General features: G+C 53.3%; 4 protein-coding genes across 22 annotated transcripts; 3 read left to right on the forward strand and 1 right to left on the reverse strand.

Moving 5' to 3' along the window:
* Positions 1 to 1895: 1895 nt before the first annotated feature.
* Positions 1896 to 25131, forward strand: LOXL1 (lysyl oxidase like 1). Of its 2 annotated transcripts, XM_027571688.2 has the most exons (7): positions 1896 to 3338; positions 16635 to 16743; positions 19642 to 19779; positions 20231 to 20387; positions 20870 to 20965; positions 22607 to 22722; positions 24798 to 25131. In XM_027571688.2, exons 1-7 carry the CDS (start codon positions 2201 to 2203, stop codon positions 24802 to 24804), a joined length of 1761 nt encoding a protein of 586 aa, XP_027427489.1. In that variant the 5' UTR covers positions 1896 to 2200; the 3' UTR covers positions 24805 to 25131. The 2 variants fall into 2 exon arrangements, 1 of the variants encoding a protein (XP_027427489.1); XR_003515864.2 differs by having other exon boundaries at positions 20231 to 20965; positions 24798 to 25125.
* Positions 25132 to 42453: 17322 nt separating this feature from the next.
* STOML1 (stomatin like 1) lies at positions 42454 to 53866 on the reverse strand. 5 transcript variants are annotated; one of them, XM_027571701.1, is made up of 7 exons: positions 52130 to 52262; positions 50355 to 50461; positions 49312 to 49461; positions 48801 to 49004; positions 44490 to 44685; positions 43863 to 44075; positions 42454 to 43336 (listed from the first exon to the last, which is right to left on the reverse strand). In XM_027571701.1, exons 1-7 carry the CDS (start codon positions 52260 to 52262, stop codon positions 43143 to 43145), a joined length of 1197 nt encoding a protein of 398 aa, XP_027427502.1. In that variant the 3' UTR covers positions 42454 to 43142. The 5 variants fall into 5 exon arrangements, with proteins under 5 accessions (XP_027427502.1, XP_027427505.1, XP_027427504.1 ...); XM_027571703.1 differs by lacking the exon at positions 52130 to 52262 and adding an exon at positions 53579 to 53866 and having other exon boundaries at positions 43143 to 43336; XM_027571702.1 differs by having other exon boundaries at positions 43143 to 43336; positions 43863 to 44072.
* Positions 53867 to 54289: 423 nt separating this feature from the next.
* Positions 54290 to 95685, forward strand: PML (PML nuclear body scaffold). Of its 7 annotated transcripts, none has more exons than XM_027570548.2 (10): positions 54290 to 54529; positions 56560 to 57026; positions 73786 to 74366; positions 76073 to 76143; positions 81523 to 81660; positions 82047 to 82305; positions 83357 to 83409; positions 85283 to 85414; positions 91116 to 91266; positions 92375 to 95685. In XM_027570548.2, exons 1-10 carry the CDS (start codon positions 54395 to 54397, stop codon positions 93160 to 93162), a joined length of 2775 nt encoding a protein of 924 aa, XP_027426349.1. In that variant the 5' UTR covers positions 54290 to 54394; the 3' UTR covers positions 93163 to 95685. The 7 variants fall into 7 exon arrangements, with proteins under 7 accessions (XP_027426349.1, XP_027426352.1, XP_027426350.1 ...); XM_027570551.2 differs by having other exon boundaries at positions 92380 to 92521; XM_027570549.2 differs by lacking the exon at positions 85283 to 85414.
* Positions 95686 to 99464: 3779 nt separating this feature from the next.
* ISLR2 (immunoglobulin superfamily containing leucine rich repeat 2) lies at positions 99465 to 114811 on the forward strand. Of its 8 annotated transcripts, none has more exons than XM_027572109.1 (6): positions 99465 to 99650; positions 106632 to 106790; positions 107107 to 107202; positions 109767 to 109877; positions 111284 to 113356; positions 113830 to 114811. In XM_027572109.1, exons 5-6 carry the CDS (start codon positions 111292 to 111294, stop codon positions 114087 to 114089), a joined length of 2325 nt encoding a protein of 774 aa, XP_027427910.1. In that variant the 5' UTR covers positions 99465 to 99650; positions 106632 to 106790; positions 107107 to 107202; positions 109767 to 109877; positions 111284 to 111291; the 3' UTR covers positions 114090 to 114811. The 8 variants fall into 8 exon arrangements, with proteins under 8 accessions (XP_027427910.1, XP_027427917.1, XP_027427916.1 ...); XM_027572116.1 differs by having other exon boundaries at positions 111284 to 112694; positions 113194 to 113965; XM_027572110.1 differs by lacking the exon at positions 99465 to 99650 and adding an exon at positions 105966 to 106070.
* Positions 114812 to 121896: the final 7085 nt, after the last annotated feature.

The raw sequence follows: 121896 nt of genomic DNA on the forward strand, positions 1-121896 counted from the left end.
TTAAGAAAAAAGGAAAGAGGAGCAGGAACCAGGCCTGGGTAGGGTTTCACGCCAAGAGGTGGCTCTGAGGCCAAGGCCAGCTGAGCAGGGTAGCCTGTGCCCCGATCCCCCCACAGCCCCAGAGCCCTGAGGCAGCCCCTGCCCTCGCCTGGCTCTAGAAGACGGCTCCCGCCTTCTCCACTCTCAGCCACTGGGGCTCCCCTACCTGGTGCCCAGCCTCTGTCCTTCCCCCATCTTTCCTCCTCCCTTACCCTCCTGACGGGGGGGGGGGGGGGGGGGGGGGGGCACCCTGAGGCCTGTTTCCACTTCTCCTCCTCCACTCCTGGCGTTGCTGCCCATCTGGCTGGCGGGAGGGCCCTACAGGACCCCAGGGATTCCAAGCAGCTGGGGCCAGCACTGCAGGGGGCAGGCAGGAGGCAGGGGAGGCTTAACCCTCCAGGTCCCGGCCCTCCGGCCCTCTGGCCCTCCCCCTCCGTGAGCCTGACTCTGCATCTAGCTTGATGGGGGGGTGGGGGTGGGGGAGACAAACCGGTCACTCCTTGCAGGAGTCCTGCCTGGAGTCTGAAACCTAACCACACGTGGGGCAGCTGAGGGGCCCGTGTTGAATGGTTGCCGGCTGGATTATGAGGGTGGACAGTCACCTGAATCAAGCCTCATCCTGAGGCACAGTGCAGTGGGTGAACAAATGCTGGCTGGCAGGGGTGAGGGCCGGGGCTCCAGGGTCCCCGAAGAACGTCCACACTAGTTGTCTTCTCCTAGGTGGGCTCCAGGAGTTTCCAAAGTAGAGGGGAATCTGCAGGGGCCAAACTAAGGGCAAGTTCTTTCTACTTAGTGTATAAGCACGGGAAGGAAATTTCTACCCTCCAGTTCACAAGCAAGGTGGGAGAAGGCAGCCCAGGGGAGGCATTCAGAGGGTGACTTCTTAGATGCCAAGGTGTTCGCACTTCTGCCAGCCCTCCCCTTCCTCAGAGAGGACAGAGAAACTCCCAAAGCACTCTTGGGGACCATCTGGTCTAATCCTCCACTGATCAGATGTGGCAACTGGATCAGAGTGGAGCAGGGGCTTGCCCAAGATCACCCAGTGACTTAATCACGGCACCAGGACGAGGCCTAGCTCTTCTGAATGCCCCTTTCTGCTGTTCCGTGTGGACAGCACTTGAGCCTCCTATGCCATATTAAAGACAGCCCCTGGGTTGCATTTTACCCACGGGCATACTCAGGTTATTGCCAGGCTACAGTGATTCAAGAGACGCAGAGCAGAAACCTCCGCGATGTGATGCATAAGAAGCTGACCTCTCCCATGATGATTTCCTAAGTTCTATTCAGCACAAGGGCATAACCCCATTCTACAGATTTGGGAGAGTAAGGCCAAGAGGTGTGCCAAGAGGGGCAAAAGCTGAAGTTCCAGCCCCTTTGTACTCAGGCCTAAGGAACTGAGGTGCCCCTGGGGTCCAGAATTAGGTTCAGCATCTCCCCCAAGGAGGCCCACCAACAAGAAGGGTGTCTCTTGGCACTGGCTCTGCAGAAGGGGAGCTCAGGGGGTCCTGGGGAGAGGCTGGGGCTCATCCAAGCCCAGAGAAGCCAGTAAGGTGAGACCAGGGGTGCTGGGTCCAAAGCTGAAATGGCCATAGGGGTGCTGACACCCCAGCCGTGTTCTGCCTGCACCCCCAGAGGCCCCCTTCTACTCCCTGCTTCATTCCCTTCCTCAGAGGCAGGTCTGCGGCTTGGCTGGAAGCTCCAGGGATTGAGGGAGCACAGCAGCTGTGGGACAGACAACATAGCTAAAACCCGGCGGGCCATAGGGCCCCGCGGAGGAGGCCCCAGCAGGCGGACCAGGCTGCCCGAAACCTCCCAACGCTCCCAGCCTGTTGCTTATTCATTCAGAGTGGGAAAGCGCCAGCCCAGCGGCCAGCCAGTACCGGGCTGGCCATGTAAGGCCCCCAGGCAGTCCTGCCTGTCCGGTGCCCTGCAGAGAGCCTCTTGCAGCCCTGGGCACCGCCCCTGCCCTGCCCTGACCCCTTGGCCTCGAAATGCTGTCATCGGAGGAGCAGTCCCGCTCGGGACAAGGCCAGCATGGACAAAGCTAGAGCTGGGGCAGGCAAGGAGCCGTCCTGTCCTCGAGGCCGTGGGAAGAGAAGCACGCACAGGAGTACACTCCTGAGAGCCTCTCGGTGCACCAGGCCTCTGCAGAGGGGCCACCATGGCTCTAGCCCGAGCTGGCTGGCAGCTGGGGGCCCTGGTGTGGGGCGCCTGCCTCTGCGTCCTGGTGCACGGGCAGGAGGCGCGGCCGGGGCAAGGCTCGGACCCGGGGCGCTGGCGGCAGCTGATTCAGTGGGAGAACAACGGGCAGGTGTACAGCCTGCTCAACTCGGGCTCAGAGTACGTGCCGGCCGGGCCGCAGCGCACCGACAGTAGCTCCCGGGTGCTGCTGGCCAGCGCTCCCCAGGCCCCGCGGCGGCGCAGCCCAGGAGGCCTCCGGCGTCGGCAGGCCCCGTCGCTGCCCCTGCCCGGGCGCGTCGGCTCGGACACCGTGCGTGGCCAGGCGCGGCACCCGTTCGGCTTCGGCCAGGTGCCCGACAACTGGCGCGAGGTGGCCGTCGGGGACAGCACAGGCATGGCCCGGGTCCGCACCTCCGTCTCCCAGCAACGACACGGGGGCTCCGCCTCCTCGGTCTCGGCCTCGGCCTTCGCCACCACCTACCGCCAGCCGCCCTCCTTCCCGCAGCAGTTCCCCTACCCTCAGGCGCCCTTTGTCAGCCAGTACGAGACCTACGACCCCGCGTCGCGGACCTACGACCAGGGCTACGTGTACTACCGCGGCGGCGGCGGTGGCGCGGGGGCGGCGGCCGTGGCCTCGGCCGGGGTCGTCTACCCCTTCCAGCCGCGGGCGCGCTACGAGGAGTACGGCGGCGGCGAGGAGCAGCCCGAGTACCCGCCGCAGACCTTCTACCCGGCCCCGGAGAGGCCCTACGCGCCGCCGCCGCCGCCGCAGCCCGCCGACGGCCTGGACCGCCGCTACTCGCACAGCCTGTACCACGAGGGCACCGCCGGCTTCGAGCAGGCCTACCCGGAGCCGGGCCCCGACGCGCCGCCCGCCAGCGGCGGCACCTACGCCGCCGACCCCCGCCTCGGCTGGTACCCGCCCTACGCCAACGTGCCGCCCGAGGCCTACGTCCCGCCGCGGGCCGTGGAGCCGCAGCCCCCCTTCCGCGTGCTGGAGCCGCCCTACCTGCCCGTGCGCAGCTCCGACGCGCCCCCGCCAGGTGGGGAGCGCAGCGGCGCGCAGCAGGGCCGCCTCAGCGTGGGCAGCGTGTACCGGCCCAACCAGAATGGCCGCGGTGAGTACCGTCCCGAGCCCCGTCGGCCGCCCTCCCGCTCGCGGTCACGGCCACGGCCGTCCGTGGGCCTCCCCCGAGCTAAGTGAGGAATCCCCCCCGCCACCCGCGTCCCACCTCCCAGCCTCCCCAGGTCCACGCACCGTTGGTGGCAGGATTTGGCCAGGCAGGCCTGGGCTCTGACCCTGGCTGAAGGGGTCAGGGAGGGAGGGACTGGCTGGGCTTGGCGAGGAGGCACCTTCCAAACCTGGTTTGGGTCATCTGGGGACAAAGGGAAGGAGAGCTTCTTCCTGCCTCTCCCTCATTTCAACAGGGCGAGTCTTCCACCCCTGGAGATGCCCCTATGCTGGCCTCACAGGGTGAAGCAGGGAGCATCAGCATCAGAAACTTGGGTCTTCAGGGTCAGAAAGGCCTTAGGGGATGCCCGTGGAGGTGTGGCACTGATTTTGATTTTTAAAAGTACTGCCTCAAATACTACTTCTGGCTATTGAGTTTTCTTGTGCCCAGGCCAGTGCCTCGCTCATTTCATTCAGCTCACTGTGGTGCTGGCCCTGGGGGAGAGCCCCAGGAGGGAGCTGTAGACAGCCCTCCCTCTGGCATTTTCTGGGGGGAGGGGGGCCCGTGAAGATATGACCCGGTCTTGGGAAGGCCCAAGCCATCTGTACATGAGAACACAACGAAGGGGCAGCTTTTCCTTCTTGAGATGGACAGCTCCACACATGCTGTTAGCAGACGGGCTACTGTGGTGAGAGCCCACTGGGGGACTGGCCAAGGCTAGAGGGCTATCAGCCCACCCTCTGCTATCCTAGAATTCCCCTTTCTGCCTCTGTATCTGCAAGTCCAAAGTCAGCTGCCATCACGGTTTTCTGTTCAGTCCCTCCAGGATGCAGTCAGTGCTCCCCACCAAGGTTGCCTGGCCAGGCTCGCCAGGTGAGGGCTGAGGCCCGCAGGGCCCGGGGCAAAAGCACAACAGCCCCAGACTTTGCTTCTCTGCCCCTGTCAGCTTAGGGACTGCTGCCTTGTCTCCAGCCACACCGACCTGAGTGAGAGGCTGCTGTGGGGGGTAGGGGGCGGGGGGAGGGTTTCTGTCTCCCTCAGGGCTGCTGGAGTCCAAGGCTAGGGGAGAGGAGTGTCCCCACTGGTAGCATCCACTGCCTCACATCCACAGCAGAGCATTCAAGTTGGGTGCTGAATCCCACTTGGAGAACCTGCAAGGGCCTCGGGACAGGAGCTGGATGGGGGGCCCTTCTGTGATGTGATGAAGGATGCGTCCTCCTGCCCACTGTGGCCTCACCCACATCGGGTCCTCACTGAGACTTGCTACATCCTGGCAGCAGGGTGCTCTAAGCTGGGCATCATCTGCTCCTAGAGCTCCTTGGAGGAGAGGGCATCCCACCTTACAGGGTGCTAAGCTTTCGTGGTGGCTTTCTGAAGATCCACGACCTCAGAGTGGGACTCCTCCGGAAGTGCCCCACTTCTGGGCATGGGAGAAATCGGAGGCCTCCACCGCCACAGCACTCCCGGCAGAGCTAGGCCTGGGACTCAGCATCTGTGTGCCAAGCCAGTGGGTTTTCTAGGGCCCCTCTTTGGCCTGACAGTTCCTGAAGTTCCGAGGCAACCAGCCAGGGCAAGGCCATGTGTGGAGCAGCGGTACTTGGTGCTTATCAGAGTCTCTTGTCTTGCCCCTGAGCCCCACAGTTCATTTGGGGTTAAAAGTGTGCTGGTAAGCATCACATCCAGCCCCCGCTCTGGGGGAGGCATGGCAAAGGGGACGCATCCGTGCTGTGATTGGGCAGGCATTAGAGTCATGAGCTAGGGGATCCCCGATGAGGGGCGTCCGCGGTCAGGGGCTAGGGGTTCAGGGAGGACTTCCCAGAGGAGGAGGTACCTGGGCATTGCTGCAAGTGATGGCCATCGGCCCCCTCCAGGTGCTCCTTCCCCTAGTCATGGCGGGGGGGATTGGTGTGGGGATGGGAGGGAGTGTGGGGGCACAGGCTAGTTTGGGGCTCACAGAGAGACCAGTGAAGGAGCAATACCTTCTCCCCCATCATTGACTCCCCCTTCCCACCGTGCTAGGCCCAGACCATGGAAAATCCCAGTTAGGAGAAGGCCAAGCCTTGTGCTTGAGATCAGACCCCCAGGCCTGGTGTGGGAGTCCAGGGCAGATTCTCTGGGACTGACCTCATTCCTCCTGGCCACACACCCAGGGGTCTGAGGCTGGGTGCTGGCAGCCTGTGTGTGTGTGTGGGCGTGGATGTGTCCTCACAACACCAAACACATGTGCGCTCCGCCCATGTCCCTCCATGTTTGGGCACTTTCCAAGCGTCTGTCCAGAGCCCGGTTTATTCCTCTGGCGCCTGCACCCTCTTCCCTCCCACCCGGGGCTGGGGCTGCCCAGACCTCCTGCAATCCATTGTCTCCAACTCTGCAACTTGTAACTGGAGAGAAGACCAGGAAACAGAGGCCCAGAGAGGGGCACATACTTTGCCTGGCTCTCAGCAAATCCGTGCAGACGCCTGGAGGGGGGCCGGCGGCTTCCCAGGCCTCGCCGTGTCCCCTGCACGGCGCCTCTCCCTCCACCATGGCCAGGCCCTCCCTTCCCGGCCTCCTATCCCTGCTCCTGCCCACCCCCACCCCACCCCCCTCGCCAGCTTCAGCTTTTCTGAGCTGGTGGTCTTTGGACCAACTAAGGTGACTCCAGGTCTCTGAAGACAACAGCTCTTCCCCCAGGGCTCCCCCTTCCAGCCCCGGCCGGCTTCACCGGCCCTGGCAACCCCGTGGAAGCAACACAGAGCAGCCTCCCTGGCCAATCTCCCGGGCCGTCGCTTATGGCTGCGCCAGCTTTGTCTGGCACGGTCCTCCACCCCCGTCCTCACATGGCCAATCAGAGCCCAGGAGGAAGCTCTGGCTGCCTCCTCCCTGGTCCCCTGCTCCCAGCCTTTCCCTGGCCAATCCCTCTGCACGTGGGGCAGATAAAGCCCTGGAGTGCTGAGCATATTATTCTCCTCCTCAAGAACGTGCTGTGGTTCCCGAAGGCTTTCAGGACAAAATAAATGCCTTAGCCTACCAATCCAAAAGCAGAGGCACCTCCTTCCTTTCCTTCTCCCTGCTTCACACACCCACAGCCTCCTGGGAACCGGGCTGCCCCGGCCTGGAAGTCTCACCTCCTTGTACACCCAGAGGTGTTCCTAGCGTACTCCCCTCTCCATCTAGCCTCCCGCACTCAAGAAGCCAGACAAGACCCCTTCATCCCTGAGAGCCATCCTGGCTCCCTGCCCCCATCCCTATGCCTAGGCCAACCCCCCACCCTTGCCTCCCCTTCTCCAGGTCACGTCCCTACCTCCACAGAGCTTGGAGTAGATGCAGGCAAGGACAGAAGCTGGCCTCTACCCAAAAAGCATCTAGAGTTCAAGCCCTAAGGAGGGGATGATAATAACCCGGCCATCTGCTGAAGAGCACCCGCTGAGCAGGGTGGCTGAAATGTGCAATGTCACTCACCCTCACAGCCTCCTGGAGAGGTGGGGGTGGTACTCTCTGGCACAGTTGAGAAAGCAGAGATCTAGGGAGGCCTCCCAGCTGGCACGGCCGAGCCAGAACTCAGACCAAGCCTGTCATCTCTGCATTGCACCCAGGTGACCCTAGGAAGACCCACACTCCACCTGCGAGCCAGGTGGGGCAGGCCGAGCAGCTCAGCCTCCTCCAGCAGCTCTCTGGGCCTCAGTTTCCCCAGCTGCAACCAGGGGAGGGAGAATGACACTAGCATTTGTGGGCACTTTACGCATCACCGCCCTTAATTTTTGTAGCACCTCCACAAGCCTGGTACCATTCTTCGTCCCATCTCATAGATAAGGCGACAGGCTCGTCTGCTGATGTTCACACAGCCTCTTAGTCGTGAAACCAGGTTGTGAGTCTGTATCAACCCCCATCCTGGGTTCTTAACCACCAGACATAATTTTGTTTAACTTGATGTATTCTTGCCTCTCCTGCATACCTCATTTATTCACTCCTTCAGATATTTGCCTGTCCACTATGTTCCAGACACTGGTTGTGACAGACTGAGTCAGGACAGCAGATCTGCAAGGTTCTGGAAGCAGAGTCCCTTCCTGGTGTGGTGTTTGCGAAGACTTGCCATTCTCACTCCAGACTCCAGAACGCTTATATCACAAGCACTTACATCGTGCTTTCTCAGTGTCTTCTACTCTTCCTGGAGCTTTATGATTAGAGTCCGTTAATCCTCAGGGCAACCCTAGGTGTTATTTACCTTCCCCATTTAGCAGATGAGCAAACTGAGGCTCAGAGGGTAAGTGGCTTGTCCAGGGTCACATCACTGGTGACTGGCAGAGCCAGAATCACAGCTCAGCCTTCCTTTCTCCTTCCCTGAGGTTGTCTTGGGAGCTCCTTCGGAAAGAAATGGAGTGTTCAGGCCGAGGAAGCTGTCGTGAGGGGTCAGAAGAGCTGTGGAGACAGAGGGACCTGGGTCCTCTTCCTCCTCCCCCGTTCGGCGAAGGTCACTAGTGTCAGAACGAACAAGTTGTGTCCTGAGCAGCCTCATCTTAGGCAGACTTCCTGTCTCCTCTGTTATCATCCAGTGGCAAGGCCACATCCTCTCTCACCTGGTCTCAAGCTGGACCATCCCTGCAAAAAGAGACAGCTCCTATTTTAAATAACAATCATAGAAGCTGCTATTTCTCAAACACTGACTGTGCGCCAGTCACAAAGCTAAGCACTGGATTTTCATTTTCTCATTTAGTGGCCCCAGCAACCCCGGGAGGTAGAGAGTATCATCACCCCTGTGGTGCAGACCAGGAGCACGAGGCTAGAGAAGCTCAGTGACTCATCTGAGGTCTCAGGACATCGGCGGCCAGGCTGGGAGCCCGGCCGCCCCTCTGCCCTGCTGGACGGCCCAAGCCTCTCCACTCCTGCCCCTCAGGGAAGGCTATCTCCTTGTCTCTCTCAGGTCTAAAACCCTGGAAAACCCAAATTTGGACTTCTGCCTTGAGTTCGCAGGCCCATAGGCCTTGGGGTGGTAGCAGAGCAGGGTGGGGGATCATTAGGGCCTTAGGAGTGTGTCGCCTCCTCCCTTCTCTCCTAACCCCAGGGGTCCCCAGCTCAATGTCCTCTCAGCTGTGAAGGCTTGCACGCGCGCGTGCGCGCACACACACACGCACTCTCACACACTCACACTGTGGGTAGTCCCGGCCTGAGTCCACCCCACTCCTGTCCAAGCCAAGAACACATGGAAAACTCCCCAGGGCAGTGCTGGAATGGCAAGAGAGGAAGGGGTGGGGGGGAGGGGAGGAGGCGGGTGGTCCGCCCAGGCAGCCCACACCTGCTTCCAATTCCCGTGCCGGGCATTCCTGCGGGGCAGCAGTCGGCTTGGAGGCCGGAAAGAGAGGCTGGATCTGGTCCCCTCCCCTGCTCTGACCTAACAGCCTCTTCGCCACAGGCAGCTGGACCCGGAGGGCCTTTCTGTATGGATTCAGAATTACAGGTCCGGGGTTGGGCCTGGGTCCCTCTCCCCCTTGCTGACAAGCTCTCAGCAACCAGGCATTTCAGCGTCACCCGGAAATGGGCTGGTGTCAGAACATCAGAGCAGGAAGGGACTCAGGTGGGGAAGGCAAGGTCCCAGAGGCCTTTGCCATCAAAGCCTCAGGAGACAAGCCCCCCTTCCTCCTGCTTATAGACTGACGGCAACCATGGGTCGTCCAACCCCAAAGCTAATCCTTTTTCAAAAGAAAGGACTTTTGGAATCAGTCCCAGCCTTTGCTTGATAATGCAGTCTGCTCAGGCAGACAGATGCCACCAGCCCCTGCAGCTGTTTGCCCCTGTGCTCCCAGGGCCCACAGGTGCCAGCCCCGAGCTGTGCACAGAGAAGTTAGGGGTGCGCCAGACCCAGGCCTGTCCTCACCGAGGTCTCAGCCCGCTGGCCAGAAACCAGGCCACAGGATGCAGGTGCCCAAGCCCACCACCCTCTCATGGGTCTCTCCTGCCCCCACCTGCTGTGCGCTGACACCTGGGCCCACAGCTGGGCAGCAGGCAAAGGGCAGTCCCCCCCCCCCACCCCCCAGGGCTCTCCTCTGAGGAGATTCATCCATTCAGGAACTATTACTGAGTGCCTTACTGCGTGCTGGGCCCAGTCTAGAGCTGAGTATTCCTTAGCGAAAAGAAAGACACAAAACCTTGCCTTTGTGGACATATTTTCCTGCATAAACATGATAAATAGGGAAATAATAGAATGTGGTAAGGATGTGGAATGTGGTGAGGGTGTGGTAATAGAATGTGGGAAAGTAGAAATAACTAAGATCTGGTGTGGGTGGGGAGGGGGGAGGAGCAGGTTGCAAAGGTGGTGAAGGTAGGCCTCCTGAAGGTGACATTTGAGCAGAGAGAAAGGAGGCAAATGAGTGATGCATGCAGCGATCAGGAAGAGCATTCCAGAAAGGGGAAACAGCCCGTGCAAAGGCCCCGAGGCAGGAATTCCCTGGGGGTTTCAAGTGTGCTCCGGTCTGTTTAGAGCAGAGCAGGATGGGAGTCAGGGGCGTGAGGGGAGGCTGGCCGGAGAAGCAGCAGGACCGTGGAGGCCCCTGGGAGCTGGGCTTTTACTTTCCCTGCATTAGAGAGCTACCGCAGGCTTTGAGCTGAGCAGTGACATTTAAACGGGGTCCCTGACCACTATGCTGGGATGTGCAGTGGGGAGGCAGGCAGGAGACTGAGGGGAGGCTGGTAGAGAGATGCAGGCAGGGGTGGTGGCACCAGGCAGGGCGCTAACATCAGAAGTGGTGGGAACTCAGATTCAGGATCTAGTCTGAAGATGAAGCTCATGGGATTTCCCGATGGGCTGGACGTGGGGTCAGGCATTAACACGAAGGTTTGTAGCCTATGCATCTGGAAGGATGAAGCTGCCATGAGCTGAGAAGGGAAGGCAGTGGGCTGAGCAGGTTTTGTAAGAAAGATGAAAGTTCGAGTCACTGTGAAGAGTCTGTGGGGCAGGGAGAGAGCCAGGGGACGGAAGCATCCACAAAGGCTTCTGGTGGTAGGGGCAGGGGGCACCCCTGCAGGCCTGCAAGGAAGTGGAGGGCACAAGGGGCAGCAGGGGCCTGTGTTCACAGCGGGGAAGAGTGTGAGAGAGTGCGGTGTGCAAAGAGGCAGTAGACCGGCTTGGCCAGAGGGGAAGGTAGCTGACCTCCCCAAAAGTTAACGTCAGCCTGCTCCCAGCTTGGCCCCAGCCTGCATCCTGGGCAGTCACTGAACTAAGCAAACACTCACAGGTCCCCTTCTTGGAGCTGGGCCCTGCCACACAGGGGGGTGAGGCGGTCACTGCCCCTGGAATGTCTTTACCCGTTGAGAGAGGGAAGCAGATGTGTGTTGGTGGAGGGGTGGTCAGGACTGACAAGGTAGGCTTGGGGGCCTAAAGACTGTGAATCCCTGCAATGTCGTGTGTGTGTGTGTGTGTGTGTGTGTGTGTGTGTGTGTGTGTGTGTGCGCGCGCGCGCGCGCGCAGAATTCCAAGACAAGGCACCATGGCGTCAGAGGCCGGGGTGCGAGGGAGCTGCCTCCTGATCCTTAGGGCTATGCGATCTGGAAGGCTCCATTAAGACCAGACCACAGAAGGCCCAGAAGTCTGGGCCCGATTCTGTAGGTGGTGGGGAGCCCCTGCGGGTTCTGGGCCTGGCCTTATGGCTATCACAGCTCCTTTGCCTGGGCTGGGACTGCCCCTTCATGGCAGGACGTAGCGAATCCCGCAGCCCCCTTGCCAACCCGCTGGTCACACAGGTGCGGCCCCAGCAGGCCAGCCCAGACAATTTAATGTCCTGATTATGAGATGATGATTTCATAGGGCTCGGAGCAGCCAGCTCCCCGCCCCCCCCCCGCCCCCAGGCCCTGCTGGCTCATCTTTATGCAAGGCCCAGCTCTGTGAGCTTGTGGCTTTCCCTACCTAAGGGCTCCTCTGGAGTCTGGCTGCTGAGCCCAAACATCCCGCCCCACACAGATCTCACAGCCCGCTGACCGGTTCCTGCTGGACCTTGTTTATCCGCCAGCCCCGGGCTCAAGAGATTAGGGCGATTTTGCATTCCACTTTCCTTCATCTGCTTGTGAGCCGGAGGCCTGGGGAGGAAAGAGTTCAAAGGAGCCGAGGTTTATGGAACCCACAGAAAGGGGGAAGCCAAGAGGGAAACAGGTGAGGTGTGGGCAAATGACAGGAACGTAACCACAGGCCCTCTGCGCTGGGCGGCCTCCAGGAGCCGCTGAGCGGGAGGGACCAGAGTTCTTCTGAAGCAGGAAGGATTTAGGTCAGACAGTGGGAGAATTTCCTGGCTGCTAAAGTATTGTCTGTAGAGGTTGTAAGAGGACTTGGGCTCTTGCCCGAGGCTGGGGAAGAGACTGAAGAGCTCCTGAAAAGTATATTTATCTCCCAAGTGTTTTTGGAGCCCTCGAACTGCAGAACTGCCTACTGCTCACAGGCAGGTTAGTGAAGTCTCTCCATCATCCAGATGCAGAAACTGAGCCTAAGAAAAGGGAAGGGTTTATACACCAGGGGTTTGAAGGAAATGGCAAACTTCTAGAGTTTCTCCCAGAGAAGGCCCCAGCCAGGTCCTGCCAGGGAAGAGGGAGACAGGCCTCAGGTTCCCGCAGGCTGACATGTGGGCCAGCCTGGGGGCGGAGCATGGCAGGCTAGTCCTGTGAGCGCCTTATGAAGGGGCCTGGATCCCCCCCTCAGAGGAAGCTCCAGGGATGGAGCAGGAATGCAGAATGCAGAATGCAGAAGGTCCTTATCCTGGGCTCTGGGTCTTGCTTGCCCTGGAGGGTCTGACGGGGGGCCCCCTCCAAGGCTGCCTGCAGAATGGCCTTGGGACCCGATTCACTTACACCCAGCCCCTCCCCAGCAGAGCAGCCTGGCTTCAGCCATCCCAAGGGCCTTTACTCCCCTCTGCCTCAGTGTCCCTCCAACCCTGGCCCAGACTGCAGCCTGAGTCCCTGTGGGCCCAAACCCCGTGGTCAGCACTTTGCTTCTGGGGAACAGTGCCCACAGGGCCCTGGCCCAGAGCTCTTCCAGGCCTTGAGTGGGATAGAGGATAGTCAGAGCTGGAGGAGTGGAGGCAGTGGGGCCTGAAGAGGGGGCATGCCCGCCCCAGTTCCCACAGAAAGTCTGTACAGAGGAGGGTAAGCAGCAAGGCTCCTGTCTCCCTCCTGGGAGGGGAAGGCAGGATGCTGATGGTGACCAGGGACTCCTTGGGTGGCCTGAGCAAACCATGCACCTGGACTCTCCGTGGTTGGCCCCACCTTGGGGGCCCAACACAAGAAGACTGGCTGTATTAGCCATGGAGGGCGCACACTGTGGATTCCTATTTAGCCATGACAAATCATGAGCTAGGTAGACCTCAAAAGTTTATATGTTGAAAAATCAAGAAATGGAATGAGATTCTAAGACAATATCACTTATATACTTCAAGAATGCATGCCTACCTCCAACACACTGCAGATTTTATACAGAGGCACAAATGTTCAAGGATATATCAGAGGGTCGGGTGATGATGATGGTCAAAAAAAAAATGTTATTCCAAGAGAAGGGCCTTGCCCAGACCAGCGATAATGGTTAGTTTGCTCTGATGTGAGAATTATATTTAATTCAGTGTCTGCATTTAGACAAATGGGGGTCTCTGGGAGATGTTCTCATTGGAACCCACTTTATATAGAGTCTCCAGTGCCAGGTCCCAGGGTGGATGATTCCATATTTTCTGGATAAAAGATTCCAGCCCCTCCTCAAAATGACATCTCCACAACGGAGGCTTCTCCCTGCTGAGTAAGCCTTACCCTCTCTCAAGGATCTTCTGTACACTTCTTGGGGTGGGGGATGGGCACATGGTCCTGCTGTAGCTGCACTTCGGGCAACATGGGCCATCTTGCCTGGAGGGCCTGGTTGGACCCCCTAAGCCAGAAACAGCAAACCAATCCCCTAACCCTACATCCACAAGCCTCTGCTCACGCCTTTCCTCCCCTGCTTCTAACAACACAGGGTGCCCTCCAAGTCCCAGCCCCCTGGGGCTGAGAGCCCAAACCTGGGGGCCCACTGCTCATGGAAGCTAATGGAATACCTCATAGGAAAGCAGGCAGAGAAGGAGGCATTGTTCTAGCTGAGGGAGGGGCCTGCGGTGGCCAGGGACCTCTGCAGGGGGACTCCTCTGACAAAGGTAGGGGAATCCAGCCTGAACTCCAAGGCTACTCTCTTTTCCAGCAGCTTCCCCCAGTGTGACAGAGGTGGAGCATGGCCAGGGGGAGCCAGTTGGGAGAGACACAGGACCTCTGTGATGGCCAGAGATACAGAACAAAGAAAATAAAATAATGGTAGGAGAGATTCTACAGTGGTTAGAAAGCAGAGTAATGGTTGCTTGGGGTGGTGGAGGAGGTAAGGGGGATTAATAGGAAGGAACAGGAGGGAACCTTCAGGGACGATGGAAACAATGCAGAGCTTGATAGTGGCCGAAGTCACACCGTTGCTCCATTTGTCAAAATTTGTTGAACTGTAAACGTTAAGTCTGCATTTCTGTGATTAGATTATACTTCCAAACAGCTCATTTTTATAAAAAGAGTAATAAGTGAAGTCCTGGGAGGGGGTGGGGAGCTTCTCCTAGGGTTGCCCCCACTCTACAACCATGGGCAAATTCATCGCCCTCTCTGAGCCTTGGTCCCTGCAGCACCTCCATGTGCCCTGGTGTCTTGCGGGGGACAGGGTGCAGAGCACCCTCAATCACTGGAACAGTAAAGCATTAAGCCACTAATCATTAAAGAAACTTGCCTGGCAGAGGCCAATGTGATGGGGCAAGCAGTCAGCCCCAAAGCATGGTGGATTGCCTGCTAATGGGGTGAGTGGGACCTAGTCCCTCCCCTCAGAGAGTGCAGAGTCTGGAGGGGAGTAGGCCCAGGTAAATACAACGAAATCTAATTATAGATCAAGACAGATCTAGTGGTGGGACAGACATACGTGCGGCCTGGAATGGCACTGCCAGTCAGGGAGGACTTCCTGGAGCAGGAGTTACCTGTGAACCTGAGATTCCTCAACAGTAAGAGGAAGATGGTCATCTAGGGCCAGGGCCAGGGCTCAGATTGTGAGGAGCAGTTCTGAGGTGTCTGTCCGTAGTCTTCCTCCCGAATCCCCACATGTAGGTGCTGCAGATGCCCCTCTGCCATGGCTTTGGAACTTACAAAACAAAATAAAACCCACCCACTCAGTTACAATAAAAAGGATTCATGATGTCAAAGCAATTCCTCAAAAACTGTTTCAAGTACAGAGTTTTTAGTACATAGTCTGGGGACAAACAATGAGTTTGAGGTCCAGAGTTGTTGACAGTATCCAACCTCAGTGTGTTTGGACTCAGTATAGGACCAGGGTCGGGGCTCAGTCATAGGCCAGGAGGGGGCACCAGCCCTCGCTGGCCCTCAATACCTCCGGCCTCTTACTCAGCTGGCTCTTCAAACTTCCCTGGACTGCAAAGCCAGCTCATGGAATGGCCTAGAGAGGAGCGGTCGGGCCAGAAAAGCTTTGAGGAGCCATCTGTGCATTGTTTATTGAAACCGGGCCTGGGGTGGGGGTAGCAGGCCGTCTGGTGCCAAATACTGGGTCTCACGAGGCTTCAGGCCCAGCGAACCCACCCCCACATGTTGCTGCGGGAAAGGCACTTTGATGATGGGGAAGGGGACCACTCCTTTTAGAGGCTTCCGGGTACCAGAGGGTGAGAAGCGGCTTGGCAGTGAGGTGGGCCCTTGCTTTGAGGGCCCAAGGATCCCCAGGGAAATGACTGCAGGCATTCCTGGAGCTTGAGTAATGGGACCTCTGCTGGCCAAGACGGCCCCCCTCAGCCAGGAGCCACCTCATCCTCACCCACCCTTGTGCTCCGAGCTTCCTCTTCATTCCGAGTAGGTGAGATCACACTGGCTGCCGGGACCAGACTCCCACGTGAGGCCCAGGCCCAGGGTGAGCCAGGCTGGGGTCTCGGAGCCCCAGAGATGGGTGTGTGAGGGTCTGCCTCACCTTCAGGACCCGAAAGCTGGCCAGAGGAGCTGGACTGCTGTCTGTATGCCTCAAGCCCCCGCACCTTACTTGCCCCCCAAGAGCAGAGGGCTTGGAAGAAACTCAAGAGCAACCTGTGACCTCATGTCCTCGCTTAACTGCCAGAATCCCGGGAGCCTGAGGGCAAGGGGACAGAGAGGCCCCAGGCTCACTCACCCTGAAGTCGGTGGCCAAGCTGGGGGAGAGCCCAGGGCTCTGGAGTCCCCTACCACCTCCCAGCCCACCCCATGCCCACCACTCCTGCACTCCCAGCAACCAGAGCAGATCCATTCCTTCTTTATTCCAATGCAGACGGGGTCTGGACATGTGAGTTTGGTGTCTGCTAATTCCTAATAACGCACGCTCCTCGGGACCGCCGCAGGCACGGAGGTGGGGGAAGTGCCGGATGGACAGGCCCCTGGCTCTAGTATGTCCCGGGAGCAAGTGATCACGGGGTCTGAGCAGACTCCAGACTTCCCCTGGGCCCTGCAGGGGAGGCAGCCAGGCCCCTCAAGTTGCAGGCCAGAGGATGCAGACGGGAGGGTGCGGTTAGGTCTGGGGGCCGATGGCAAGAAGAAAGGAATCCTGAGAAGGTCGGGCCGGGTGCCCAGGCCGAGAATCCTGCCCTGTCAGCAGCCCACTCTAGGGATGTGTTTTCCCGCTCACCCTTTCCTTCCTGCCCACCCCGCTTGCGCCAGCCAACACTCACCTGGCTCTGCCCGTGGGCTTTCTGGGAGCCACTTGGGGCCAGAGCCCAGGGCTCTCCTGGTGGTTCAGGAAGAATGCTGGCTGCAGAGGGCATCTGGGGGCTGGTGTCCAGAGGCCTGGGGAACAAGGACATGGAGGGAGTGCCTCTGTCAGGAAATTGCTTGGTTCACTCCGTCCTGCCTCCAGGCCCCTGTTCATGAGGCTTGCCCTGCCAAGTGTACCCTTTCCTGTTCTCTGGCTCACCAGACTCCATCCTGCCTCCCAGACCTCGCTCCTCTTCCAGCTCTTCCAGGGGGGCTCAGAGGCCCCCACAAGCACGGAGCTCCAGAAGGGATCCCCCGTTCCCTGACCTCCCCGGCCCATACCTGAGCCCAGAGGGAATCGTTCCAATCACACCCCTGGCTCAGGTTAGGGAAGCTTCTTGGAGGAGGCGACAGCCTGTGTAGAGGAAGGAGAATGGTAAAGGGCGGTTGGGGCTGGGGCCATCTCTGGGCATTAGCCGTGGCCAGCCTGACACCCCTCCTCCATCTCTCCCACTCCATCGCCAGGTCTGCCTGACTTGGTCCCGGACCCCAACTACGTGCAAGCCTCCACTTACGTGCAGAGAGCCCATCTGTACTCCCTGCGCTGTGCTGCGGAGGAGAAGTGTCTGGCCAGGTAAGGGGCCGAGGCTGAAGTGTGGAATGTGGGGACGGTCTCTGGGAGTCAGCCAGAGCCTGTGCTCATGCCAGCCAGGCTGCCCACGAGCCGAGTGACCCTGGTCAAGCCCCTGAACTTCTCAGGACCCTGACCTCTTCATCTGTGAGTCTCGCCTGCCCCCCGGGAGCCAGGAGGGGAAGGGGACAAGTGAGCATTTCTGTATAGGTCACAATACAAGGAACTTTACCATGGCACTGAATCTTCACACCAGCCCTGAAGGTATGTGTTTCTCCAGTCAGGCAGCTGAGGAGCAAAGAGGAGCTAGAACCTTCCCACTCTGAGCTGCCCCATGAGAAGGTGCTCTCACAAGGACACAGGGAAGTCCAGTGGGGGAATAGCCTTCAGGATAGAGGGCAGGAGTGCGGAACCGTCCCCACGGAGGACAGGTTGGCTCTCCAGCTGGGGCAGGGAGCACGGTGACAGGCCTCAGTCATGTGTGGCAGTGGGGAGAGAGGGCAAGGAGACCAGTTTGCAAGACTGCGGAATGGGAGCCCAGCCAGCTCTCCCTTATTCCTGGGTGATTCTGCCTCATGCAGAGCTTGCTTCTGAATGTACTAACCGTGAATATTCTGTTCAAATACATGCACTTCGGGGACATCTCCCTGTGCTGAAAGAATTAAAAGATGACATCGTCCTGCCTCATCTATTGACATCCCTCTATGTTGGAGAGCACCTATTTTTCTTAATTACTTGCTGCCTTGTGTTTGTTTTTGTTTTTGCATTTGAATTCTTTATTTACTTTTACTCTTCAGTATCTGGGAAGCCCTTTGGAATCTCAGCATTTTCCCAGTTACGGAACTGCCACCCCTCAGGGTAGCTCACGCACAAGGCATGATCTATCCATAACAAGATAAGGCACTTGCTCCAGAATGTAACTTTGCTCACTGCTTCCTTGGCCCAGAATGTCTTGCCTTTGATCGTGGGTAACCAAAACCACGGAAAGCGAGACCACGGATAAGGGGGTCCACTGTACCACTCAGTCGGCCTGCACATTAGGTCTGGTCTCGACAGTTGTCCCTGGGAAGAGAGCATCATGATCACGTTCCCGCTACAGTCCCTCCAGCAGGGAGCACGTCAGAGCCTCCATGGCTGCGTTTTGAGGAGTTTGGGTCAAAGCCAAATGATCGCCCCATCTTCACGGAGCATCCTGCGGGCCCAGACCCGAACTCCCAGATGGGCTGGGGAGCCGGCAGCCCGGTGTCTGTCCTGGTCCGCTGGATGACAGGACCCAGCCGCAGAGAGTGGGAGGAGAGCGGGTGGGAGCGGCACTTGAGCCGGAGCTGTCAGGGGAGGTGCGAGGAGGAAAGCCGGCCGGCAGCGGAGGCAGCGAGCCGCGGGGGCACAGACCTAGAGACCCAGCAGAACTGAAGCTGGGGCGGCAGGGGGCGCTCGAGATTATCTAAGTACAGGCCGCAGGGCGCTACCAGTGCACGGATGCCGCCGAACCCAGACCAGGAAGGGACTCGCTCCAAGTCTCAGCGCGGGTCTGCGGCCAAGCTGGGCCTCGAACCTAGGCCCTAATGGGTTCCCACGGTGTGCTGAGCTGAACAGAAGGGCAGGATTGAACTGAACAGAGGGAAGGCGGAGGTTTTGTTCCAACCCAGACACAGACGGATTCCAAGCCTCCGCCAGACAAGGCCAACGGCCTTACGTCCTGGCCGACAGAAGCTTGCACCGCCTGTTGTGCAGACATCCTCTCAGAGAGCGAGCTAATCCCTACAGCTGGCCGCCTCCTGCCTCTGGCTTCAGGACCCAGCCCCTCCTGAGTGCCAGGGAAGTGCCCCTGAGGCCGGCCAGGACAGCTGTCAGCAGTGCTCCGGGGAAGGGCGGAGCCTGCGCCGAGGATGCGCGGTGCGCGCGTGCCTGTGTGCGTGTGTGCGTGCGTGTGTGTGTGTGTGTGTGTGTGCGCGCGCGCGCGCGCGCGCCTGTGTGTGTGTGTGTGTGTGTGTGTCCCCTCGCTGCTGCCCCTCATTCCTCTCTCGCCCCCTTCTCTTCTCACAAAGCCTGTCTTGGTTGGGAATTAGGGGCCAGCAAGTAAATTGTGAGCCGGTGGTCTGCAGCACACTCATGTTCCCCAAACAGAAAAGGGCAGGTCGTTGGCCCAGCAGCCGCGCAGTCGCGGAAAGGTGGCCTGGTCACCCTGACCTAGCTCAGGGGGCCTATGGGATCAGGCTGGGCCCTAGGAGGTGCTGTTAGAGCTCACAGGCAGTCAAGATGCCTCTAAGTGCGGCAATCAAGGCAGACTTCCTGGAGGAGGGAACCTGAGTTCCCTCCTAGGAGGCCTAGGAGGCTGGGTGAGTTCTGGGTCACATGAACAGCATGAGCAACAGTATAGATTAGCAGGAGTGAAGTCTGCTGGAGAAACAGTGTTTGGAGCTGGAACCCCAGGATGTGTGGGGGAGCAGTAAGGCAGACAGGATCAGGAAAGTGAAATGGCTTTGACACGGAAGAGCCCAAGCCTGTACCTGAGACGTGACGTACTTTGGTCAACAATCAGGGCTCTGTCCACTTATTAGAATCTCCTGGATAGGGCCACTTTTAAAAAGCTCTCCAAAGATTTTGATATGCCCCCCCTCCCGGAGGCTGCCCCCAGCAGAGCCCCCTGCAGGTGTGATTGTCCTTGTCAGGCCTGATGCCACTTGAGAAAGACTTCCTTGGTAGTTGCCGGCCACGTGCTGGAAGCCAGAAAAGAGGGGACCGCCCAGCCCGTGTGTTCAGGAGAGTTGGGGAGAGGCCTGAGCCTCAGCCACAGGACGGGGAGACAGTAGACGGGATCTTCAGGGACAAGTCGGCCCATTCTGGGTGTGGGTGCCCCGGGACCCAGCCGCACGCCAGTCCCTCCACCTGCCCCTGCAGCACAGCCTACACCCCCGAGGCCACCGACTACGATGTGCGGGTGCTGCTACGCTTTCCCCAGCGCGTGAAGAACCAGGGCACCGCGGACTTCCTCCCGAACCGGCCACGGCACACGTGGGAGTGGCACAGCTGCCACCAGTGAGTGCCCCACCCCCCACGCCCCCACGCACCCCCCCCAGCCCCCGCGGGCCGGGCCAGGGTGGGGGCTCCTCGGTGCCTGAGCTCCTCCTCCCAGTTAGTGCTCTGGGAGGAGGAGACGGTGCTGGTGGGAGGGCCTGCCATGGATCCACCCCCAGGGCAAGGGCTCTTTGGCAAAAGCTCGACTGGAAGAGGATCGGTCTTAAGGGACGGAAATGTCTAGAATACAGGGAATGGCCCGTGGGAGGCTAGTCCAGGTGGGAGCCCAACAAGGAAGTGAGGCGTCCCAAGGAGGTGCTCTCCCAGGGTGATCTGGCTAGGAGGGGAGCCCCAGAGACACGGCCCTGGGGGACACAGGGGACCAAGGATTGGTCGGGAGGCTGGACCGTCTCAGGAAGCCCAGGGGTGACTAGGCCCCCTTCTCTCTCCTCCTGCTGTCCTTCGACCCCAGACATTACCACAGCATGGATGAGTTCAGCCACTATGACCTGCTGGATGCAGCCACAGGCAAGAAGGTGGCTGAGGGCCACAAGGCCAGCTTCTGCCTGGAGGACAGCACCTGTGACTTCGGCAACCTCAAGCGCTACGCGTGCACCTCTCACACACAGGTCCGGCCGGGTGAGAGGGCCAGGGCGGGGACCCAGGAGTGCGGGCTCCTGGCTGCTCCACTCAGTGGGGGCACGGGTCTTCTCACCGGTCTGCAGGCCACCACGGGGTCCCTTCCTGCGCCACTCCCAGGCTTGTCTGCCCCTAGAAAGAAAGGAACATTCCAACAAAGTCTAGATGGCATGGCGTCCCTTTGCCTGTTGGTCCACCCAAATCCACCTTCCTGTCAGTCTGTCCAGGCACCTGTAGAGTGTCTGTCTATCCTGCCTGTCTGTCTCTTCATCTGTTCCTCCATCCAGCTCTCCAGGCATCTCCCTCCTTCAGTCCCTCCCACCTGGCTGTTACGCCTGCCTATTTTCTGTCTGGTCCATCCACCCAGCGGGCTCTAGAAGGGAGGAAGGAGGGGCCCAGACTGCTGGAGTGGCACCGGGCGGCTCTGAGGAGCGCCCAGCACCCCAGCCTTTGCTTCTGTCCCTTTTCCCAGGGCCTGAGCCCCGGCTGCTATGACACTTACAACGCGGACATCGACTGCCAGTGGATTGACATAACCGATGTGCAGCCCGGGAACTACATCCTCAAGGTGGGCCTCCTGGTCTGGGGTGCTGCCTCCTACCTGCCGCCCCTGCTGTGTCCCCGCCTCTGGGGTGCGCTTCGGCCTCGAGGGCATCCCCTCGTCCCCAGCTGCGGAGCCAGGGGCCATCACGTCCCGGCCATCACGCGGAGGTCTCCTCTGCCCGTTGGAGGGTCTTAGCCTCAAGCAGGCAGAGGCTCCCTTTCCATAAAGGCAACAAGGAACCTTGGGCTCAGGTGTGGTGATTCTAGACGAGGTTAGTGAGGCTGTCCTCCCTGGGGGACAGAGGACTTGGAGAGCTATGCGGTGGACCCCCTCTGCAGACAGGGGAGGCTTTGTGCCATCTGCAGGAGGACGCTGCCATGCTCTGAGAGGGACCCCGCGCAGGCCCCCGCAAAGGGACCTGCAAAGGGACCGGGACCCCCACAAAGCCAAGGGCTCCTGGGACCAAGAGTCCCTTCTGGCCTGAGCCCCTTCTCCAGTGTATGCTCGCTCCAGTGCCACTTCCCTTGGGGTGGGGTGGGGGCGAGTAGAAAAGCGTGTCAAGGACACACAGCCCAGTGTGGTACGTCCATGCAGGCTGCGCAGGGCCCGGGGCATCGTGGCCTCCTCCAGGCAGCTGCGAAGCAAGGGCCGGGAACCATTCTGCCCCTGGACCCACTGCTCTACACCCAAGAGCAGGAGACGGAGCAGTGAGCAGTGAATACCGGCTTGGGAGGCGCTCTGAGCCGCATGAACACCGCCTGCTGGGAAGGCTGCATTTGGAACACAGCAACCTGGGAGCCTCTGGTTACAGCCCCATCCCCAGCGCCTCCCAGCAGGCTTGGCGGCCCCTCTGCTCAGCCTCAGCCAGGGGCCAGGGTGTCAGGGGTCTTCTTCTCCTTCCCGCGTTCATCTACTCACCACATGTGTACAAAGGCCCTTCTGAGTTCCAGGCACTCGATTCAAACCACATCAGTAATGCACACTTCCTGCCCTGGGGGAGTGTAAAGGATTTAAAAGTAACATGTTCCTAGATGTTCTGCAACTGTAAATCTGGGTGTAGCCTACCCCAGTGCAGCCAGTGAATCCAACATTCAGAAGACTTCCTTGTATCCCGACAGCTCTTCTGCAGACAAAAGGCACAGCTTATGCCTGGGCCATCCTCTTAGTGTGCGGCATCCCTGGGTCCAGGGCGGGAGATGCCACCTGGCAGCAGACAGCCCTTGCATGGGTCATCTCAATGGACATGTGTGGTCAAAGGGTGCCAGCCTTGGACTCGGGAGACCTGCTCGGCCCCTCATTCTCTGCTGTGTTCCCTGGGGCAGTGATTCAACCTCTCCCACCCTGTGCGCCCCACGCAGGGTCCCCCTGGCCTGGGCTCTGGCTCTGGGGCAGCTTCCCATCTTCCAATAAGAGTGACCTGGTGATGTTTTCTTCAACCACGAGCTCTCTCTTCTTCCCTCGCTCTGCATCTCTCCGTGTCTCTGCGTCACTGGATCTCGGTCTCCGTAGCTCTTGGTCTCAAGTGGTCTTTCTCCATCTTCCTGTCTCCTCCTCTCTGTCCCCTCCATGTCTGTCTGTGTGCATCTGCACCACCTTCCCTGGTGACCAGGTGAAATGCAGCCCCCCGACCAGATCCCTTTTCCCTCTGTTCCCCTTCTTCCTCAGGTCCATGTGAACCCAAAGTACATTGTGTTGGAGTCGGACTTCACCAACAACGTGGTGAGATGCAACATCCACTACACAGGTCGCTATGTTTCTACAACAAACTGCAAGATTGTCCAGTAAGTGCTGCCCCAGCCCCTGTCCTCCCTGGGGAACAGGCGGGGGCCACGTGAACCACACAAGGTACCTGCGCTCTGGGTCACCTTCCTAGCCAAACATGGCTGCGCGGGAGGAGCCTTGTCCATGCCAACCCCGAGCTGAGTGCTCGTGGTGGGGCTCCTGCCGCGGGCTATTGATCTGGGGCCCGATTGTGTGGCTCCCTAAGCTCTCCCAAGGGGGAACCAACAGCAGGAAGCAGCATACTTGGGCGGGGCGGGGGGGGGGGGGCAGTCTGTCTGTGACATCGGGCAGGTCGCTTCACCTCTCTGAACTACTTTTCTCAACTACAAAAGAGGCCCCTTCCCAGGTAGGCTTGTGAGATTACAAGAGTGAAAGGCCTGATGTCTGGTGTTGGAGACCCTTCCCAGCGGTGCTCCGTGAATGGCAGCTGTGTGATCAACAGTGTCTCTGGCAAGTGGATTCAATGAAACAGTCCCAGATTAGAACTGATTCTGGTTGGGATGAGCTGCCACCAGTGCCTGGGCCCAGGTATACCAGAAGCTGAAGGACTCTGGCCCAGGCCTTTGGCACATGGCTCTGGGACAGGGGCTCAGTTGCCACTGCTCTAGGCTGCCTGTCTTCAGTCTGTCTCCTGATTTCCCATGTGAAGTACTTTGCAGAGGTACCTTCTGCTTACAAACTCACCAAGAAACCCCACCCCACTCCATGGGAATTTAAAATGTTTGATAAGCTCAAAGCAACTCTTTTCCATTAAAACAAAAACAAAATAAAACAGTAGTCCTAGAACTTTAGTCCATCAGCTGGGGGACAAATGGCAGAGATTTCAAGGCCCAGAGAGACAAAAGCACATCTTTATTAATGATTGACAGGTATGAAGTTTAGCCTGTGACCAGGTTCGGGGCTCAGTGTGTGACCAGGGTCGGGGCTCAGTGTGTGTCCAGGATTAGGGCTCAGTGTGTGACCAGGCTCAGGGCTCAGTGTGTGTCCAGGATTAGGGCTCAGTGTGTGACCAGGCTCAGGGCTCAGTGTGTGACCAGGATTAGGGCTCAGCATGTGATCAGAGTCAGGACCCTTTAGCTGCAACCACTAAGCTAACTGTTCACACACACACACACCACCACCACCACCACCCTATGTATATTAAAAATGAGAATAGCAGCCTCTAGTTCAGTACAGAGATTAGATTCCTCATAAATTGAATTTGATCAGAATTGTCCAGGTCACAGAGTATATTTAAAACAACTGAGTCCTGCCCCATCCCTGGCACCTTGGCTCTTTCGTACGCCTGGGCTTCTGACCTCCTCCTCCCTCAGGTCCTGTCTCATTCAGCCATTCCCAATTCAGGGGTCACCTAAATGGTCGAGGGTTTCTGGGAAGCAATTCCATGGAAGGAGAGGGAGGAAGGAAGGAAAGGGCACACAAGAAAAAAAGGCGGCCAAGGGGTGTGCAGGGAAGCAGGGAGCCTGTATCCCTCTCTTGTCCTGCCCGCCGGTGGGAAGGGTGGATTGAAACAGCATCCCATTTCCCGGCCATGCCATGAGCTAGGCCCCTCAACATGGCAGATGGAGAAGCAGCCCCATGCCCCCCTCCGGCTCCCCCGGGGGCCTGCGGGCCAGGGTAGGCGGAAGCCCTTCTTTCCAAACCCTTTACATAAGGGCTTGGAAAGCCTCAAGTCTTATTAGAGCGTCTCTGGTACCCTGACCACAGGCGGGCGGCCGGGCCAGCGCACAGGAAGCCGGACGCAGTGTTCCCAGAAAGGCCACGGGACTGACGCCTGTGGCTTTCTGTCATGTTTCAGAAGAGGAGGAAGGAGGCTTTTTTAAAAAGTACTTTGTTAGAAAAACAAGACGGTGTCCCTAGACAGTAGCAGCTCTACTAATGGCCTAGAGAACACTGTGGAACTCAGGGCAAGAGGTGGGGGCGTTGCTGAGACGGCCCCTGTGTGGGTGGGGGAGGCCTGGATACCCCCCTTCTGGAGGCTGGGGCTGAGGGTTCCACCGCGCCTGCCCTCCCTCCCTCGTGGGATCTGGGCCTCCATGGGGCTACCGTTGACCTGCTCGCTTTCTTTCCTTAGATCCTGATCTCGCAGAGGATGGACAGGCGGCCAATCTCCCCACGTCCCAAAGCCGGCCAGGCTCCCCAGGAAGCCTCCTGCCAGGACTGACCTGGCCCCCCCACCCCCACCCCACAGGCAGGGGCAGCTGGAGGCCACAGGCATCCCTCCCTGCCGGCCTCAGGGAGCAAACGCAGACTGAAACCACAGGGATTCCGGATGCCAGGCCCAATTTTGTACTTAACTCTTCTCGACAATGGTATTTTGTCGGTTGTTGGTTTTTATTTTTTATATTTTGGCCATATCACAGAGCAAGATTGCCCAGGCCTGGGCTGAATAAAACAAGGTTTTTCTACTCTGTGGTTCTGCACTGTGGCCTGCCGACTGGGCTGGTCAGAGCAAGGTTGGGCTCAGGGGACGTCCTCAGGCTTCCTCCTTCCCCTAGCAGAATGTGGCAAGGACAGCCACCACCTGTCAGGACCGCAGCTTGACCAAGAAGGCATCCAGCCCAATGTGGAAACCCCGTGGGTTTATCCCAAAGCCCAGCCCACTGTGTGGCAAGGGGCCCACATCCCTGAGGCGGATGGGCCCTGGTGCCGGGCGGGGGGCAGCTCCAGCCCACTCACCCCTGCTCAGGGTCCTCCTCCACCTCCCCTCTTCCCACAGCCTCACACCCCCACCCCCTCCCTTTCTCACACCATCGCTCACTCTACCAGCCACCCACTGCCTTACTCGAATACTGAGTACCTACCGAATGCCGGGCCTGTGCTGAGGCTGTGCCTCAGTCTTGCTGTCAGGGAGCTCACAGGGAAGCGGGGAGGGTGTTCACCACGCCTGGTGAGACTCTGAGAAAAGGGAGAGCCTTCCAAAGGCAGGTGGCGTCTCCAAGGAAGGGAAGGGACAAGAATCTACTTGGCTCAGGCTAAAGGGGGTGGGAGTGGGAGGTGGAGGGAGGCCCCTTGGCTGCCGTGGCCCTCCCCCTCCTGCCCTGGTTGTGGTATCGAGGTCCCGGACACTGGGTCGGGGCAGGAAGAAGCAGAAGGGGGGCGCCTCTCCCCCTCCCCTAGCATGAGCCCTTAGGGTATCTATGCACCCACCTGCCCCTTCCTTCCTAGGGGATTGACACTAGTGAGAACGGGCAAGGCACTTGGTCTAAGAATCAGGGCTCTAGGGGCCAAGGCCAATTCTCCTTGTTCACAGGCTGTGTGACTTTGGGCAAGTCCTGCTCTGGGCCTCGGTTTCCCCGTCCATAAAATGGGAATGCCCTTGTGCCTGGTTCACATGCTGACACAGAGCCAGTGAGCCTCTGTGACAGGGGCAGGCACTGGGGGAGCGGCAGGGGGGTTGCCCAGCCCTTCCCCACTTTGGCTCTCACTGTCTTCATGCCTCGGGGCCCCCAGCAGCAACGGGGCAGAGAGGCAGGGCTTCTTGGAGCCAAGCGGTTCCTCCAGGAGGGTCCTGGGGCCACTCCCTAGCCCAGTCAGCAGGATGGACTGAAGCCTGGCCACAACCTCGCACCTTCCCTCCCTGAGTCGTGCCGGGATTCAACTCTTTCCCGGCACAGGGTAGGTGCTGAGACCCTGCCGCTCTCCATGAGGCACTAGAGAAGGACTGCTTGAAGGACTGACGGGGATTGTGGGCAGGAGCCTGTCATCCAGGGCTCCCCATTCTGCTGTGGCCTTGCCCATGTGTGCCCCCAGAGATGCTGTCCCGATTCCAGCCCCACCCACCTCCCTTCTGGGTGCCCCCAGAGTGAGCAAGGGAGGTCTCAGACAAGAAGGACCCTAGGAGGTCGAGTCAAAAGTCCCCAGTTACCAGGTCAGACAGCTGAAGCCCAGAATGGGAGCCTGAGGGCCCAGGTGAATTCAAGACAGACCCAGTGCTGGAACCCGTGCTCAGCCGCGGGCCAGGGCCACACGCCAGGTGTGTGCCGGGGTATTGGGGGGTAGTATCCGTGCCTTCAGCTCAAGGAAGCCTCCTGGGAGGCACAGCGCTCGGGGCCAGAGGGTGGGGGAGCAACACCAGCAGGAGGAGCGGGATCACCTTCCCTGCCTTAACCAAGAAAGGGTGATTCCCTGGAATCCTTCACATTCCAAGCAAATAGGGTTGGACTTGTCAGTGAGGTCCTCAGTGCCACACAGAGTCCCTCTTGGTCCTGTGTGCCTCCTGAACTGGGCACTCAGCCCTATACAGGACCTTGTGGGGGAAGAAGGGAGGCCTGGTGGGCGAGCCATCTCCACCCCCGACTCAGCACCTCGCTCCAGGGCTCACAGACCCAGAGGGCCTCCACCAGCACTTCTGGGCACTCATGTGCCATCTAGGTCACAAAGGGCCTCCCAGACACCTGCCCAATACCCTCCACCCCAGGCTTGCTCAGGCCCCAGGTGGAGAAGCTCACCACCTGTCAGACCATGCTGTGAGGAACATCTCGGGGTGCAACAGGTCTCCTGTCAGCCTCCTCATAGGTCTAGGCCATGGAATCTGTGAAGTACTAATAATTTGGGGAAAGCGTGGCTGGAAGCAGGAAGGACAGAGAGAACAGATGCCATGCAAGTGCCAGGGGACCTGGCTGTGGTCCTAACTCTCCCGGCCGCTGGGCCTCAGTCTCCCCATCTGTGCCCTGAGGGACGGGGCTCCTTGGGCTCCCGTGCTGCCCCTCATCTTCCAGAGAATTGGGCAGAAGAGATGAGAGGAGAGGGAGAGGAGAGGTGACATGCAAAGCCCAGGCTGTGTGGGGACAGGTCAGGGCACCGCTGCAGGACTGAAAGCACGGCAGCCAGGGGAGAGACGGCAGCCTGAGGAGGGCCTGGGGCATCATTGGGCTTGGAGGATGCTACAGACAGAGGCTTGAAGTGGGGGCATCAGATGCCAAACCAGGCTGCAGCTGGAACCTTCAGAAAGCCTCACAGTGGGCCTTGGGCAGGGCAGTGGGGGCAGGGCTCTCTGGTGAAAGGACCACTCAGACCCAGGTCTCTCAGCGTTCCTGGCCACAGCCTCGGTCCTCTGCCCTCGCCCGCCACCTAAGCACCCAGTTCCATGCCTGCCCCCTCCCCAGAGCAGCAGTAGGGTCTGTGCCTGCTGCATAGGGTCTGGGAGAAAACATGACCCCTCCTGGCTCCCTGACTCCACAAAAACCCCGCCTTTTTTGAGAAGCTACTTAGGCCTGGGTCATGGAAGCATCTGACAACCAGTGTGAGCGGCCGAGCTGACCCACGTCGTTCCTGACTTTTAGGCGAGGAGCTTCTTGATCCGTAGGATTGACCGTTAAGTGAGCACTTGAGTAGACGGCTTGGCCAGGGGTGGGGGGCCTGTGAGATATTGACAGATTTCATGAAAACAAAGCCTCTGAAGTGTGACCCTAAAGAGACCGGGAACACAGGGCCCTGCCCCTACCCCTCCGCATTGGAGGTCCCTCCGCCTGATCCCGCAGCACCCACCCGGACCCACAGGCCCACCTCACCCCTGAGGCTACTGGTCAGGCCAGCCTCCTGACGGAGGTTCCCGCAGGCCCCGAAGATTCCAGACTGTGCGAGGGTGATAGCACCTGCCCTCCAGCCTGGGGTAGGGAGCCCTGCCTCCCAGCTCCTGCCAGGCATCTCCTCCCCTTCCTGCTCAAGACAAGAGGCCAAAGCCTCCCCAGCTATCCAACCACTGCCTCTGCGCCCTGTGGCCACTCACAGGCCTGGGCTCCCCGGCGGCTCCTCACAATGGCTGCATCCGGGTACAAACTAAACCACAGCACTTGCTGAAAAGTGCCACACACCTCCCCACAAGCCCCCAGCCATCCCCCAGATTGAGTCATGCAGACGGTGCCCGGGGCAGGGTTGGCACCAGCTGGCCAGGGAGAACGAGGGGCACTGCCCACACCCCCAGACCCTCACTGGAGCCTGTGGGTGACGCCCATCACCCTGGACATTGGAGCAGAACTTTCTGAGAATGAGAAGGTCCTGAAAAAGCTTTCACAGAGAAACTCAAAATACGGAAGGCAGGGGAAGCTGGTATATATTTGGGTTTCCACATTCCCTGGCTATGTGAAATCATGTCTTTTTTCTTTTTTCTTTTTTTAATTCTTCAAAATCACATTTAACCTGATTCGAGCTGCAGGCTACTAGTTGGTTTGCCCTAGGGGTTTTTAAAGGCCCAGAACAACAAAGAGGGACCCTGTGGTCTTCAGTCCACTCCAGGTACTGCACACTGGCCCCGCGGCCGAACTCTGCGGGGCGGCACAAGGACACTATGCAGCAGTGTCCCTGGAGGGTGACTACATCCTCAGGGCGCTGCCCAGAGTCCTTGCTACCAGGGGAGGCACAGCCCCGTCTCTCCAGGCCAGGGAAAGCTCTCCCAGCCTCTTTCCTCTACCTGCTTCCACCATGCCCTCCCCAATTCCTCCCTCCTTTCCTCTTCCTCTTTGGGGCAACCTTCCATCACCCCCACGGTGTGCCTCGGTTCACGAAGCCACTTCAGATCTGGCCCTTTGGGTGGGGAAGCACTAGTACCTTCTGGTGGGGGGGGAGGGGAAAAAGACCCTGCAGGAGAACACCAGGAATGATGCCAACGAAAGCTAACTTCTTGAACACAGCCAAGTGCCAGGCTCTGCCCTAAGTGCTATACAAACATTCACCTTTAATCCTCACAATGACCCTATGAAGGCAGCATTATTATTATTCCCATTTTGCAGATGGGGAAGCTGAGGCAAAGAGAGGCCATGGGGCCATGTGGCTTGTCCCACTTCCCCCAGTTAGTAAATAGGAGAGCCAGGATTCAAACGCAGGCAAATTTCTGGAGACAGGGGTGTGGCTTCCGTGGATCCTCCAAGGCATCTGGGACTAGACAGAAAGCCATATGCCTGTGCTTTGAAGCACAGCCAGACCACTGTTCAAACCTTCATCTCCTTCCTCTGCAGCTCCCTGGAATCATGACTCCTGGAAACAGCAGTTCAAAAAGTGGCTGGGAGGGGAGAGGCAAAATTCCTCTTAGAAGCACTATAATTCATACTTAGATTGTTCTTTATGGGCAGGGGAAGGTAGGAACGAATTAAAATAGACAAGCCATCAGCTAGGCTAGTCAAGAAAAATAGTAGTACAAAATATGAGATTAGAAAGGGAATAGTAACACATGGAGATTATTTTTGAAACTTAAGAGAGTAGTACGTACAACTCCATGCTTATAAGTTAGAGCGTTTCAACATTAAATCATAGCATTCTAGGAATATATTTGTAAATTGCCAAAATTGACTCAATGAGCAAAAGACCAATAACCACAGAAGAAATTTTTAAAGTTATCATCTCTAGGGGTGCCTGGGTGGTTCAGTCAGTTAAGCGTCTGCCTTCAGCTCAGATCATGATCCCAGGGTCCTGGGATCGAGTCCCGTGTCGAGCCTGTTTCTCCCTCTCCCTCTGCCTCTCCCCCTGTTCGTGCTCTCTCTCTCTCTCTCAAATAAATAAATAAATAAAATCTTTTTAAAAAGTTATCATCTCTAAAAAAGACATCACATGTAAAGACTATTAGGATGAGTTAGTTCAAACCGGCGGAGCAGGTCATTTCTATGCTGAACTCTTCCAGAGCGTATAGGGGAAACTTATAGATTGACGTTATGCTGCTGAGTTGATTTTATGAAGCTAACATAACCCTGACACCCAAATATAACAAAGAGAACCGTATCACCCCACCCGCCCTCATGATGATAACCACAGACCAATTTTACTCTTGGCAGTGGGTACAAAAGTCCTGGATAAAAGACCAGCAAACGGAACCCTGTTTTATCATGTTCTCTAATGCAGTCAGCGTTGCCCACAATCATCCAACACCCAGTGTGTGGCATGCCTTCCCATACCCCTGATCTATGGTGGGGCCAAACTGGACCCTGCTATCTGGGTCCAAAGGAAAGGGACATGACACTCCCTTCCAGTCTTAAGTGCCCCTCTCAGGATGCAGAGAGAGTGTGCAGTTTGCAATGATACAAAAAGGCTACAACTTGAGTCACTGCTGCTTGCTGGAAACTTGTGGTCAGCCTGAATACCCCGCGAGGCTGACAATTTGTCATTTCTTTTTCTTTTTGAGAAGTTCTTAAGTCTTTGCTTGTTTGCTTTTAAATAGGTTACATTCTCTGCCCTCTCCCTGCTGGGCTTGGTTAACATCTGATTAAATAATCATGTCCTGAAGGAATTCCCTCTTTGCGGTATCAATATACGTACCCCCCCCCCCCCCGCCAAAAACGCGGAGACGGTGCCTTTGGTGTGGTGACCTGGGCAACCAAATCCTGAACCCAAGGGACTTTATCCAGCTGACGGTGCACCCGTGCCAGACGAGAGATGGGGGCTTTGGCCTCTGTCTGGGGTCCCAGCCGTCTGGGAGCTTCGCAGCCAGAAAACAGACTGTCACTGTCCCCTGGACGCCACCAGAGGGGGTAGGACTCTGTTTCCAGGATACGTGACATCAAGGGCCACTTTGCTTTCGATTCACAGTAACTGTCTCTTTCATTTTTAAACTAATTCAGATATATTAAAGAACAGTTTGCATACAGTGAAATTCACCCAGTTTAGGTGTACAGCTTGATAAGTTTTGACGAGTATGTGCAGTTGTAAACAAAACAAAACAAAACAAAACAAAACAAAAGCCCACAATCAAGATGTAAAATATTTCCATCACCCTTAAATGTTCTCTCCTGCTTCTGTGTGGCCAATTTTCTAGCCCCACCTCCAGCCCCTGGCCACCGCTGATGTGCTTTCTGCCCCTCTAGTTCGCTTTTTCTAGAATCTGATATAAATGGAATCATACAGTGCATGACCTCTTGTATCTGTTGTCTTTGACTTAACGGAATGCTTTTGAAATTCATCCCTGTTGTCGCCTGTATCAATAGCTTGTTCCTTTCTCTTGTGGAGTAGTATCCCATCATAGGGACCACAGGGTTTTTTTTTTTTTTCCCTTACCAGAAGATGAATATTTGGGTCATTTCCAGTTTGGCGCCATTATGAAGAAAACTGCTGTCATCATTCACAAACAGATCTTTGAGTGGACATGCGTCTTCATTTTTCTTGGGTAAACATCTAGGAATGAGATGACTGAGTCATATGATAAGTGCATATTTAACTGTACAAGGACCTGCCAAACTGTTGTCCAAAGTGGTTATTGCCCCACAAAGTGGTTGTTTCCAGAACTTTGGATTGTCGTTTTTTGTAAGCCATTCTCGTACATACTCAGTGGCATTTCATTATGTTTTTAATTTGCCATGCCCTAATGATGAATAATGGTAAGAATCTGTTCATGTACATATTTCCATCATACCTCATCTTTGATGAAGTCTCTCTTTAAATCCTTTGCCCATTTTTAAATGGCCTGCCTGTCTTATTATTGAGTTGGGAGACTTCTTTATCTATTCTGGACACAGTTCTTTATCAGTTATGTGTTTTTGTAAATATTTCCTCCCAATCTGGAGTTTGTATTTTCAATTTCTTCCTAGTACCTTCGGAAAAGCAGAAGTTTTTTAATTTTGGTGAAAGCTAGTATAATCATGTTTTTCTTTTATGGGTTGTACTATTTGTTCTAGCTAAGAAATCTCTACCTAAACAAGGTCGCCAAGATATTCTCCTTTATTCTCTGATATAAACTTGCAATGCTGTCATTTCCCTCTAAGCACTGCTTTAAATTTTTCTAGGTTGTGTTATTTTATTTAATGACAGTATTTCTAATTAGTCTCAGGGTTTCTTCTTTGAATTATGAGTTACTTAAAAGTATATTGTTTAATTTTCAGATATTTGGGACTTTTCCTAATATCTCTGTCATTGATTTATAGTTTAATTTTATTATGATGGGAGAGCATCCTTGTACGACTTTAATAATTTTTAAGTTGTTGAGATTTGTTTTATGGCTCAGAATATGATCAATGTTGGGGCAGTTCCATGTGCTTCGAAAAGAATGTGTATCCCACTGTTGGTGGGTGGAGTGTCCTATAAATGTCAGTCGGGTTTAGTCAGTTAACAGTGTTATTCGAGTTACACATCCAGGCTGAGTTTTTGTCTACGCGCTCGTTCTTTGAAGTATTGAGACAAGGATGTGTCTATGTTTCCTTTCAGTTCTATCATTTGCAATTATCCTGGGGGGTCTGTTCTCCACCCTGAGGTTGGTTTTCCTCTTGATGAACTTGACCTCTTTATCATTCTGTGTTGTCCCTCTCTATTCCTAAAAGTATTCTCTGTTCTGAAGTCTCCTTTGTGTCTTGTTAGTCTAGGCACTTGATCTTTCTTTGGATGGGTGTTTGCTTGGCATGTCTGTTTTTCATTCTTTTACTTTTAACCTACCGAGGTCTTTATATTTAAAGTGGGTTTCTTGGCAGCCTGGGGTTCACGGAGGGGCCATGGTGGGGGCGCTGTTGCTGTTCCAGCCTCAGCCTTCAGGGGTTCCTGCCTGCCTCGTCCCTCTGAGGGCTCTTGCTCTCCCCCTAGTGGTAGACTGCTATTACTGTTTCTCCGTTCTCCGGGCCCAGCCTCACAGAACCTGTGCACCTGCGACGCAGAGGGTGGGCCCTGGCAGTGTTCCTGACCTTCACCTTGTGACTTTTAGTGGGTTTTAGACAAACCCCTACCTTGGTGGTAGGTCTGCACCTCCCACAAGGGCAAGCGGCGGCGTTTGACCTTTATCCTTCCCCAGCAGCAGAGGATCTTAGTTTCTGCCTCTCCTCCAGCAGCCCTGGGACCAGAGTTGGCTGCCCCTACCCAAGGGGTTTGAGAGAACCTCCTTGAGAAACAGGTGAGTCGCAAGGACTGCCCTCCAGCAGCAGCCAATGACCTCGTGCACGTGTGTGTGTGTGTGGGGGGGTCTCTCCGGAGCCTCTCCTTCTCCTCCCACTCTGCCTCCAGTCTACCTCCTGGGAAAGTGGGGACAACTCCCTCTTGCTCCCCACATGAGCTCCCAAGGCTAGCTGTTTGTCCTGTCTTTCCTAAGAGGTACTTGTCACTCTCTGGAATTCAGTTTTCTTGGTTGCTCACAACAACCTCAGCTCTCTAGTGGGTTTTAAAACTTGCAGTTTGTAGATTACCTGGCTTTTTCTTCTTAGAATGGGAGTGGCATTCTTTTGTGTCTTTCGGCTTCACTAGAGAAGGCAGGACTCCCCTCTTTCACTTTTGATACATGCAGATAGTCAAAGGGCTTTCCATGCACAAACTGGCCCCTGAGGGACTCCCTGGTGCCCGTGGCCTGCAATGTCTCACAAGTTTTCTCATTTCCCCAGACTTTGTGCTGTTGTTTGCTGTCACTTGCATAGCAGCTGTCTAGCTGATGTGAGCCCCTACCATGTGCTGGCACTGCTCTAACTGTATTTGTTCCTTCCAAACATTCCCCAACTCCTGTCTTTTCTCTCAAACCAACATCTAATCTGTCGGGTGATCCTGTGGCTCTGTCTTCAAAAAAGTTCCTTTTGATTTTGGTGAAAGTGAATATAATCATGTTTTTCTTTTATGGATTATACTGTTCGTCCTAGCTTTGAAAATTCCTTTCAAAACTAAAAATGGGGGGCGCCTGGGTGGCTCAGATGGTTAAGCGTCTGCCTTCGGCTCAGGTCATGATCCCAGGGTCCTGGGATCAAGTCCCGCATCAGGCTCCCTACTAGGCGGGGAGCCTGCTTCTCCCTCGGCCTCTGCCTCTCTCTCTCTCTCTCTCTCTGACTTTAATGAATAAATAAATAAAATATTAAAAAGAAAAAAAAACACAATAAAAAAAACTAAAAATGGACTTACCAAGGGCCCAGCAATTGCATTTAGCCCAGAAGAATGAAGACTTATTTTCATGGAGGGAATTGTCCACTTGACCTCACTTGTTCCTAAGCAGCTTTATTTGTAATAGCCCCAACCTAGATCCTACCCAGATGTCTCTCAAAAGGTGAATGGTTCAACATACCGCATCACATCCATGCATGGAGCACTACTCGGCAACAAAGGGGAATGAGCCAGTGATGCAGGCGATGACTTGGATGAATCTCCAGGAAATTACGCAGCGTGGGAAAGCCAGTCTCAGAACACACACTGCATGATCCCATGCATGTGACAATTGTGGGGAACATAATTACAGAGCTGCAGATTGGTGACTGCTGGAGGTTAGGAACGGGAGGGGGGGACGTAGCTAAAAAGGGGTGGCCCAAGGGACCTCATGGCCATGGTACAGTCAAATGTCTTGATTATTGTGGTGGTTATTCTAGGCTCACATGTGACAAAAATTGAGTAGAGCTACACACAAACACACGCACAAGTGAGTGCACACATAACCAGTGACATCTGAGTAAACTAGATGATGCCAATGTCAATTCCTTGGTGTTGCTACTGTGCTAGTGTTGTGGGAGCTGGGGAGGGAGCTGGGGGAGAGGTGCATAGGACTTCTTTGTGCGTTCCTTTCACCCTCCTGTGAATCTAGAATTATTTCAAAATAAAAAAATTTAAAATACATATACTCAGGGCACCTGGGTGGCTCAGTCGGTTAAGTGTCTGTCTTCAGCTCAGGTCATGATCTCAGGGTCCTGGGATGGAGGCCCACGTCGGACTCCCTGCTCGGCAGGGGAGTGTGCTTCTCCCTCTCCCTTTACGCCTCCTCCCTGCTAATGCTCTCTGTCTCTCTCAAATAAATAAAAATCTTTAAGAAAAATAAAATGCATATACAATGCATATACCCAGAATCCACCCCCTTTCAGTCACCTGCCCTGTTACCAGGTAGATCCAAACCACTATCATCTCTTGCCTGGATTATTGCAACGGCCTCTTACTGGGGCTTCCTGCTTTTACATTCAGTCTATTCTTAAAAAATAGCAGCTTCTAAAATGGAAGGCAATTTCTGTCATTTATGGAAATAAATGAACACCAACCAGATGAGAAAAGCAAAGGCTATTTATCGGGAGCTTGCTTTGGCAGGGAGTCAGCCCCCCTCACTTGTGTTTTGGCAGAGACTCAAAGGCAGGCAGAGGCATGGGAAGGCTTTGTGGAGGAAAACGGGGAGGCTTCAGGTGTGCCCCCATGGGAGGCTGTTGGCACAGGGGAGCTGTAGGTGGGCTGATTAGAAGCGGAACATCCTGTGTGATGGGTTAAGAGTGCCTATTTGGCTTTTTTCTGGTTGATTCTAAGTTGGAAGGAGGGACCAAAAGTGGGGAACCTGTCAGTTATTGACCATTTGGGGCCAATTGTTACAGAAGTTATTGTTTGGCTTCCTGGGTCGTCACTAGAGATAGAGGTCTGTCTTCCCACAAACCTGACACACAGCAGGCTGGCTTCCTAGGCTGGTTATTGTAGAAAAAGGGGGTGGTTCCCTGTGCAGGTTGCTGCAGGTGCAAGTCAGAGTTCTATTTTTATATGTAGCCTGGCCATTGTCAGCTTGTATATTCAGTCTCTCACATTCCTCTGCTAGAATTCTCCAGCATGTCCCCATTGCACAGGGTCCTCACAATGGCCTCTAAGGCCCCACATGACCTGGCCCCATTTTCCCCCTCTAGTCTCCTTCTCTCCCGCACCCTCCACTCCAGCCACACTGGCCACCTTGCTGTTCCAGAACATGCCAGGCCCTTTCCCAAGGCACTTAGGACCTTTCACATACTGTGACTTTCTTATTTTTCATGCTTATTGTTTATATCTAGCACTCCCAACTAGAGTGGGAATTTCACGAGGCTGCAAGCTTGGGTTGGTGTCTTGACTTCTATCCCAGCACCTAGAACATTGCCTTGTCCAGCACAGAGTGAGTGTCCAATACAATATTTTTGAATGAATGAGTGAACTCATACATGAGTATGTGTGTGCAGATGTATTTAATAACATCTACTACTTTTTACCAGATGCTTGGAGTTGACGGCACACTATGCTAAGTGCATTAATATATTATCCCATTTTTATTCTTTAAAGTTCTCCTATGGCGGGTGTTATCAGGGCCACTCCCTGCCCAAGTAAGGTAGTCCCAGGGAAACAGTACTGAGTCCCAGAGCTCCACACATGAAAGTTTAAAGCCCAAGAAGAGGCCTGGTTCCAAAATGCAAAAACTATACAATAACCCAAATTAATAAATATTTAATGAAATGTCTACAAAATGTCATCAACTGTTAATTTATGTCATTAATTCTGTGTCAACTTCTTTAATTATTAAATGTAGTGTTCATAAGAATTTCATTATATTTGGAAATAATTTGTAGATTAGATTTTTTTTAAAACTCTGTGAGCACTTCAAGAATGCAGATGAATACCCAAGAGTGCTGAGAACTCACGGATAATTTTACTGTAAACGAATTACCCTTAGCCAAATAATTTCCAAGGCAGACTTACAAAGATCACTTCATATTATTTTACAGTAATGTGTTATATTTAATGTAGTAATTCTCTGTTTTAATAATAGGTTTGGTGAAGAACTTCCAAAAGTAATAGTACTTCATCCTAGGAAGCTCTTAAAGTGACCTTTGATACAATTAGCCCTGTTTTACAGATTTAACTCTATGCTCTGCAGTTTCCTGGTCATACTAGTCAACCTCCCCAGTTTCTCCTGGCCAAGTCCTCCCGCCTTCCTCTTCCCACCCCCTCCCTCCCATCACCGACAAGCCCACCCTGGGCTGGGTACATACAGGGTGTGTGTGTGAGAGAGAGAGCGAGAGCGAGAGAGAGAATGGTCAGGCAAGGTATACGGTTCCTAGGCTCTGGTCCCCTCTTCACTTGCTCACCACTCAGGTTGTTCCATTGTCTCCGAAGATACCTGGATGGCTTCTGAACGAGGAAAGCAGCAATCCCCCAAATCGCCACCAGGTGGTGCCACACGCTCATACCTGGAGGAGACCGAGCTAGGAGGCCCCTGGGTGCCCTCCCCAGGCTGCTTCTCTTCTCCGGGTGACTCTGGCCCCTCCGGGGTGAGCCTCATGACTTTGTTTCCACCACTGTGGCAGGCACAGCAGTTTCACTCCTGCTCCCTCACCTTCGCAGTCTCCCAGCTGTGTTGTCTCTCCCTGCTCTCGTCCCCTCTCCCTATGTCCTTCTGTCTCTCTCCCTCTCCTCCCCCATCTCTGTCTTTCTGTCATCTACCTCCATCTTCCTAGCAAATCTAATGCCCCTCCACCTCATTCAACAAGTTAGTTTTAAAAACCAGTTGCTACAGGGGCGCCTGGGTGGCTCAGTCTTTAGGCGTCTGCCTTCTGCTCAGGTCCTGATCCCAGGGTCCTGGGGTCCAGCCCCATGTTGGGCTCCCTGCTGGGCAGGAAGCCTGTTTCTCCCTCTGCCTCTGCCCCTCCCCCACCTTGTTCTCTCTCTCTCAAATAAATAAAATTAAAAAAAAAAAAACAGTTGCTGGTGACTATTATATGGCAGACGCTTTGCCAGGCTCTAGGAAAGTCAGTGAAAAGTCAGTGAAGGCAAGTCAGAGTCCCAGTGTGGGGAAGAGGCTCCCAATAGAGGAGGCCCGTGGTCGGTGAGCCCCTTTTATCCTCTGCCTCCTCCCCTCTCCCCTCCCTTCCCCCTTCCCTCCCTTGCCCTCTCTTCCCTTCCAAAAACCACTCACCAGGAAGAGCCAGAAGTGTTCTCCTCTCAGCTCCCATCCCTCCCGTACACAAATCTCCCCAAGGCCACCTCCTCATCACTCTCATTGCAAGGTTTTGGGGGCCCCACCAGGGCTAAACCAGGGCCTTGAGTGAGTGACCCAATGACTGAGATCTTCCCACCAACCACTCTTACCCATGTGTTGGATAGGGCCCCGGGCGGGGGGGTGGACTACAGATTTTTTACCTTCGCCCAGATATCTACCCCATCCTTATTTCCTCCTTCTTTCTCTGGGGTAAGGGGCCACTCCATTTGTCCACAGCTAATCCCTCCATCAGGCTCAGGTCCCATTCCCTCTCTCCCTCCCCACCCCTACCTCTTTCTCCCTTCCTAATGGTTCTTAACTCTCACTTCCTTCTTCAAAGTGCCCACCTCCATGCCAGCCAATGCAATTAGACAAGAGAAAGCATCTTAAAACCTTGATAGGAGGAGATGAAGTTTCACAATTGCAAATGACTGTGTACTGAAGGTGAAGTACTCTAAAGAAAAATACAGTAAGTTAGTGAGGTACAAAATTCCCACAGAGCTGTAAATTGCATCCTCATCAGATATTATAATGGAAGGAAAGACCTTATTTATAGCAGTGTCAGAAAAGATAACGTACTTTGGAATAAACTTAAGAAAGTTCAAAACCAATATGAAGAACATTATAAAACTTCTGAAACACAAAAATAGACTTAAAAACAGGCCATGGTCATGGATCCGTAGACTCAATATCACGATTGTGATTTTTTATGTGTTTCTTCACACAATAATGGGATGCCAATAAAGATACCAAGAGAAGACACATGCCCAGTCAGCATATAAAAAGAGGCTCAACATCATCAGTCATACCCACCAGAACGGCTCACCTTAAAAAGACTGCCAACACCAAGTGCTGGCATAATCACTCTGGAACTGGTTTGGCAGTTTCTTGACCCAGAAATTCTACTCCTAAGTGTTTACCCAAATGAAACTATGTCCCCACAAAGGCTTGTATATAGATGTTCAAAGGAGCTTTATTTGATAATCAGAAATTGGAAAGTACAAATGAATAAGTAAATTGTGCAGCCATCCATACACTAGGATTCACAGGCAGTAAAAACGCACAAACTACAGACGGACATGATAACATGGATGGCTCTCAGAAACACTGGAAGGAGAGGAAGAAGCTAGACACAGGAGGATACATACTGTGTGGTTTCATTTGTTATGAAGTTCTAGAAAAGTGAAATTTAATCCATAGCAATGGAAGAGCAGATCAGTGGTGGCCTGGGGCCAGGGAAGGGACATGGGGGAACTTTGTGAGTTGATGGAAATGTTTTGTATCTTGATTGTGTTGGCTGATGGTTACACGGTGTTCACGTTTGTCAAAACACATCAAGCACTACATTTAAAATGAGTGCATTTCATTGTCATATGAGAAAAAAAGTAAAAAGTAAAAAAAAAAGTAAATGCTGGAGGAAGACAGCAAAAACCCTGTGCTTTGAAAATCCAAGTTAAAGAGCAATAAACAATTGGACAATAACGGTAAAAACCCTACACTGAGATGCAATTTTTCACTTACCAGACTGTCAAAAAATGCAAAAGTTTAATAACACCCTGTGTTGGCATGGCTGTGAGGAAAAGCACACTCTTAATCACTAATGATGGGAGTGTAAATTGGAATAACCCCTTAAAGAGGGAATTTGGGCAGTATTTGTTAAATTACAAATGCTTTAACCTAGCCATTTCTCTTCTGGAATTTTAACCTACAGGTAAGCTCAACCACAGGCAAAGTAGTGTATGTTAAAAGTTATTACTATAGCATTGTTTGAAATAGCAAAAACCGCCAAATAATCTAAATGTCCATCAATGCAGACAGGTTAAATAAATTATGATACATCTGGGGCACCTGGGTGGCTCAGGTGGTTAAGCGACTGCCTTCGGCTCAGGTCATGATCCTGGAGTCCCGGGATCAAGTCCCGCATCGGGCTCCCCGCTCAGCAGGAAGTCTGCTTCTCCCTCTGACCCTCTTCCCTCTCATGCTATCTCTCATTCTCTCTCTCTCAAATAAGTAAATAAAATCTTTTAAAAATAAATAAATAAATAATGATACATCTGAACAACAGAAGCCTATGTAACTACAAAACGCAGTGGGAAAAGATCCTCAAGGTGTAATGTGAATAAAGCAAAATTATATTTGCTGTTTCCATTTGTATTTTAAAAAGTCCAGAGGATATATATTTGGATTTTCTTGTATATGCATAAAAAAAAAACTTCTGGAATAACCAACAAACTAGTATCAGTGGATACTTGTTTGGAGGAAGGTGTGGGAAATACGTGGATGAGTCAGGAGTATGAGGGACAATTTTAATAGTATCCCTTTTTAATCTTTAAAAAAAATTTGAAGGACGTGACTGTACTAGCTATTCAAAATTTACTTATTTTTTAAATAACATCAAAATAATACATTACACATGTCAATGTGAGCATTTTACTTATTATTCATAAGGTTGTCTCAAGGGAAAAAACAATATACAGCAAGCCTAGTTCAGTGCAGGCACGCACATGGTCCAGCGTTACACTATCCCCTCTCCCCCAAATCCACGTGCACACCCCCATACTTCAGGTTCCAGTTCCTGAAATCAGAGGCGCTCAGCTGCCTCTTCCAGCTGTTCCCCCCCCTCGCAGAGGGGACAGAGGGGCTGTCCCCTCTGTGGCATGCTTTGCCCCGTCTCTTTTCTTCTCTCATCACCCTGCCCTGTGGCTGCAAGGGCATAAGGGCATCACCTCCTCAGGGAAGCCTCCTACGATTGACACCCTCTCCCTCCCTCCCTACCGCTGTTAAGTGCCCCTTGCCTTCCCCAGCAGACTCCGAGGCCTTCTCAGTCCTCAAAGCCCAGGGGCCCTTGAACCTGTGGGCTCCCTTTCCTGGAGTGCTGGCCTCACCAAGGAATGAGTGGCCCTCAACACCGGGAATTAGTGGTAGGCCTTACTCCCCACCTATATAGACATTCAGAAGATTCAGTTTCCTGTAAACGTTTTGTCGATCTTCCCACGCCCACAAAAATAATCTGAGTTTCGATTTCTTCTAAGCTTTCATGAGGAAGATGTGGGGCTTTCCCATAAACTCCTGATACACTGCGTGCCGCCGTGGAGGAAGGAACAGCTCATATACGAAGCTCACAGTCTGGCAGGGAAGACAGGCACTGATGCAAGGAACGGTGACACAGGCAGTGGGGAATGGCGACAGCCCCAACGTAAAAGGGGGCTCAGTGGAGAGCGGAGGACCGTGCCCTACTAGGCCTTGAGGGTGGTGGGGGAGAGTGGCTGGTGGGGGCGGGAGGGACTGCAGGGAAGGGAGCCTCTGGCTGAGGGCAGAGCTGGTGGGGGCAGCTGGCCGGGGCTCTGACCCTCCAAGGTGGGGGCCCTGGGGCTGAAACCTGAACCCCAAGGCCACACAGTCCACACTAAGAGGACTTACCAGAGGAGGGAAAAGGCAAGCACTGGCAAGAGCAAAGGGGAAAACTAGATGGGGCCTGGTGCCAGGGGGCCTGGAGAAGCCCCAAGGGGAACAGCCTGGTGCCAGAGGACAAGGCTCTTTAGCAAAGGGGAGGTCCCGATTTCTGTGGGTTTCTTTTTTCACAAGCCTTTCCAGGAAGTGAGATTCATTTCTTAGGGCTGAAGAAGTAAAAGGCCCCTTCCCTGGGGTCCCTGGGGTTTGGGCTAGAGCACTGGAGCAGAAAGCTGGGCCGGGCTCCCAGGGCTGAAGCCCCCCTGGCCGGGCCTCCAGGCCCAGTTCCTTCTGTTTCCTTCCCCTCTGCTGGGGGAGAAACAGGGACCCCAGGGGGAAGACAGGGAGCTGACAGCAGCCCTGATTCCTCTGCTGAACGTGATCAGACCCCCCACCCTGCCCCTTGGGAGGGTGTCTGCAGGACCAGCCCGGACACACCCACACCCTCTCTTTCCTGGCGAACTTTTACCCCAAAGAGGAACAGAAGAGCCCACACCTGCCCCAGGGTCTCTGAAACCCTTGGCAGGAAGGGGAACTGTGGGTGATTCACATGCATATATTAAGGGTGTGTCAGCCTCCCAGCCCTCATCCTTGCCCGGTGGCAGTAAGGGCATGGCCTCGGGAACCCCCCAACCCACCCCCGTGCCCCCACTTCTCTTCAATACATTGTAAACAGCACATTTATTGGTGGTTTGCAAACCTCTGGTAAAAAGCACAGGAACAGGGCTCTCCTACATGCTGCCCTGGGCCCCAGCCCGTCAGGCATGCAAGACGGAGCTGGTAGATGAGTCAAGACATCTTCAGGAGCAGGGCCAGAGGTGGAGAAGGCCCCACACTCTTCCATCCCCCCTGCACACTGACTTGGGCCTAGACGACAACCAGGAAGGCAGGCCCAACTCGATCCCCGAATCCCTGCCCTGCAGTGACTCTCCTTGGTGGCTGCCTTCCTTCTCCCCCACTCACCCTCTCTGATCCCCGCTTGAGCTGGGACCTGAGCCACATGCTTGGCTCCCTCACGCTGGGACCAAACCCGCTGCAGTCAGGCTGTTTCTGCGGGCCCTGCCTCTCCAGTCAGTTAGCCAGCAGAGTGGAGCAGGCCTGGCCCTCTTGTCATCACTCTGTGTACCCGGCTCAGGGCGGGGCAGTCAGCCAGGGACCAGGATGGGCAAAGGCTTGTCCATGTCTCCCAGCCTCTGGTGTCTGCCCAGTCTCTATTCATTGGCTCCTGGCTGAGCCTCGAACTTCTCAGGGCCTCAACAATCCAAGGTGTGGCACCAGTGCCTCCTCCTCCAAGATGCCCCCCTGGCTTGATGCCAGACTTGGGGCTGGGCTATGGACAGTCAGCCAAAGCTGCTACTTCAGGGCCCTGAGGACAGCCTCCAGCTTCATGGCCATGGCCAGGTCACCCTTCACCTTTAGCCGCCCACTCATGTAGGCCCCCAGGGGCCGCAGCTCCCTGCACAGAAAGGCCCGCAGGTCCGCTTCCGCCATCTCCACCACCACATCCGGGATGCCGTCAGGCACCCCGTGTCCTACCCTCCCGTGCCCTGTGGAGGGAAAGAAAAATTGAGCATTAGTAGGGGGGGTGGCTATGCAGCAGGGGGAAGATCCGGTTAGCACGTCCCACTGGGAGGAGTGGAAAGTAATAGTTAAGTGTTCAGGTTCTATTTCCCTGAGTTCAAGTCTTATTGGCTGCGTGACCACTCCAGGCCTCAGTTTCCAAACTGGTGAAATGGGGAGGACGATCATCCCTGAATCAGAGACTCGCAGCGAGAAGCAGGTGAGCACTGCATGTGCTCAGCACAGAGCCTGGATGCAGCAGGCCTGCCCTGTGTGCGGGACTCTGGCTGTAGGGGGCTCAGCCGTCGGAGTCGTCCTGCTCAAGGGGACAGGGCAGGGAGACAAAGGCCCGGATTGTCATTGTCTGCACATGCTGTCGGAGCCCCTGACTGCTACGGGTTCCCTCTAAACTGTTGCAGGAGCAGAGAGCAGTTTTAAAAAGGACCACAGGGGTGGTGGGGTTGGCTACAAGCGACCTGGCTGGGAAGGCGGGGGCAGGGAAGGCAGGGGCACCTGTAGTGAGGTCGAGGAAGTAGATGCTCTGGGTACCACTGGGCAGGATGACATTGAACTGGTAGCAGGCCCCGACCTGGCTGACCAGGGCCTCCGACAGGAAGGGCTGCAGGGCAGTCAGCAGGCCCTCGGCCACGGGCTGCTTTGGGCTGGGCCCAGCACCAACGTGAGGGGCAGGCTGTTCAGCTTCGCTCACCATCTCCAAGGTGTCTGCTGGGGGTGGCCAACAGAGTTGGGGAAGGAAGCAGAGAGAAGAAAGTCAGTGTGCTGCCAAGGTCAGGCTCACTGTGACCTCTGCACGTCTCATGGCATCTCCCTCTTATACGCCCTTCAGGCCTGAGTTCGACTTCCTCCTCGGCTAAGCAGCAGCCCTTCAGCTTTCACACTCTGGGTGCTGTCTCTTCCTCCCACGGAGGCTCCCAAAGGCCTCTACGCATTCAGACAGCTGGGCTCTTTTCACTGCCTCAGCTCCCGTCGGCTCTAGCAGTGGGGGAGGCCTGAGCAGCTGGGCAGGTGTGCACTGCTCAAAGGCGCTCAGCTAAGGGAACGGGGAGCAAAGCTGAGCATGCGCAGGACATGGAGCCAAGCACCCCGGGAGCACCTCCCCTTCTTCCCGGGGCTCCTCACCTGACCCTGGGGCTGAAGCACCTCCCGCCACGGAGGACAGGCCTCCTCCCAGGAAGCAGAGGGCCAGCTGCTGGAGGGTGCTGTCCAAGCTGGGCCCCGTTGGGCTGTCGTGGGGGGGCTGGAGCACGGCCTCCACTGCCAGCTCCACTCGGTCCACCTCCAGCCCCCACGCCCTGGTCACATCATTGATTTCCAGCTGGCAAACAACGTGCCGAGAAATGGAATTAAATCAAAAAGCCATTCTGGGAGCACCTTCTTCGGGCTGGAGGTGCCACAGCCCCCCTCCTGGGCCAGGCTCCCTCCTGGGGAGTGCAGAGGACAATATACAACCTAGCAGCTGGCGTGAGCAACTACAACCAGGCCTGACCCCTGGAGGTCCAGGGAGTGGGCAATGACACCAGGAGGAGTGGAGTCATCCCAGCCAAAGAGTAGAGCAAGAAGGAAGACTGCAGTGCTGTGATTTATAAGAACTAGGCATTTGGGGGCACCTGGGTGGCTCAGTCGTTAAGCGTCTGCCTTCGGCTCAGGTCATGATCCCAGGATCCTGGGATCGAGCCCGCATCGAGCCCCACATCGAGCCCCACATCGGGCTCCCTGCTCGGCGGGAAGCCTGCTTCTCCCTCTCGCACTCCCCCTGCTTATATTCCCTCTCTCGCTCTTTGTCAAATAAATAAATAAAATCTTTATAAAAAAAAAAGAAATATGCATTTGATCATTTAACTGATAAAATATACTTCTATATATTTGTCTTTGTTCCTGACTCATAGCTCCTCCGACCCTTGGAATTGCTTGTGAGGAGAATGATAAAGGGGTCTTTTGTGATGGTAAGAAAGGTGATTTTTGGACCCCACTCAAGGGTGGGGGCTGGGTGCCAGAAGGACCAACTATGTGACTGGAGAATTGGAACTTTCAGTCCCACCCCAAACAATGACCAATGACTTGATCCTCAGTATGCAAAGAAGCCTCCATAAAATTCCTAGAAGGACTGGGTTCCAGAGCTTCCAGACCGGTGAATGCCAGAGAAAGGGGTGCCTGGGGAGTGCATGGAAGCTCTGTGCCCCTTCCCCCGACCTCGCCCTGTGTGTCTCTTTGTCTGGCTGTTGATTCTTACCTTTTATCATATCCTTTAGTAAACTGGTAAGCATAAGTGTTTCCCAGAGTTCTGTGAGCTGCTCTAGCAAAAAAAACCCAGGGAAGTTGCTGGAACCCCCAATCTGGAGCTGGTTGGTCAGAAGCATAGGTAACAGCCTGGGGCTTGTGACTGACATCTTTAGTAAGGAATGGGGAGCAGTCTTGTGGGACTGAGACCTTAACCCATGGGATCTGATGCTGTCTCTGGGTAGACAGTGTCAGAATTGACTTGAATTCTCGGGATACCCTACTGGTGTCCAAAAATTGCGTGGTGTTGTGTGTGTGGAAACCCCCCTTTCGCACACTGGAATTGGGTCTGGGAACCCCACAAGGACTTTTTCAGTCAATGGAAACAGCATGTACAAAAGCCCAGACAGAACCTGGAATGTCTGGGGAAGTGTGAGTAACCACGGTTCCATTTAGCTAGACCCTCAAGTGTGGGCTGGGAGACTGGAGACAGCTGAGGGCTCAGATGTGGGTGGCTCTGGCTCACTCGGATTTATTGGCACATGAGGAGCCTCGGAGAGGAGTTTAACAGGGGGGTGACAGCAGACTTGATTGTTAGGAAGATCCTCCTGGCTGCTCTGTGGACACTGGATTGAAGGGGGCTGAGGGTGGAGACATGGAGACCGCGTGGGCCATTGTTTCAAAGTGCAAGCAGAAATGAGGCAGGTCTGGTGTCAGAAAGAGAGGTGGCTGTGAGGCCAAGATAAGCAGAGGACAGAGCACAACTCTGTCAACTCTATTAAGCTACAGCAAGACACCAGGGAAACAAGCAGTAAGTGTGGTGGCCGCCTGGCTGTGCAGTGACGGACGGCGGAGAGGGGCTGGCTTTCTGGTGTGGGCTCCTGCACGGATCGTGAGCACAAAGGGACACACACACTTGGGGGTGGCTAGGGGAAGGAAGAGGACTTTTTTTTTTTTTAACATAATCAGCTCGAGGTGTCTATGCAACAGCAACTGTCCACCAGGCGGTTGGATAAATGGGGTCGAGGTCACAGGAGTGGGGCTGGAGCAGAGGGTTGTAAACAATCAGTGTCCAGAGGCAGCACGAAGCCTGGCCGGATGAGCCCTCCCGGGCGGTCCCAGGCAAAAAGAGGCCATTGATGGAAACTTGGAAACTGAAGGGCAGGAGAGCAAGGAGTAACCAGGAGTGATCTGGGAGGAGGAAAAGCCGGAGCGGAATAACGGAAGCCAAGGGAAGCAGAGGATCCGAGAGAGGGAGGGGGAGGGGGGTGCACAGAGTCAGAGGCTCCCACTAGGTGAAGCAAGCATAGGATTGAGAAGAGCGGGGAGCTAGCAGGAGGGAGGTCATGCTGCTGTCTTAGGAGTCTGGAGGAAGCCTAGACTGAGGACAGGGGTGGGCAGGGCCAGGGAGAGGCGGGGAGAGGTGGGGGAGAGCTGTCAGGGGCTGGGGGTGCAGAGAGAGCCTGCGCCCACGCCCACACAGGAAGGAGCAGAAGGAGGACTAACAGAGCAAGAGCTGAGCCCCAAACCCAGAGCACTGCCCACGCAGGGAGCGCAGGGAGGAGCCTCAGAGGAAGCACCGCCTGCAGTGAGGCGGGGGAAAGAGCGCAGATGGCAAGGAGGTTGAAGGGGTGACGCTGGAGGAGCTGAAACGGTTCCTGTCCTGGAGTGTTTGCCCCGCCCCCCCCCCCCCCCCCCCCACGGAGGAAGAGGCCAGGCTGCAGCAGGGGGACGTGGTGTGGGGTGAGCAGTGAACGGAAGCAATAGGCCTGGGGGAAGAGTAAGCAGCTAAGGAGGGTCCAGCAAGGGAGAGTGCGGAGTGTGTGTCCCTCCAGGGAAGCGAAGGCAGAAAAGGGAGTGAGAATGAGAAATGTACGCCTGCCCCTGGCTCCTGGGAGGCAGGCTGGCATTCCCGAGACTTCGTTGTAACCATAGGCACTGACCCCACTCTACCAGGAGCCAATTCCATCTGGGCAACAGGCCCTAAGTGACTAACATCCTGGTGTGGGACCGACTTCCCCCAAACTGTCTCTCTCAGTTCTGTTGCACAACATGCCTGGTGTTCTGGTTTCTTCCCTGACCAGCCCCTTACAGTAATAAGGCTGAGATCAGCTTTCTCCTCTGAAAAGTACACTAAAATGGAATGTAGTTTCATAAATAAAAGCAGTTACCAATTTGTTATCAATTGTAGAAGATGGAGTGCTGGATTGAGGGGTGGGGGGGGTGGGAGGGCAGGTGATCTGCCTCTGGGCCAGCTCTGCCCTTGACCATGGTTCTTGGGGGGTGACAAATAACTTCTGAGCCCTCAGTTTCCTCCCTCCAAAATAAAACAATATCGGCCCTCTCGCAGCAAAATGTAAAGTGGATACACGTGGGCAGTGAAAGGACTTGTAAACTCTAAAACGCTCAGCACGTGAGAGCGAGCGTCACGAGCACACTACCCTCTCCTCAGCAGTTTCCCCCACGGGGTTGGTTCACTTCCGGAGGGGACTGGGACCTCCGGCACTGGCATTACCCCACCCCGCCCGTCCTCGAACCCCAGGTCCCCAGGGGAAAACAGAGCCAAGGGGACTAAGGGGAAACCTCACTCAGGTCCACCAGGACACGGGAGAAAGCCCAAGGGGAGCATGGGGAGCAGGGGACAGGCTGCCTCAGGTGACACATGCCACATTTCCACCCTATCCTGTCACAGAAGGGATGCAAGGGGAATTCTGGTGTAATTACTCACACATGGAGAGGCAGGAAAAAGGTCTAAATGCCCTTGTGTCACTTTGTTCTGTTCTAAACAAGGAACACAAAGCCCCCAAGATGCACATGCTGCCCTGTGGAGCACGGAATTCCCCAGAAGGTGACTGTGCCAGGAGGGCCCCTGCTCCTTTCACCCACCCGCCTGCGAGGCCCAGCGTTGTCATGGCAACGCCTGCAGAGCAGTGAAGGGTGAAACCCCAGCAGTTAGGCAGGGCCCCAGAATCTAGGTCAGGCCACTCCTCTCTCAGGGCCCCTGTGCCTCTCCAAGACAGGCTTGCCCAAGACCACTATGGGCTGCACCCATCTTCTGTTCCTCAGTCCCACCCAGACCGCAGCCTCCTCCAAGGTTGGAACATATGGTAAACTGAGGCCCAGAGCAATCTGGTGCTTTGCTCAAAGTGCCCTGGCAGGCAGAGCCAAGCCCAGGACCCACCACTGACCTCTACCACGTGAGGAGCTGCCTACCAGGAGCTGGTCGCTGATCTTGAGCTTCTCCATCTGGATCTCCCGCAGAGGCCTCTTGAGCAGGGCCTTGGTCATGGCGTTCTGGGCCGTCATGCGCGTGGCCATGTTCAGGTCCTTCACAGTCATCACAGACAGTACCGGATCCCAGATGCGGAACTGGACATCGGCCCCCACGGACAGCACAGCCCCATCCTTAGAGGCCAACTGTTGGGGAAGGTCGTGAAAGAGGAGACACTCAAGGGGCTGGTGCTGTAGGGAGGTCAGGCCCACCAAGACCACCTAGCTTGACCCACCCTCCTGGTACCTAGCTCCTCAAGGGGAAAATCATGTCCCCAAGTGCATGTCATTAGGTACACTGAGCAAGGATGTCCTACCAGCCTCCATCCTCAACTTTCTGGTTTCTTCTGCCACCCTACCCCTGAGGGCTACTCATACACCAAGGTACTGGCTCCCACAATCACTCTGCACAAGCCCCCACTCCCTCTGTCTGGGGAGCTGAAAAGTTCCTCACCTTGCAGGGAGGGACACTGAAAGCTCGTGTCCTCAAATCCACCCGCTGAAAGGAGTCAATGAAGGGCAAGAGTAGAACCATGCCAGGCCCTTGAGGGGTGCGGATCCGGCCCAGTCGAAACACGATCATCCGCTCATAGGTGGGCACAATCTGTTCATGAGGGTAAGGGAAAGGGATAAAGTACTGGGCCTAGGCTGACAATGGCGTCTGCTCAGGTACCCCCCACCCCTCTCTCTCCTTTGCCTTGGTCAGTGTCAGCTATCCTTAGACCTTTTTAGAAGAGAAAACCAAGGCTCTGAGAGGTTAAATGATGTGCTCAAAAATCACACAGCCCCTGAGTGAAACAGGCAAGAATTGAATGCAGTTCTGAATGCAGTTCCAACCCCAAGCAAAGGACTTTGCCAACTTTAGAAGTAAATAGGTCCAAATTGAGAAATGAAGGCCCAGAGAGGGTGACTTGCCCAAGGTCACACAGTATTTGTTTCAGTGGCACTTTTAGGACTAGGATTTAGTACCTTCTAAAGACTTCCTTCTAGACCACACCAAACCCAAAGGCTTTCTAGAAAGTTGACTGTTGCCGAGGGCAACACAAAGGGCAAGGCCTGCCTGGGCTTTCACCTTCACTGCAGCTCTCAGCTATGATCCTTAAGTATAGCTCAAGGCTTTCCCCTCTGCACCAGCCCTTGCTAAAAACCAGGCCTGAATTCCTATTATTCATTACCTGCTGGGCCAAGTGGAGTAGTTTTCAGTTCAAATTTTAGCCTAACCCAAAGAAAGGAAGGTGTGGCAAAGATATCTGTGTGCACCTTAAAGCCAGTGTCCAGACCCCAGGACTTGGGAGTTTGGGAAGGCTTGTTTACCACTCACTGGCTCCCAGTATGACTTTGGGGAAAACTGAGCCTGTTTCCTCATCTAAAAGATATGAATGAACAATCCTCGACCGGCCCATTTCATTGGGTGTGATAATGTGATATTTAGGGGAAGGGGACAGAGGATGGAGAGTGGGGCCCAATCCCCCTAGAGTCTGACCCAGCCAGCCTTACCTTCAAGGCGAACCAGCCAGAAATGGGAAAGGTGATCAGCAGCAGCAAGAACCCCAGGAAACTGATGAGGCTGTGGCAGAAGTAGGAGGGCCAGCTCTGAGGTGCATCTGGGGACAAGAGAGCAGAGGCAGTCAAGGAACGCCAACTGGTTCTGGCAGGACAGCAGCAAGCTGAGTGAAGTTGGTCAAGTGCACCTTTTGCCCACCTCCCCCTTCGGCGGCTCGTCCTCTGAGGGCTCTCTGTTGCCTCCTTACCTAATTCCTGTCTTTAGCCAGATGCTAGTTAAGCATGTTCCCTCCTCCCGCACATCAAAACTAACCTGCCTCAAGTCCCACCTCCACAGGGCCAAGTCTCTGCTAGGCAACAGCCATTAGATTTGAGAAGCCAATCCATGTGATGCTCTCCTTGCCGGGTATCTGGATCAATTCTCTTGTCTGATATATAGTGCCTCCCAGGTATGAGAGCCAGGAGCACCCGGGCATCGGTAAACACTGTGCTGGGTTGAACTGAATGCTGGTGGCAGAACACATTCCTCCTCTACCATCACCCCCAGAAGTGTGCTTTCAGGGCATCCTTTTGGAGATAATGCCTTAGCCTAAAGTGATAAAGCATTAATGGCTCACTAGGAACCAGTGAGGGCGAAGATGTTCTTCCCTAGCTCACAACTCACCCCCCCTTTAAATGCCCTAAGGACTATCAAATTCAAGTAAAACTTGAAGTGGCTTGGGGTAGGAGATGGGAACTAGGAAGATGAGGCTCATCTGAGACAGAGGTCCTGGCCCCTGGAGAACCAAGAGCCCAGGATGAAAGTGGAGCTTAGAAAGCCCCAGAATCTAGCATGGTTATCATCCTCTGCTCTCTTTCCCCTCCCAAGCCTGGTGAGGAAGTAGACAGGAGTTTTTGCTCGGTCCTCCCAGGAACTCCATGCCCTCTGGGCTCTCCAAGCCTCAGGACATTTCCTGTCTGGCTCTGACCCCTGTGGCCCCTGCAGGAAAGGAAGCCTTGGAGAGGGTCAGCTGTCATTACAGGAAGGTCAGGAGAGACCAAATCCTCCAGAGGTTGCTTGTCAGACTGAGGCATGTGGGATCTGGCACGGGGACCAAGGGAATTCCTCAAGGCTCTGAAGCAAGAGACGACCAAAGCTGACAAAACAGGCAGCTGAGGGCCTGGCCATATCCACCAGGAAACAGGCAGATGCTTAAGCTTCAGGCACCTAGAAGTACTCCTAGGATGAAGATTCTGCCATTTCTCTGTGGCCAAGCGCCCTTAGAGAGGTGGTGACCTCCCATGCCTAGACTCTGGGTTCTTTCTGGTCAAAATGAGAATTTGAGGGGTCTCCTGCATGGCCCAATCGGTGAATCTGCCGACTGTAGGTTTCTGCTCAGGTTGTGATCTCACTCCCTGAAATCTGGCCCCATCTGCTTGAGATTCTCTCCCTCTGTCCCTCCACCCACCCTCCCTCCCTCTCTCTCAAATAAATAAACCTTTAAAATGGGAATTTGAAATCCGTTCCCAGGCTTAAAGGGCTGATACGAGCCGAGAGGAGAAATGAGGGGATGAGGCCTGTTAGAAGACGAGAGAGCTCCGGGCCAGGAGCCCAGTAGCCCTAGGGAGGGCAGATGAGCGCTAGCATCCCAACGCCGGGTCCAGGCCCTTCTCTACATCGTAGCCACTCTCGGTGCCTCCTCTTAGAATGCGAGGGCGCCAGACCAGCTGACTCCTGAGGGTACCAGCCGGTCCCCGCCCCGGGTCCGCTGTGCTGGGCGGCCACTCACCGGCCCCCGGCCCCACGCCGCCCTGCTCCGGGGACAAGCAGCCCTTCTGCGAGCCCAGGAAGCCGAAGCTCGACTGCTGGAAACGGTCAAAGTCCCCCAGGGGCAGCGCCCGGTACCCGGACCTGCCGAGCATGGCTCTTGACAGGGGCGCGACGAGGCCGGGACACAGAAACCGGCCGCTACCCGACGCGCCCCCGCCCGCCGCCGCTTCCGGTCTCACTGGCCACGGGCGCAGGAGGCGGCGGCTAGCCGGGCCGGCTCCCGCCATCCCACAGCGCCCCCTGCGCGGGGAGGACCGAGCCTGCAGGAGTCGTGCCTCCCTGCTCTGCGGGGCCTTGGAAAAAGAGCTGGATGGCAAAGTGAGCTTTGTGAGTGGGTTTTCAGGAACCGAATTTCCTCCACAATCAAGGAAATGCTACCAGCCTTCTCAGCACTCCCGCTGCAAACTCACACACTGGGGTGGGAGTGTCGGGATGTCTTATCTAGAATTAGGGTTTCCCCAGGGCACTGTCAGCAAATTATTCCTCCTTGTGTCCCCACAGCCCCACAGAATGGATCTCAATACTTATTTGTTGAATGAACCCGCAGTCAGCCTCACTGTGGTCAAGGTGGGGCGGGAAGGCCTGAACTTTGGCACAAAAAGATTAATTTTCATGTGCAGACCTCAGGGAGCACAGCAGAGTGAGGAAGGAGGCAATAGCACAGAGCATCCCTGAGCAGGCCCTCCAGAGTATCACAAAGGTCCAGAAACAGCACACCCCTTGATCCAGAGGTAACTTGACCTAGAGGTAACTTGCCTCTCCATGGCTTGAGAAAATCTAAATGCAAATGGTAAATTTACTCTGAGAAGCATTGATTTTCAACATGGAGTTGGGGCAGGGTGTCTTTCAAAGTGAGCAAAGAAATTAATAAAGCTTTCCTTGTCTCAGCCACATGCCAGCCCTGTGCCTCCTCAGACCCATAACACCCCCAGGTGTGACTCTTCCAGGTCCCTTCTGCAGGGGCTGCTCAGCATCTTTGGCTTTTCCTAGTTTGATGGCCTGATTCTAAAGCCCTAAGGGTACCGATCAGGCTGGAGGATAGGGTAAGGCTCCTCAGGCCTCACACAGTCCTGGCAAGTTGGCTCTCCCTGCCATTCCCTTCCCCCACACAACCCAGACGATAAGCTTTATAAGAGCAAGGTCCCATCACCATCCCTAGTCTGCTCCAAGCCAGAACTGAGCTCAGAATTGTACCCGGGAGTTAGCACAGTGGTCGGGATGGTTTGCTGTTTGAAGCCAGGGCCTTTGGCCCGGTGAAGCTGCCTGGAGTTGTGCTTTCTCCCCTCACCAGCTGGGAGCTGACATGCTTCTCCTTTGGCCAAGAGCTAACTTGCTCTCTCCTCACTGTCTTCATACCTGCTCACCAGCTCTCCCCCTTCCCTCCCTAACCCCTCTGCCTCCGACTCACCAGCCTCTCCAACTGTCACCCAAGGCATCGTCTTGCTCCTCATCTCCACTCAGTGTCCTCCCAGTGTCTCTGACTCAGATCCCTCCTCTGCATCCCACAGCCATTGTCCTGGACCAGGCTACCTGTCCTAGGTTGTCAGAGTGACCGTCCCAGCATGCATGTTGGGTCATGTTTCTGGGTTCTAAACTCATTCTCTGTCACCCACAGAACTGTTCCATCTCCTTAGCCCTGATCCCGCTCATGGGTCCCCTCTTAGATCTGAAAATAACGAAAACTAGTTCCTAAACAGACTCTCCTGTTTCAAACCTCCAGGCCTTTGCACACGCTGGTCCAAACGCGCCCCGCCCCGCCCCACCCCAAGTTCCTTCAAGTCCAGGCTGAGGATCTCCTTTCCAGCCAATCCCTCTACTGTGTGAAAACCTCTGGGTAACTGCTCTTCCATTAGACCTGGAGTTCTTCCAAAGCAGGGCCACCTGTGGCTCATCTCTGTGGCCGGGCTCAAAGCCGAGGGCGGCCGCTGCCTCCCTCCCGCTCTGCTCCGCCACGGTCCCTTTACCCCCAGGTCAGCTGAGCGTCCTGTCTCCTCCCAATCCTCCCTCCGGCTCTGGGCGTGTCTTCAAAGCCCACCGCCGTCCTCTCCGCCCCTAGAACCGCCCCTCCGCTCTGTCTCACTTCCTCTCGGGAGGCGGGCCCTGAGCGGGCACCGCCCCTTTCGCACGGGCTGGGCCGACTCTGGCGTCTGGCGCCCATCTCTCGTTCCGCTTCCCCTCCCGCCTCTCAAGCTCAAAACCAAGAATCGAAACTGTGCTGTGATCCATGCAGCAGGAGCCTGAGCCCGCCCGATCTCCGGGTCCCCAGCAAGACCCCGCACTGCCCCACACGCCCACCATGCCTCCCCCGGAGTCCGTCTCCGAAGGCCATCAGCCCAGCCCCAGCCACAGCCCTGCGGAGGTACTACTGGGTTTGGGGAGATGGGATTTAGGCTTTGTTGATTTGCTACGGTGCGGGGAGAGGTGGGAAGGGAGAGGGTAACTTGACCAAGTACCTTAAAGAGTGACACAGAGAGAAAACCAGACATTGGGTCCTGACCCTCTTGGCTGGGGTAGAGAGGGGTACGTGAGAGTAGAAAAGGGCAACAGGATGGGTTAGGGGAGCCTCTCCCGGCTGGGATTCTCCACGAACAAGGGGCAGGACGCTGAGGGTCCGTGACACTTGGGACTGGACTCTTCTGTCCGTCCTGGCGACTCGTCCCCTAAACCCTTGCCTCAGATGAAGGTGCACAGATTAGGGAGAATGGCGGGAGTAGCCCTATTGCGCAGGCCTGGAGCCAGGGGGATGTCCCAGGTGTGGAAAACCAAAACCCAAGTTCCCAGATCAGAAGGTGGGAAACTGGCCCAGATGAGAGAAGTGCCTTGGCTAAGGCCTCAGAGCTCCTGTGGTGGTTTCTCCACTAGGATACCTCCAGGATCCTTCTCTTGGAACACCCTGCGTGCCCAGCCCCCCACCCCTCCCCGCTTTGACCACAAGGGCTTACTAGGTCCTCCTCCTGGAAGCTTGCCTCAGTCAGCTCCCGGAAAACTCCCCAGCTGCCCTCCTCCCGCAAAGGAATTACTTACATCACTTGCTCGATGTTTTCCCAGGCCCTTTGGCTTCCCTTCACGAAAGCACCATCTTGCAGTAACTTTTATTATTTGCATTATTAGAACTAGGATTTATTAAGTTCATAATTAGAACTAATTATGAACACTCCTTCCAGGTACTGTATTAAGCACTTTTTTTTTTGCTATAAAATATCCATAACATAAAACTTACCCTTACCATGTTTTTAAAGATTTTATTTTTTGTAAGTAATCTCTACTCCCAATGTGGGGCTCGAACTTCTGAGATCAAGAGTTGCATGCTCCACTCACTGAGCCTGCCAGGCCCCCAAAAACTTAACCATTTTTAAGTGTACATGTCAGTGGCATTAACTGTATTCACAAGGTTGGGTAACCGTCACCACCATCTATTTCCGGAATTTTTTTTATCACCCCCAACAGAAACTGTACTCCTAGGCGGTAGCTCCTTATTACCGCCTTGTCCCAGCTCCTGGTAACCTCCAAACTACTTTCTGTGGATTTGCCTAGTCGAGATTTCATATAAGCGGACCATGCAATATTTATCCTTTTGTGTTTGGCTTATTTTGCTTAGCATAAATGTCTTCAAGGTTCTCATAGCATGTATGAGAATGCCCTTCCTTTTCATTTTATTTATTCATTCATTCATTCATTTATTCATTTATTTATTTATTGGTAAAGACTTTATTTTTAAGTAACCTACACCCAACGTGGGGGTTGAACTCACAAGCCCGAGATCAAGAATCACATGCTCCACCAGCTGAGCCAATCAGGCCCCCTTCCTTCCTTTTTAAAGCTGAATGATATTCCATTGCACGTGTAGACCACTTTTGTTTATCCATTCATCTACTGATGGACACTTGGGTTATTTCTACTTTTGGCTATTGTGCATAACAGTGCTATGAACATGGGTGTACAAGTATCTGTTTGGGTACTTGTTTTCCATTATTTTGGGAAATATATATCTAGGAATGAAATTGCTGGGTTATATGGTAGTCCTGTGTTTAACTTTTTGAGGAGCCACCAAACCACATTAAGCGCTTTATATGATATTATATGAGATACACTTAATGGATCTCCTTTCTAAACTGAGTCCCATGAAGGCGGGGATTTATCTTATCCATCCATGGTTCTTAGGGCCTAATACTCTGTCTTATGGGAAGTTGATGCTACATTGTGGAGTGAGAGCAGGAAGGCCAGAGTAAGTGGGGGAGTGTGGTCCTGGTAAGCCTGGGTTTTGTATCATCCAAGGACTGCGCGGAATGGAATACTGGAGTCCCACTCCAGCCTCCAGCCACAGGAGCGGGTCTGATGGGTGGGAGCTCCTGGATTTCAGGCCTCACCCCCACCTCTCTGGTCCCCCAGCAAGCCATGGAGGAGGAGTTCCAGTTCCTGCGCTGCCAGGGCTGCCAGGTAGAAGCCAAGTGCCCCAAGCTGCTGCCTTGTCTGCACACGCTATGCTCAGGATGCCTGGAGGTGCCGGGCATGCGGTGCCCGATCTGCCAGGCACCCGGGCCCCTAGGCGCTGACTCGCTGGCCGTGGATAACATCTTCTTCGAGAGTCTACAGCGGCGCCTGTCAGTGTACAGGCAGATCGTGGACGCGCAGGCCATTTGCGCCCGCTGCAAAGAACCTGCGGACTTCTGGTGTTTCGAGTGCGAGCGGCTCCTCTGTGCCAAGTGCTTCGAGGCGCACCAGTGGTTCCTCAAGCACGAGGCCCGGCCCCTGGCGGAGCTCCGCAGCCAGTCGGTGCGGGAATTCCTAGACGGCACGCGCAAGTCCAACAACATCTTCTGCTCCAACCCCAACCACCACACCCCTATGCTGACGAGGTGAGCCCGCCGGCCCGGGGTGGGGTGGCACATCCGAGAGCCGGGTAGAAGGTGCAGGGAGCAGAGATCCAAAGAGTCATGCAGCTGGGAACGTGGGATAAGGAGCTTCAAGGGTCTTGCAATTCAGAGTGTGGTCCGCAGACCGGCAGCATCTGGGGCCGGGACCACGGTTTATGTTATCTCCTGCAAATGGATAGTAATCCTAAACAGTTTCCCCCTGTAATAAATAATGCTGCAGAATCATCTTTATGCACTTATCCAATCATTTCTTCAGGGTAAATTTTGGAAATGGCATTGCAATTCAGGGGTATGAAAATTTTACACTTTGATACATGTTACCAAACTGCCCTTTAGAAAGTCTTACAGTGGAATTTTCCATGTCCTGGCCATGGAATGTGGGTATATGGTTAGATTCTCAATGAGATGCAGGTAGTTTCTGTCTGAAAAGTCAAAACCATAACACCGTAGTATCTTGGAATGCCTATATGAAAAAAAAAACAATTGAATCCAGTTAAAATTATTTTTATTAAACAGCACAGGATTTTAATTCAAAATTTTTGATAGTACAATTGTATGGTTCAAAAAATTACACAATTTATAAAGAGAGGGGGCAAAGTCTCCATTTCACTCTGTCCCCATCTGCTTAATTCCTACCACTTCTCCCTCCCCCCATCCATCCACAGTTCACCGTTGTTACCAGTTTTGAATGTCTCCAGAGTTTCTTTGTGAATATATGCACAGGTAGGGGTATATAGTCTTATAAATTCTAATTTTCCCCCTTTTTAGCCAAAAAGGGAGCATAGGTACATGAACTCTTCCTGCTCTCAATAGATTGCTCTTGTAAGATTCTTAGCAGTGCTGTTTGGGGATCTGCGTAGCTAACGTATTCTTTGCCCCTTGGGGACACACTCAGAACTGTACTACTGCTAAAACTCAGTGTGGCTTGCTTCCTGTGGCTTGCTTCTGGCTGGGACTTTTACGACCTGCTCTACCAGAATGACTTTCTGGCAGATTCCTCAACAGACAGACATTAGAATTTGGATTTTCTTGTTTGTTTATTTTTTTAAGATTTTATTTATTTATTTGACAGAGAGAGAGATAGCGAGAGCAGGAACACAAGCAGGGGGAGTGGGAGAGGGAGAAGCAGGCTTCCCGCCGAGCAGGGAGCCTGATGTGGGACTCGATCCCAGGACCCTAGGATCATGACCTGAGCTGAAGGCGGACACTTAACGACTGAGCCACCCAGGCGCCCTGGATTTTCCTGTTTGCTGTTAAGATTCAGATTTAGTGGCTTTTTTTTTTTCTTTTTTTAAAGATTTTATTTATTTGACAGAGAGAGACACAGCGAGAGAGGGAACACAAGCAGGGGGAGAGGGAGAGGGAGAAGCAGGCTCCCAAGGAGCAGGGAGCCCGATGCGGGGCTCGGTCATGACCTGAGCCGAAGGCAGACGCTTAACGACTGAGCCACCCAAGTGCCCCTGGATTTAGTGGCTTTTTAGATGTTTATTGGCCATTGTTTTTTTTTTCTTCATTTGTGAATTGCCTATTTAGGTCCTTCGCCTGTTTGGTTTTTTTTCTTCAAGAAATCAGTCTCTAATTTCAAGAGCCAACAGTCCAAACATTTTCTCCTGTTGACCTTTGTCATTGCATTTCCTATGAGGGATTGTGTTTAAGTGTTTCGTTTTATAGAATCCAGTTCATCAGTCTCTTCCTGTGTGCTATCCTGCTTCGATCATGCTAGGAAAGATTTTTTTTCCCCAGGCCAGTGTTAAAAATATTTTTCTTATATTCTGTTTTAACAATCTCATGGTTTTATGTTTATAATTGAATCTTTAATTCATATGGAATTTATTTTTCTTTGTGGTATAAAGTAGGATTCCTCACTTTGCTTTTCTCTCCAAATTGAAAGCTCGTTCTCTCAACAACTTTTATTGGATAATCCACTCTAGCCTTCATCTCAAATGCCCTTTTCATCCTGTACTAAATGCCCAAGTAATCACGGGTATGTTTGTAAATATCTGTTCTGTGCTGATGATCTGACTATTCCTACGCTAATCCTTACTGCCATACGAATTCCCAAGGGCAAATTCCCATTCTTCTTCAGAAGTGCTTTTGCTTTTATGGTCTTAGAGTTGATGCAATTTCAGAACTTACATATTCATTGGGATTTTGATTGAAAATATATAAAATGTGGGGAGAGTTGACCTCATCTCTGATTATATCTTTTGAGTTTTATAGTTTTATGGACATACCTCTTGAACTTTTTAATTATAGTTAAATTTATAATATTTAATGACCCTGTGAGTAAAACCTTTTCCATTACCGTTTCTAGCTGGTTATCATTAACATCCTCTAATCCTCCTAATTTATTGTATCAGCCATCTGATTGAGCTCTTTTATTCTTGTAAGTTTTTCCAATTGATTCTTTTGGATTTTCTAGGTAAACAAATCATGTCATCTGCAAATAATAAAAACTTTTTTTCTCTCCAGGATTTACACATATTACCTCCTTGTAGCTTTGTTTTGTTAGCTAGGACCGTCAGAACAATATTGAAGAGTGAGAGAAAGTGGTTAGAAAAGGCAACTTTAAAAAAAAGAAAAGAAAAGAAGACAATTTTATCTTATTCCTAGCTTTCATGAGAGTTTTTCTTATTTACTCTGCTGTTTATTATTGGCTTCCTTAGGTAACTACAAAATCACATTCAGAAAGTTGCCTCCCACTTCTAGCATAAGAGTTTTTTTGTGGCTGCTATTTTGTTTTATTTTTAACTCAGGAATGGGTGTTCTTTGGGATTCTGTGAAGGTGTCCTTTTACCTTTCAGTGTGATGAATTATATAGCAGTGTTTCTTTATGTTGAGCCATTTTTTGAATTCCCAGGAGGAAAAACCCTATTTGGTCCTGATATACTATTATTTTAATTCATAACTAGAGTCCATTCAACCCGGTTTTATCTAGGCTATTGTCTATATTTATAAATGTGATTGATTTTTATGAATACATATGATTTCTTTCAAGGTTTTTGACCCATTTTATACTAATATCTTTCCATGAATTTGTAAGCTTTTTTGAACATGGTATATACACACACACACACACACAAACACAAATTGCTTAGCACAGTGCCTGGTACATATTAAATACTGAGTCAACGTTAAATTCCTATTCCTATAATTTCTTTGCTCTCCTCTAGAACAGCTAAAGAACACATGTAGTTCGGGTTTATAGAAGTTTCTTGAAAAACTATCTGAAACTGATACTTTTTTTGAAGAGTAGATTTTCTCCCTGGTATTGGTCTGTTATGGGTCTTGAGTCAGATTTTCTGGAAAATTTTCCAGTTCATCCTGAGTTCTTAAAAATCCCCTTTATACCTATAATGATGTCCCCTTTCTTATTTCTAAACAAGATGTTAGTAGCTTACAAGTGGTTTGATGTAGGGGTTGGGGTGGGTTTCTCTCTAGGTACGATGGGCAAGGCTGGTCCAGCCAAGAGGGCAGGATTCCAGTCCCTTGAGCAATGTGAATGGCTTCAAAAACCTGACCATATTGCCTAAAACTCATGCACAGAGGGGCTTCTGGGTGGCTCAGTTGGTTGAGCATCCGACTCTTGGTTTTGGCTCAGGTCATGATCTTGGGATCGTGGGCTTGAGGCCCACATAGGGCTCTGTGCTCAAGGTGAATTCTACCTGGCATTCTCGCTCTCCTTTTCCCTCTGCCCCTCCCCCACCTCCCACCCCCCCACCCACGCTTGCACACTCTCTCTCTCACTAAGTAAAAAAATAAAACACATTTTTTTTTTAAATCATACACAGACACTCACAATTCACATTGTTCCAGTTTGCCAGTGGTTACTGGACACCCTCAACTTCTATTTTCTGCACAAAACTTCAGTGCCATAAATAACCCACAGCTTTCTTCAGGTCATGATGCAGTAATAAACCACTCCATCCTTTGACGCTGGGCTGATTTAGGACTCGGCTGGGGAGCAGCACCAGAGGTGGCTTTAGACTTAGAACTCAGCCTGGTGGTGTCTGCCTTGGGGCCACTGGCATTGATCGCCACTTCCATGGAGTACGTTTTTCCAGCCTACTTCCTCCTATGTGGCAGGCTGTCCACTAGGCACTAGGGGATAACTATGAACAGATACAGGCCTGGTGCTCTGTGAGGTCACTGTCTGGTAGAAGAACCAGATCTGCAACTAACCGTCAAGGCTGTAAAGTGCCAACAGGAAACCTGCTCACGCTGAGCTTGGGTAGTTTCACACCGTCCTCTACCTCTGTCCCCGCTCGGCACAGGGCTGACCCGCTGTCTGTGCTCTGTCACTTGTTAAGGGCAGGAGGAGCGCAGGTGCAAAAGCGAGTCGTCTTAGAAAAGGCATTGGCTGGGGAAGGCAGCTTCCAAGAGGGTGTCACATTTAGCCTGATGTGTAAGAAAGGAGAAATGGCATCAGGGGCGGGGTGGGGTGGGCCAGGCAGCAGCTACAAAGGCAGAAGCACTAGTCTGCTGCATTTCAGGAATTGCAAGTAAAGAGATGGCTGAAGGCAGGGGCCGAAAGGGGGAGCTGGAGTAAGACACGGTTGGGGGGGGGGTTGCTTGGAGTTAGGACTCTATCCTATCATTCTGAGAACAAACGTTCTCAGCTTGCTCCTTTTTCATGCAGTCCTTGTTTTACCAGTGAATGGCCTATGGAACATAACTTTGACGGGGACCCAAGGAGGGGCTCTGTTGGAAGCCACCGGTGGGTGTTAAGGCGGAGGGTGGGAGGATCAGATTCTCTCTCTGCACTGTGGTTCTGTGAAGTGGGTAAATTTGGGAGACCGGAGGCCAGTATGTTTGTTTGGCTGCATGCTTATTTACATTTCACCCCATTCCACAAAGAATTTGAGGAGATTGGCCACCATACTCTTGGGTATATGTACCCAGCAGAGACTGAAGCAAAGAATCTGCACCAGAGAAAAGGGAGCCCCATTACGAGACGGAGGCTATGGTCCAGGTGGGGGTGAGGCCTGCAAGAATACAGAGATGGAAGGCTGAGGAAAAGGCCCAAATCTCACACTCCCAGGGCCTGCCTGACCTGGAGGTCAAGGTGGCTGCCAGCCTATTTGGGAGTGCTGGGGAGTGCCTTCCACCCAAGAGTATTATGGGTCTAGGACAGCAGGTGGCGCTGAGACCCATATCTGGGTGTCAGATCCCAAAGCTTGGCGATGTGGATGGCTTCAAAAACCTGACCATATTGCCTAAAAATCATACACAGAGGGGCTTCTGGGTGGCTCAGTTGGTTGAGCGTCTAACTCTTGGTTTTGGCTCAGGTTGTGATCTTGGGGTTTTGGGCTTGAGCCCTACATAGAGCTCTGTGCTCAAGGTGGATTCTGCCTGGGATGGGGTAAGGAAATTAGTCCAGGGCCATCAAAGCTTTGTAGCCAGAAAGCATTTGAATTAGTTGAGTGGAAAAAAACAAAAGACCTATTAATCCAGTTTGAAAGGTGTGATGAGATCATAACCTGGGGCTAGAGTTCCCAAGACCGGAAGTTGGCGTGATTCACAAGAGGTCAGGGAGAAGCAGGCTGGACAGCCCAGGGGGAGGTTCAGGGCAGAGGCAGACAGCATGCAGTGGCGGAGCTGGTAGCAAGGAAGGGCTGCTAACTGAGAAGAGAATGGAAAAGACATCCTGATGGGGCCACTGAGGGTCAGGGCTCAGGGGAGGAAGGCCACATACCACAGGTACCAACCCTAAGGAGCCCCCCTGAGCTTATGAACCAAGCAAGTGCCTCCTGAAAGTTTGCACTGCAGGTGTCTGGCTGGCCTCCTCGTCCCGGCCTTACTGGGGCCTTCCCGGTGCCCTCTGTGGAAGTTACCAGTAAATTACCTCTCCCTGGGGATTGATGATCTTACTGGGATTGAGAGCTGGCCCAGGAGCACCACATGGATGGGAGGAAGGCTACTGCCAGAGTTAGGGCACAGTCAAATAATCCATTTCTACTTTGCTATGAACTCACCCAGGGGACTTGTTTTCATCGCCAAGAGCAACTGCTTTTAATTTCCTGGTGGCAGGTGGGGGGGGGGGGGTGTGGAACTCCAAGGTAGATTTGGTTGAATGCGTGGGTAAAGGGCCATGAGAGCTGTACATTGAGGAGTGTCGAGGAGTGTCGTCTGTATGAGTTACAACTGAAACAAATGTGTAAATCAGTAACAGATTTGTATCTCGTGGCTTAAGCAAAAATGAATGACTGGCTTCTGTAAGAAGTGAATGGAACACTACATCAAAAACTAATGATGTAATGTATGGTGATTAATATAACATAATAATAAAAAAAATTAAAAAAAAAAAAAAGAAGTGAATAAGGTTATGGCTGGCTTCTGACCCTACTTGATTAGTTATTCAAACTGTGGCACCAGGCCCTATTTTCTCTGTATTTCTTGGGACGTGGCTTTCCTCCAGGTCAGCTCCATTCACAGAAGGCTTTCTCCCTATTGCTTGCCAGATGATTACAGCAGCTCCAAAGGCCCTTGTATGCACCGTCATCCTCAAATCCAGCGGGAAGGAGCAAGAATCTCTTCCCGAACTCTAAGCCTAGTCTGAGTGTGTTTCTGATTGGGTCAGCCACCTGTCTGTGCAGGGGACAGGTTTGAAGCCAGCCTCAAGTGAAGCTCCCCAACCCCTTGGCACCTGGGCAGTCCCTTTCCAACAGAAAACTTTCCCTTTCCCTATGTGGGCAGAGAATGGGTTCTTCTGGTTGGAGTTAATACAAATATTGTTAATATAACAGTACTTTCCTGTCTTTTGAGCTGTTTTTCCTGGATTGTCATCTTAATTCTCATACCTTCTTGAAAGATTATTGAGGAACAGAGAACCGTTCCCACTGGAGAAATGAGGCAAGAGTCCAGTGCATTGATGGGAGCTAACCCAAATAGGGGATCTTGTCCGAGCCAAGGCCCAAATGGGTGCACAGGTTCCTGACCGCAAACTATGTGTACATTTCCTGGCACTGCTGTGGCCTCTACATTCAGGCAGGACTCAACTCACAACCAGGCTGAAGTGCAAAAAAGGATTCTGCAAGTTGCTTGTTTAGAACTCAAGAGTGTTTTTTCCCTCAGAAGTGGATTAGTGAAAGGAAGCATGCTATTTAAGCAATAATAAATTTAATTTCCCTTGACTTTAACAAAAGCAAAAGATACTGATGTAAAATTGGACTAACTAAACTTGAAAGAAATATTTCTTCATCCTAAAATGTTTCCTAAAATATCTAAGAGTAAGCAAAAACAAAAAACAAAACAAAACAAAACAAAAACTATTGCTAATACATTAAAAGGTTAGAGTCATTATATTTGTTTTTAATGAAACCCTTCCATTTTAGACAGTAGTAATGGAGTCTCTGCTGAAGAAGATCAGGATGGCCCACTCCCATCTACCTATGTTGGTTCTATGTTAAGATGGCTCTCATGCATGGCCCTGGCCCTTGTACTTTGGCATTCTTTCTTGCAAATTCTTTGTTTTGATTCAGCTCTTAATTGGATGGATGTTGTCACTAAGCAGTCTAAATTCCTAGAGCCTCTTGGTATTGAAAATGTCTATCAGTTGCTGTTCTACTTGAATGATACCTTCGCTCGGTATAATATACCTGGGTCACAATGTTGCCTGTAGAATTTTCTAGACTGCTGCATTGTCTTCCAGCATCAAATGTTCATGAGGAGAGGCCTGAGACCAAATTTATTTGCTTTTTCTGTCTTGATACCTAAAGACATTTTCATTCTTGAAGTTTATTAATTTAACCAAACTGTCTTGGTGTTGAGCATTTTGTATCAAATTATTCTGGAACCTGGCAGGCTTCTTCAATCTAAAAATTCTGTTTATTTCAGAGGGCCTGGGTGGCTCAGTCGGTTAAGCATCTGACTCTTCATTTCAGTTCAGGTCATGATCTCAGGGTGGAGAGATCAAGCCCCACGTCAGGCTCCGAATCAGCATGGAGTCTGCTTGGGATTCTTTCCCCCTTCCCTTTCCCTCTGCTCCTCTCCCTGCTCGTGCATCACTCTCTCTCTCTCCCTCTCTCTCTCTCTCAAATTAATAAATAAAATCTTAGAAAACAAAATAATAATAATAATAAAAGTGTTTTTATTTCAGTGAAATTTTCTTACTCTTTTTGCCTCTTCCTTTTCCTCCTCATTTTCCTCTATCACCATTAGTATTACAATTTTTAGTCTGTTATTTCCAGGTTTTTCCAATTAATAATCTTAACAGTATTACTATAATTTGGGGGGAACTGATTTATTTAATGATCATTGAATGAGTAATGAGGATCAGAACCCAAGTATACGTTCAGAGTTACATAAAATCATTTTGTACACATTGTGATAAAAGTACTTGAGACTATCAAAATTGTTTGCTGCACATAAGGAGTTACTGCCTGTTTTCTATTTTACCAGATTCTATTAACATTTAATGATTAACTTTAGTCTTTGAACAAATTCCTGCTTTGGCATCTTTTACAATTTGGATTTGTTCTCCCAAAGCTGTTGGAGTTGGAAAAGTATTTCAGGATTGGTATGGCTAAGTAGAAGAGCTGCCTTGTTATACCATATGCCACCTAACTAATACAGTGTTAAGTTATTGTTAACGTAATCATCAGATAACGTTTGTCTCACTCATGGCTTTAATTAATCAATTGTTGTAGCTTTCCATCTCCTTTACTGAAATTAGATCGGATATAAGTATGTATTTATTTATTTGTGAGAGAGTGAGCACTCGTGAGAGAGTGTGTGCATGCGGGGAGGGGGGCAGAGGAAGAGGCTGAGCCCAATGGCAGGGCTAGATCTCACTACCTTGAGACCATGATCTGAGCCGAAACCAAGCATTGGATGCCCAACTGACTAAGCCACCCAGGCACCCCAGATTAGATCAGATTTAAATAGTTTGACGATCACTGTACTTGTCTATGTGATAAACCTTTGTCTTGCAACATTTCCTGGCACATAAATTCCTGTTTCATCAATGTTCACTAGTATTCAATACTGTATAATTGTACTGCATTGTTATAAAACTCAGTGAATTCCCCCAAGTTATCTTAACAGTGTTCCAACAATTAAATCTCCTTTATTAACATATAACTCATGTGATGCTTTAAAAGTGTCTTGCACTTGATACTGTTTTGACTGTACTTGTGAGGGGCATCACTGTGGTCATCTCAGTGTTTGATGATCATCACATTTTAGAAATACCATGTTGGTGGCACTGGGAAGGGTTGATTGGAGCGACCAGAGGCAGGGAGGCCTTAGGGGACAGCGCAAAGGAGGTAAGTTGAGACTGAGGCAAGAACAAAGGTGGTAGCAATGGCAACTGATGGGACAAATTTAGGAACCGGGATTCGACCTTTACAGCTAGCGCCTTTATATCCTAGCGCCATGCCTGCCTATTGTTGGTGTTTAATTATCTTTTTTTTTAAGTAAATGAAAGGAATCAACAAGAATTAATGATGAGCTGTTGAAGTTGGGGGGGGCAGTCCCCTTGGTCTCTGGCTTGAGTGGCCTTTCAATGGTAGTGCTGTTCGCTGCCATAAGTAGGGCAGTGATGTGGCCTCTCAGAACACTGTCCACCGTGGCTACGCCAGCCGTCTGACTTGGGAGCAGGGACTGCCTAGAAACAAGTAGGGAAGGAAAAGCACAGACTTCCTCTTCGTCATTCTTGGGTGTGGGATCTGCATAAGACGCTAGTGTGAAACAGACAAGGCTTTCTCCTCTCACCTTCTCTTGCTGCTGCTTTTCTAGGACCTTCCTCTCCGAGCCCTCAGGTTCTCCTGTCTCTGCCACCACCTTCTCATCCCATGAATGGTTGGAGGAGGGGAGGTCATCAGGAATAACGCTTTCACTCTCAGTATCCCAGGCTCCACAATTACTCAGCTCCTCTCCCAGCTTCAGAAATCTTTCCTCAGCTCTGTTCCCCAGCAGAGCGCAGGAAACCAGCCTGATTAAATGCATTCATACTCCTGTGTGAATGACTGATGGGTCTCTTTACTTGCCCTCTAGCTAATCATTTGAGTCTCCAAAGGAGGCTGCTCCTTTTCCTACTCCACCAAAGTGAAAGCTCCCCGCCACTCTAGTGGAGGGAGGGTGGTAGAGGAGGGAGTTTTTCAGTTGCCATTCAGCAAAGCCGGGCCCTGCCCTGGAGTCCTGCTCTGGGGCCAGCTCTCCTCCACAGGTCCCATTTTCACAGGATTTTTGCTTCCTGCAGTTCCGAGCTCCCCTGTTTCCTAGAACCACAGAAGTGGCATGCCACTCTGGTCTTGGCGGGAGGTGTGGCTGCACTGGGGTGGCCTGACCACAGTGGGCCTCAGTGTGATGTCTCCTCACTGTTTGGGGTTGAGAGGTTCATGCACCAGTAGAAGGGCTGTTCCTGCCATGTGTACATGGGTAGTTAATGCCTCCCCTTCTTTCATGGTTCCAGAATGTCCAGTGTGGACCTGGCACCGTGCAGGTGACCTCACATACACCAGCCCATCTTTGTCCTTGCAACAGTCTATGAGAGGCATCCTTATCTATCCCCATTTTATAGATGGGGAAGTTCAGACTCTACAAAGAGAAAGTCATTTACTCAAGGCCTTGTTGCTGGGAACAGAAGGGCTCAGATTCAGGCCCAAGGCTGTCCACTTCCAGAACCCATACCCTTCCTGCTGTCACATGGCCTCTGGCACAGCAATTTAGACATAGGCAGCTTTCGGATGGGGAGACTGAGAACCCAGGAAACATGTTGATGCTTTTATTAAAATATCAACAACATAGTCAATTCACTGAACAGTCATAAACGGATAAGCGAAACAATCCATCTCAGGGAAGAAGAGGAAGAGCTTTGTAATTCCCAGATGGAATGTTTTTCTGAGGTCTCCATCACCTCCTATTTAGAGTCCAGTCTCCTTCACTTCGAAGTAATTATGGAAATTTTTGGAAGATCTAAATGGATGAAAAAGTAGGGAGGGAGAAAGAGAAAGAAGTTACTAACTCCCATCAATATAGACTGTTTCCTCTTCTTGCGATCTCTATAATCATCTAAAACAAAATGAACAGCGCATAGCATTCCATAACTTGCTTTTCTTTTTTTTTTTAAAGATTTTATTTATTTATTTGAGAGAGAGAGAATGAGAGATAGAGAGCACGAGAGGAAAGAGGGTCAGAGGGAGAAGCAGACTCCCCGCTGAGCAGGGAGCCCGATGTGGGACTCGATCCCGGGACTCCAGGACCATGACCTGAGCCGAAGGCAGTCGCTTAACCAACTGAGCCACCCAGGCGCCCCGTAACTTGCTTTTCTCATGATAGGAAGCCGTGAATGTCTTTCCAGAAGATATGTAGTTTTGAATTTTAGGTAGTCCTGTCTGTCGATTGTATGATTTCTGCCATTTCTTCAGTGGTTATAAGGTCTTTACCATCATAAGTAAATAGTCAACTATCATATCTTTATGGTGCCATGGTTCATACTTAACTTTGTGACCCATCAGAAATGTGTTGTACTGTGATGTGTGAAGCAAACTCTAACTTGCTTTTTGCCCCTTGGTAGCCGGTTTCCTCCATTCCAGTTGTTGAATGGAATGTTTAATGTCCATTAGTGTGGGATGCTTTCTTTATTCCATAAACTGTCACATTCTTATAGATGCCAAGGCCTGTTGGCATCTCTCAGGTCTGTTCTCTGATCTTTCTCTTTACTCTGAGACTAGCACCACACATACTCTTTTTTTTTTTTTTTTTTTAAGATTTACTTATTTATTTGAGAGAGAGAGAAAGAGCTCGTGGTTTGGGGGGAGGAGCAGAGGGAGAGAAAGAATCTTAAGTGGGCTCCACGCCTAGCGCAGAGCCCGCCATGGGGCTCGATCTCACAACCCTGAGATCATGACCTGAGCCGAAACGAAGTCGGACGCTTAACCAACTGAGCCACCCAGGCACCCCACACATACTCTTTTTAAATGGTAGTTCTATCTTATGTTATCTGGCAGAGAGAATGCCCCTTCTTAACGCTGATTTCCCCCAAATTTCTTAACTTTTCCATCCTGTGAAATTTAGAATCAGTTGGTGAAGTTTCAAAATCTCATCTGTAATTTGATTGAAATTGCCTTAAATCTTTATATTAACTTGAGAAGAATTGATAATCAGAATTTCTAGCCTCTCCAGTTGGGACCTTGGTACATTTTTCTGTTTTTTAGACTTTCTCTCTCTGGAGTTTTGTCTTTTTTCCATATGTATATTTTTTGCTAGAATTATATCAGAGGTGTTGTTTTTTTTTTTAATCATTTGAAAATTGCTGTTTGTGAATGAGAGCATGGAAATTTTTTTCCATATTTCTCTTTCTTTGAATTGCTGGGATAGAATTAAGCAATTTTCTACTCTTAATTCTGGTGTATTCCAGCCACCTTCTGGAGCAACTTCTTATTAATTCTATGCTAGTTTAGCTCATTCTTTTGAGTAGTCCAGGAGCAAATAACTGTCATTTTGCTTTAGAGCTATTCTTCTCTATGTCTGTGTTAAGTTCGGGTTTTTGTCATGGAGCTCCTTGTGGGCACATGCCCACTTCACCTTGCCTCCCACAGAGTGCCAAGCCCTCAGCTGGTTCTCAGTGAGTGTTCCTTGAGTGAGAGTGAAGGAATCCTAGGCCAGGGAGCTCGGTCCTGGTCCCGGGTGGCAGCCCCTTGATGGGTCACTCCAATTTATGGTCTGCACCTCAGTTTTATCAGAAGGCTGGGGCTCTGATGCAGGCCAACCACCTCACAGAGATGCTGCCCATTGTCTGCTTCCAGCCAGTGGGGGAGCAGTGGCCACTTTCCCTAGGGAGACCCCATTTAGGGCAGAAAGGGCTTAGGAATAGGGCCCAGCAGAGACTGTGGTCAACCCAAAAGGTCTTGCTCTCCCTCCAGCCAGACTACCCTAGTGTACCCCCCACCCCCAGGCTTGGAACACTCTTTCTAAGGAAGGGAGACTAACTTCAGACTCGGCCCCTCCCAAGGGTCCAAAGCAGGGAAAGTGACAGGAGGTTTTATTTGGTTCTCCCTTTATTTGTACATGCTATATAGTTGCCCACATTTATTAGTATTCTGTTCTTTCATTTAGAAAATAGGTAATACATTCACAAGCTTCAAAACATGAAAGCAATCAAAAGATTTCATTAAAACAAAAAAATATTTTAATGTAATCTCTACCCCCGATATGGGCTCAAACTCACAATCCTGAGACCAAGAGTCACACGCTCAACTGGCCGAGCCAGCCAGGCACCCCAAACATGAAAGCAATTTAAAAGGCTTACAGTGAAATGTCTCACTCCACCTCTGCCCTGCCCCATCCGTACCACTTTTATTAACTTGTGTGTCCTTCTAAGACGTTTTTATTCAAATACAACCAAATGTGAATATATTTTTACTTTTCTTCATTCTTACACAATAGGTGGCATCCTATTGATTTTATTTATTTATTTTTAAAAGATTATTTATTTATTTGAGAGAGAGAGAGAGAGAGAGAGAGCATGAACAGGGGGAGGGGCAGAGAGAGAGAGGGAGAAGCAGGCTTCCCGCTGAGCAGGGAGCCCAATTCGGGCCTTGATCCCAGGACCCTGAAATCATGACCTGAGCCAAAGGCAGACTTAACCAAATGAGCCACCCAGGTGCCCCAATTTTTTTTATTTAAAGTATACATTATAATAATACAAATATTGAACACTCATTATATGCTAGTCACTAGTCTAACCTTTTATATATATTAACTCATTTAATATTTTTATTGCTCCTATTATTATCCTCATTTTGCCATGGAGATTTTTCCATTTAAAGAGCTTCCTCGATTTCTTACAGCTGCATAGCACTCCACTGTATGGAGTACATCCTAATTTATGAAACTCATTGCCTAGCCTTGTTTCTCTTCTTTGCTCTTATATACTGTGTTGCCTTGTACAGATGTTATTTTGTAAGTTAGAGATAGAGCTGCAGAATAGCTCCGCAGAAGAGGGATTGCTGGGTCAGAGGATAAACGCGTTTGTGATTTTGACGGATGTTGCCAAGCTGCCCTCTGCAGAGTTATTGGTTCTTTTCATATTATGTAGGACTTCTCTCATTTGATCCTCTATAGCACTCCCATATGAGTTGGGGATTATACCTGTTATACAGATAAGAAAACTGAGGTGCAAAGAGGTTAAGTGACTTGCCAAGGGCACAGAGCCAAGGTCAGATCCACATTTGCCCGGCTCTTTTCTCTGCTTCAGCTGCCACTTACCTCAGTCCCCAGCCCTGCCTCGTGGTGATGGGTCTCTTGTCACTTACATCACATTTCCCCAGGCTGGAGGAGCTGAATGCTCTTGACCCAGTGGCAGCCTCCATGCTTCCCTCACACTCTGGACTCTCCAGGAAACCTCTCCTGGCCTGGAATAAGTCTCCTTTGTTTGATCAAGAGGTTCAAGCTCTGAGGCCTGGCCTTCTTGGGTGATTTGGGGAGGCTGAGAGCCGGCAAAGCTGAGGACTGGTGCCTGATGCCACAGTTTTGGAGTCAGGTTGCCTGGCAGGGTCTCCACTGGCTGTTCCAGGACAAGCTGATCTCAGTAACTGAGGCCAAAGGGGCTCCAGCTGAGATCCTTTCTCCTGGCCTCAGGTGGGCTGACTATTGCCGCTAATGAGAATAAATCACGGCAAACTTTCTGGGGAAGTAACTAACAGTCTTTTCCTGGGAGCGTTTAAAGAGGGGGCATTGCAGTGTTTCAGACCAAGGACTTGAGCCAGACTGTCTGGGGTTTTCTATTAGTTTCCTATTGCTGCTGTAACGAATTACCACAAATGTAGGAGCTTAACCCTTTACAAATGTATTATTACATACCTCTGGAGGTCAGAAGTCTGAAATGGGTCTCACAGAGATAAAATCGAGGTGTCAGTAGGGCCACATTCTTTCTGGAGGCTCTTGAGGAGAATCTGTTTTCTTGCCTTTTCCAGCTTCTAGATGCTGCCTGCACTCCTTGGCTCATGGCCCCCTTCCATCTTCAAAGTCAGCAAGATAGCATCACGGGACCTCTGCTTCCATGATCACATCTTCCTGCTCACACCTGCCTGCCTCCCCCTCTTTCCTTATAAGGACCCCACCCAGATAATCCAGGATAATCTTCCCGTCCCAGATCCTTAACTTAATCACATGTACTAAGTCCTTATCATCATATAACGTAACATACTCAGGTTCTGGGAACTAGTACATTATTCTGCCTACTATAGTTTGCCTCTGGACTCTATCACTTACTAATTGTGTGACCTTGGACAAGTTACTGTACCTCTTGTTCAGTGTCCTCATCCTTAAAATGGGGATATAAGAATTCCTACTCTGTTGGAGCGTTAGGAGGATTAAAAGGGTTGATATTTCTCAAATGCTTATAATAGTGTCTGACACATAGAAAATGCTATGGAAGTGTCTGCTAGCTAAAATATATTAAATAAATAAAAATACGCACACTCTTTAACATTCCTATTATTTGTAACCTATTTCATAGAAACAAAAGCATCCATGTGTTAAGCCACATAAAGCATCGTCCATATTGGCAAAAAGAAAAGAAAATGTACAAATAGGAAATCACTGGGGTGCCTGGGTGGCTCGGTCGGTTAAGTGTCTGCCTTGGCCTCAGGTCATGATTCCCCGGAGTCCTGGGATCGAGCCCCACATCGGCCCCCCTGCTCAGTGGGGAGTCTGCTGCTCCCTCTGCCTCTCACCCCGCTTGTGCTTGCTTACTCTCTCTCAAATAAATAAGTAAAATCTTTAAAAATAAAAAAATAAACAAATAGGAAATCACTGGAGTGTCCATTAACAGGAGAATGACTGGATCCGTTGTGGTACATAAGAAATTTAAAGGAGCTATTAAAGAGAATACATTAGATCTATACTTATTAGACCTCCAGGAATGTCCTGAACAAAAGTTAAGTTAGAGGAAGAAGTTACAGAGTCATTACTCATGATCTCATTCATGGCATGATCTTGTTTTGTTTTGTTTTGAAGAAAAAAACATCAACCCACCAAAATTGTTGTAGATACTTGAGCCAATTATTTAACCACTGAATGTCTGGGTTTTTTCGTCTGTGAAATGAGGATAACAATAATTCTCCCCATGGAAACTCTACGGAGCATTACATGGGATGAAATGTATCAAGTCCTTAAAATCCTGCAAGCAGCTGCATAGTCTGGCTATTTGTGTAAAGTGGTTTGAGCAGACAGAGTTGTGGAAGGATGCACCCAGATGCTCATCCGGTTGCCTCGGAGGAAGGGAAAAGAAATTCAGAAGTGGTGTGAAGAGGTGATTAACTTTTTGTGTATCTGTACATTGTTTCACAGAGAAGGCTAGCTGTTGTTACTTTAGTGACTTTTTTATGTTCTAATGTTTTATTGGTAGTTTGGAGACTAGCACCATAACCACAAACTTGAGGGGCGACTGGGTGGCTCAGTCGGTTAAGTCTGCTTTCAGCTCAGGTCATAATCCCAGAGTCCTGGGATCGAGCTCCCCATGGGGCTCCCTTGCTCAGCCAGGAGCCTGCTTCTCCCTCTCCCTCTGCCGGTCCCCCTGCTTGTGCTCGCTCGCTCTCAAATAAATAAATAAAATCTTAAACACACACAAACCACAAACTGAATTGGGAAGAGCACGAACCTAGAAACATACCATGATTCAAAGTTTTGTAATTTTTGAAGAGGAGTTTAATTAGGAAAGTTTAAAGCGGGGGTGGGGGGAGTGGTGAGGCGGAGCAGGAGAGCCCTAAACCAGGCCGGCCTTGTGTATCCGCAGCATCTACTGCCGAGGCTGCTCCAAACCACTGTGCTGCTCGTGCGCGCTCCTGGATAGCGGCCACAGCGAGCTCAAGTGCGACATCAGCACCGAGATCCAGCAGCGGCAGGAAGAGCTGGACGCCATGGCGCAGGCGCTGCAGGAGCAGGACCGCGCCTTCGGGGCGGCGCAGGCGTGCATGCGCTCAGCCGTCAGCCAGCTGGGCAGCATGCGCGCAGACGCCGAGGAGCTGATCCACACGCGCGTGCGCCAGCTGGTGGCGCACGTGCTGGCCCAGGAGCAAGTGCTGCTAGAGGGGGTGAACGCGCAGTACCAGCGCACCTATGAAGAGATCGCCGGCCAGCTGGGCCACCTGGAAGCTGTGCTGCAGCGCATCCGCCTGGGAGGTTCGCTGGTACAGAGGATGAAGCGCTACGCCTCTGACCAGGAGGTGCTGGACCTGCACGGCTTTCTGCGTGAGGCGCTCAGCCGCCTGCGCCAGGAGGAGCCCCAGAACTTAAACACCACCGTGCGCACCGACAGCTTCGACGAATTCAAAGTGCGCCTGCAGGAACTGGTCTCCTGCATCACTCAGGGGGCAGGTAAGCACCCGAGCGACGCTCGTGACCAACCCCTTTACCATTTGAGGGCTTGTGCTTTGCTGTTGCACAAGCAAGACGGACAGAAAAAGGTCATTTACATGTGACAGGAAAGGAAACGGGTTTTTTTGCCCACATTGTAGATTCTAGAGTGCAGGTTGTAAGGAGGAGAGTAGGCCCTGACGTGGGTCTGCAGCCTCCCAGAGGGGTCATGTTGTACTAATTTGCAAGACCCTTTGGATTAGCTGTGATCTTGTGACCCTTGGAGAAGTTAAGAAAATACAAAGCGGAGAACCAGACCCAGTATCATTTTAGCCTCAGAGGGTAACCACTCCGGGAAGTTCGCTTAAGCCCTGTGTCTAGCACCAGAGAAGTCAACTGAACCTGAGGTTAGAGCAGAAGGGGGCTGAGGAACCCCCCTGGGGTGGTTGGATGGTTACCCAAAACCACACTCTGGCTCAGTGGAGGAGATACTTTGCTTCCAGCATGGCCTGTCATCTGGACCAGCTGCCCACCTTTGTAGGCCCTGCCTGGTATTGGGCACTTGGGAAGGAGACAGCAGACTAGTTCCTGACCTCCAGCGTTGGCCAGTCTGACCGGGACACAGATGGGGAGCACATCACATAGCTGGGGAACGAGATAGCACTCGGCTCTGCAGTCCAAATGCAGGAGTCGTAGCAGCTCTGTGTGAGCTGGGGACGTCAGGGGGGGCTTTCAAGAGACACTGGGGGGAGGGCTGCCCAAAAGGGCCTCCGGGGTGAGGAAGCTTTAAAAGCTCTTTGACAAGGGCACCTGAGTGGCTCTTCGTGAAGCGTCTGCCTTCAGCTCAGGTCATGATCCCAGGGTCCTGGGATCGAGCCCCGCATTGGGCTCCCTGCTCCGCGGGAAGCCTGCTTCTCCCTCTCCCACTCCCCCTGCTTGTGTTCCCTCTCTCACTGTTTTTCTCTCTGTCAAATAAATAAAAATTTTTAAAAATCTAAAAATAAATAAAATAAAAGCTCTTTGACAAAACCTCTAGGCTGAAATCTGAGCTCGAGATAGATAAACTAGTGTGAGGTTGCCCTTACTGAGAAAGGGGTTTTTGGCAACAGAATCTGAAGGTATCTGGGCAAGGGCCAGTGATGGGGGCTCCTCACTCCTGCCCTCGGAGCTGAGGGACTTGGGCTTGTAAAAGTATAATCCTGGAGTGGATATGGATTTGTGCCTTCTCCACCTAGGCAGTGAATGTTACTCCGTATACAGGAAATGACCCCACAGAGTTTAAACAGCTTGTCTTCGGTATCGTAATTGGGCAGTGGCAGGGCAAGGAGCTCTTTTATTCTGAAGCATGAGAGATTTAGGTTAGATGTAATAGAAATCAGGCTGCGGGTCATAGGAGTATCATGAAGCTCTCACTGTATGCAGAGAAGTCAGCAAGCAATGACAACCTTAGGATTGGTTGCACTTTGCCTTGGTGGTGGCCAGGAGATGGACAGAGGGTGCCCCTGGGGTTTGCACTCTCCTCTCTGGCTGGGTTCATGCTCACTGCAGTCAGGGTGCTCTCCTTCCAAATGACAGCTCCTCCATGGAGCTACCCCGGTGTTGTGAGAGACCCTGAAGCCTGAGTCTAGGAAAAGCGGCAGGGACATTTCCTCTGTCACTGTCCCATCCAAGATGCCTCTCACCGGCGATGTCCCTGACCTGCCTGTGACCTTTTCTTTGTTCTCCAGATGCAGCTGTACCCAGGCGAGCCAGCCCAGAGGCTACCAGCACTCCTAAGGATTGTTTTGACATTGACCCGGTGAGATGGGTTCAGGTGTGAAGGGGAGGCGGTAGGGTCCAGCAGGTCAGACAGGTTCCCCTGTGGCGGGAAGGAAACTGAGTCTCAATGTCCCTATGTCTGCAGACAGTAGAAGAGGGAGAGTGCCTGAGGGGGATAGCAAGTGGCTGGACTGGAGCTTTCCGTGGGAGGGAGTAAAGGAAGGGCCGGCAAACTGGCTGGTTCTGGGCTCCTAAATGCACTTGATGGGTTCGGGAAGGGGTGGACAGGAGGTGAAGAAGGTGGTCACCGGTGGGTGGCCCTGGTAGATGACCTCTCCCTTACCCCGTACCCCATCCCAGACATGTGAGCCTTTTCCTGGAATCACCATAGGGGCCTTCCCCTCCTCTTCCCCCAAACGCAGTTCTTGGAGAGGAGAATGGGGCCAGGAGTCAGACCTCAGTCCCCGCAGCTTGGGTTTCATGGGTGTGATTTCAGGACCAGCATAGATGCAAGAACCATAGTTTCTCAGGATTGGGAGGTGTCCATACGCCCTCCAACGATGGCATTCCCTCTGCAGCACCGTTGACCTGGGGCTGTCCACACACACACCTCCACGAACAGGAAGCTCACTCATTCTTGAGACAGCCACTCCTGGCTCTGGACTGCTCTGACTTAGATTGCTGGCCAGGGGGAAAATGCAGTGGCCCTGCTTTGGCTTGCCCTCTTGGGTGCTTGCATGCATGGTTCCTCTGCTTCGGGCTAAGCTTCCTGAGTTCCTCCTTGGACCAGGCGTCGTGGTCATCCAGGTTTGCATGTGCCTGCCAGTCAAGGATGTGGGCCCTGGACCCGTCAACCCTCCAAGGAAAGCAGGTCTTCTGGTGGTAGCGGTCAGGCGGTGAGCCTGCCTAGCTTTGCCATATGTGGCCTTTGGGAGAGAAAGATTGCAGTAGACAGAGGCAATCTGGACAGGCTTCCTGGAGGAGGCAGGATTTAGGCTCAGAGAGTTTTAGAGCTAGGAGAGAGCATGGAGTCTAACCCCCTCTTTTGCACAGACTGAAGTTAAGGCCCAAAGAGAGGGTGACTTAACTCAGAGCCACATGACACGGCAAGCTAGGGGTAGGACTAGAAGCCAACTCCTAACTGCTTTGGGTACTGCATTCCCATATATATAGCTTGACAAGTAAAAAAGGAATAGTAAAGTAAAACAAAAGTATTTTGTTTTTTGGATTAGTAACACAATCACATGGTCAAGTAAAAAGAGAGAAAGTGATAAGTATGTCAACTATACTCTCAATTTTTAAAACGTCATTGATTTGTACACTTACAGTTTCTACATTTCACTATATATAAATTGTACCTAAAAAAATTTTTTTCTGATCCCCAGGCGATGATAATTTGTAGCTCAGTTGAGAACCACTGTTTTGAGGTGGGGAGGACACTGACCTACCATCTCTCCCTACCGCATTCCTCATTTAAACTCTCCCATTAGTCAGCATCGCAATGATTTCTTATACAGTGTAAAAAAGACTGTAATTGCGCATAGCCTGTATTGTCACGTAATACCCTACATGTGGCACCTTGCTGCCCCGATCCTGCGCACAAATTATCTGGATTTAACAAAAGAAAGAGATACATAATGTCTCACTCCCACCTGCTCCCTATCTTTCCACCTCTTATGCCCACATACCTATCTTTATTTATTTCTTACACATCCTTCCAGAATTTCTTTGTCATTACAAGCAAATATGATTACAGGTAATTGGTTTTTCCATTCTTTTTTTGTACAAAGGTAGCATAATACCATATATTCAGAGTATTGTGCCCAGGCTTTTTCACCCAAGGAGGTATTCTGGAATCCTCTGGAATTCTTACACTATCGGTAGGTAGGGAGCTTCCTGTTGCCTTTTTGCATCTGCACAGTGGCCTGTTGAATGGATGTAGCATGCTTAATTTAGCCAATTCCCTGCCAATGCATATTTAGGTTGTTTTGGTATATTACAATGCAAGGATGAATAATGTCCTCATAGAAATCCTCTGAATAATTGTGTAAAGTGCTCCGGGATGCACGGAGCTTGGAGCTTGGAGCTCAGCTGTCTTCCAGGTGCCAGTCGCTGGTTAATTGACAGCATTTTGCTGGGTCTTGGTCTTTACATGACCTCTCACCATCCTATCCGCTATGAAGCGGTTTGAACTTGGAGCATCAGAGAAGAATGTTCTTTTTTGCAAAGCCTCTTGCTTCCACTTTGGTAGTAGGCTGGAGGAGGGGAGAGGTGGGCCAGTGGAGCTAGGGGAGGGGAATAGGTTTCACACTGTGAGCTCAGGGGACCAGTGGAGCAGCCCCAGCGAGGCTGGGAGGCAGGCATGGTTAGGCTGTCCCAGGAGAAAGCCAGGTCCATCAGCTATAGCTCTGCCCAGAGAAAGACCACCCTTGGGTCCATGCCCCTGCCTTAGGAGGCAGGAGCTGGGCTCGCAGCACCAACACTTGATCCCTCTTGAAATGGTTGGTTTACTTTCATTGCAGTCACGTTCCCACACAGAGGCGATAAGAGGAATAGCAGTAGGCTTGACTAGAACTGCCTAGCTTAGAGGCGTTTTCTTTTTGTTTCTTCTGAGCCCTTTTTGTAGTGACGTGAAAATACTTTAATGAAAAAAATAAAACATTTTAAAGTTATAAAACAACCGTTTTTTGTCTTTAGAGACCCCTCCTGTGTGTCCCCTGCTTCATTAACCTGGGAGTGAGGGTGTCATGGGGGGGACAGATGCAGAGAGAGGGACCCAGGCCCATCTGTGGGGAGTTCATAGCCCACGTGGAAAGAAGGTCTTTCACCTACCAGTGATTTGTAGATCCAGATACAAAAGGACATTTTCAGCTTGTTAAAAAAAAATTTTCATGGTGATAAAATACACATAACGTAAAATTTACCTAGCAGTGGAATTGCTGGATCATATGGTAATTCTATTTTTAACGTTTTGAGAAGTCAGTATGCAATTTCCCATAGTTGGCTACACCATTCTACGTTCCCCCCAACAGCGGGCTCCAGTTTCTTTACATTCTCACCCACACCGTTTTCAATAATAGCCGTCCTAATGGGTGTGAGGTGGTTTCAATTTTTGACCACTACCCACTGTAAAGAAATACTATTTTATATCCAGTTTACAGCATATCCACATGCACATGCGTAACTGTAGCTGAAATGGAAGTTTCACAGGATAAGTTACACATGTTAAATGGGACATACTCTGATGCTTTCTGTTCTGTAGTATTCTGCTTAATATTAAAAAATGCTAGTCATGACCCACTGATTTGCTTTCATGATCCGCTAATGGGTCACAGACTACAGTTTGAAAACCAGTGGTCTAGAGCACTCAGCGGAGATTGTATACTTTCCTAGAGGCCCAGGAGATCATCTGTTTCTCCCCCCTTTCCCCAGATAACACTGCTCTGATCCAGAGAGACAACTCCCCTTCCTTTCTGTAAAGATGTTGAGAAAAAAAAAACCCAGGAGGGAAGTGGGGGGAAAGGAAGTCAGTCCATTATAGCAAATGATGTGGAATTCCACCTCCCACATCAAAGTACTCGATACTAAGAAGAGCCCAGCCCCAGGAGGTTCCTGTCTCAGCACCAGGGTGGGGGGTGGGGGCTCGTGGTCGTGCTGGGTTTCCCCTGCCTGCCCCCAGCCCCGGTTCCCTTGTGAGGGTGGGCCTGACCCCTCCTCTACCACATAGGAGCTTGTCCCTATGAGAGAAGTATATCCCTGGCCTCCTAATCTCATGGCCCAGCGTCTGGTTTTACCAGTGCAGCTCTGCTCGGGGAAGCACCCCCTCCAGCCATGTGCGGTTCTCTTTCTTTCACTACACAGACCACTGCAGGCCCCTGCTCATGGTCGTCTACTGGGCACACACAGAGTTGGAGGCAGGAACAGCAGGCCAGGGTCCCTGGAGCCGAGCCCCAGAGTCTGGGCCTCCTCTCTCCGAGGGACACCTCCCAGGTCACTTGTCACTTATTTTCAGCAAACTGTCCAGCAGATGCAGCACCGTAGAGAAAGGTAGTGTGGAGGGGTGTGAGGGAGACAGTGACTAAAGAAAAGGGAAATTACATTTCAGAAACACTAGATTCAAACCCTGGTCCAGGACCTTGGGAAATCAGTCACTTCACCTCTCGTGCCTCTGACCCTTCTCTGTAGATTGGCAATAATCACAGGATGGTCCCTATTTCTTTATAATTTTTTTTTATTGAGGTAAAATTCATATAGGAAAATTCCCCATTTGAACCATCTTAGAGGGTACAGTTCAGTGACATTTAGTACGCTCACAATCTTGTACAGCCACCCCACGCACCTAGTTCCAAAATATTCCCATTATCCCGAAAGGAGACGTTGTGGCTGCTCCCCGTCTCCCCTACCCCCACCCCAGCGTCCCGTCTGCTTTCTGTCCCTGTGCAGTCAACTCTTGCAGTTAGTTCATATAAACGGACCCATACAACTTGTCTTCTTTTGTGGCTGGCTTCTTTTCATTTCGTGTAGCGTGCAAGGTTCATCCAAGCTGCACGTGCAGAACTTCGTTCCTTTTTATGGCTGAATAATGCTCCGCTGAATGGCTGTCCCACATTTTGTTTATCCGCTCAGTGGTTGATAGACATCTGGGTTGTTTCCACCTTTGGGCTGCCATAAATATTCGTGTGCAGGTTTCCATTTGAACATCTGTTTTCAGTCCTTCGGGCCTCTGCCTAGGAGTCTCATTGTTGGGTCAGATGGAAATTCTGTGTTTAACTTTTTGAGGAGCTGCCCCTACCTCCTTCCTTTCGGGATGGGTGTAGGAAGCACTTCGCACTGTGCCCGGCACAGCGGAGTCATAAAAACAGTCTTTACCATCCGCGTCATCAGTGGTGCTAAGTGTCAACTGCTCTTCCAAGCGCAGCAGAGTTCATCCGCCTATTCCCGTGAGACAGACGTTGCCTGTAGTCCCATTTTACAGAGCGGGACTGAGGCCTGAGGAGTTTTCAGTGATGGGTCCAAGGTGTGTAATTGCCGTTCTGACCCAAGTGGAGTTAAAGCCCAGGGGCAGAGTGCAGGTCACAGGGAAGTTCCCTGGAAGGATCTCCTCGCCATTCTAACTTTGCTCCTCTAGGATGCATCGGGAGCAAGCACTATTCCTAGAGCTCTTGTTGAGCAAGGCTTGAGGCATGGTTGGTCCGTATGATCCCAGAAGTCCCCTTCTGGCCCTGTTAGGATGCACAGGAATTGAAGTGACCCTGGTTGCCAGCACCTCAGGGTCAGGAGGAGGTGAAGCCATGGAGGGTGTGAGGAGGACTCCTGGTCCCCAGTGGGCCCTGGGGATTGGGCCGACCCCAGGCCTGGGTTCTTAGCCCTGGGCTTGCCACCTGCTCATTTCCGTCTCTCTTGTTTCTGGACTTCACAGCCAGAGGAGACGCAGAGGGCTCAGGCACAGGCCCCGGGGCTGGCTGAGACCCATACTGTGACTTTGGTCCAGCCAGTGCCCGGGGTACACCCAGTGCCAGTTCATGCCTACTCCATCAAAGACTCCTCCTGCAGAGAGGTAAGGCTCTCCCCACCCCCCACCTCCGTCCCTGGAGGCCCAGATCCCACTAGGCAGGCAGAGCAGGGGTGGGGTGAGAATCCAGGCCTTAATCAGCACCCACTCTGTTCTCTCCCTCGCTCCTGGCTGCTCTGCCAGGAAGCTCCCCTGTAAGCACGAGCCACTCCAGGCAGGCAGAAACCAGCAGAGGCGGTGGTCAACAGACAGCCCGTGTGCGTGGTGGCTCAGGGGATGTCCTCTGTGGAGAGAGACGTGATCTGCATGGCAGGAGAGCAAATGGGGAGGGCCCCAGGCCCCTGCCACCCGGGTCCGCGTCTCTGCCCACCCCACCCCCCCCAGCACCGCTGAAGGCTGCTAACCTGGCCCTGTGACTCTCCACTGCATAGGAGGTCTGCAACACAGTCCTGCCCCAGAAGAGGAAGTCCTGCCAGACTGAGTGCCCCAGGAAGGCCATCAAGATGGAGTCTGAGGAGGAGAGGGAGACACGGTTGGCCCGGAGCTCCCCCGAACAACCCAGGCCCAGCACCTCCAAGGCAGTCTCGCCACCCCACCTGGATGGGCCCTCCAGCCCTGAAAGCCCCATCTTGGGAGGCGAGGTCTTTCTGCCCAACAGCAACCACACAGCCGGCAACCCTGGGGAGGCAGGTAGGGAGGTGGGTGGGCAGCAGAGGCTGCAGCCTGCATGCTGTCCTCCAGGCGCTGGGTGGGACCCTTCTGCATCCTCACCCCTCCCAGGGAGCCCAATGCCAACAGCATCCCCTGTGTGTCTCAAGCTCTCAGCTGCCCCCAAATGGGGCAAGGAAAGCGCATGGTTTGCCTGGGGGGTGAGAATAGATACAGTTTACCAGGTGATTTGCTGCGATTCCAGTGTGAGGAGCATGAGGGGCTAAAGCCCATGGTTCCATAGCTCCTTGCCCCTTAGGGTACCCAGCACTGTGCCGCTGCCCAAGGTGGGTCTCCCCAGGGAGTGTGTGTTGGCGGGTAGCTAGCATGTGCCTAGAGAGACCTTGGGGGAAGTCCACACCTCTCACTTGCCAAGTTTGTCTGCAGAGGTCACCCGCATCAAGTACCTCATTTGTCCTACATATCTCTTACGGACACCGCCAGACAGGGAGTCCTTGGACATGAGTTGCGGTCAACTAATAGAATTCTGGAATGGACGAGACAGTTCTTCCAAGATCTGCTTCACCCAGAGGCCCCCTTTGTTTTCATTCTAGGTCCCAGACTGAGCCCTGATCCTGCTTGCACACTGAGCCCTGACCGACATTCCTTGCTCACAATGCTATTGGTAATCAAAAGATTTTGATTAACCAAGTAAAGTACCTTTTAATTCGAACACCTCAGCTCATGAGGCTGAGGATTGGAACAAACTAACGTGCTTCTTTAGGATCACAAAATGTTCCAAACCAGGGGCTGTTTGCCAAGCTGCCTGTACAGGGAGCAGATTCCGAATTCAGGGCTGCTAGCTGAGTTAAGTATTCACATACAGGGCGCAGTGGGCAGTGATAGAAAGCCCTTTTGAATAAATAAATAGATCACACCGGCACACTCGGTGGATGTCCCCATCCCCCCCCCCGCAGGGCACACATGGCCCACCCCATCCACTCGCCCACAGGGATTCCCACGGAGCACACCTGGGCCTTATGCACTGGGCCACCCGGCAGGGCCTAATGCTGTCCCCTCTGCCCCGTTTCAGAGGAACGCGTCGTGGTGATCAGCAGCTCAGAAGACTCAGATGCTGAAAACTCGGTGAGTGGTCCAGAACTTCGGCCCTGGCCTCCTGCCTCCCCCCATTCCAGGTCCCAGGGGACACAGCCACAGCAGGTGACTCTCAGACTTGCCCTGCGCCTGGGGAATTTTCCAGCGAGGCAGTGAGTTGTGAGCTGTCCTGAGGACAGCCTCCAAATGCCAACTGCGGTCCTGGACCACCCCAGCCCTCCCTCCGTACCAGGGCAGGAGCCTTCAGTAACCATACGTGCTCTGAAATGCTGCTAGAGTGCTTCCTTCCAGAGCCCTGTCTCGTTTCTGGACTAGCTAATGCCTTTGTCTGGAGCTTCCTTACATGTTCTCTAACTCTAAGTCCTCAACGAGGAGGGTGGACAAGAGCCCGTACCCTGGTTACCCGCAGCCAGTGAGGGTCAGTGCAGGGCCGCAAGGGCGTGGGCAGCACCATACGGGGCCCAAATAGGCAAGTTCTCACTCCCTAAGAAAGAACATGAAAGCTGTCCCCCAATGGAACTTTGTGGGTTGCGACCCTCCCGTCCCTGGAGGTTGGTTAATGGAGGCTGGGGCAAAGGGGATCTGAACAGAGTGAAAGGTTGGACTGGGTGGCCCCTGAGGTCCCTTCCAGCCCTCAGTCTGAGGTTCTGTATTGGAAAGTGCATGGAGCCCACGGAGACCGCTGCACCACACTCCTCGCCAGCCTACCCCCTGCCAAGAGCACGAGGAGCTTACCGCCTCTACCGGGCCTCCCGTCTGCCCCCTGGCACATGCCGCCCCCCGGCTTGGGCTTCCCACCATCGCACTGAGCAAGCTGCAGTCCCTGAGGCCGAGTCTCCCAGCCAGTCTGCCAGTCACCAGGAGGACGCTGCCATCTGCCGCCGCCGCGGGACCAGCTTCCTGCCACGGAGAGCACAAAGAACCGCCCATCTTCATCGCGTCTTCCGCTTGCCCCTCAAAGTGTATTGTAAACCCACGTGGACTTATCCTCCCCCCAAGGTCCAGGCCACCACCCCTGCCACCACGGAGCCTCCCGGCCATCCCGCCGATGCCCAGGGGGGTCCCTGCCACCTCCAGAGGGCCATAGGCCAACGCCACCACCGCCGGGGTCGGGGAGCAGTGCGCTCCCTCGGCTGCTCCCTCCGGGGCTCCCCCAACGTAGCCCAGTGGCTCAACAACTTTTTTGCCCTTCCTCTCTCCTCTGTGGCTGCCCAGCTTGACACCTCTCTCAGCAGGGGGGATGGAGGGAGGCAGAGCACCCCAGACTCTTAGGGCAAGAATCTCCCCCAGGGATTCTGACATGGGTCTCGCTGGAGGTCTCTCCAATTGTGTTCCCACTCCTTTGCCCTCCAGAACGTCTCCCCCACCAGCCCGGCCCCCCTCAGACAGGCCTCAGAGCCCTGAGCACCTCCCTCCTCTATAGCTGCTGGCCACCATCCTCCTGGAACCGTGTGGCCACTCACTCGGCCCGTGCTCCACCCCGCTGCTGGGCCTGACCCGGCCCTTGCGCCCAAGGCCCTGCGCACCGTAGGCATTCAGTGCATTGTGGTCAGGGAGCAGACCCAGGAAGGAATGGCTACATGGACTCAGCAGGGGGACGTCAGCCCTCTTCCTGGAAAGGGCATGACTGAGATTCGGGCCACCGCTCCTCACATCCCCGGGCCTCTTTGCTCAAAACTAGGAAGCATCTGTCGCCCTTTACACCTCCCACTGCCCCATCCCAACACCCCAAGGCTTTCCACTAGGCCTCTGCCAGGACCTAAGCCCACGAGGGCAGGGACTGTGTCGATCCCAGGACCTGGCAGATATGGCTGCTCAATAAATATTTGTTGAAAGATTGCCCTTGCAAACCCTTCTTCCATGACCATCACCTTCCCTGCTGGACTTAGCTCTTCTCTTGCAGGTGGCTTCGTGTCCCCCCTGCGCAGAAACGGGGTTCTCTGGTGGGGTTACCACGTCCCCTCTTCTCCCACACCCTGTGGGAGGTGGGTCACGGCCTTCTGTGCCTCCTGGACTGTGTCGGTCCCACCATCTGGTAAGGTCCCCTGTGCCTTGAGGTTCCAGGTCTTGAGGGGAACCCCACTTTCCCCAGATCATTTCACACCTCCTCCTGCCTCCCCCCCACATAGGGAAGGCTCCAGCCCTTGCCTCCCAGGGGGACTCTCCTGAGCCAGGGCCAGCCTTCTTTCTGGGTGATTTCAACACCCAGCACCCTGACCTCTCCGGGGTCTTCACCCCATTCCACGGCAGCCCCCAGCCCCATGGCCCCCTACCCTGCACCTCACCATACCGAGAACTGGCCCACAGGGACTCTGGCCACAGCTTCCTGCTCCTCAAGCTCTCAGGTACTTCAAAGAACCCTGCCCTTCCCACCCCGGTTCCTGTAGCCCCAGCTGCTACTCCTCATCCTCCTTCCTCTCAGGCCTCTGTTCTTTTCCATGTTGTTCTTCCAGCTGCAGCCCCTCTTCTCTTCCTAGTGTGTCCTTCCTGTGGCCTCAGCCATGCCCGTGGCTTCAGTTAGTGCCCGCAGGCTGCTGATGCCGGGTGCTCACTCCCGCGGCCAGACCGGGATAGATAGCCTGTGGCCCTCCAAAGTCCGTGCTCAGGTGCCCCATAGATCCCTCAGACTCCTCTGCTGTCTGCTTGGTATGTCACCCCATCTGCCCGGCTTCGCGAGCAGAGGCCCCTCTCAATCGTTCCTCAGCGCCGGTCAGGTTTTCAGTCTTAACCTTTCCACAGTCTACATTCCTCTGAACCCTGGGCACTTCTTTCCATCCCAGAACACTGCTAAAACGGAACTGACCTGGGGCAGAGGTAGAAGCCTGGGAAGGAGACTCTGAGAAAGGATGGCAACGCCACTGGTCTCGCCAGACTTGGTGAGAGTTGGGTGCAGGCATCAAAACCAGCAGTCTTGGGGGGCAGGTGTCAGTCTGGCCGCAGCGTCAGCAGGGAGGCACGAGGTGATGTCTGAGGTTACTCAAGGAAGGTGGGAGAAGCTCATTTTAGGTGGTGAAGAGTTAAAACAATTAGAAGCAGCCACTCACCTTCAGACACCACCGGCTCTGGGGTGGGGGAGAGCTGGAGGACCACTGCTTTTGTGTTGGAATTCTTTGGACAGCACGTTTTTTAAATTAAGCATTATGAGTCCCAAACTTTAAAAAACATATATTTACAAAGAAAACCAATGAGGACCCCTTCGTGCACTTCTCACCCACCTCCTGTGCCCCCTTCCAGACCCGTGGCGCTCCTAGAGTACCTGCAGCGAATTCGCTGGGGAGCAGGGCATCCTTGGCAAGGTGCCACAGGCTCCTGCATACCCCTGAATTCCGCCTCCATGGCCTTCATCCCACCTGACACGTGTGAAAGTCGGCCTACAAAAAGAGCACATTTCCCAAGTGTACCGGGTTGCGTAGGGACCCCCATCCCCAGGCTGCAGCTGTGTCAGTTGCTGGAATCTAGCGAGACACGCCTGTGGGCTCTGGTGCAGGCTTGGCCGGGAGGGCGAGGCTCAGGAAGAGGCTGCTTGCTCAGGAAGAGCGATCTGTGAGCTGGCAGAGGCGGTTGGAGGGGTCAGGCCAGGCCTGACGGTGGGCGACTAAACACGAGGCAGGTCAGCAGTGCCTCTGCTGTGAGCCCCATGTTAGGGTCCGAGGCAGAAAAAAATAGAATGCTCTCACCTACCCTTGGACAGGTGGCTGGCCCCAGTGTCCGGCAGGAGCAGGGCCACGTGGAAGCAGGAGAGGGTGGTCCATGGCCGAAGTGGCGGTGGTGGCCAGCAGTTGAAGGGAGGCCTGTGGGGGGGGACAGCCGATCCACGGGAGGGGCCGTGCCGCTCGTGTGTGGGTATCGGGAAAAGAAGCCAGTGCTCGTCTGAGAGGGTGGGAGCCATGGTCCCCGAGGGGCAGCAGCCTGCAGAGGGGGCCGGAGCAGTGGGCGGAAGGCAGCAGGGGCCGCAGGCTAGCGGACAGGATGGCCCGGTTCACAGATACATGGGAGGTGTTTCGGGGCTTCCAGACTTTGCCAGAGCTGGGGTTTTGTGTCTGCAAAAAAAAAGCAATGCGTGTGTCTTGCCAAACTGATCGCAGCTGTCGTTGAAGCTTGGGTGCTGAGAGGGTTCCTCAGGAACTTGGGGATTTTTGATAAGAATGAATTGTGGGTACTGTGTAGACAACTTCAGGTGACCAGATGCTAAATATCAAAGAGTCTGGCTCCTGTCTGAGTGGCAGCTGACCAAGCGTGGAGTGAATCAGTAGCACAGTAGTTCTCAACCCTGGCTGCACACTGGAATCTTTGGGGGGAGGTGGGGGGTTGTTTCCAATGACAGATTCCTGGGTCCCACCCCCAGAGATTGTAATTGAACTGGTCTGGGGTGCAATCCGAATATCTGGAGTTTTTGAGGCCGCTACTACTGCACAGCCAAAAAGGGGAGAACCACTGAATTGGGAGGTTCAGTTGCCTGTCTGTGATTCGTGTATGTATCAGCCTTCAACAGAGGTGACCAGTACATGCTGGGAAAGGATCAAGCAGGGGAGAGGGGGACACTGGATCTTCCCAGAGAAACCTCCTAGACTTGTGGAAGGTGATTAAAATGTCAGCCTGGCTGCTTCCTGTGGGTGTGCTTGGTGCTACTGGGAGGCCTGCTGTGTGGATTCACAATGCAGTTGCCCTGCTAAGTTGATCTGTGCTGGAGACGAGTGAACTGTAGCTCACGAGCCGGGCCACATGTGTCTCTTAGTTCCTTGTGTTTCCTGAAAACCTCGTGGGCTCCCCGGGGCTCAGTCTGACCACAGTTCTGCAGTCAAAGAAACAGTCCATTAACCAAGTACAATAAAGAAATAAAGCCTAGTATTTACTTGCATTTCAAAGAATATTAAAGGGGGTTTGACTCCCAACTCCCAGCAGCACATCTTCAGGTCCTCTTCAGCTCCCATCATGCCCACTCCCTAGTGCCTTGGAACTTCCCACTTCTCGCTTTTCCAGGCCGTGCACTCGGACTCTCATCTTCACCACGCCGGTTCCCATTCCGCCATTCCTTTTCCCTTCCCAGCAGATCTCAAGCCTTTTCCAACAAAAGGCCCTTTCCTGGCTTGGGTCCGGGTCTCTGCGCCTATCCCTCTACGCTCCCCACCTACACACTCAGTTCCCCTGACTGCGGACGGAAGCCCAGCAGTGGTGCTCCAATCGTGAGCGGGGAGGGGGCAGGAGGACATCCTGCCCCAGAGCCTCTTGCGCAGATTGCCCTTTTGTTAAACCTGGGTCTTTAGAAAAATCTTTCGTAAGCACGCTGGTATTTCCTGGCCGTGTTGCTGGGATTTAAGGCAGGGAGGGCGCTTAAGTGGATGGGCCGGCTGGAGTTCAGTGGAAGGTGTTCTAGCGAGATCATCCCCATGCGCTGGCTGCACTTGACAGGAGTCCCCAAGGGTGAGGAGGAACCTGAAAGGAAGAAGAGTCCGGGCTGGAAGTTCCAGCCCTCCCGTCATTGACCAGCTCGGCGGAAGGGGGGATCCTTTCTTTAAGGGAGCTGGATGAAAGACATTGCACCACTTATAAAAGAGAAAATGACCCCAGGACAGTGGGAGGCCCTAAAAATGAGATTCTGATGGCCATCATAAATGACCCTGGTATGAAGATGGAGCCAGCCAAAAGATGCAGCTCTGCTGCTCTCCAGGGAGCTCAAATCTGGGAAGAGGCTATCGGAAGAGGTGACCAGGGCTCTAAGGCCTGAGAAGACATTCCAGAAGGAAGGAGACATGTGGAGGCACTCAGGGCCACTGCACAGGTTTTTGCAATTACGTTGGGAGCAAAAAGGAAGGAAGAAGAGAATGCTCCGTGTGCCATGTCAGCGGGTGGCAGAGGACTCGGGAAAAGGGTCAGCTCGGCTCTGGAGAGGACACAGCAAGAGGAGTCCAGCTCTTTCCACCAGCCCAAGTGCAAGAGCAAGGTCTGGAAGGCTGAAGATAAAAAAAACACCTGGATTTTTTCCCTCGGGGGAAGGAGGTGGCGTCTCTGGTCCACCAGCCAACGACTTGGAGGAGGACACCTGTAGAGGGCTCCTTACAGGGAGGAAAGGGAGCTGGGACCGCGGGACAGAGACTCAGAGCAAGGCATGCAGAATAAACCTTTGAGGCGTGGCCAAGTCCAGGATACGGATACGCCAGGCGCTTGACCAAGACTTTAATTAGGGCCTTATGTGTAGAATCCCCTCACTCCCAGGCTTCTGTAAGCAAGACCAGCTCTAGGTGGATTCATAGTGAATGTCTTTTCTATCAGTGACTGGAAGGAAGTTGGTGAGCCTGGGGTAGGGCTATGAAAAAAGCAAGAAGAGTAAGAATCAGGCACTCCTAGGAAAATCCAGCACATTGTACCTGTGCTTAGTAATGACTTCGCTCTTGGCTGAAGTTTTGTTAAAATGTTTCACCTGGAGAGTAAGAGGGCCTAAACCCGTGCTCGTTCCCTCCCGAGCCAGGGACATTAGCCAGAAGCCAGCATTTGTTCTTGGAGGCTTCAGATAGCCCCGGGGGAGGCCAGCATCATCACTCTGCTAGAGGCAGTCCGGAAATATGAAGGACCCCAGGTCTGCCGTGGACTCTGTCCCAGCAGTACTCCCAGCCCTGTGACACGTGGCCCTGTGGCATTAGCCATGTCCTTTCCTCCTGGTCTCTGGCTAACATCCGCAGGTGGCCTCCCCGGGAAGCTCTAAGCAGGCCACCAAAGACACCTTCTGGGTGTGGCACCTGGTGGATGCTGAGCAATTCACTTTAGGGAGAGGCTCTACTGCCCTCCAGCTGCAGCCGTTTGGGAGCCTCACAGAGTTGCAGCCCTTCCCCCACCCCTGAGGCCTTTCAAACTGTTTTTGCCTGGGTGCTGGAGATAACAGGGCCTTGGGTGCCCAGGTTAGAGGATCCCTGGGCCTGAGGCTTCTCTGAGCAGCCGGCTTCTGGATGCTAAATGACAAAGGGCCTCCGGGCCCTGAGACTTCTCTTTCCATGGCTCTCGCTTCTGGGTTCTGTGTGTCCACGTTGACGTGGCATTCCTGAGGCTGAGTGGCCCTCCCCTCCCCCTCTGTGTAGGACAGTGGGGCCCAAGCTGGCCATGGAGACAAGAAGAGCCAGGCTCCTGGCCGCTTCCGGAGAAACTTCTGAGCTTTGGGATGAGCCTCCTTCCTCCTGCCCCAAGTCCAGGGTGTTTCTTCTGAGTCTGTTGAGAGAGAAGGGAGCAGCAGACCCCTCCAGCAACAGCCCCTTCCCTGAGCTTCCCTGCCCAGCACCATGCACCCAGGTGCACACTCACTCACATATGCTCATGTTCCCACACAGTTGTCAACACCGGTTCACAAATTCACACCCGATGCACACATTTGACATCTGCATTCATTCCCATACTTGTGCTTTCACACACACACACACACACACACACACACACACGCCTGCATGATCTCAGCCTCACTCCTCACTACTGCGTGGTTCACACGTGGCTCTCACGTACACACACATCAATTCATGTGCACACATCCTCATGCACACACTCAGACACACACCTTCCCCTTCCCAAAACCCTGCTCTCCCTCATGTGCATGCAGATGCCCCCAAACATACCAGCTTGCTCATATCCCCACACTCACACCATGCACACACCCACCCACCCACACACACACACGCTCACGGGCACATGCTCGCATTGCCACCATGCACCCTCGCCCTCCGGCCCCCTGACCTGTTGGTTTTTCTGTGTTGCAGTCCTCCCGAGAGCTGGATGACAGCAGCAGCGAGTCCAGTGACCTCCAGCTGGAGGGCCCCAGCTCCCTCAGGGTCCTGGATGAGAGCCTCGCCGACCCCCAAGCAGAAGACAGGCCCCTGGTTTTCTTTGACCTCAAGATTGACAGTGAAAGTGGGTTCTCCAGTGGCCACCCCCACCCCTTTCTAGCTTAGTCTCTGAGTCCCCGAAATAAGTGCAGGCAGAGCTATGTTCTGGGCCCGGGAGAGCCCAGAGCTCTGGCCATTGCCACAGCCAGAGAGCAGACAGAGTGCTGCATCCCCCCTGGGACTCCAGCTGTCCCACTTGGCTGATAGAATAAAGACTTCTGCCTCGACCAGCGCCTGAAAGCATGAGGCAGATGCCTCCATGAGCTCATCTCTGACCAGTGCTTCTCTTAGAGAGCCCTGGCGACACACCTCTAAACAGAAACAACACGATGTGGAAAGTCACCACGATGAGGCCAGCAATGCAAGCAAGGCCTTAAGCCCTGGCTGTAGCATTCTGAGTACAGAGCCCATTCCGCAGGTGGGCCGCACAGGGAGGCTGACAGCCAAGATCATGGAGAAAGATGACCCCTTCTCCCAGAAGCCCCTCAGCTCACCATGGTGCTTACCTGCAGTGCCCTTCACTGAACCCGGAGGGCCCAGCCTGCCCTGTGGCACAGCCCCAGCACGGGGCCAGCCCAGCCAGGCAGAAGTGGTGCTGTGGGCCTAGGACAGGGAAGTCATTTGCAGACCTCACAGGGCAGCTCTGAGCCACGTTCTGAATGGAGTAGATTGGGCAGGTAGACTGTGTGTCCCAGGGCTCTGACCGGCCAAGAGTCTTGGCTCAGTGACTGATGGGATTGGAGGCTGGGGAAGGGAGCAGAGGATGCAGGGGAGACAAAGAGGGCCCCCGAGTGCAGGTGGGTGAGGCTAACAGAAGGCAGGCAGGAGGGACCTGGCTCTAAACTGGCAAAGTCTGGGGCAGGTGGCAGGGTCAGGGGGGTGGGGTGGAGCTGGACTCCCAACAGGTGAGTGGTGGGTGTTTGGAGAGCAGCCAGCCTTCGCCTTCTGCCCCCTGACCCCACGAGAGCCAGGGTAGAGCTACGTTCGGAGGCTGATGTGTGGTTCCTGCTGGCAGGCCCCAAGGTGGGGTCTCTGTGTGGTGGGACAGTAACCCCAGAGGTCCCGCTGCTCCCGCCCTGTGCCGCCCCCCCCCATGCCCCCGGGGCCTCACCCTGCCCTTCTCTCCTGCCCAGCCCAGAAGATTAGCCAGCTGGCGGCCGTGAACCGGGAGAGTGAGTTCCGCGTGCTCATCCAGCCCGAGGCCTTCTTCAGCATGTACTCCAAGGCCGTCTCCCTGGAGGTGGGGCTGCAACACTTCCTTGGTTTTCTGGGCTCCATGCGCCGCCCCATCCTGGCCTGCTATAAGCTGTGGGGACCTGGCCTCCCCAACTTCTTCCGGGCCCTGGAAGACATGAACAGGCTGTGGGAGTTTCAGGAGGCCATCTCTGGCTTCCTGGCCATGCTGCCCCTCATCCGGGAGCGGGTGCCCGGGGCCAGCAGCTTCAAGCTCAAGAGCCTGGCCAAGACCTACCTGGCAAGAAACATGAGCGAACGCAGCGCCCTGGCCGCCGTGCTGGCCATGCGAGACCTGTGCCGGCTCCTCGAGGTCTCCCCAGGCCCCCCACTAGCTCAGCACGTCTACTCCTTCAGCAGCCTGCAGTGCTTCGCGTCCCTGCAGCCACTGGTGCGGGCGGCCGTCCTGCCCCGCGCCCAGGCCCGCCTGCTGGCCCTCCACAACGTGAGCTTCGCTGAGCTGCTGGCCGCACACCGCCGCGACCCGCAGCAGGGGCTGCGGAAGTACAGCCGCTACCTGAGCCTGCCCCCCACCTCGTCACCCCCTGCCCAGCGCGTTGGCCACTTGCAGGCTCTGAGCACCTACTTCAGAGGCCTGTCGGAGGAGCCCGTCTCTGCCCGGGCAGAAGGCATCGCCAACCCTGTTGCTGGCCATAGCTTGGCAGAGAGGGTGTGCCAGCAGAGCTGAGAGGAAGCCCAGACTGGCTTGGAATCTCTGGGGATAGGGAGGGGGTCCCTGAGCCAGCACCCCCCCAACCCACTGCCCATCACTGCATTCCCAGGTCCTGGCCCCCAGCACCCCGTTGTCATTTGGTCCAGAATCTGTTCTCTGGGACCAAATTCCCGTTCTCTAAAAACCCCACAGAGAAGGTTCCGAGTCCAAGCAAGTCCAAGTCCTAACTCCCCAGGGGCCACCAGATCCCCTTTTCAGGCCTTGGGAGCACCCATGGGTCGGTTCCCTCGATCCCTGGGCCCCTCTCCTCCAGGAGCCAAAACCACGGGGTAAAGAAGGCCCAGCCTCTGGGCTGAGTGGTCCCCAGCCACCCAACCTGCCACTTCTGTGAGTGTCACTGCAGCCCCTCCCTGACCTCCAGCCACTGCCCCCTATAGGGGACCTGCTGACAGCCCCCAGAGACCCTGCCCGCAACACCCCACGGGTACACAAAGTGCCTTTCAAACCAAGCCACTGTCATGAGTTTGGGTTCTCCCACCATCTGCCTGTCTGAAGGCCAGCTCTCTTTCACTGCTCTGGGGACAAAAATGCATTTTCATCCCCAAAGAGCCTCATATCTGCAGAGACAGAAGCTACTGCTTCATGTCTGTCCCTCCTTCCAAAGTCAGACCCTTCCAAGCTTGCTTCTTTCCTCTGGCTGTATGGACACCTCCCCTTAGGCTTCGCTCTTCAGCCCTCAGGCCACCAGCCTCTCAGCATGGCTTTTGCTCTCTCTGCGCTGCTCACCTCAGCCCCACTGAGGAATGTCCTCTAATCCAGCGCTGCGTACCACATACACCAGGGGCCTGCAGCGTTGGCATCCGCCGGGAGCCTCTACCCCAGACCTCTGGAATCAGCATCTCTGAGGTGGGCCCAGCAAACTGGTTTAGCACGTCCTTCAGATGAATCTGATACCCGCTAAGACTCAGAACCAGTACTCTGATAGACTGCTCCCCAAAAGCGCAGCAGGGTGGAGTAGCAGAGTAAGTCCTGGGCCCTACTGGGCACATGGAGGGTGACCTAGGAAAAGACCCCTTCCTGAACTCCGGCATCCCCACCCGCTAAATGGGCTCCCATCCAGCTCTGCCATTCTGGGATTTTAGACATGGACCGAAGCCACCGAGGCAGTGGGCAGGGCGGTTTGCAACTTAAACCCTAGCTCTCAGCCCCAAGCTGAGGCCCCCAGCCTTGTGGTCACACCAGAGGTCAGCGGCAGAACAGAGGCAGGTCAGGGCCTTCCCTCTGACCAGCAGAACCACTGTCCCCGCCCTGCTCCTCTTCCTTCCTTCTTCCTTGGCTCCTGCCACAGGGACACAGCCCAGGCCTCCAGCCTCCATTGCCCGAGCTTTCACAGGGTTGAGGTCTGCGTGCCCACACCTCAGCCCCCATCCAGCAGGTGCCCTGCAGATGCACTGAGGGATTGCATGGGAACTGGCTACCACAGTGGGAGTGCTGGTCGACCAGTGCACTCTGATGCATTTAAAATGGGATTCAAGTTCAAAGCAAGTGTTGACTTAGAAGCTCCTGTGGGAACAGGCTGATGGGGCCGCAGCCTAGCTGTGATAACCATCTCGGCAACTGCAAGGCAGTACCTGGGCCACCGTTCATAGCGTCGTCCCTCAGCCTCACCCTGACCCGGGCGGCGCCCACTGGCTTCCAGCCCCACCGTGCTTGCTACCTGCAGAGTGCTTGACCACAGGTTTTACAACAAAGGGCTGTTCTGCCCTCTCTCCATTTATGCAGCCTCTAATAAAGATGTGAATGTTCAAAGTCTGATGCACCGATCCAGCACTGCTCAGCCAGCCCCAGCAGCCACTGAGCAGCCTCTTACCTCGGGAAGAGGCTACGTTCCCAGACATGGAAGAGCTGCCCTTCATCACATCCTCTGGGGACTCAGCAAAGCTGAGAGCCCCTTGTTGTTCAGTGCTGAGGGCCTCACAGATGTGAGCTCCCCCATTCCAAAGGGGGAGACCTAGGGTGGGCCTGTCAGGGATCATCTCCCCAAAGGAGAGGCACATGGAGGGAAAGAAGCACCAGTTTCACGAATTACCCCCTAGAGGGCGTCTGGAGCCAGAGACGGGTGTCCGAACCTCATCTCTTTTCTCTGCTGGGTAATCTTGCACCCCTGTGTGTGTCCCAGAGTCACAGGTGGCAAAACCCCCAACAATGGGGAGGAGAGCCCAGGACATTAGAAATGTGTAATTAACGTGCCGCTGTCCGGGGTTTCACCGGTGGAATCCACGTTAGTACGTGCAGGGATTCCCACAGCACAGGCAGTGTGGGGGGACTGGCCTTCCCCAAGCCTGGGTGAGCAGCCCGGTGATGTCATTGGATCCGTGCCACCACCCTTAACCCCACCTACCTGCCCCAGATGCCCAAATTCCAGTCCTGGAGTTTTAGTCTCTAAGAGCAACTCCAAATAGGTCCCCTGTGCCTCATGTTTGAATCCTATCTCAGAGTCACCCATGTCAGCTAACCATGAACTTGCTGGGCTTGAAGTCAGGACACTGAGTTTCTTTTTTCTTTTTTTTTTAAAGATTTTATTTATTTATTTGACAGAGACAGAGAGACACAGCGAGAGAGGGAACAGGGGGAGTGGGAGAGGGAGAAGCAGGCTTCCTACGGAGGAGGGAGCCCGATGCGGGGCTCGATCCCAGGACCCTGGGATCATGGCCTGAGCCGAAGGCAGACGCTTAACGACTGAGCCACCCAGGCGCCCCTCAGGACACTGAGTTTCAATCCTCACCACAGCCTCTGACTGGTCTGGTGTGTCAAGCTCACTGATGCATAGGCTCTGGCTCTGTCAAATGGGATCATATCAATCATTTTTCCCTCACAGGCTCCTGCATGAACCAATGAGAGAATGTGGAAATAGGTTTTTAATATATGAAGAACCACACAAACATTAAGATCTTCTTTTACAGACAACCAAGACGACAGTTTTATTGCTTCATGAGTTACAAGAATTTAATAGATCTTAGCTCTTAGCAAAAAATATACATGAGCTTGGCTTCAGGGAAGAAAAAACAAGAGGGGGCGCCTGGGTGGCTCAGTCGTTAAGCGTCTGCCTTCGGCTCAGGTCATGATCCCAGGGTCCTGGGATCGAGTCCCGCATCGGGCTCCCTGCTCAGCGGGAAGCCTACTTCTCCCTCTCCCACTCCCCCTGCTCGTGTTCCTGCTCTCTCTGTGTCTCTCTGTCAAATAAATAAATAAAATCTTAAAAAAAAAAAAAGAAAGAAAAAACAAGAGCAGAGCAGACAATTGTGGGGGTCCAAGGCAGTCAGGGAGGAGAGCAGGGGAGTCGACCTTGGAGTGGCTGAGAAGTGGGTGGCTCTGTGTCCCCAACACACCCAAATGGGGGATTTCAGCCCCACGTACCTGAAGCAGGGAACAGCCTTCCAGTGACACAGCTCAGCCGTGGCCAGCCCTACCTGCTCTGGTGCCTCCTTCTGAGGCCCAAGGGCTCACACCCCCAGGAACCCGGCCCCCTCCCCCATCCCTCCTCCTCCAGTCCCCACGTGCCCCACTTCATCCTTATTCCTACTCAGACTCGCTCGGACCCCTAGGGCCTACCCTGGCAATTCTCCCTCTCTCAGAGTTTACTCTGCACCCTACAGCTCCCAGCAGGTCCAGCCCCTCTTCCTGGATCCTCTGACCTCAGGCTTGTGTCCACCCCACAGCCCACGTGTCCCCAACCCCTGTGCCTACAGGGGAGGTGCTGGAGCTGCTCTCAGACTCAGCCGAGCTGGAGCGGCTCTCAGACTCAGCCAGCAGGGGGCGCTGCAGCCCCGCCTGGCCCTGCGATAAGGCGCAGCTCCAGTAGGTGGGGAGTGGAGGGGCGTGGGGCTTAGGCTCCCAAAGCGCTCAGTCTTTTCGTAAGTGCCCGGCACCCTGCGGGTGGTATGGGAGGTAGCTTCAGGTAGATAGTGCGTGGAGAAGTTCAAAAACGTCAACCGTGTTGTGTTTATTTTAACATCTATTAGAAAAAAATATAACCAGCATATCAAAACGGTGATTTCTGGAATATAGTTGCTCAGAATGATGCTAAAGTGGAATTACTTAAAGGTCTAATTTAAGGACAAATATTAGGTAACCACAAGCTCAGGAGGCACACAGGTATAGCAAAATTTGTGACTTAATTTGGGGAAATCCTGGGTTACCTCCCATTGGAATTAGGATGAGGGTTACAGCTAAAGTCAGGGCCCAGGTTAGAATTGGGGTAAGGATGGGGTGGGGTTAGAAGTTGGGGTAAAGCCTCAGGTTAGGATTTGGGGCTATATAAAATTTAGGGGCACATTTGGTGATGGAGGTTAGCAATGGAGTTAAGAATCAAAAGGAACAGAATTAGAGTCACTCTTGAGGCTACAGATAGGTCACTTTAGCAGCTGCAGAGTCCAGGAAACTGTGGAGGGGTAGGAGCTTCTGAGAACCCCCTCATATGGCACCCTAAGTGTGGCCCGCCTCCCTCCCCAGCATCCTCTTCTAAAAGCACACCACAGAGGTGCCTTGGTGGCTCAGTCAGTTAAGCGTCTGCCTTCAGCTCAGATCATGATCCCAGAGTCTCAGGATCGAGCGCCGAGTCTGAGCCCTACATTGGGCTCCCTGCTCAGCAGGGGAGTCGGCTTCTCCCTCTCTCTCTCTGCCCCTCCCCCTGCTCGTGTTCTGTCTCTCAAATAAATAAATAAAATCTTTTTAAAAATTAAAATAAAATAAAAGCATGTGCAGGCGTTCCACCTGAGCTCACTGAACCCTGGGTGGGGAGGCACAACCGTGGTCCAATCCGGGAGTAAGGGCCTCCAGCTTGAGCTGATGAATACTGCCCCCAGCGGACACAATTGGAAGGTAACTGTGTGCTTTCTGTTTCTCAATGCGCTTTCTCAGTGTTTTCTCATTTAGCACAGGTAATCTCCTGCAGTCTTGCCAGCACCCCTCTGCGGTTACGTCATCACTCTCTTTCTGCAGATGAACGCAGGGTGGGGGTGGGGAGCAGGAAGGTCGCGCACCTTGCTCAAGGTCGTTAAACTTGTACGTGGCAGGGTTGGGGTCTACCCAGCAGGGCGCCTGTGTCTAGACTGGAGCCATCTGTGGCCCACAGCTGCCAGGTGCACTGCCATGCCGATGAGGGGTGGGGGTTGGGGGAGGGGGTGGGGGAGGGGAGCGGGGGCGGCCCTCTGCCCTCTCCTTCCTGCACCCTCCTGGTCTGTTGGTCTCACAAGAGGTGAAATTCAAGCTTTAGAAAGCTAACATCCCAACATTCTGGTTCCAGCACTTGAATTTCTACTAATTCTATTTTTTTTTCTTTTAGAGCAGTGCTTCTCCAACCTTTTTATTTTTATTACCCCCATAAGGAGCCTCTTTAGACATATTTTTACCTAGTCATGACCCCCTCTCCAGTGTAATTTCAATACTACATATACCCTGTAGATTCCTTAGGATTCTCTACGTACAAAATCGTGTCATCTGCAAATAGAGGTCATTTTACTTCTTCCTTACACACATGTACTCTATGTCTGTTTATGTACTGTGGTCCTTTGGAGGGTCAGAAACCATCGAAATATCTAAGGTTGTTAGTGGGACCCCTTAAACCTATTTTCATCCTCTATGGGGTAATATTGTCTCTGCTGAGAATGTATGACCTAGGGTAAGGCCCCATCCCCAGTTACAATGCAAGTAAGAAGAGTCCTTGGTGGGTATTAACCCCTCCACATGGCTTAGTTCCTGGATGGGAATGAGGGAAGGGGCTGCAGGGAGCTGGTAGGGAACAGGAGCAGACGTCTGTAAGGACACACTTGCCTGGAGCCTTGGTCCTGGGCTGAGCCTGGTGGCTGAGGCTGGGGCTTGGGGAGAGATGGAGACAGGGCCATCATTTAATTTTGTATCCAAATCCAGGTGTCAGCTCCAGACCCTTCAGATTTGATTAAAGCGGATGACTGAAGTGACTCTTTTGAGAGAAGGGTCTAGAATTTCAGCTGAGACACCCCTTCTCAAACAAAACAAAACAAAACAAAACAAAAAACCAGAAAGTTTGGAAGTCTCTACCCACCCTTAGAAAATGCATTTGCTGACAAGTAGAGGGAAAATTCCTTCATTCTTGGCTCAGGGAACTTCCTTAAACTCAGCCCTGAGGAATTCTTTAAAGACCAGCTGCCTGGAATGTGCTAGAGTCAGTTTATAAATATAAATACACAAACTTGATAGCCAAGCAGATTACAAAAGCTAGCTAGCTAACCTCAGAAATTTTCCACAAAGCTAGCCAGCCAAACAAGTGTGAGAGGACATAACAGTGAAATCCAGTGTCACCTGTCTGATTGTCTGAAACTGTTGACCAGATTGAGTGCAGAGGGCCTGGGGATCGAATTTTCCTGGCAGACTCTCTCCTGGAGTTCAATAGCTATACAGGCCTGGCTGAAACCAGAGCCAACTGATTCTACAATCAGATGAACCAAGGAGGAGGCAGAGGGCAGGTGAGGCTGGGCCTGTGGTGGGGTCCTTGTTGAGTCTGCTTGCGAGTGGGGAAGGGTGCCGGGTGGTTAGGACACGGGCTTTGGAGAGACCTGATTCGTAATCCTATGTGTGACCTTGGACAAACTACTTAGCCTCTGTGGTCTCATATGCAAATTGGGGGTGGTAGTACATACTTCAGAAATGATGAGGACTAATGAGATAACATACATAAAGCCCTAAACTTTGTGAATTGGCAACGCTGGATAAAAAATAAGTCTATACCTCCGGTACTCTAAAGAAGGCACTGTGCTGACCCCCAGAAAGCCCTATGGGCTTCTTCCCTTCATTGCCCTCTGCTCCTCCTCCCCTCCCCTCCCCTCCCCTCTCTTTTTCTCCTCCCTCTCCTCCTTTCTTTCCCCTCCATTGCCCTCCCCCTCCCTCCTCCTTCCTTTTCCCCTCCTCCCTCCCCTCCCCTCCTCCCTTCCCTCTCCCCTGTCCTCCCCATCCCCTCTCCTTTTTTTTTTTAAAGATTTTATTTATTTATTTGACAGAGAGAGAGCAAGCCAGAGTGAGCACACAAGCAGGGGAAGCAGCAGAGGCAGAGGCAGGCTCCCCACTGAGCAGGGAGCCCGATGCAGGGCTCGATCCTAGGACCCCGGAATCATGACCTGAGCCGAAGGCAGACGCTTAACCGACTGAGCCACACAGGCACCCCAACCAATCCCTTCTCTTTCACTTCCCCCCTTTCTCTCCCTTTCTCCCTCTCCTGATTCCAGCCCATTTAAGATCTGAGAGATCCTATCCCCAACTACTTCTCTCGGTACTTCTGTCCCCACCTCTCCAAGCCTCAGATGTCTCCTCTACCCCTACAACAGTGATGCCAGTGAAGTCACCCTGCAGGCTGGAGGCTGGAGGGATTTACTGCCCTCCCTTCCCTGCTCAGCCCCCACCTGGCTACCAGACACAGCCATCTGCAGGAAGGTCACTTTTGCAGCACCAGCGGAGATGTGGGTTGGACGGAAGAGGTCCTGGGAGAAGCAAATAAATACATCAAGTTTCCAGCTGGGGCTGGAGATAAGGGCTCAGGGAGATGGGGCTGAGGCATTCACTGGCTCACACGCAGGGAAAACCTATTTGGAGCACTTCAAAGAGGACGCTGCAGAGAACTAGGGGAGGGGGCTGTCCCTCCTGGGAGGTCGCTGTGCTGGAAGGATGCTTCTGCCTTTTAGGTTTGGTAGGGACAGCCCTGAGAGCAAGAATGTGACTGATCTAAGCTCCTGTCCCAGCTGAGACAGGCAGGTGGAGAGGGATGTCTAGCACCATGGCACAGGAAGGGAAACTGAGGCAAAGAAGGGCAAGAGACTTTCCGAAAGTCTCACAGAAAGTCAGTGGAAAAGCGGGGTCAGCCCCCTACTCCCTGGCCTCGTGCTCTGGATCCCCTTATACTGAATTGCACCTGGCTGTCCCCAAGACATGGCCATTAGAATTGGTCTCATCTGGGTACAGAAGTGGATGTGCCAAGAGCCACCAGAGGGAGGGCTGTCCTTCCTCCAAATCTCTGCCCCAGCCAGCTGCCTGGCAGGAGGTGTTCTCTCTCTCTGGGACATGCTGTTAGTAATTGGGACATGCTCCAGTTGAGGGCACAGCCTCAGTCTTTCCCAGGCACAGTAGGGCTCTGCTTCTGGTGCCCAAGAGCACTGGAGCGGGGTACAGGAGACCTGAGGGGGGGGCACATTTCCCACCCAGAAACAGCCGTCAGAGAGGCCACCTCTGCTTGAGAGTCTCAAGGGCCTCTTAACCAGTGCTGGCCACCAAGCTCGGCCTGTCCTTGACCAGATTACCCTGGGAGAGCATCTCAGAGAAACCGCATGCTGCTGGGACCCCCCTCTTGGCCTGTCTTCCTTCCAATAAAGTGAAGGGGTAGGGATAAGGGGACCTGCACCCGGGCCCCAAGCTCTGGTGCCCTGTGACGCTGGACAGCTCCGTCTGTCCTCCCTCTGAGGCAGGTGCAGGCCCACAGACCCAGTCTTGGCCCCAGGTGACCCGCTGGAGCAGATGGAGCCTGTCCTGGGATGCCAGAAGCCCCAAGGTTCACACACCTGAGGAGACCTGAACATGCTGGGTGGGGGAGGGCAGAGACAGACAGCATCCGCCTGGTTCACAGCTGCCCCCATGCCAAGCATAGCACCTGGCAACATGGGGGAGGCTTGATTCTGGTTTGTAGAATGAAGGACATAGCAGACCCATTTCTGCATGCCCATCCCTTGGCTTCCGTGGGCTTGGCTTCTGACAGCTCACATCTGTGGCTTTCTTCCTAGGCCTGCCCTTCGGCTACTGGAGCTGACTGTCCCCCACCGGCACAGAGAGGGGCAAGTGCCTGGTGTTTCCAACCCCGGGGGCAGCCCTAGCCAATGTCTGACTGCTGTGCATCTCTGGAGGCTGAACTTTCCTGCCTAAATCAGTACAAACTCTGAGGTGTGATTTATGCCTAGAACTCCCCAGGATCAAGCCTAGGCTGAGACTTCCTGAAATCACACGCTGCCTTGGCTTCTTCCTCTTCTTCTCCTACTTCCCTTCTCGAACCCTGCCGGTTTCTGCTAAGAAATTTCCTCATACATGGCTTGTGCATGAATCCTTGTCACAGCTCTGCTTCTGGGAAACCTTTTTCAAAAACAAAGGAAGAGCCTGTTGACAGTGAGAGACTAAAGATACCCCGGAGGAAATTTAGTTTATGCTGTGCTGCCAAGTGCCCCATCCTGCGCTGTTCTGGCTTTGATGGGGACAGTGGATGAGAAGGCTCCGGGTGACCCTCCAGGAGCTTTCAGCCTGGAGTATGAAAGAGGAGGAGTCCCCCATGCCCCTGGGCCCTGCCCTTGTGGTCTCTGACAGGGGCCACATGGGGAGCTCAGGAGGGTCTCAGAATACGTGTTTACTGTGACCTCTCTTCCCTGATGACACCAGGCAATGGAGAACAGAGGGTCACAGAGCAGAGAGGAGTGGCCGGAACTGAAGAAGAGTTGTGTCTTGCTTCTGCATGCCCCCACCGGTCAGGGAGCCCCTGGCAGCCTTGGCATTTCTTCCTGGGCCTACACACCAGGCTCCTGAATATGCAGGGATCAGATTTAATTTCTAATGATGTCTCACACACACACACACGCGCGCGCGCGCGCGTGCGCCCTGAATCCTACTATGTGAAGGGCCTTCAAGATGTGTTTTGTAGCCAGAGGACTCCCCCTGCCCTCAGAGCAATGCAGAGCAGTTTTGGGGGGCAGGGGGCGGTTAGCTCCTGGCTCAGGTGCGCTGATGATCTTGAGAGATGAGGCAGGTGCAGTGCGGTGGGAGGGAAAACAAAGAAACTGTCCAGGGACGTGAGGAAGAAGGCAAGCAATGGTTGCCAGACTTTCCAAAGACTTCCTCCTGCAGGAAGCCTGGGCACAGGCCCCCTAGATGCTCCAACTCAACCTGCAAACTGGCTCCTTCTAAATCCACAGCACCCCAGAGCCAGGGTCTCAGAGATCAGCAGCACTGGAAGGCCCTCCGAGCTCACCCAGCCCGCCCTCCTATCTTTGCAAGCATGGAGACCTAGAAGGAGAGAGGACAGGAGTCGCTTAAGGTCACACAAGGATTTTGTGAACCTGGCAGCTTTGCGCTCCTCCACATTCTCCGGAAGACCTGGGGACAATTCTTCCTCCTGTCTTCCACCTCGACAGCAAAGTGCCTCTCTTCCCTGCCATGGGACCCGGCGATGTGCTCAGGATTGGAAGTCATGTAGGAACATCTTTGAGTTCATAAACATCTCCTGTTCATAAATATCCAACTGAAGACTCAAGCTTCCACGGCTCCCAAAATAGCTTTGGATCCCAGCACAGGCATTTCCAAGAACAAATTTTTATCATTTCAAGAATTCTGTGAAAGCAGAGAATTCTCTAGCTTGTATGGATACCTACCCCAGAGAGCTCCCTAATCCTGGCCACACACTGCGCCCGGATCCTAGTCACAGATGGTGGACATAGACTGGTCTAATCTCCAGATAAGGTGTCTCATATGGTTTATTGTCTAATATGGTGTCTAGTATGGTTGATTATAATTTGGTCAGTTTCATTTCAGTTCATTTTGACACAATAGTAGATTGCTTTGATCATACCACCAACTTTTCTTTAAAGGGGATTTCTTGCTTGTCGATAATTTTGGGATTGACTCTTCAACATCCACTTCAGGGCTAGATGATTACTCTCAGCCAACCAAATCGATCCCCTTTACCACTGATTGGCTCAGAGATGAGAAGTCCTAAGCCAATAGGTGTCGATAAGACCTAAGGAGAGGCTGTGGCTTCTAGAAAGAGAATCCAGTTTCTCTGTTCCACTATGAGTCTGTCACCTCAGCTGCTGCTGAAGCCCTCCAGTGACATCAAGGGACACGAGTCTCAGGCAGAAGCTCCGTTAAGGGTGGCAGAGGAGAGAGACAGAATCGGCCTGCTGATGTCACTGGGCCACTGAACCAACCAGCCCTGAAGCCAGCCCTGCTTCCTTTCCTCCCGTCAAGATGGGAATTTTGTTGTCTGCGGACTGAAAGCCTCCTTCACCTGCTTCACCCTATTGTGCAGGCGGCCCGACGCCCCCCTCTGGGGAGATCCAGTCTTGCCTGGGCCGAGTAGAACAGCTAAGCATGTTGCCCCTCCCAGGCAGGAGTGTTGCCTGTTCCAGGCAGGAGTTCCCCAGCTTCAGCGAGACAAGTGCAGACGCAGATAATTACATGAGATGCCACTGGAAGAGCTGTCGTTAATTTTGATGGCAATAAAGGGCCTTGCCAGCACGTTAAGCTAATTTCATGAAAGCACTAGGAGGAAGGTTGTGGACTGGATCCCAGATTATTAATAATGTCGAGCTTCATTTGAACCACTCAGGAAATTCCTCCCGTTGCCTCCAGCAAACTGCCACAGGTTGCTACTTTCCTCTGAAATCAACAGTCTTCCCATATGCAAATGTGGATTTTTTTGTTGTTGTTTTTCCCTGGAAAATAATTAAAGTCACAGAGCCCAATAAATACTTAAACAGATTGTGGTTTTAATTAAAAACCTTCCACCAGGGCTGCAGCTGCAGGTCTCTCTTTCCAAACAGGCCCACTGGTGACAGCTACAGGCATGAGAATTTGAGCTTCAGTATCTGAGACTAGAGATCTTTACCAGTCGTAATAGTAATTCTGATTGCTGCCTATGTCCTAAGGAGTGAGGTGGGGAGGGAGTAAGGAGAGACATACTGGCGCAGGGCCAAGGTCCTTCTCCCTGTGGGGGAGGCAGGACACAAGCATGTGGGCCTTGTAGCAGAACATCTCATCATACCTGTACCCAACTCTGGAAGGCAGTAATAATGGCTAATACTGGCTATTGTTGAAAAAAATAACTAAATTCTGAGCACTAAGTGCTAGGTACTAGGTGCTTTGCATGCATTGACTCATTTAATCCTCACAGCAACCTAATAAAATAGATATTCTTATTTACGCCCTTTTTCCCCCTGAGGCACAGAGACGTTAAGTAACTTGTCCAAGGTCACACAGCTAGTACCTGGTGGAGTCTGATGATAAAACCTTTCCTCCTAACCACTCCATTGAGTGTGTATGAGGGGAATGAGAGATGGAAGGTTGGAGGGGTTATCATAAACGGGGACTGGCTTCCCAGAAGCTTTCTGCTGGAAATTGGAAAAAGAAAGCAGCTTCTTGGGGAGAGAGGTAGGAACACAGTGTGAATGTGTGTTGGGAGGCAGGGGGACAGACTGCAGAGCTTCAAGGTGGGAGCAGTGAGGGTTTTGGAGATCCTGCCGGAGTGCATCTGCGGGAATTATCTCCTGAGCTGGCTGCAATGCAGCCAGTATTTGATGCCCATCTGGGCCCTGGCTTTCTGACTTTCTGAAGCCTTCCCCCATCCCTTAAATCACCCATGTGCTAGTTGCAACTGAATCATTTGCACAAAGTTACATGTCCTGAACTTTTCATTAAACATCTATTACTTCCGATCTTGCAGGGTTTGTTTTTTTGTTTTGTTTTGTTTTGTTTTTTGTTTTCTTGCCCCTCTTAGAGCCAACAGATTTTCTTTTTCAGATCTCGGACATTTTAGGTCGCTGACAAAGTCATAAGACTTAGGGTCTGTGTTCTAGAACCCTCCTACAGGACTCAAAGAGAAATTGCTCACCCCGCCCGGGGTGGGTGCTGGATGTTGGTGAGGAAGGCATACAGGAAGGTTTCCTCCCTGGAGAACTAAGCCCATTGGATCGCGCCAGGGACTGTTCGTTCAACGGGGATTCAGAGGGTGCCTATTGTGCCCTGGGTGCAGGGAACACAATGGGGTGCGAAGCGGGGGCTGTGCCTGTGTTGGGCAGGGGAGAAGAGGTTGCAGATTCCCGGGACGGAGACTGGGTGGGCATGAGAAGGAAAGCTGCCGTGCCTGGGTAAGCGTCCCCCTCTCGGGAACATTGCGCCGCTGGACCCCAGAGCCGCGGACGGCGCACGGCTTAGTGCGGGGCTCCAGCCTCCTGCAGCCATTGCCCCAGCCTCTGCGCCCGGCAAGCGGTGTCCAGCAGGGGGCGCTCACGAACCAGGCCTGGGACCGAGACCTTGAGTCCTCACAGCCACGGAAAGGACTGCGGGGGGTCCACTGGGTTTCAACTTAACCCCACCTTCCGGACCGTCGGGGTCCGAGAAGTCGAAGTTAGAAGTCAATCCGCAATAATCTGCCCCGAGCCACAGCCCTGGGCTCCTGCGTCTGTCTAGGGTCTGGACGCCAGCCTGGTCAAAAATCTGAGCCCGGATCCTACAGATTCAGATTCTGGGACCCCCCCCCCACTCTGGCGGCTTAGAACCTTGAATCCATTTTCTCCCCTCACCTACTTCCACGCACCTGATTAGATGCCTGTTTCTTTAACGATCAAAGACGTGGGCGGCGGCGGGGGTGGTGTGTTCGCTCTCGGCTCCCCAGCCCCTCAGTAACTGTACCATTATTAACATTATAGACATCAGACCTGCTCCTGCGCGCCCTGGCGGCGCTGGGCGAAACGTGCTGTGCTCTCCTAGCTGAGTCCGGAGGCTGATCCCGGTGTCGTGGCTCCCACCGCAGGCATCCGCGGACTCTGCCAGGGCAGGCACCGGGCGCTCCGGGGTCGAAGGCGGGGGTAAGGGTTGTCTTTCCCCAGGGGCAGGCTCGGGGAACAAAAGCGCTTGCTGGAGACTGGGCGGGAGTTGCAGGGGGCCCCGGGAGTCCGAGCCCTCGCCTGGGTAGCCACCACATCCTTAGCCGCCCTCCTGGCCCCCGGAGCCCTGTCTCCCTGCCGAATTCCCCTGGCTTCTGCATCCTTGACAAAGCGAGCCAAGGAAAAGGGGTCTTACTTGGCCCCGGAGGTTCCCGGGACGCTGGCGGGGCGGGTCACTGCGGGCCTGGGAAGATCTCCGCGGAGAATGAGCGAGCCCATTCTCCCTTCTACTCCCCAGCCTCTGTCTTCTAGTCCATCAACGCTTCCAAGTTGTCCCTCGCCGGCTTGTCTACCTGTCCGCCTCCACGACGAAGGCAAAAGAACCAGAGAAAAGGTGAAAACTGGGTGGAGGGTCCACAAGCTGTGCGCCTCACCGGCCGAGATTCGCTCCCCGCCTCTATGGCCGGCGCCCCTCCCCCGCGCCCAGGGAAGTCTCCGGGACCTGACTGTCCATTCTCGCTATTGGGCCCTCGCCTCCCAGACCCCTCTTCCAGGACCGAGGCTCGCGGAACCGCCCCCCTCCGCGTTCCCAATACGCCCCCCTTGCTTCACGGACAAAGCAGACACACCAGCGGCGCCACTCCCTGGCCCTGTCGCAGGGACTTATTCCCAGAGCTAGGGGGCTGCTCGCCGCTGTCCCACTGCAGAGGGACTCTGGCCCTTTCACCCTCCTTGAAGACACCATCCCTCTCAGGGCACCCCTGTGCCCTCCCCCGACGTCGTCTGGGGGGACCACAGGCCCAGGCAGGTGGAGTGAAGTTCTGGGTTCTCAATTCTGGTCCGAACGAGAGGTGCTGGTCTCAGCCCGCTGGGCCACCTGCAGCGACCGCAGGGGTAGGACAGAGGGAAGGATGCGGAGTGTGCGAGCGCGGTGGGGGTTCATACTTAATTTACAAAGGCTCCTCAGAACGCCTGGTCGTAGTCTAGCTGCCGCGCTCCTCGCCCGTCTCTCTTCCCCACCTCCCCAGCTAATTAAAATGCTCAACACTCAAATCGGGAGATTGATCTCCTCTGAGTTCCCAAACCCGGGCCATCGACCCACCGCCAGAGAACACCCCCCCCCCCACCCGGCCCGGGGTGAGGGCTTGGGGGCCGCGCGTGCCCTGAGAGCTCAATGTCTACGGAAAGGACCAGGGAAGGTGGAGGGGCTCTCCGGGGCTCTCCCGGAGCCTGTATCCCCTTCCCGATTCTGGCCAGCAACTCTGTTTCCAGGGCTGCAATGGGCAGTGCAGGAGAGTTTTAGCCAAATGCCTCGACATTCCTGCGCCTCCACCTCCTCGTCGCTAAAAGAAATGTCGGGGTTTCGCCAGAGACAGGGAGCGGGAGTCGGGAACAGCGAGTATTCGAATCTGCTGAGGCCGGCTGTTGTGTGAGGGTGTGAGACATGCTGGCGGCGACGGGCCGCGGAGGCTTTGGGGGCTAAGTGTGTGGGGTTGACGGTGCGTTTGCTGGTGAGGCTGTGAAGACGTTGGTGAGGGAGGGACAGGGAGAGAGATGCTCGGGCCTTAAGTTCCCAGCCCACACTGCTCTGGAGGAGCAGACGTTTTGTAACCATCCCTTTGGGTGCTGTTGTCTGCTGCAGCCCCCGTGCCCCCATTCTCCCGTAGCTGGCAAGACCCGAGGGTGAGGCGCTTGGGTGCGCCCAGGCCGGCCCACTGGGGAGGCAGAGGCTGACACTGCGCACGCACCGCACCCGGCGATGCGCGCAGGTCGGCCTGTTGGGCCGTGGGTTTCAAGCGCTGGTTTAGCTACAAAAAACGAGACTTTAAGAGTAGGGCTTAAGAGGCTGGGCAGGGGCGGCTGTGGGCTGGGATGCAGGCGTCGCTTCCCCGCGCACCCCGCGGGGTCGTGCGCTCTCCTCTTCGTCTTGGGGTTGGACTGGCGGGGGTGGGGGGCAGGGGAGACCAGGGCTTGCATCTACCCAGATCCAAGCAAAAATAGCAGGGAGGGTGAGGCGCTCTGCTAACACTATCAATTATGCATCGTGTTGAACGTGGCTTCGGGGAGGAGGCTGCTAGTGGGGAGGGGGGTGCGGGAAGGAAGGGTCCGCGCGAGCCCGGCTGCGCGCAGCTCAGCAGGTCCTACTTCAGGTCTGTTTGTGCCACAGCCCGCATTTGCAAAAAGAGTTTAAAGGCAAAGACACGCCCCCCCTTCCTTCGTGGGCCTTGCCTTCCCCCAAATTCCTCAAAGATGGTTTGTCTCACGTGTTGCGGGGCGTAAAAGCTGCTGGCATTCAATTAGCAGCGAAGCTCCCCGGCCCTGGCAGGACCCGAGCGTGAGGGTGAGTGAGCGTGAATGTGTGTGCTGCGTGCGGGAGGGGGAAAATGGTGAGTGTCCCGGGTGAAGGTGTGCCTTTGAAAATGTGCGTGAACGTAGGGGGGCCTCAACACATTGACTCGGTTATTATTACACGATGATGGATAATTCTAACATGCTAAGGTCGACTGTGTGGAGGGTGTGAAGGTCTGTGTGTGTGTCTGTACCAATGTGTTTGAACGTGGCAGGCGAGGGGCGGGGAGCGGGGGCGGCGGTGTGATTAGGCATAGTGACAACGTCTTCAGATGTGTAAATGTGGGGGGACGTGGGGTATGGGTGTGCGTTGAACTGGGAAGAGCCCAGACCGGGGGCGGTGGGTGTGGGGGGCGCCCCTTGAGACCAACGTGTCTCAGCCTCAGGGAGAGCCTCTACGGCTTTAACAAATGTGGATGATGCGGGAGGTGGGAGAGGCTGTGCGCGTCCCTGCAGCGCCGGGAGCGCGCCAGGACTCTCTTCAGTCTGCCGCCAGCCAGACGTGGGGGGAACAGACGCGAAAGGAAAAACTGAAGCGGGACCTCAAGGCCAGGGAGGTCCCCATACTTACCTGTCCCTTTCTCTGCCCCACCCCTGTCTTTTCCACAGCCAGCAACAGATGTGGAAAGCGCCCTTGGGCAGTATCCTGGCGCTGAGACCTCAAGTCTGGCGAAGGGGTTGCAGTCCGAGGGCAGTGCGCGGAGAGTCAGCGAGCAGCGGGTAAGCCGCGGGGACCGCCCCACAACCTTGACCCAGGTCCCACATGGGGTACCATAACCCGCTGGTGCTGTCGGGGGGAGACCACAGAGGGGTGGGGAGGGTCCCTCCCCCGGAAGCAAAGGCAGCGTGGGGAACCCGGGTTCCCAAAGACGGGCGTGTGGGAGGGGCTCTGCCGAACCAGCCAGCGGGGAGCCCTAGGTGGGAGCGGCGAGTCTGCATGTAAGCGCGTTTGTGTGGCTGGGGATAAGGTTTTATTGGGCGGGGGCAGTGGGGGGGGGGGAGGTGTGCTAAGGCATCGTGGAGCTGCAGAAAAGGGGCAGAATCCTGCACCTTGACCTGCCGGTTGGGGACTCCTATACCCTCTGGGAGCCTCCTGGGATCTTCGGGGATGGGAGGGGAGATCTTTAGTGACATCCCCCTCAATGCTCCCAGTCCATGCATGGGGGAGGACCTCCTTCCTCAGACGGAAGTTGACACAGCAACCTTGGTTCTCCCCTCGAGGGAGTTGCAGCCCAGGGCAGGCTGTTTCGGGGTCTGAGGGAGGGGTTCCTGCGAGTCTACTGCCCCGGGGCCCGCCTCCCGCCGCAAGTTCTCGGCATTGCCGATCCGCTGGGATTTCCGTCTCGGTGGAGGGCTTTTGTGCATGCGCCCTCGCGCGCCTGTGTGCCTGTGTGCGGGTCGGTTCGTGTGAGGACTCGTGTCCTCGTGTCTGTCAGCTCGCACAATGAACAGGAGAGGGAGAACGCTGTACGGATGCTGGGTTCAGCTGAAAGAACAATGAGGTCTCCAGTGTGTCCATGTCTGGGTGTCTTTGTGTTTGTGTGCTAGGAAATGTGCTGTGAACCTCTAAACCCCTGCCGAAGTTGGCAGTTTGATGGCGGCGCCCAGCGTGTGTTTGTATTGTGTGACTGTATGGGCGCGTGTGTGAATGCTGTGCGTGGGACAAACAGTTCGAGGAAGGACAACAGGTCAGGGACAAAAATACTTTGTCTGTGTATCCTTGTCACGGAGTTAAACGAAGGCTTAGAAACACACTAGGTGTCAGGGCAGAGCTCAGAGCGGACTGAGAGGTCAGCGGCTGAGCCTCTGGAGGGGCCAGTGCCAGATTGAAGGGGTAGGTGTGTGTGGGGGGGGAATCGGTACAAGTCCGCTAGAAAAGGAAGTCAAGGCCCCGAGAGAGGGCAAGTATTGAATCCTGAGACTTTTTTATTGAGCCCCACTCGTGTCCAAGAGAGACTCCTGGGCACAGAGGAGATGGTTCCTGGGGCCCTAGGGCCTGCCCTAGATGGGTTGGCAGAGGCAGAGCTTAATAGGGGGAGATAGGGGGAGGGAAGCTAGGGCTCATAAGTCACGACCTTTTCCCCTCTCCCCCCCCCCCCCCCCCCCCCCCCCGCTTCCATCCGCAGGATCCGCGATGATGCCCTTGTGGGCTCTGTGGCTGGCCTGGGCTCTGCTAGGAGTGGCCGGAGCGTGCCCAGAGCCATGCGCCTGCGTGGACAAGTACGCGCACCAGTTTGCCGACTGCGCGTACAAGGAGTTGCGCGAGGTGCCGGAAGGACTGCCGGCCAATGTGACCACACTTAGTCTGTCGGCCAACAAGATCACCGTGCTGCGGCGTGGGGCCTTCGCCGACGTCACGCAGGTCACGTCGCTGTGGCTGGCGCACAATGAGGTGCGCACCGTGGAGCCGGGCGCCCTAGCGGTGCTGAGCCAGCTCAAGAACCTCGATCTGAGCCACAACCTCATATCCAGCTTTCCGTGGAGTGACCTTCGTAACCTGAGCGCGCTGCAGCTGCTCAAAATGAACCATAATCGTTTGGGCTCGCTGCCCCGGGACGCACTCGGTGCGCTGCCCGACCTGCGCTCCCTGCGTATCAACAACAACCGCCTGCGCACGCTGGCTCCTGGCACCTTCGACGCGTTAAGCGCGCTGTCACATCTGCAACTCTATCACAACCCCTTCCACTGCGGTTGCAGCCTTGTGTGGCTGCAGGCCTGGGCCGCAAGCACCAGGGTCTCCTTACCGGAGCCCGACTCCATCGCGTGCGCCTCGCCGCCCGCGCTGCAGGGGGTGCCGGTGCACCGCCTGCCTGCCCTGTCCTGTGTACCACCCAGCGTGCGTCTGAGTGCTGAGCCGCCGCCTGAGGCTCCGGGCAGCCCCTGGCCCGCCGGCCTGGCTCTCAGGCTACACTGCGTCGCCGAAGGACACCCCACACCCCGCCTGCAATGGCGACTTCAGATCCCTGGCGGCACCATAGTCTTAGAGCCTCCCGTCCTGAGCGGGGAGGACAACGGGGATGGAGCGGAAGACGGAGAGGAGGAAGGAGATGGGACCGGGCCCACGCAGACGGAGGCCCCAACCCCGACTCCAGCACCCGCTTGGCCCGCGCCCCCAGCCAACCCGCGCTTCCTGGCCCTCACAAACGGTTCCCTGTTGGTGCCCCTCCTGAGTGCCAAGGAAGCAGGTGTCTACACCTGCCGTGCCCACAATGAGCTGGGCGCCAACTCCACGTCACTGCGCGTGGCAGTGGCGGCCGCTGGGCCCCCAAAGCACGCTCCTGGCGCTGGCGGAGACTCTGAAGGGCAGGTCCCTACTTCTGAGCGCAAGTTCACAGCCAAAGGCCGGGGCAACAGCGTTCTACCCTCCAAGCCCGAGGGCAAAATCAAAGGCCAAGGCCTGGCCCGGGTGAGCGCCCTCGGGGAGACGGAAGCGGGGCCGGAGGAGGAGGAGGAGGCAGGTGAGGGAGAGGAAGCAGAAGACCAGGTGTCTGCGGATCCGGTGAAGGAGCAACACTGTGGCCACGGGGACCCGTCGCGGTACGTGTCCAACCACGCCTTCAACCAGAGCGCAGAGCTCAAACAGCACGTCTTTGAGCTGGGTGTCATCGCGCTGGACGTGGCGGAGCGCGAGGCTCGGGTGCAGCTGACGCCGCTGGCGGCGCGCTGGGGATCCGGGCCCGGCGGGGCGGCTGGAGCCGGGCGGCCGGGGCGGCGGCCGCTGCGCCTGCTCTATCTGTGCCCTGCGGGGGGTGGCGCAGCGGTGCAGTGGTCACGCGTGGAAGAGGGCGTCAACGCCTATTGGTTCCGCGGCCTGAGGCCCGGCACTAACTACTCAGTGTGCCTGGCGCTGGCAGGTGAGGCCTGCCACGTGCAAGTGGTGTTTGCCACCAAGAAGGAATTGCCCTCGCTGCTGGTTATCGTGGCGGTGAGCGTGTTCCTCCTGGTGCTGGCCACCGTGCCCCTGCTGGGCGCCGCCTGCTGCCATCTTTTGGCCAAACACCCAGGTAAGCCTTATCGTCTTATACTGCGGCCACAGGCCCCTGACCCCATGGAGAAACGCATCGCCGCCGACTTCGACCCGCGTGCCTCCTACCTCGAGTCCGAGAAAAGCTACCCGGCAGGCGGCGAGGCAGACGTCGTGGAGCCAGAGGAGGCTCCCGGGGAGGGCCTCGACGAAGACGCGGAGCAGGGGGACCCAGGTGGGGACCTGCAGAGGGAGGAGAGTCTGGCGGCCTGCTCACTGGCGGAGTCCCAGTCCAAGGCCAACCAAGAGGAGTTTGAGGCGGGATCTGAGTACAGTGATCGACTGCCCCTGGGCGCCGAGGCGGTCAACATCGCCCAGGAAATTAATGGCAATTACAGGCAGACGGCAGGCTGAACCCCCCGCCCGACTGGCCCGCCCATTCCCATCCCCCACCTTGGGTGCCTGGGAGCAGAAGCCTAGGGCTGGCAGGACATACGCCCACCACCCCACCCGCAACCTTCACTTACTCCGCCCCTTTACCAGCCCCAACCTTCACTACTGGGGACTTCCAGAGGGGAGTGGGATGACTGCACCAGTCCCCGGCCACCCATTGTCGTCATTGTCTTTGTGGGCTCAATTCCCCTCCACGGCAAGCACAGTTACTCGCTCTTCTCTCTCCCTATAATACACCACCCGCTGACCGTGAAGGGAAATCCACGCCTCTCCATTCCCACCGTAATTGTTATCTGCGAAATCTGCTCTGCAACCTGCCCCACCGTGGGCTCTGGAACCAGAGGAAACGGAGGAGACGTTGGAAATATCTGGTGGTAACGCTGTGGCCCGGGGTCAGCCCGGGACCCGGAGCAGCTGTCCCTTGCGTGGAGCGCTGTAGGGTCCCGCCTGGACCCCTACTCCATCCTTTCTGGGGTGCACGTCCCAGAAGCCAGGACTCGGTGGCAACTCCCTAGTTTTAGTTTCAAAGTCCCCTTCCGAGTGGGAAACAAACCCTTCTGTCCCCCCACCCCCAATCCGCTTCTGATCAGCTGGAGCCAAGCCCGGTGCCTGGGGCGCCTTTCAGCTCCGCGCTCCGATTTTCATATTTTCGCGGGGTTTGGGGAGGTTTTGTTTTGTTTTGTTTTTTCTTTTTCTTTTTCAAAGACAGCGATACTCCGTGTCTGGTTCTAACACCCCCTTCCAGGCTCTGGGAAAACTGGATGTGTGTGAGGGGGTAGGGCGTTTTCTCTCTCCCTCTTTTCTAACTTAAAGCGCCGCGGAACCGCGCTCCGTTTTAACGCGGAGAGCGTGGCCTTGGTCCTGGGTGAGTTTCGCTGTGGGTGACTTGGGGTTTCCGGAGTTCGAAGCACTCCACAGCTCCGCTTCCGCTGCTGCACGTGGCCCAGACCTGCGTTCGAGGTGCGCGGGGGAGGGGGGAGCAAAGGAAGCCAACCCGGGTCTCCCCGGGCCGCGTCTCGCGTAAGGGCTTGCGCCCTGGTTCGCACAAAAGCCTTCGCGTGCCGGTGCCGCGGGATCCGGATGGAGAAAAGCGCCTCGGTCCTCGCGTCTCTCCGCCCCGCCCCTCCTTCCACGAGAACAGTATTTGCCTGGCGTGTAGTCCTAGACGAGCGTGCTCTGTAGGAGAAGTCTGTGTTCTGTAAAGTGTGACTGTGTAGTGTAGGGGGGCGGGCGGGCAGGCAGGTGGGCGGGGAGGGAGGGGGCGGGAGGGTGGACGCGGCGCGGCGGCTGGGGCGGGGACTTTTTTTCATTTTTTAAAGTAAACTTCGGGATAGGGGTGGGAGGGGGTTCGGGCGCCGGGACCTGCCAGTCCGAGAAGCGCAGCACAAGCGCGGCCCGGGGCGGAGTAGTCCCCCCTCCCCGGAGCCGCGCCCTTTTCTAAAGGCGTCTGTATGTAAACAGTCAATAAAACAATCGATTTGAACTGGGCTCGGTGACTCTTTGTCGGGGGACAGAGGAAGGAAGCCTGGGGGTTGCTGGAGGAAACCGCAGAAGGAAGGAGCCCCCAGGATCCTCCCATTGGGATCCTTTGTGTGATTTCGTGTTGGTTTGACTGTCCTGTGATTTTGCCAGGTGTTTACACCCGGCGCCTGCTCTTTCTTGGCGCCTCCAACTCCGGGATGCAGGGGGAGAAACCACGTGGGATTGGGGAGGCTGGAAATGAGTGTGGAGGGCTTGCAGGGAGGGTGGGGTGGGTCTCTGCAGATTGAACGCCGAGAGCTCCGGGATGCGTGCGTGAGTGTGTTGTGTAGGTGCCAAATCCTCCGTGGGTTGACACAGCCGCTATGATGGGGTGTGGTTGTGTGTGTGTGTGGACTGCCTCGTTTCTGTTTCAACTCCAGTCCCTCCGTTCTCTGAGAAACCAGTGGGGGGATTCATGGGGGCAAGACTTCTGCGGCTTGCACAAAAGAAGTCACAAATAACACAAACTACAGAGCAGGCAAATGACGGAGGGCAGAAAACCAACCTGTAAGGTTGGTTCCACAGAACAAGCTGACACTTTCAGTGGAGGAGTTGTGTGTGCATATCCAAGCGTGTGCCTGGGCGTGTGTGTGTGTGTGTGTGTGTGTGTGTGTGTGTGTGTTTGGGAGGGGGGTGTTCAGTGAATGATGGACAACTGACAAGGTCTGTGAGACTCTTGGGTGGGTTGAGGTGGGTGCACCTGCAGAAGCAGGGTTGAAAGCACAGATTTAATTGGCCTAGAAGTGAGGCTTCTTGTGTGGAGGAGAACAGGAGAAAGAAAGGACTGGATCAAGAGTGGGTGCTGTGGTCCTGACCAGCTTAGAGTGCTGGGGTTGGGCTGGCTGTGTGTTTCAGCTGAACCCCGCCCCCCAAAATAGGGAGTGGCGGGGAAGGGAGCTATAAGAGGAAAGGTATAGAAATAGGGGAGCAGATAAAATTCCATCCTTACTCTCCAGCCTCCAATCTCTTCTCCCTCACCCTGTCTGTAGGTACCAAGCCTTCCTAACTGGACCAATCCAGGCTGGGGACTGGGCCCAGGTCCAGGTACCTGGCTTTCTATCCTGGCCTGTCTTCTAACAGAGGCCATAGCAGTGATTCTTCTCATGGGCAGAGCCCTGGTTCCAGGCTCAGACCAGCAGATCTGTGTCAAAGAAAAAGTCTCTTCTGAGAATCACAGCTCAAGCCCTGCCCCTGCAGCTCACCTCACTGCCAGGGACACAGCTCAGAAATATAATCTTTTATTATAAAAGCTTTGTTTCACTTGAAAATGCTGCCTTTGAGCAGGGGGCAGGGGCTGGCTCAATTTCTATAACTGGTTCAGGAATCCACCCACATGATTGCATTTGGCAGAGGCCTGGCTGGGCTGGTGAGTGCTTAGCAGTTTGGGCCTAACCCAATTCTCTGGTCATGGATATGCAGGGAGGGGGGAAAGAAGGGATCCTTCCTGTCCTCCCTGCCCTAGGAATTGGGGGTTTTTCCTGGAGAACCCCTAGAATCCTGAGTGCCCCGGGGGGATGTGTGTTCTGAGAGTTCTGCCCCTCCTTTATCCTAGGCCAGGCTTCCTAATGGATGAACATACACATCTGAGCTGGCCTAGTGCTCTCGGGGCACAGCTAGGCCCAAAGGCTCGGCTCACAGGACAGGAACAGGTAGGTGCTGGAGGTGGAGGACCAGGGCGCCGTGACAGTCTGTTGACTCTCCGTTGGGATACCAGTCCCCTCAGGCCCTTACCAGCTTCTGCATGAAATGGATGATTGGCACATGCACAAAATGGGCTCCAGCCTCTGGCCTTCCTTCTGTCTCTTTTTAAATTTTATTCTTTCATTTCCTCCCCTTCTCTCCTCTCTCTTCTCTTTTTCTTTCTGCATCTCCCTTATTTGTTCCTCAAAGAATCTCTTAAAATCCCAGGGTTGGAAGGAACCCTGAAGCCTTGCCTAGCTGAGGCCTCAATCTTTTCTACAGAGCCTTCATCAGGTGGTTGTAGGACCTCCATTGTGTTCTCCAGGGATGGGTGTGGTGTCTACGTGGGGTGTTTGTCCAGATCAGATGAGGGTCCCCAAACGTGGGGCGTTGATTGGGTGGAAGCCGGTGGCAAGGGAGGGGAAAGAATTCACCTGAGGCAGAACAAAGGCGATCAAAGCTTATTGAATCCATCGCAAGGGAGCAGGGGGGCAGGGCCCCAGAGGAAAGGTTGTCTGCAGCCAAGTCAGTGGGTGGGCACTGTTTTTAAAGGGGGAAGGTGAGCAGGTATGGTGACTATGGAATTTCCCCTTTTTGATAACTGTGCCTGGTTGTAAGTAGCCCATTGGTCAGTTAGAGCCTATGGATATTTTGAGGTGGGAACCCTGATGGGCCATCCGTATTCAGCCAGGGGGGCCCTGTGGGCCCTTTCTACATTCCATTGCTCAAGCCTGTGTGCCTCTATTATGGGGAGCTCACTATTCACTCTGTCCCCCCAGGAAACCAACTGTTGAGCAGTTTAAAGCATGTCTCTCCCTCTCTTCCACCCCTTAGGCCTGACTCTGCCCCTGGCACATCTCTATGGGAACCCACAGAGGTCTGCCAAGTGTGTACCCACCCCCATCCCTCACTCCAGGGCTGTAAAGCTTCCCATTCAAAGCAGATTTTTTTCTGTGTCTCCAGGTCCTGTGCTAACTTAGCTCTCTCTCCTGTGTATTTTGTCATAAAACTTACCTGGATGCAGCAAGGGAATGGAGTCCAATGGGTTGAGGAGTGTGTGTGTGTGTGTGTGTGTGTGTGTGTGTGTGTGTGTGTTGTAAGCACGTCTTGAGGGGACCTGGTAAATGGTCAGAGAATGCAATATGACAGCAGTAGCCTTGGAACTCAGAGCAATTTATCAGGAGTAGTAATTCTTTGAGCTACAGAAACCAGATGCCCAGGATATGGCCTTGAATCAGATTGGAAACCTGTCTGCAGAAAGGTGATTTGAAAGAGTGCCCCCCGCCACCACCCCTGCCCAAGTGTCTCCTAAAGATCAGCTGGAATGAGAACCATCTTGAAGATCATTAGAGAAAGTCCATTAATACAAAAGGACAAAGGGATGCAGGGCTTCTTTGAGAAGAAGCATCTGGACCGGGTCCAGGGCTTCTTGATCTTGTGTTTAGAATGCAGCCCTCCACCCATGACATTGGAATAACAACCACAACTAAAGCTAACATTTCTAAAGATTACTTGAGTCGGTAAATGTTTGGACAGTTAATCCCTCGAGGTGATGCTAATCTTGATTTTTCTCTCCTTGATCTCAGGGCAAAGCATTTTGGTAGGTAAAGGAAAGGGGGTGGCATTTTGCAGCAGATGTCTTGCCCCAGATTTGTTAATATCCGAGCACCAGTTATGATATACTCCACAGGGAAAGAAGGACCCTCTGCACAACAGGAGGCATTATCCACAGGGAAAGAACCATGATGTCTGAGCAACTGAGCAAGAGAAATTGGGGGACCCTTACCTTTCAGGGATCAGGTGCCTTCTCTGCCAAAAAAACCAACCTCAGGGACTAGGACCTAAGAAAGGCCCCTTGTAGAGGACATAAATTGTGAAGTCTGACCTAACAAATACCCTTGCCTTGTAAATCGCCAACACAAAGATTGTGACAAGAGCAATTCTTTTGGAAAATTGGGGATGGAGCAAGCAGAGCCAATTCAGTTGTAATGTGTCAATTAATTGTTTGCATTTGTAACACACCCACCTACACATATGTGTTCAATGACAAGATTTTGCCTTAGGACTCAATAGAGAATAATATACTGAAAATGGAAGATCTGCTGTGACTGGCATATAAAAGAGATTGAATTAGAAAATGTCTTGCAGTATTAGCATTTAATTCAAAATATGGCCAGTTTTCCTAATGAGACTTGATATGGATTTTTTGAAAAAGCCATCCAGAGACCCCATGATGGGCAGAAAATAAAACCAACTCATTGGGTTAAATCAGTTGGAAAGACTTTGTACCATCCCTTGGTTGAGTAAGTAATTTAGGTAATTTGAAGATGATATGATTTTTTAAATTGTGCTAATTGCACATGCTTTGTCTGGACATGTGAATGTAAGTTTAATAATTAAGTTTTAGTCCACATGGAATAAGGAAAATAAATGTTTATATTTTTATCAACTGTTTACTGCTTAAACATGTCCCCTTGTGTATTAGGAGTTAATTTGGTTTTGGCAAATTAGATGCACTTTCTCTTAGCAACACTCTAGCAAACTGGTCCTTAAATTGAGTCGAAAAGCCATTCAAGGCGTCCAACCATTTGAGAGAAAAACTGCCGCAATCATAAACATCAGAGAGGAACTTCCTAAGAATTGATCAGTGTTGAAATAGGGAAAGAATGGGAATGGAGAATTAATTATCAACGCTTTTTTTTAGTACAAGTGGCTTACTGTGTATTTAGACAGACTAAAAATGCTAATGGTTGCCTAATAAATATTAAAATAAGTAAATTAAATGAAATTAAAATGACTTATTAATACTACCAACAGTAGCTAACATCTATTGAACTCTTACCATATTTCATGCACATACACTCTGTGGAATTTATAAGAGTTATTTTATTAATCCTTATGATAATCTTGCATGGTGATAATATTATTTCAACTTAGGCAAAGAAAACAAAAAGCAGAGAGGGTTAGAAATTTGCTGAAGGTCACATAGCTGGTGATTTGCAGGGTTGAGGTTTGTGCTTTGCAACAGAGCTCTTAGCCACAAAGCCAAACCTCCTTCTGATACCTCTATAAATCAGTTTAAGTGAAGGATAATATATTTTATATATTGTTAAATTTGCCTGATTATGAAGTTTGTCTAGAAAAAGAGTTTCTCTTGCTGTCTCTCTTATTTCTCAAAATCGCAATTTTTTTCCCAATTGTAAAAGTTATGCATGATTAAATGCAAATGGGTATAGCTACTTTGGAAAAATATTTGACAGTATACAAAGGTGAAAAGATACATTATAGCTTGTGACTTAGCAATTTCACAGGCATCTATCCAATAGAAGTGAGCACTTAAGCCCATCAAAAGACAAACGGGTCTTTCGGTGGACACAAGTGCAAGAATGTTTGTAGTAGCTTTATTTGTAATACGCCAAACTGACAATAACCCACATATCCACCAAGAGTAGAATGGGAAAAAAACTGTGGTATATTCATATAATAGAATAGCACACAGCAATGAAAAAAAACAAAAAACAAAAAACAAGCTGCAACTACACACAACAGCATGGACGCCATGATGTTGAGGGAAACAAGCCAGGCACAAAAGAATGTGTAACGTGTGATTTCATTCATATGAAGTTCAAGGCAGGCAAAACTAATTTTGGGGGAAAGAAGTCAGAATAGTGTTGGAACGTACTGACCAGGGAGCTTCCCATCTGGTTCAGTTCAGTCTCCTCAAGGGAATGTGTAGGTGTAGGGTGTTATCTCCACCCTCCACACCCCACCAGGGGTCTAGGGCTTTACACCCCTTCATCTTGAGCAATGGTGGTCCTGGGAAAGCGTAAGAACTGACATCACCTGGGCCAAGTCAGACAGGGGGCTAAGCACAGCCTCAGGGCAGAGCTGAGAGGTGCTATTCCTGACTGTAAATTAAATGGAGGTTTACCCGGTAAGGACTGTATGGAGAGCTAGCCTGTGGCCCAGGGCCAGCCTGCTGGTGACGCTTGCTAGGGGGAAGCCTGGGAGATCCGTAGATATGACTCAGCTCCCACTGGACACTCTCACAAAGGTCTTGTGCTGCTTTCACACCGCAGTGGAGCCCGTAACTCTTTTGCAAGGTTGCCCAGAATCCTGCTGGTCCCAACATAATAATTTTCTCTCTGGGTAGCACTGCAGCAACTTCTGGCACGGGCTTCTTCTGACTCAGACCAATAAAACTCTCCGTGTTTACTTTTGGAGTTCAGTTCTTAATTCATCAATTTTTAAACTTTATTCATTTTAATGTATGCCTTTAGAGCTATTAATGTCCCCCTAAGTGCCATTTTAACAGCAGGCCCCAAGTTTTGATAGGTAGTGTTTGCATTGTCATTTAGTTTTAAATATTTTATTTCGTGAGAATTATTCTTTGGTTCATGAATTATTTAGACACATGCTTTTACATTTCCAAATGTATGTGTTTTTTTTTTCCCTGCCACTTTTGTTTTTTTGGTACTGATTCAGTTGTATCGTCAGAATTTAGACTGTATGATATTGGTTATTGGTTATTAAATCTTGCTCTGAGGAATAGTATGTAGTGAATTTTTGTGAAGGTTTATGTATGTTTGAAAAAAAATGTTCATTCTTGAATTGGGTTTGTGATTATGTGTTCATTAGGTCAAGTCTGCTAATTTTATTGTTTATGTCTTCTATTTCCTCACCAATGTTTTGTTCGGCTTGCTCTATTAATTTCTGAAGATGTGTCCAAATCTCCTTCCGTGATTATGGATTTGTCAATTTTTCTTTGTCATGTTGCTCATTTTGCACTGTATATTTTTGAGGCAATGTCCTAAGGTGTATCCTTTTCCAGTTAAATTTTTATTGGAATATAACATACACACAGAGAAGTATTTTCACGAAGAGAAAGCATGTACAAACAGCCCTCAGATCAACAAAAAGAGAATGATGAGGCCCTAGCAGAGGCCTCCCCTTTTTCTCTTCCCTCACTCCCCTGCCTCCTCTCTCCTGTCTTCTAACAGCATCGATTAGTTTTGCCTGTACTAACATTCTGCTTGTGAGATTCATCCGTGTTATTGCATACAGCACATTGCATCGTGTTATTGCATATGTTGTTCTTTCTCACTATTATATAATGTTCCA

Source organism: Zalophus californianus, chromosome 6 (genome assembly GCF_009762305.2).
Source record: "Zalophus californianus isolate mZalCal1 chromosome 6, mZalCal1.pri.v2, whole genome shotgun sequence".
NCBI lineage: Eukaryota > Metazoa > Chordata > Mammalia > Carnivora > Otariidae > Zalophus > Zalophus californianus.

Bases quoted from the DNA above. Each gene is read 5' to 3' on its own strand.
- STOML1 (XM_027571701.1), bottom strand. From the start codon at position 52,262: ATGCTCGGCAGGTCCGGGTACCGGGCGCTGCCCCTGGGGGACTTTGAC. The intron at 50,462-52,129 runs GTGAGTGGCCGC...TCTTGTCCCCAG, and splicing joins CGGCGTGGGGCCGGGGGCCG to ATGCACCTCAGAGCTGGCCC. The intron at 49,462-50,354 runs GTAAGGCTGGCT...CCTCATGAACAG, and splicing joins CTGGCTGGTTCGCCTTGAAG to ATTGTGCCCACCTATGAGCG.
- LOXL1 (XM_027571688.2), top strand. From the start codon at position 2,201: ATGGCTCTAGCCCGAGCTGGCTGGCAGCTGGGGGCCCTGGTGTGGGGC. The intron at 3,339-16,634 runs GTGAGTACCGTC...CTCCATCGCCAG, and splicing joins GCCCAACCAGAATGGCCGCG to GTCTGCCTGACTTGGTCCCG. The intron at 20,388-20,869 runs GTCCGGCCGGGT...CCCTTTTCCCAG, and splicing joins CGTGCACCTCTCACACACAG to GGCCTGAGCCCCGGCTGCTA.
- PML (XM_027570548.2), top strand. From the start codon at position 54,395: ATGCAGCAGGAGCCTGAGCCCGCCCGATCTCCGGGTCCCCAGCAAGAC. The intron at 82,306-83,356 runs GTAGGGAGGTGG...GCCCCGTTTCAG, and splicing joins CGGCAACCCTGGGGAGGCAG to AGGAACGCGTCGTGGTGATC. The intron at 91,267-92,374 runs GTGGGTTCTCCA...TCTCCTGCCCAG, and splicing joins CCTCAAGATTGACAGTGAAA to CCCAGAAGATTAGCCAGCTG.
- ISLR2 (XM_027572109.1), top strand. From the start codon at position 111,292: ATGATGCCCTTGTGGGCTCTGTGGCTGGCCTGGGCTCTGCTAGGAGTG. The intron at 113,357-113,829 runs GTGGGGACCTGC...CTGACCGTGAAG, and splicing joins CGCGGAGCAGGGGGACCCAG to GGAAATCCACGCCTCTCCAT.